The sequence below is a fragment of the Balaenoptera acutorostrata genome, chromosome 2 (genome assembly GCF_949987535.1).
Source record: "Balaenoptera acutorostrata chromosome 2, mBalAcu1.1, whole genome shotgun sequence".
NCBI classification, from domain to species: domain Eukaryota; kingdom Metazoa; phylum Chordata; class Mammalia; order Artiodactyla; family Balaenopteridae; genus Balaenoptera; species Balaenoptera acutorostrata.
Window position 1 is genome coordinate 164,696,781 of NC_080065.1, and position 137,875 is coordinate 164,834,655.

Here is a 137,875-nt window from a genome sequence, read left to right on the forward strand (position 1 = left end):
TATCAATAAAAGAACAATTAACAAAGAAGTATTCAATGTTTATTCATCTCACATTAGAGCTTGTAAAAATATGAAGCAAAATCTAATATAAATATCAGACTTCTCAATTAAGATGATGAATTTTCTCTTTCAATACCTAATGAAACAAGCAATAAATGGTACACACACACACACATGCCATCAACATTGGCCAAACAAGATTGGTGGCCAAGAAAACAACCAGAATTGTCTGGAGCAAATAGAGAAGTCCAGCTTAGCTCCTACCTTCAACCTCACCTCCCAGCAGCCTTCCTGGTGAATTAATAAGATCCTGAAAATTCTTGCTAATGCCATCAAACCTAGAATGATGCAACCTGAATGAGAATCCTTATTTTTCACCCCTTCTGATTAAGAAGTAGTACATATGGGTCCTAGAGTAATCAATGGGACTGACTCTCAAAAAAAAGGGAAAATTTCAGAACTACCCACTGAACCAGGAAAATGTCCCAAAGAAGAGGAAATTCAAATGGACAATAAACTTTGAAAAGATTGTTTTAAAGCCCACTGACCAAAGGCCTCCAGGAACAAATCCATAGTGAAAAAAGTTAGGTTTATTTACCTTGCTGCCACAAGGGAGAAAGTTCTCCAGAGAAACTACAGGCCTCAGCAAGAGGATTGGAAGGGACTTCTCACAGGACTCGGACTTGTGCTGGATTATTCCAGAAAAGTTTAAGAAGTAGAGACCAGTTACGGATTGAAGGTTGTCAAGAAATTGGGGCAATTTAGTGGCTTGATACTTTCATAATTTTTATCTAGTAAGCAGGATTAAAGCAAGGCTAAAGTTTTCGTTGGTAAAAGAGCAGCTTTCACCCAAGCTGTTTTATTGTTTCTATGGTTGCAAAGTGGTCTTGTCTCTGTCTTGTTCCAGAGTGGCCTTGTGTACATCTTACTTATATTCTAGAAGGTATTGTGTAAGTTCATTTGGGAATACCATGGCATGGATGCTAGCTGCCAATGAGGAAGCTTTACACTTTCTCAAGATAATCAACCTCACTAATAGTAAAGTAAATGCAAATTACAGCAACAAATACCTTTCACCTTTCTTCACACATGAGATTTTAAAAAATAAAAAGTGGTAACACCCAGTGCTAAGGGAAATGTATGGAAATAGGTTTTCTCATTCACACTAGATACAGTGTGAATTGTTAAAATTTTTTAAAATTATTATTATGGAAAATTTCAAACATATATAAAAGAAGACCATTGTATAATAGGCTCCCATTATACCGGCTTCAACAACTATCAACTCATGGCCACTCTTATTTCATCCATCCTTTCATCCACTTCTTTCCCTCCAGTACTTTTCGGAAGGAAAGTATTTCATCCATAAATATTTCAGTTTGTATCTCTACCATTATCACATCTTAAAAAATAACAAAAATTCCTTAATTTAATGAAATATCTAGTCAGTGTTGAAATTTCCAACTGTTTTACAAATGTCATATTTATTTTCATAGTTTGTGTGAATCGAGATCCAAATAAGGTCCACACATAGCTTTCTAAAGTAAGTAATATGGCCTTACATATTAAAAACAAAATATGTACATATCCTTTGATCTAATAATCTTAGTCCTAACAATCTAAGGATGAATCTATGAGAATATTTATTGTGGCATTGTTTGTAATGACAAAAACTTGAAAACAACTTGAATTTCCACTAATAAAGTAAGAGTAAATTAATGTATACGTGTGTAGTATGGATAACTGTGTGGCTATTAAAAAATCAAGTTGGATTTATAGCTCCTGCTCTGGTGGGGTGCCCTGATGAATTAAGCAAGAAAGGATATAACTGAGAAATATATATGGTTTATGATCTGACTTTTGTAAAAACAAATGACAAATTCACAATCTTCTATATATTTTTATATATTTATTTATGTGTGTGTGTATGTGTCTATATATATTTGTAGATGTTTACATGGTTATGGAGAAAAATGTGTGGGCTCATATACCTGAGCAAATGACATTGGTTACATGATCGTTGTCAAGAAAGAGTGTATAAGGCAAAGGGAAATAAGAATAAAATCAGATTAAAACATGGAAAAATAGTTATGGTATATGTTAAATGAAATGTAGAAATCAAAACTCTAGTCATAATATCATTGCAAATGAGTATGTAAAACTGAATGTAGTGGTAACAAAGGACAAAGGAAAACTTAATTTAAGTGGTAGTTTCATCTTGGATTTTTCTTTCCTCAAGAAAGTAACATTGAAAAAAAGAAAAATAGATTAATGTTTTATGTGTGTGTCTGTATATATATCTATATAGAGAGAGATATATATCCTTATAACAATCAAATAAATCCATATTTGGTCAATAAATGAGAACAAACCAATTTTTGTCTATTTGATTTTGTCTGTCAAGAATACAAATGCAGAAAACATCTGTTCAGATAATTATGTTGTACAAAATTGTGTTAATAACTTCATTTCTTTACTAACTCAGGGCAGCCCACCCAAGCAATCCTGGAATCCTTTAATGCAGTTAAAATTAAAAATCCTGATAATTCCTATAAAACTGAGGCTGGCACTGTGGTCATTCATACAATTTGGCCTGAATTGGTGACCTAATCCAATTATTACTCAAATCAGAAACGTAAAATTTCTTCACTCTATGTTTTCTACTACACTTACTGCTAATGAACAAATTGTTAGATACAAAGACAGGATTTAAGTAATTCATCCTCCCCCAAATAGTTTCCTATATTCTTCTAATTTAACGGATTGCTTGTGCAGTTTCTTTTAAACTCTGCTTCCCCAGGAGTCCACCAGTGCCATAGGTAACTGACTCAATTCTCCCACTACTTTCCTCCATTCAATTTAAATTCATGAACTACCATAATGCCAAATGTTCCTTCAAATAGTATGTACCAACTCAGACAACTGTAAACAGAAATGTAAAGCCAACGTTAAAATGGCATGGCCATAAAATGATTCAGAATGTGCTTACAATTTTTAAATACTATTGTTCACTTGAAAATTACAAAGTTAGTTTAATTTTTTCCTCTTTTTCTCCATAGAATTTACAGACTCCCAGGCGGTCTGGGCACACAAATAGAGACAGAGATTTAGGATTTTTAAGAAGCTTACTGATGAAAGCAACTAGGATGATAACATCATCAATCAGCCTAATAGTTCAACTCTAATTTACAGCTGATTACCCTTGCAATTAGGAGGAACTATTTAGTTCCTGTTTCTTTTTTTCTCCCACTTGGACCATTCCCCCATCAAACAATGAAAATTGTTTTGAAAATTTTGACAAAGAATTTGGCTTTAAATAAGGAATTCCATTTCTAGATATCTAACTTAAAGAGATATTTGGTCCAGATAAGTATGTAAGAATACTTGAAAATGCAGTATGATGTTGTAAACATCCTAAGTGTTCATTATTAGGTAGTTGAATAAATTATAAAATAATGTAATACTCTGCTCAATAAACATTAGGTATTCATACAAATTCTACTGATAGCTATTGAAAAAGATGAACAGCCCAGGAGAAAAAAAATAGTGAATGTGTATGAACAATTTCAAGAAAAAAACTACAAATGGCCAATGAAAATTTTTGAAGTATCTCAACTTCATAATAAAGTAAATGCAAATCAGAACAAGATACCAATTTTAATGTATTTGATTGGCAACAACTAAAATTTTTGATAACCAATGCTCGTGGAAGTTTCGGAAACAAGCACTCAAACACTCTTGTTGGCACGTTATTTGGTGCAACCTTTCTGGATAATAATTTGGTAATTTCCATCAACATGTAAAACACATATATCCTTTAACCCAGTCCTCAATGCTTAGGATTTTCTCTGTAGATATGCTAATAAGACTTAAGATAAGTACATAGATATTCTTACAACACTGTTATACCAGTAGGAGTAAAATCTAAACCACACAACAAACAAACAAGCAAAACCCTAGGAACAACCAAAATTACCATGATAGGGAACTAATTAAATAAATTGTGGCACATTCTAACAAATGACTTTTTATGCAGCTCAGAAATATATGCATTATGTTATATATTATATAATATAATATAATATATATATTTTATAACTTGCAGTTAGGGAACTATCCCCATAACATATTAAATGAAAAAGCAAAGTAAATAACTGTGTATACTATGATCTTTTGTGTTAAAAACAGACAAAAAGGATATAGAAAGATAGAAATAAGTATACGTAAATAATTTTGTATGTTTTGAAGGATTCACAAGAAACTAAGAAAGGCATTTTAGCCTTGGGAAGATGAACTAGGAAAGGGAGGGTGGCCCTCAACACTCACTTTTTATTTGGTAACTTTTCGTAGCATGAATTTTCTAATCTCATAGATTTGTTTCTTTTAATTTAACAAACTGTTCCCTATAGGCTATAAGGGATGGGAGAATGTTTACTTCTTTGTGCTTTTCTATAAAATAAGAGCAAATCTCATACTATTTTTAAAATATTATCATGAGTCAAAAAATGGATATTGTAGATCTATATTCACTGACAGAGAAAACTGTAAGGACTTTTTTTTTTTTAATTTAAGAAAGCCCAATTGCAGTACAATGTGCATAGTATGAGCCCATTTATATAAAATTGTGTGTTGGCACCTGTGGGTATTGACATTAAGAAATGTCTGGGGCTTCCCTGGTGGCGCAGTGGTTGAGAATCTGCCTGCCAATGTAGGGGACACGGGTTCGAGCCCTGGTCTGGGAAGATCCCACATGCCGCGGAGCAACTAGGCCCGTGAGCCACAATTACTGAACCTGCGCGTCTGGAGCCTGTGCTCCGCAACAAGAGAGGCCGCGATAGTGAGAGGCCCGCGCACCGCGATGAAGGGTGGCCCCCGCTTGCCGCAACTGGAAAAAGCCCTCGCACAGAAACGAAGACCCAACACAGCCATAAATAAATAAATAAAATTAAAAAAAAAAAAGAAATGTCTGGAAAGATATTATCAAAGTGCAATGTTATTACATATTCTGTTTTGTAACCACTCTAAATTGCCTTAATTTTCTCAAAATGAGGATGCATCATCTTTGAACATAGTAACACAAAATTTTAATATAAACTCTGACATCTATTTGATATCTCAGCAAACTAGAAGCTGGAATGGAAACGAGGAAAGGATAAGAAAATGATTTAAATAAAGTTATGCACACTGAGAGGCTGCCTACTAAAGCAGTCCAGTGCAAAATTGAGGAGTGACCCAAAACTGGGAGTTTATACCTGGAATCCAGCAAGGGGAACAGAGTGTTCCCTAGGGCAGGAGAGAAACCTGAGCTGGATAGCTTTAGCATAAACAAAAGTGGGTCTGCAGGCACTGACTTGCCACAATGAAAAAAATAAAAATTAAAATTAAAAAACCTTTTAAAGATGTATATCCACTAAAAAAGTCTCCATTAATAAGTAAGGAAGCCCTGTTGCTTAGAACATTTTTACTGCAAATCATGGTTCAAATCTCCATACTAAAGCAGACATGGTTTTTGGATAAAGCTGAAAATACATGTCATTTTGAATAAGTACATATGAATATAGGTAAATGTTAAAAAAAAAAAAAAAAAAAGCTCTAGAGGGGTAAACACAGCAGCACTGAAGAGGGGGAACTGGAATCAGGATGGAGGAGGTGGTCAAAGAGGCCACCTTGTCTGTAATGTTTGAATTTTTTAATAAAAGGAAAGTATTCACATATTTTTATTGTGGTTAAAATATACATAAAATTTACATTACAGCCATTTTTAATGTTCAATTCAGTGGCACAGTACGGTCACAATATTATGCAACCATCACCACTCTCAACTTCCAGAACTTTTTCATCATCCCAAATAGAAACTCTGTACCCATTAAATAACTCCCCATTTCCCTTCCCCCAACCCCTGATAACCTCTATTCTATTTTTCTGTCTCTATGAATTTACCTATTCTAGGTAACTCACATAAGTAAAATCATAAAATATTTGTCTCTGTGACTGGCTTATTATATTTAGCATAGTTTCCTCAACTTTCATCCATGGTGTAGCATATGTCATAATTTCCATCCTTTTTAAGGCTGAATAGAATTCCATTGTGTGGATATACCATTCATCTGCTGATGAACCCTTGGGTGATTTCTACCTTTGGCTATTATGAATAATGCTCTGAAGATTGGTGGCTAAGTATCTGTTTGAGTCCCCGCTCTCAAGCCTTTTGGGAAAATACCTAGGAGTCGAATTGCTGAATCATATGGTAATTCTAACTTTTTGAGGAACTGCCAAACTGTTCTCCCCAGCAGCTGCACTATTTTACATTCCCACCAGCAATGCATGAGGGTTCCAATTTCTCCACATCCTTGCCAAAACTTGTTTTTCCTTTTTTTTTTCCTAATAATAAGCCACCGTATGGGTGTGAAATGTTATCTCATTGTGGTTTTGATTTGCATTTGCACATTTTTTTTCATGTACTATAAATGTTTAATTAAAAATTATTTTAGAAGAAGAAAGTAAGGGATCAGGATTTGTTTTCTTCATTCACAAGCAAGGGATACCTTCTTCACTGCTAAGCTCTGTGAGGATAGAGGCCAGGGCTGTCCTGCTCACTGTTGCATCCCCAGCCCCCAACAAGGTGCCTGGCACCTAGTAGGCACTCATTAAATAGAGTACCCATTTGAGGCATAAATGACTGCATTATCCTCCCAATTTATGTATGAGTTGAGGGGAATAAGTCTATGAAGAAGTGTCACCTTGAAAAATATACACACAAATATTATTCAACCATAAAAAAAGAAGGAAATCCTACCATTTGCGACCATATGGATAGACCTTGAGGGCATTTTCCTAAGTGAAATAATTCAGACAGAGAAAGACAAATACTATATGATCTCACTTATACGTGTAATCTAGAAACACCAAACTCAGAGAAAATGAGAGTAGAATGGTGGTTGCCAGGGTCTGGGTGTTGGTGGGGGGAATGGGGAGATGTTGGTCAAAGGGTACAAACTTCCAGTTATAAGATGAATAAGTTCCAGGGATCTAATGTACAGCATGATGACTATAGATAATAATACTGTATTATATATTTAAATGTTGCTTTACTGTTCTCACCATAACAACAACAACAAAATGGTAATTATGTGAGATAAAGGATGTATTAACTAACCTTATTGTGGTAAACATTTCCCAATATATACATATATAAAAACATCACACTGTACACCTAAAACTTACACAATGTTATATGTCAATTATATTTCAATAATCTGGAAAAAATAATACAAGTCATCCAGAGGAAAAAGAAAAATACACATACATACTAATTTCTGAAAAAGACATCATCATAAATTTGGAAGTCTTGGGTAAACAGCCTATTTCAAGACAGATACAGGATAGCCAAGAAAAGTGACATAAGTGACACTACTTACGGTTTTAAGAAAGGCAACTTCGGGGCGGTATTCATCCATCTGGGTTGCCAGATAAGGACAAGGAACTTTTCAAGTGTACTCATATTCTACAACCAGGGACCCTATATTTCCTGAGTTTCAGGCAGGATGGCTGATGAGAAAGATATATACAATCAGAACACTGTTGTACCCCTGAAGTCTTATCACTATTTGTGTGCTTGAAAGTCAGTTACTAATATTAATCACTTTATCATAAATTCTGCAACAGAAGTAGATATTTGAATTTTTTTCCAATTTGTTCACATATCCATTAATGAACATTACTTATTGTAGATGGCAACCATCCATTGCTTCTCTCTAGCTAAAGAGGATGGAGGCCATTCATCTTGTTCTCCCATTCCCTTCCCACAAGTTTAAAGTGCAGTAAACTACTCCTCTCTCCACTCCCCAAGCTGAGAACTTGTCTGAAAGTCACGGAACTATTTCCCTGCATAAGCCCCTGATGCCCCTAGGGGTGAAGGAAGGGAGGAGAGAGCTAGTTGGTGCTAAGAGAAGAGCACCAAGATGGGAGCTGCCTGCATTCCCTTCCTCCTTGAGTTATGCATGTAAATTCTCCATGGGTGAGTCAACTGGAGAGCACAGAAGGTGGCTGAGGCTTAAGGCCCTTGCTGGCACTCCCCAAGAAGCCCCTCCAGACAAGGATCCCCCAACAACAAAAGGCTATATGTTAGACTGCCCCTGGCAGGGACTGGTGGGGATGTCTGGGAGAAAGGGTTGAGATTGACCTCTCCTACATTAGAGAGTGCACAGGGGAGGCCCCAGAGAGCAACAATGTGCCCATTCCAAGTAAGAGAGCTGGAATCCGGACTCCTGACACATTGGGAGAACTGTTACTGAAGTAGCAACAACCAGAAGAAAAAGAACAGATAACTCTTCATGGACAGTCCTGCAGAGAACATTCTTTCTCCCTCCTCCTCATCCCTACTTAGGAGCAGAGCCAAGAAGAAAGAAAGGGAGTGACATTACCACTCCCTCCACTAAGAACTGTTGTAGCCACAAGTCCACCTGCACCAGGAGAACGGGAAGAGCTATGAATTAAATAAGAGATTAACGATTTTAAATGGGCAGGCCTAAGTCATAATACTTGGAATGGGACTGTATTAGTTACTGAAAGTGACTGTACAGTTATGGGACCAGAGTAGAATATTCTTAAGGGAATCTGTTCAACAGAGTTAAATGAATTTCTAAAGACAGTGGTAATGGTTATAGGGGAAACAAATTAAATCGCTTCATATTTATATCTCACAAGTGAAGACTTCACAAACTGGCTATATACTTATCATAATCTATAATTATTTACTAGTTTATTGTCTTCCCCATAAACTATAAGCACCATGGATCAGAGACCATGTCTATATTGTTCACTATTGTATCCCTTGAGTACAGCATATGTGCTCAACAATAATTTGCTGAATGTAGATTCCTTATCTTTTAAAGATACAAACTGAAATGTTTGCAGAATAAACAATGTGATGTCTGATAAAAAAAAAAAAAAGAAAGAAGCCAGACCAAGAAAAGTTCATGTCATGATGTATGTGCATGCGTGCATGCATGCATTCCTGCATGCGTGTGTGTGTGTGTGTGACAATCATAAAAAAAAAAAATTCAGGAAGGTAGAGGTGAGAGAGTGCGTGGGAATATAAACAGAACAAGATTGATAATTCTTGAAGCTGGATGATGGGCATACGGGGTTCATTATAATCTCTTTTGTTTAATTTTTTTAAATAGTGGTAAAATTATAATTGTTTCTTAATTTTTTTCTCAACATAATATGAAAACATCTAAATATACATAAAAGGTAAAAGTGAACACCCATATAACTACCATGTATTTGACAATGTTAATCTTTTATTATATTTACTTTACCCACATCTATCCTTCTATACATTTATCCATCTTATTTTTGATGCATTTCAAAGTAATTTGCAGACTTCATTACACTTCACTCCTTAACACTATAGCATGCATATCATAAACCTCAAAAATTTTTACCATTTCTTTTTTTTTAAGGTAAAATTTACTTACAGTGAAATCATATATTTACTATATGTAAACATATATCATATATTTACTATATAAAATAACATTTATTAATATAATCTACAAAAATACATATTATTTATATTTGTCCTTATATTTAGAAGTTCATAGCATGTTATGTTTGTGTTCCTCCAAAATTCATATGGTGAAACTCTAACCCTGCAATGTAATGGTATCTGGAGATGTGGTCTTTGGGAGGTAATTAAGGTCAGATTAAATTAGGGCATGAGAGCATGAGGGTATCCTCATGATAGGATTAGTGCCCTTATAAGAAGGCCACTAATCCTCACCCTCATCCTCTCCCTGCATGCACCCACTGGGGAAAGGCCATTTGAAGATATACTGAGAAATCTGCAACCCAAGGAAAGAGTCTTCACTGGGAACTGAGTTGGTCAGCGCCTTAATCTTGGACTTCCCAGCCTCCAGGACCATGAGAAAATAAATTTCTGTTGTTTAAGCCACCAGTCGATGGTATTTTGTTATGGCAACCTGAGCACACGAAGGCATAGTGTTAGTAGGAAGCCACTGAAGGGGTTCATTACATACTTTCTTAAAGAGTACTCTGGCTAAGTGTGGAGGAAGGAATGAAATAGGACAAGAATAGATTCAGGAAGACTGGATAGGAGGCTATGACTACTGACTAGACTAGAGGTGATCTTAGCTTGCCTAGAATCATAAGAGCAGAGACCAAAAGAAGCAAGGGAGTGCAAGAAATATTTAGGGGGTAAAAGAGACAGGATTTGTTGAGAGCATAAAGCTGTGCAATTGCTGGCTGGTAGTACCACCAGTCACTGAAGTAGGGAACACAGAGAAGAAGCAGGCTTTATTTTTGGAGGGCCAGGTAGGGGGATGGAGGTTGAGTTCAGTTTTGGACATATTCAACTTGAGATGCCTATGAGGTTCAACAGACATTTGGATACATTACATCTGGAGCTTTGAGGACAGGGCTGGGCTGGGGATAAACATATGGGAGTCACCAGCATAAAAATTATCATTAGGGGCTTCCCTGGTGGAGCAGTGGTTGAGAATCTGCCTGCCAATGCAGGTGACACGGGTTCAAGCCCTGGTCTGGGAAGATCCCACATGCCGCGGAGCAACTAGGCCTGTGAGCCACAACTACTGAGCCTGCATGTCTGGAGCCTGTGCTCCGCAACAAGAGAGGCCGCAATAGTGAGAGGCCCGCGCATTGCGATGAAGAGTGGTCCCCGCTTGCTGCAACTAGAGAAAGCCCTCGCACAGAAACAAAGACCCAACACAGGCAAAAAAATAAAAAAATTATAAATAAATTTTAAAAAAATTATCATTAAAGCATGGAAATGGTTGAGATTGTGTAGGGAGAAGTATGCGAAGGTCATGAGGAACACCATGATTTAAGGAGTAAGTTAGAGGAGCAGTAGTTAGCTAAGGAGAATGAAAAGAAGTGGTAACAGAGGTGCTGAGTCACAGAAACCCAAAAAAGAAGTTAAATAAACTAAATGTTAAATGGCATTTGGTGAAGACAAACAACTTAATGAATCCCTTCACAACAAGGATGATTTCAAACATACCACCAGAACATCTGAAATCTGTTGGCCATTGACCTGAGGTTTTCAATGCATGGTCCCCACAAGAGCAGCATCAACATCACCCGGGAACCTGTTAGAAATGAAAACTGGGTGGCCCCACCTCATAAACCTACTAAATCAGAAACCCTGGGGTGTGGCCCAGCAATCTGTGTTTTAACAAGCCTTCTGGGTGATTCTGATGCTCACTAAAGTTTGGGAATCGCTGCTCTAAGCAGTGCTTAGATAGCACCTGATAACCATTCCTTTAGGAACCAATCCCCTTTCCGATAAACACATTTTCCTTTGGCTCTGTTAATACATTTTGCCAAATTGCTAGAGCCTGGGCAGCAAGATTTGGTCAATACCCCATTTATTGTAACACAGATCTTATCCTGATTTTAACGTTCCTGCTCAACAACCAACTACCTACGGCTTCTCCCTCCACTGGGTATATCTTTTTTGCTTATTCATAACATCTAAATATTCATAATGTCTGCTCCTTCATCGCTTCTCTTTGTGCATTTTTTTCAGTCTCTGATCCTGCTACCAACTGAACAAATCTCTAAATCTCAGTTTAAATTCCTGAGTGACATATATTGTTGGTGAAACCGCAAATTGGTACAATTTAGTAATTTGGCATCATTTATCGGAACAGAAACAGCGCCTCCGACCTAGTAATTCCACTTCTAGGAATTGATCCTACAAAGGTACTTGCACGTGTGCAGAAAGAAGTGTGGCCTCTCTCCCCCCACTCAGTCAGAGGCCAGCTCACCCACCCTCAGTCAGTAGGGGCCCCCTCTACCCCGCCAGTCCGAGGCCAGGTTCCACCCTCAAGGGACGCTCTTCGGGTGAGTATGTCGAGGCCGTCTGGGTCAGAGAGGCCTGTTCACACCTCACTTCACACTTGAGTCAGAAGCAGCAGGGGAAGCCCTCACAGCCTCAGCGTCCCGCACGGCCGCCCCCAACACCGGCCCAAGCCGGCTGCGACTTGATTTTCTCTCTCTCTTTCCGGGAAGAGAGTACGAGTACCACCGCCAAAAACCGTGACCGCGGCCCTTACCCAACCGCTAGCCGCCCGCCGCCCGCCGCCCGCCGCACGCCGCCAGGGGGCGGGGCTCCGGAGGGGCGGGAAGGGGCCGACGGGGCGGGGATCGGGGCGGGAAGGGGCGGGGCCGTTGGGGTGATGGCCCCGGTTGTCGCCGCCGCCGCCGCCGCCTCAGCAGCAGGAACCGAAGTCGCCGCCGCCGCTGCCGCCTCCCGGGTCGCCGGCCGCCCGTGCGCTGGCTCGGCCGGGACCCGCAGCCATGGAGGACTTCATCGTGATCTCGGACGACAGCGGCTCCGAGAGCTCCGGGGGGACCCGCTCGGGCCGGGCGCGGAGGCTCCGCCGGGCCCTGTCCAGGACCACCGGCGCACTGCCCCGTCGGACCGTGGTGAGTGAGCGAGCCGCCGCTCCCTGAGCCCCGCCGCGACCGGAGCGCCGCCTCCGCTCGGGCCACCCTCGGCCCGGCCCGCTGGCTCCGGCGGCCCCGCCGCCCGCGCCTGGGCGCCTCACAGCTGCAACGGCTTCCCGCCTTGCCGCCTTCCCGGCGTGTTCTACCCTGAGGAGTGCGGCGGGCCCGGATCGGGAGGCCGGGCCTCCCGGGCTCCGCACTCAAGCCCGAGCGGGCTGAGGCTGGAGAGTGGCCACCGAGCACATGGACGAGGTCCTGGTGCGGGGGGTGCAGGAGCCCACAGCGGGCGGCGGTCTCAGGTCGGGCCGCGCGCTTCCCCGAGCCTTGGCGGGGGTGGCGGCCGGGGGGCCCGGGGGCACACGGGGTCCTAGGGGTAGTCCCGGACCTCCGGGCGGGGACGCGGGAGCGTGTAATTGTTTGGCTTGTGGTGGGTACAGATGTATGCAGGGAGGTAACAGGAGCCCGGGCGGGGAGGGAGGGAAGCTGGGGCCTGGGCCAGATGGTGGCCGCGCTCCAGGGCCTGGCAGCCGAGCGAGGGGCCCGATTTTGGAGTTGTGCAGGAGGGCCGTTTTATTTCGCTTAGGAAACATTTACCGAGCTCTAAAGGAATAGGGAGGGAAACATCTTGCACGATTTCTTTTTCCCTCAGGCTCTTTGTCCTTCTTCCTAAGGTAGTGAATAAAACATCTATGGTCCCTGCCTTTCTAGAATCCTCCACAGATATTTATTGAACCCCTACTATGGGCCTGATGTTCTAAGAGCTGGGGATACGATGGAGAACACAACATTTGCGGCTTCTGTCATAGAAGGTGATATAATCAACAAGTGGCTATTGAGTACTCAAGGGATGGGAGGTGGGCAAGGCTTTCTATCAGGAGACTCCCAGCATCAGACTTCCAACAATCTTCCCAGCCTCCCAAAGCCACACCCCAGAAATAACAGAATTGTCACACTGATGTTATTTGTGAACCCCTTTCTTCCTTTGCAAATACTTCATCAAGACAAATCTAGCTTCTGCTTCTCCAATCCCATTCCCATTGTAGTCCCTAAGCCTCCACTGTGAGCCACTGCAGGTATAGTGCTAAATCTAGGAGGTCACTGTAGAATAAATGGCATGCAAAACCAATTAACTTATAGTGCTATGTTGCCATGGTTCAAGCAAGAGGGATTCTCAATAAATTTCAGTAAAGAATTTAGATGAGATGGACAGACAAAAGATTTTCAAGGTAAAAGTGACCCAACTTGGGAAGTGAATGGATGTCCCTAGTGCTGTGACAGTGTGGGGGACATACTAGATCCACAATAAATATTTGTTGGATGAAAGAATGGTTGACGGAATGGGAGAGCGAACAGTTCAGACGGATGTTTGACCATGAGAGCGAATACAGTAGGAGCAGGCTTGGGGTGGAGGGAATGCTGCATTCAGTTTGAACTCTGGAGAAAAGTCAGGACTGGAAAGATTTGGTAATCATCTAAACAGAAAGGAGCATCGAAGGTCTAATTGTGACTTAGATAATCAAGGGAAAGAATATAGAAAGAAAAGAGGTGGAAGAAAAAAATACTGCAGAATAACTCCCAACTGCATCTCCTCCTAGTTCCTCCTCTTTCCTATTCCTCCTTCTCTCAATCCCCCTTTAATTTGTCCTTCCTACTAACTTTGTCCTTTGCTCCCAAGTGGTGTCCATCTTCCCTCATCCTGGGTCAGCTTCCTTCTCCAGGTGCCCATATGTCATCCTTATCCCAGTCTGTCGCGTGTGTTGTGACCCTTCACACACATACATAGGGGCACTCTCAAACTGCCCCCCTACCCTCCCTTGTGACCACCCAACCATGCATTTTGATTTGGAGCTTTTCGAGTTGAAGAGAAATGAAGGGCAAGTTCCAGAGTAGTACCCAGTGTAAATCTCGCTTCTCCAGATACTTACTCCACCTTTCTAAAAACTCCGGGCTGGTTCTCCTTTTATCTTTCTTGCAAGTTAGATAAGGGTGGTAGGATAACCACACAAAAGATCAAAGGCATTGAGAGACTCGAGCAAGGTTATAAAGCCTAAAGCGCCTTTGTCCAGCTTTTCCTCAAGACCCTGAGGTCAGAGAAACCTCTGTTTAAATCAGGAACTCCCCCGCCTCGCCCCGCCCCCAACAGCTGTGTGAGCTTTGGCAAGTTCTGTCATCTCTCTCAGCTTTTGCATTTGAGAACATTAATACCTACCTGGCAGGACCATTAAAAGGTTTTTAATGAAACAATGCAAGGAAAATGCCAGCATAAATGATAGCTTTTGCTACACTTTGTGCTGTTTCTCAAGCTTGGCAAGCAATGGAATAAAAGAAACAAGTTTTGTAATTTTTTTTTTCTTTTTTACAAATATTGACTGAGGGGAAACAACTTGCTTGAATTCAGGAAATCAGAAACCCATCTCCAATGCTGAAGTTGATGTTTCTGAACTTCTGGCTCTTAACCTGGGCTTTAGTCTTCAGTAAGTTGATGAAATGTGTCTGTGTTTTTTTATAATATTTATTGCCTTTTTTCCCCCTCTACTTATAAAAGCAGAATATATTCAGATAATTTTGGTTGGCCTAATTACAAAAAATTGAGAAATGTATATAGAAGAAAATTTAATTGCCCTTAATCTCGCTATCCAAAAATAACCAGTGTTAACATTTTGAAGTATGCCTGCCTAAACTTTTATTTGTAAATACCAGTGTGCACTCATACATAGCCATGTGTCATCCCCATATGATTTTGCAAAAATGAAGTCTTGCTATACTTCATTGTTTTCAGTTTGCCTTTTCTCTTAATATACTTTTTATCTCTTTCTGCATCAATAAATACACTTCACCAATATTTTTAATGTATTTCATTGTACAGATTTATAATTACATTTCTCTTTTCCTATAAATCGATATTATGCTGCCATTTCTAAATTTTGTCTATTATAAACAACTCAGTGAGAAATTTCCTCATAAATAATCTTTGTACCTTTGTTTGTTTGTTTGTTTAGGATAAGTTCCTCTTAGAAGTGAGATTGCTGAGTCTAAAGGTATGCCCTCTTTGAAGGGCTTTTGATATATATTGTCATATTTCCTACAGAAGTCGTGCACCAATTATATTTTCACCATACCCCTTTCTCCACTACCTAGTCAATATCTACCCCTAGATATTGTCAATTTATTCAGTATGTAAATATTTATTGAACACTTACTATATGCCAGGCACTCTTGTAGTTGCTAAGAATACGGCTGTGTAACAAAACCAAGTCCCTGTTTTTGTGGAGATTTCATTTTAGTCAGAGGGAGACAAAGAATAAACAATCACATAAATGTCATGTCAGAGTGTTAGGAAGACAAGTAAGGCATTTTTGCTCTTTTAATATTTGCTGATTTGATAGCCAGATTCTGTGAGTTGTCATGGTTTTAATTTTTTCTATGGTTGTGGGTTGTGATTCATTCTCTCATTAAATACATATTGAGCACATGCTCTGACCTTGGGTACCAAAGGTGAACAAGATGACAATGGACCTACATTCTAGTGGGGAAATAAGAGCAATAAACTAACAAATAAGTGAACAATATAATAGAGAATAACTTGGGTGGGGTTGGGAACGTTAGATTGTGTCTTCAAAGAAGGCCTTTCTGAAGAGTTAATATTTGATAAGAGAACAAAATGACAGATTTGTTATGAGAAGATCTTGGGGAATAAAGTAGCAGTAAAGGGTGCAGCAAAAACAAAGGCTTGGAAGTTGGAAGGGGTGTGACTAATTGGAGGAATCAAAAGGCCAGTGGGGCTAGAATGTCAGTGAAGGACAGAGTTGGAAGAGATGAGAAGTAGGTGGGTTAGGTTATATAGGACCTTCTAGACCACAGTAAGGAACTTGAATTTTATTCTTATGTAATAAGAAATCTTTGAAGGGTTTTTAGCAGGGGAAAAACATGATCTAATTTACACTTTTAAAAGGTGACTAGCTACTGTGAGAGGAAAAGACTGTAAGGCAAGGTGACCATATAATTTATCATCCAAATGGGGATCCTTTTGCAAATGAAAGGGGTTGCTAACTGGAACTGGTATCAAGCAACAGGTGAAAACTGAAACTGTCCCAAACAAACCAGCTTCACCTTACTATAAGGGGACAAAAGTGGATCAGGGAGATGAGTCTTGGAAGTTGCAGTAGTAGTCCAGACCAGATATAATTATAGCTTTGTAGGTGGTGCAACTGGAAGACTGGAGAGATATGGAAGGCATTTATAAAGTAAATCCTGATCCTTGGATGTGGTTAATGAGGGAAAGGGAGAAATCAAAAATGATGCCCTGGTTTTGTCCTGAACAACTGGATGCAAGTTGGTGTCAGTCATTGAAGTGAGGAAGACTTGGGGAGGAACAGGGTTGGAGGAAAGATTCAAGAGTTCTCTTTTAAAGGTGTTAAATTTAAGATGCCTGTGGGAGAGCCAACTGGAGATGCAAGTTATAAGGTTTGTACTGAGTTTGGAAGCCAGGGGAGAAGTCCTGACTAATTTGGTGTCATTAGCACATAGGTTGTAAAGTCATTGACCTAGAAGAGTTCATCTAGGCTGACAGTCTACAAGAGGAAGAGCATCCAGGATCTAGCCCTAGAGCATGCCACAGTGCCTGGGCCAGGGGAAGGCAAGGGGAGGAGGAGCAGCTAGTGAGGTTGGAGATCAGAGTGTGTGCTCGGCATGTAGCAGAGCTGGGCATCTTGCATATGTTTATTGGAGATCTCTCTCTCTCTCTCCATATGTATGTATGTATATATATATATATATATATATATATATATATATATATATACACACACACATATACACACACATACACACATAGGGTGTGTGTGTGAATTGCCTGTTCTTATCCTATTGGGTTTCTGTTTGTTTGTGTGTTTACTAATTTCTCAGTTTTACTCACATAGTAAAGAATTTTTATAGGTTGGATTGGGTCCTCCAAAAAGATGTGTTGAAGTCCCCATCACCACTACAGAATGTGACCTTATTTGAAAATCGAGTCACTGCAGATGTAATCAGTGAAGATGAGATCATAGAGAGTAGGGTGGACCCTTAGTCCGATATGACTAGTGTCCTTATAAGAAGATGTGAAGACAGAGGAAGAACACCGTGTGACGATGGGAGTTATGCAGCTACAAATCAAGGAACACCAAGGATTGCTCATGACACCAGAAGCTAAGAGAAGGGCACAGAACAGATTCTCCCCTAGAGCCTTGGAGAGAGCATGGTCCTGCAGACACCTTGATTTTGGACTTCTGAGCCTCCAGAACTGTGAGAGGATGTTGTTTTAAGCCAGCCAGTTTGTAGTAATTTGTACTAGGAAACTACCCCTGTGTTATACATGTTACATTTTTTCCCCACTTTTGATTTCTTTGGTTTTCTTTACAGAGGTTTTAAATTTTTACATAGTCAATTCTGTCACCCTTTTCCTTTATGATTTCTGTCTTTGTTGTCATACTTAGAAAGACTTTCCTCACTCCTAAGATTATAAATATATTTTTTTTCATTAATCCACCTGGAATTAGTTTCAAAAAAAGAATAGAATGGTAATCTAATATTTTTCTCTCCAGATGGTTAGCTAGTTGTCCCAACATAATTTATTGAATTATCTGTCCTTTTTCCCCAGTGGTTTGAAATATTACCTTTATCAACTAATAACCTTCATGTCTATTTGTGGACTTTGTATTCTGACTTTGTTACATGCTGTTTTAATAAGAAGCAGAGGAAACTTTTCATTGCTCTTCTTTTTTAGAATTTTTCTGGCTAATTTTGCATATTTATTCTTTCAGATAACTTTAAAATCATTTGGTCAACTTCTAAATAATTTTTACTTTTAAAATTGGGATTGCACTAAATTTAGAAATCTGTAGTTTGTGATGTTTTATTTAATGAAGTTTTACATTTTACATGTGTATTTGTGCATCTTTTTTCTTTATTTTTTTTCTTTGTTTTATGTTTAGAAAGATATTTCCTGTCCTGAGATTATTTTCCTATTATTTACTTATTATTGTTCGTTGACTATCTCATTTTTAACATTTAGTTCTTTAATTCATCTGAAATGCTTTATATAGCATGAAGTATGCTTACCATTTTCCGTATATGTATTGCCTTATTTCTAAGACAACACTGAATCTAAGACTTGCTGTCAGTTTAAGAACGGCTTTTCAAGAAAAAAGAAACTACCGCATGAAGTGTATATACTATTAGATGCATCCTGATTGCAGATGTATGAGGGAAACATTCTGGATATTAGAATTTATAATATATGATTTTAATCATTTGTCTGGGAATCATTTCTTAAATAATTATTTTTCTCCATTTATCTGAAGCACATTATTTATACCAGATTATTTTAAGCACTTGGATCTATTTCTGGGTTTTCTTTTATGTTTCATTGATTTGTGTATTCTCAATGTCAGAATTTGACTGTCTTATTTTTGTGGTTTGATATTTTTTTTGGTATCTACTCGAGCAAATACCTCTTCTTACTTTTTTTTCCCCCAAAATTTCATGTCTGTTGTGACCATTTAGTCCTCCAAGTGAATTTTAGCATCATCTTATCAAGGATTGCATTAGATCAGGGTTTCTTTGGGCCAGATGATTCTTTGTTGTGGGAAGCTGTCCCGTGCACTGTGGAATGTTTAGTAGCATCTTTGGTCTCCACCCACTAGATGCCAGCCAGTAGCAGCAGCCCCTTCACTTGTGACTACCAGAAATGTCTCCACGTATTGCTAAATGTCTCCTGTGGGGGGCAAAAGTACCACTGGTTCAGAACTACTACATTAGATTTATAAGTTAATTAAAGGAGATTAATATCTTAATACTATTGTCTTCCTAATTGGAAACACAGTTTAACTTTAATTTTACAGGGTTTCCTTCCTGGCAGTAATAAAACTTTAAGACTTTCTTTGTTTGGGTCCTGTGCCTTTCTCATCAAGGAGCTGGTGTTTTGATTCAGAGTGACTGTTTGGTACATAGAGCTGACCATGTTAATCATGGTGAGCATCACATAGTAAGAAAAGCTGATATTTATGCCAGGCACCATGTTAAGTGCTTTGCATGGATTAACTCATGTAATCTTCACTGCAACCCTATGAGGTGTAGGTACTATTATTATCCCTATTTGGTAGATGAGGAAATTGAGGTAGGTTCAACCAGGTGCTAACTGATAGAGCAGATTTACCACCACTAGTGTCAGTCTTGAAAATCCTGGGGTGAACTTGCAAACCTCTCACCATGTTTCCAAAGGAACATCCCCTGGGGATGCTGGAAATAGTTAAGTGGAAAAAAGCAAATTGCAAAGTATAATTCTATTTTTCAAATGTGTGTTTTTATCAGAATAGACTCACCAGTGTTTTTTAATCCAAAAATTATTCTTTAAACTCTATCATGTACTTTAAAAATACATTTTAAATCACTTTCTCTTTCTCAACCCCTTCTCCCAAAAATTGCAAGTTCCCTGCTGGACACAGCCACATACTTAATGCCTCAAACATAGTAGGTGCTGATTAATTATTTATTCAGGGAGAAACAGAATTCTTATTATTGGTTTTCTAAGGAATCCTTTCCTCCTGAGATAAGTTATGTCAAAATACCCTCTGTGATGGGAGAGCCAGGGGATAAATAATGGCTTCCATCCCAAGCTAATTTTTTATAAAGATTTTTGGAACTAAAACTATGGATATGTTTTAGAGTAGAGGCAAAATTCACCTACATTTTTAATTTAAAACATCAGATGTCAAACTATTGATAATTTGGTTCTTAAATCAAGGTCGGCTCCCATGTAAGCCTGCAGATCACTTGCCCCGTTCCCCCTTAACAGCTTTATTAAGATATAATTCCATACCATACATAAAATTCGCCCATAAAATTCCGAGTAGTTTAACAATCACCACTGTTTTAGATTTTAGAACATTTTCTTCACTCCAGAAGGAAACCCTATCGTCTCCAGTGGGTTCTCGGGTTTTTTTTTTAAGGTATACAATTTGTGTCATATAAAAAATAAAACTTCCCCATTTTAAATTATAAAAATTATTTTAAAATTTTAAAGAGGCAAAAAACTCAGGCCATCAGAAAGAATGTACCCCTGTCCATTCCTGCTCTCCAAAGATAACTAATAGTTTTCTCTGTGTATGTACACAAACATACCTAAATGTCTGATTTTTTTCCCAGTGGAGTCATACTAATTTTTTAAACCACTTAATATATTTTAGGCATTTAAAAAAAATACTGGTACCTCATTCAGACTATTGTCCACTTTGTTTACCATGGTATTCCCAGTGCATAACGTGGTTCCTGGCACACAGTGAGTATTCATTCAATAAATATTTTATCAGCTGCATGTTATTCTCATATAAAACCTGCCATAATTTATTTAACCAGCCCCTTATTATTTATTTATTTATTTATTTATTTTAACATCTTTATTGGAGTATAATTGCTTTACAATGTTATGTTAGTTTCTGCTGTATAACAAAGTGAATCATCTATACATATACATATACCCCCGTATCTCCTCCCTCTTGCGTCTCCCTCCCACCCTCCCTATCACACCCCTCTAGGTGGTCACAAAGCACCGAGCTGATCTCCCTGTGCTATGCGGCTGCTTCCCACTAGCTAGCTATTTTACATTTGGTAATATATATAAGTCCATGCCACTCTGTGACTTCGTCCCAGCTTATCCTTCCCCCTCCCCACGTCCTCAAGTCCATTCTCTACATCTGTGTCTTTATTCCTATCCTGCCCCTAGGTTCTTTAGAACCTTTTTTTTTTTTTTTTTTAGATTCCATATATATATGTTAGCATACGGTATTTGTTTTTCTCTTTCTGAACCAATACCTTATTGATTTTAATTTTTTTGCTATTACAGACTATGACGTGATGAACTCTCTTGCATGGTCATAAGAATATGTTTTTAGGACAAGTTCCTTACAATGGAATTCTGGAGTAAAGAGTAATAAGTATTTATAATTTTAATGTATACCACTGTTGTGGACATAATGTCATTCTTTGTGCGATCCTAGTGTCTGAAACCCAGAACTATGTTTGTAAAACTCCCACCTTTGGAGATACAGTCTATTTCCTCCTAAAAAAAAAAGCTGAAATGCCAGGTACATGCCCAGGCTCCCTTGCACCTAATGCTTGGACATAGAACCTAGATTATACCAGTCAGAAGTACTTATTCCAAACTTTGAATTGGAAGCTGGTGATGGGAAAAAGCAGGGTAAGGTAGACTCCATTTTGGTGAGACAGCAGCAGCAATGGCAGTTACATGTAGCAGTAGGGTACAGGGTATAGCTGGCCATGGAAGCTGTGGTGTTTGTGCCCACTGACAGTGATAATGGCATATTCAGTTGTGCACTATGGTTTAGAGCATCAGTTTTGGCTGTGTAGACTCCAGACTTGGTTCTCAGGTTCTCCTCTAGATTCTAGAAGCTACCCATTATTCTTTTTATTTTTTTAAATTTAATTTTATTTTTTTTTCTACCCATTATTCTTAACCAATTCCTGTTGTGCTTAAGTTAGTCAGTTGATTTTTTTTTTTGCTTGCAACTAAGATCACTAGTTGATATATAACCACCAAATTATACTTCAAAAAGGATGTAATATATATTCTATGTGGACAGTGTTTAAGAATACCTATTTTCTTATACTTTGGCAAACCTGGATATTATCAGAATTCTTAGATTTGTGCCAAATGTAATGGTCTAACTTTTCAATTGTCTAGAATTTTGCTGAAAGGAAAAACTGTTCTCAAATAATGAGTTAACTCATTTAATACTATTGAATGATCTACCCAATTATGTGTAAAACTACCTGTGTCGTAAACTAAGTTTCCAGATAATTTGGGGCCTATTTTCTACATATTTTAATTACTGTAGCTCTGAAGTTGTCTTTATATTTGGTAGTGCAAAGCCTCCTTATTTGTCTTTTATTTTCCCGTTAAGTTATCCTTGAGCCTTTCCTCTTTCAAAGGAATGTTTGAATCATCTTATTCATTCCTTTAAAAAATACCATTGGAATTTTGTTTGGAATTTATTAAATTTATAGGGTAATTTGGGGATAACCAACACTTATTAAACTTTAAATTTTTGTTATAAAAGATATATGAATAGACTATCTGAATAGACCTATATCTATTAAAGAAATTGAATCAATAATTAATAACCTTCAAAATCAGAAAACACCAGGCCCAGATGGGTTCACTGGTATATTCCACTAAACATTTCTAAACATTTAAGAACATTATACCAGTTCTCTACAGAAGATAGAAGTTTCTGTAGGGGATAGGGGAATACTTCCTAACTCATTCTCTGAGGCCAGCATTACCCTAATACCCTAAAACCAGACAAAGACATTACAAGAAAAGAAAACTACAGACTAGTAGCTCTCATTGAACATAGATGCAAAAACCCTTAACAAAATAATAGCAATTGAATCCAACAATGTATGAAAAGAATTATACACCACGACCAAGAGGAATTTATTCCAGGTATGCAAATCTGGCTCAACATTTGAAAACCAACTAATGTCATCCACCACATCAACAAGGTAAAGAAGAAATTTTTTCTTCATATGATCATATGATCATATGATCATATTAGTAGATGCAGAAAAACCGTCTGACAAAATCCAACACCTATTCATGATAAAAAAAAGAAGAAGAAGAAAAACCTCAGCAAACTAGGATTAAAGGGGAAACTTCCTCACCTTGATAAAGAACAGCTACAAAAAACCTCTCATACTTAATGGTAAGAAACTTAAAATTTTCCCACTAAGATCAGGAACAAGGCAAGGACATCCTCTCTCACCAGTGCTTTTCAGCATTGTACAGGAAGTCCTAACTAACGCTATTAGACAAGAAAAAGTATACAGATTAGGAAAGAAGAAATAAAATTGTCTTTACTCACAGACGTCATAATCACCTCTGTAGGAAAAAATCCGAAAGAATTAACAACAACAACAACAAAAACTAATAAGCAATAATAGTAAGACTGTAGGATGCAAGGTCAGTTTACAAAAGTCAGTCATTTTCCTGTATACCAGCAGTGAACAAGTGGAATTTGAAATTAAAAACATATTACCATTTACATTAAAACCTAAAAAAATGAAATACTTAAGTATAAATCTCATAAAACATGTATAAGATCTACATGAGGAAAACTATAAAACTGATAAAATATTTCAAAGAAGAAATAAATAAATGGAGATATATTCCATGTTCATAGAAAGGAAGACTCAATATTGTCAAGATGTCAGTTCTTATGAACCGGATCTATAGATTCAATGCACTCACAATCAAGATCCTAGCAAGTTATTTTGTGGATATCAGTAAACTGATTAAGGTTTATATGGAGAAGCAATAGCCAACTGAATATTGAAGGAGAAGAACAAAGTGCCACTGCCAGGTAGAACTGCCACTACCTGACTTCAAGACTTACTACAAACTACAGTAATCAAAACAGTGTGGTATTGATGTAAGAATAGACAAATAGATCAGTGGAACAGAATAAAAAGCCCAGAAATAGACCCACATTACTGTAGTCAACTGATCTTTGACAAAAGAGCTAAAGTAATACAGTGGAGCAAAAGATAGTCTTTTCAACAAATGGTGCTGGAACAACTGGACATTCACATGCAAACAAATGAATCTAGACACAGACCTTACAACTTTCATAAAAATTAACTCAAAATGGATCATAGACCTAAACATAAGATGCAAAACTGTAAAATTCTCAGAAGATAGCATAGGAGAAAACCTAGATGACTTTGGGTTTGGCAGTGATGTTTTAGATACAACACCAAGGACATGATCTATGGAAGAAATAATTGCTAAGCTGGACTTCACTACTACTAAAAACTTCTCTGTGAAAGACAAGAGAATGAGACGATAAGCCACAGACTGGAAGAAAATATTGCAAAAGACACATCTGATAAAGGACTGCTTTGAAAATATGCAAAGAATTCTTAAAACTCAACAATAAGAAAACAAACAACCTGATTAAAAAATGGACAAAGGACATGAACAGACACGTCATCAAAGAAGGTATACAGATGGCAAATAAGTGTATGAAAAGATGTTCAACACCGTATGCCATTAGAGAATTGCAAATTAAAATAACAATGAAATATTACTGCATTTGGATTTTAGACTACCCAATACAAAACACTGACAACACCAAATGCTGGTGAGGATGTGGAATAATGGAATTCTCACTCATTACTGGTGGGAATGCAAAATGGTACAGCAAATCTGGAAGACAGTTTGGCAGTTTTTTACAAAACTAAATGTGTTCTTACCATAAAAACCAGCAATTGTGCTCCTTGGCAATTGTGCTCCTTGGTATTTACTCAAATGAATTGTAACTTATGTCCACACAGAAAACTGAATACAGATGTTTATATCAGCTTCATTCATAATTGCCGAAACTTGGAAGCAACTAAGATGTCCTTCAATAAGTGAATGGATAAGTAAACTGTGGTACATCCAGACAGTGGAATATTATTCAGCACTAAAAAGAAAGAAGCTATCAATCAAGCCATGAAAATACTTGGAGGAAACTTCAATGGCTTTTTTCACTTAGTAATACGTAATCTGAAAAGACTACATACTGTATGATTCCAACAATACGACATTCTGGAAAAGTGAAAACTGTGGAGACAGTGAAGATTACTGGTTGCCAGGGGTTAATGGAGAGGGAGAACTGAATAAGCAAAGCACAGGATTTTTCAGGCAGTGAAACTATTCTGTATGATACTACAATGGTAGATACATGTCATTATACATTTGTCAAAACCCATAAAATGTACAGCACCAAGAGTAAACCCTTATGTAAACTATGGACTTTGGGTGTTGATAATGTGTCAGTGTAGGTTCATCAGTTGTAACTAATATACCACCGTGATGCTGATATTGGGGGAGGTTGTGCATATGTGGGGAGAGGGGATATATGGGAACACTCTGTACTTTCTGATCAATTTTTCTGTGAACCTAAAACCACTCTAAAAAGTAAAGTTTATTAATTAAAAAAAAAAAAACTTACATGTACCAGTCCAAAAAATTCAAATACTAGAGAATGGTATACAATGAAAATTAGGGTAGTGTTAGTCCTCAGCTCATTATTTTCCAGAGTTTTTCTGGGTTTTGTCACATTTCTCTTTTTTTTTAAGTTATTTATTTTAAATTTTAGCTTTATTGATGTATAATTGACAAAATTGTAAGATTTTTAAAGTGTATGTCATGGTGATTTGGTATGCGTATGTATTGTGAAAGGATTCCTCCCATCTAGTTAATTAACAAAGTTTTTAATTTTTAATCAAAGTTTCACACATTATCAATGAACTTTAGTGTCATGTCACATTTTCTAAAAATCCTCATCATTTTTTTATTGAGGTATAATTGACATATACCATTATATTAGTTTCAGGTGTACAACATAATGATTCAGTATTTGTATACACTGCAAAATGACCTCCATAATAAATCTAGTTACCATCATTCACCATACAGAGTTACAAAGAAAATTTTTTTCTTGTGATGAGAATTTTTTTAAGATTTACTCTCTTGGCAACTTTCAAATATGCACTGCAATATTATTGATATTATAATACATTATAATTATAATATAATTATTAATATTATATAACATATAATAATATATTATAAAATATTGATACAATTACTATGCTAAACATTACATCCCCATAACTTATTTTATAAGTGGAAGTTTATACCTCTTGACCCTGTTCACCCATTTTGCCCACCCTCACCCTCCTGGCAAACACCATTCTGTTCTCTGTACCTGTGAATTTCATATCATGTGTTTGTTTTTCTTTTTAGATTCCACGTATAAGTGAAATCATATGGTATTTGTCTTTCTCTGTCTGACTTATTTCACTTAACATGATACCCTCTAGGTCCATCCATGTTGTCACAAATGGCAAAATTTCATACTTTTTTATGGCTGAGTAGTATTCTATTGTATATATATATATATGTATTTATATATATACTATACACACGCACACACACACACTACATATTTATCTGGTCATCCATCAATGGACACTTAGGTTGTTTCCATTTCTTGGCTATTGCAACTAATGCTGCAGTGAACATAGTGGTGCATATATCTTTTCAAATTAGTGTTTTCATTTTCTTCAGATAAATACCCAGAAGTAGAATTGCTGGATGGATCACATGTTAGTTCTATTTTTAATTTTGGGGAGAACTTCCATACTGTTTTCCATAGCAGCTGTACCAATTTACATTCCCACTAACAGTGCACAAGGGTGCCCTTTTCTCCACATCCTTGCCAACCCTTGTTATCTCCTGTCTTTTTGATAAGAGCCACTGTAACAGGCATGAGGTAATAGTTCATTGTGGTTTTGATTTGCATTTCCCTGATTATTAGTGATGTTGAGCATCTTTTCATGTGTCTGTTGGCCATCTATATGTCTTCTTTGGGAAAATGTCTATTTAGGTCCTCTGTTGATTTCTTAATCAGATATTTGGTTTTTTGTTATTGAGTTGTATGAGTTCTTTATATATTTTGGATATTACTCTTTTATCAGATGCATGATTTGCAAATATTTTCTCTCACTCAGTAGGTTGCCTTTTCATTTTGCTGGTGGTTTCCTTTGCTGTGCAGAAGCTTTTTAGTTTGATGTAGTCCCACTTGTTTATTTTTGCTTTTGTTGCCTTTGCTTTTGGAATCAGATACAAAAATAATCACCAAGACCAGTGTCAAGGAGCTTACCACCTATGTTTTCTTCTAGGAGTTCTGTGGTTTCGAGTCTTACATTCAGGTCTCTAATCCATTTTGAGTTAATTTCTGTGTTTGGTGTAAGATAGTATCAATAGTCTAGTTTCATTCTTTTGCTTGTGGCTGTCTAGTTTTCCTAGCACCATTTATTAAAGAGACTGTCCCTTCCCCATTGTATACTCTTACCTCCTTTCATAAATTAATTGACCATATGTGTGTGGGTTTGTTTCTGGGATCTCTGTTTTTTTAATTGATCCATGTGTCTGTTTTTATGCCAAAATCATTCTGAGTTTGAAATCAGGGAGTGCAATGCCTTCAGCTTTGTTCTTCTTTCTTAAGACTGCTTTGGCTGTTTGGGGTCTTTTGTGGTTCCATACAAATTTTAGGATTCTTTGTTCTGTTTCTGTGAAATGTGCCATCAGGATTTTGATGGGGATTGCATTGAATCTGTAGATTGCTTTGGGTAATATGGGCATTTTAACAATGTTAATTGTTCCAAACCATGAGCATGAAACATCTTTCCATTCATTTGTGTTTTCTTCAGTTTCTTTCATCAGTGTCTTATAGTTTTCAGTGTATAGGTCTTTTACCTCCTTGGTTAAATTTATTCGTAGGTATTTTATTCTTTTTGATACAATTGTAAATGGGATTGTTTTCTTAATTTCTTTTTTGATAGTTCATTGTTAATGTGTAGAAATACAACAGATTTTTGTATATTTATTTTGTACTCTGCAACTTTACTGAATTTATTAGTTCTTACAGTTTTTTGGTGGAGTTATCACACTTTATATAATATATTGTCCACAAATACTGCCATTTATTTCTGCATCTTGCCTAATTGCTCTGGCTAGGACTTCCAATACTATGTGGAATAAAAGTGACAAGAGTGAACAGCCTTGTCTTATTCCTGATCTTAGAGGAAAAGCTTTCAGCTTTTCACCATTGAGTATGATGTTAGCTGTGGCCTTATCATATATGGCCTTTACTATGTTGAGGTATGTTTCCATCTCTACCCACTTTATTGAGAGTTTTTGTCATAAATGGATGCTGAATTTTGTCAAATGCTTTTTCTGCAACTATCGATATAATCATATGATTTTTATCCTTTGTTAATGTGGTATATCATGTTAATTGAATTGTGGATGGTGAACCATCCTTGCATTCCTAGACTAAATCCCACTTGATCATGGTGTATGATCCTTTTAATGTATCATTGGATTCGGTTTGCTAGGATTTCTGCATCTATGTTCATCAGTGATATTGGCCTGAAATTTTCTTTTTTTGTGGTATTCTTGTCTGGTTTTGGTATCAAGGCCATTCTCACCTTGTAAAATGAGTTTGGAAGAATTCCTTCCTCTTCCGTTTTTTGGAAGAGTTTGAGAAGGATAGGTATTAAATCTTATTTAAATATTTGGTAGAATTCACCAAAGAAGCCATAGCCCTGGACTTTTGTTTGGGGTGAGGGGCAGTTTTTGACTACTGATTCAATCTCATTATTAGTAATCTGTCAATTCAGATTTTTTATTTTTTCGTGATTCAGTCTTGGAAGATTGTATGTTTCTAGGAGTTTATCCATTTCTTCTAGGTTGTCCAATTTTTTAGCATATAATTGCTCTTAGTAGTCTTTTATGATCCTGTGTATTTCTGTGATATCAGTTGTAACTTCTCTTTCATTTCTGATTTTATTTATTTGAGCCCTTTCTATTTTTTTCTTGGTGAGTCTAGCTAAAGGTTTGTCAATTTTGTTTATCTTTTTGAAGAATCAACTCTTAGTTTCATTGATCTTTTCTGTTGTCTTTTTAGTCTTTATTTCATTTCTATCTACTCTGATCTTTATTTCCTTCCTTCTCCTAACTTTAGGATTCATTTCTTCTTTTTCTAGTTCCTTTAGGTGTAAAATTAAATTGTGTCTTTGAGATTTTTCTTGTTTCTTGAGGTAGGCCTGTATCACTATCAACTTCCTTCTTAAAACTTCTTTTGCTGCATCCCGTAGATTTTGGTAAGTTGTATTTCCATTTTCATTTGTCTCAAGGTATTTTTTAATTTATCTTTTGATTTCTTTGTTTACCCATTGGCTGTTCAATAGCATGTTGTTTAATCTCCATGTATTTGTGATTTTTCCAGTTTTCTTCTTGTAATTAATTTTTTATTTCATAACATTGTTGTTGGAAAAGATGCTTGATGTGATTTCAGTCTTCTTAAATTTATTGAGACTTTATTTTGTTAAATATGGTCTGTCCTGGAGAATGTTCCATATGCATATGAGAAGAATGTGTATTCTGTTGCTTTTGGCTGGAATGTTCTGTTTATATCTATTAAGTTAATCTGGTCTAGTGTGTCTATTAAGGCCAATGTTTCCATATTGATTTTCTGTCTGAATGATTTATCCATTGATGTAAGTGGGGTATTAAAGTATATCACAATTTTTTTCATTGCTGTCAGTTTCTCCCATTACATCTGTTAATGTTTGCTTTATATATTTAGGTGCTCCTATGTTGGGTACATAAATATTTACAAATGTTATATTCTCTGGTTGGATTGACCACTTTATCATTATGTAATGCCCTTCTTTGTCTTTTATTACAGTCTTTGTTTTAAAGTTTATTTCGTCTGATATAAGTACAGTTACCCCAGCTTTCTTTTGGTTTCCATTTGCATGGAACATCTTTTTTCCATCCCTTCAATTTTAGTCAGTATGTGCCCTTACATCTGAAGTAAGTCTTATAGGCAACATATAGATGGGTCTTTTTTTTTTTTTTAATCCACTCAGCCACTCTATATCTTTTTTTTTTAAATTTATTTATTTATTTTTGACTGTGTTTGGTCTTCGTTTCTGCGCGAGGGCTCTCCCCAGCTGCGGCAAGTGGGGGCCACTCCTCATCGCGGTGCACGGGCCTCTCACCATCGCGGCCTCTCCTGTTGCAGAGCACGGGCTCCAGACGCACAGGCTCAGCAGTTGCGGCTCATGGGCCCAGTTGCTCCGTGGCATGTGGGATCTTCCCAGACCAGGGCTCGAACCCCTGTCCCCCGCATTGGCAGGCAGACTCCCAACCACTGCTCCACCAGGGAAGCCCCTCTATATCTTTTGATTGGAGAATTTAGCCCATTTACATTTAATTATTGATAGGTATGTACTTATTACCATTTTGTTAATTGTTTTCTGGCAGTTTTGTAGTTCTTCTCTGTTCTTTCTTTTGCTCTCTTCCCCTGTTGTCTGATGACTTTCTTTAGTGTTATGCTTAGATTCCTTTCATATTATCTTTTGTGTATATACTAGGTTTTTGCTTTCTGGTTACCATGAGGGTCATATATAACAGACTATATATATGACAATCTAAGTTTTCTTAATATAGGTCTTGAAATTTCCCAGTAAGTTTATTCCAGGGACTTTTAAATTTTTATTCAAATATGTTTATTGGGGGATAATTCTCCAACTCTCTGGATACCAACTGGGTGTCCCACAATTTCATTCAATTCTGACACTACCTGGAGTCATCACAGAACCCACAGGTTAAGGGCTCAGTTCTACAAGACTGCCCCCCTCTTCAGATGCCAATTGCATGTAGTGCAAGTTACCTTCACTTCTTTCCAACTTGTCTACAAATCAGGGATTCCCACCACCCCCTTCTAAGGTTTGATAATTTGCTATAATGGCTCACAGAACTCAGGGAAACACTTTACTTACTGTTACCAGTTTATTATAAAGGATGTAAATGAACAGCCAGATGAAGAAGTACAGAGGGCAAAGTTCAGAAGCGTCTCAAGTGCAGGAGCTTCTGTCCCCATGCAGTTTAGGGTACACCACCCTCCTCGCACATGGATGTGTTCACCAACTCAGAAGCTCTCCAAACCCTGTTGTTTGGGATTTTTATGGAGGCTCCATGACAGTGGGTGTGACTGATTAAATCACTAGCCATTGGTGATTACCTCAATCTTGAGTTCCTCTCCCCTCCCCAGACACTGAGGAAGTGGGGCTGAAAATTCTAACCCTCTAATCACATGGTTGGTTCCTCTAGCAACTAGCCCCAATCCTGAAATACCTAGGGGCTTTCAGCCATCAGTCATGTCATTAACAAACTCAGATATGGTTGAAAGGGGCTTATTATGAATAACGAAGATGCTCCTCTTCTGTCACTAAGGAAACTACAAGGGTTTTAGGAACTCTGTATCAGGAACCAGAGACAAAAACCAAATATATATTTCTTATTAGATCCCAATATCACAGAATCATATTGCATGTTATTCTCTTTTGCCTTTCTTTTTTCCTCAATCTTATGTTTATACAATTAAGCAGTGTTATTGCATGTGGCTTTAATTAGCCATTTTCATCTTTATATGGTATTTCCAAACCAGTCACTGCCAACAACCTTCTAATTTGTGACTTGTCTTACAACTTTCTGGTGTTTTGATAAACAGAAGTAATGTTCTCAGTGCATCTCATCAGGAGGAACATTAGGTAGTTTGTTTCCTTATTGGTGATGCTAACATTGATCACTTCACTGACGTAGAATCAGCCAGATTTCTCTACTTTAAAGGTGCTATCTTTCTCTCGATTAGTAAGAAATTTGTAGGGTGACACTCTGAGACTATTAAGTGTTCTAATCCTCATGAAATTGCTATACTTTAGTTTTAGCATACATTGATGTTTCTTGCCTAAATCAATTCTTACCATGATGGTTGTAAAATAGTGATTATATTTCCTGATTGAATTATATTTCCTAATTATACTAGTTGGCATTCTACTATAAAGAATATTTCCTTCTCTTTCCCATCACCCTGTCTACCTATCATTAGTATGAATTAATAGATTTCTATTTTATTCAGTTGGTTAAATAATTTCTACTACTCTTTATTTGTTTTTATTGAGATAATTATAGATTCACAGTTGTAAAAAATAATACAGGGAGATCCCTTGTACACTTTGCCTAGTTTTCTTCAATGGTAGCAGTTTGCAAAATTATAGTGTAATATCACATCCTGGATATTGATACAATTTGCTTATATTATTGAGATTTCCCCAGTTTTACTTATATTCATTTGTGTGTTTGTGTGTATTAAGTTCTATAGATTTATAACCTTTGTAGGTTCTTGTATTTACTACCACAATCAAGATATTAAACCAACCCAATACCACAAGGATCCCTCATATTGCCCTTCTATAACCCCATTCACCTTCCCCCCCACCACCACCATCACCCCACTCACATCCCTAAACCCTGGCAACCACTAATCTGACCTTTATTTAAAATTTATCCTTTCAAAATGTTATTCAAATAGGATAATGTAGTATGTAACTATTGGGGATTAGCTTTTTCACTCATCATGATTCTCGGAAGATTCATCCAAGTTATTATGTGTATCAATAGTTCATTCCTTTTTGTAGAATAGTATTCCACTGTATGTATATGCCAGTCTGTGTAACCAGGCATCTGTTGAAGGACACTGGGGATAATTGCAGTTTTTAGCTGTTACAAGTAAAGCTGTTATGAACATGCATGTACATGTTTTTATATGAAGAATTTTTCAGTTTTTTAGTATAAATGTCCAGGAGTGTGATTGCTGGTACTATGGTAGTTGTTTGTTTCATTTTTTTAAAAAACAGTTCCACTGGCAATGTATGAGTGATCCAGTTTCTCTGCATCCTCACCAGGATTTGGTGTTTTCACTATTTTTATTTTAGTCATTCTGTTATATAGTGACATCTCATTGAGATTTTAATTTGAATTTCCCTAATGGCTAATGATGTTGAATATCTTTCCATGTGCTTATTTGCCATCTGTCTATCTTCTTCAGTGAAATGTCTGTTCATATCTAACCCATTTTCTACTTGAATTTTTTTTTTAACTGTTGAGTTGTGAGAGTTCTTTATATATTCTAGTTACGATTTCTTTGTTGGGTCTGTGATTTGCAGATATTTTCTCCCAGTCTATAACATGTCTTTTCATCCTCTTCACACAGGCTTTCACAGAGCAGATGTTTTAAATTTTGATTAGGTCTTATTTACTCATTTTTTTCTTTTATAAGTAGTGTTTTTGGTGCTGTCTAAAAACTCTTTGCCTGGCCCTAGAGCCCAAAGATTTTCTCTTATTTTTTTCTAAAAGTTTTATAGTTTTACATTTTATATTTAACTCTATAATCTGTTTTGAGTTAATTTTGATATAAGGTCTGAGATTTAGGTTGAGGTTCATATTTTTGCCTATGGATGTCCAATTGCTGCAGCATCATTTGTTTAACTACTATTTATTTGATGTTCAAATTGACCCAGTGTTAGCCAGTGGTAACCCCTTTATGCTGGCTTCTCTGCAAGAGTAATTTTGAATAGGCACTATTCTTGTCTTATTGACCTACTTTGGAACCAAATCCCCAAGTAAGATGTGCCTATACTGTACTTACTGTCTTGGGGATGAGTTGATCTTGAGTTGCGTGAGATTTCACGAACTCTGGTGTGTAAAGGGAGGGTCTTCTGCTCTATAATCCTTTGGACTCCGATGGTCTAATGCAACTTTTAAATTTCCCAAGCTTCCAAAGTTTGGTCCTACTTATTTGAAAACTAAAAAGTTTCTTTCTTAGCATGAGAGAGCAGAGCCACTCTTCTCCTTATTCTTAGTTAGTATATCATTAGGCCAAGACCTGGATTAAAACTTTAAAAAGATAGTTGGCATTCCACCCAGTAACGTCTGTTCTATCACACATGGGACATTCACCAAGATAGACGACATCTTGAGTCATTAAACAAACCTTATAGATGTTTTAAAAATTGAAATCATAAAAATTATGCCCTCTGACCATAATGGAATCAAACTAGAAATCAATAACACAAAGATAACAGGAAAATACCCAAACACTTGGAAATTAACACATGTCTAAATAATGTATGGGTCAAAGAAGAAATCTTAAAGGAAAATTTTTAATGTATTATACTGATTTAAAATGAAAATACAACATATCAAAATCTTTGGGACACAGCTAAAGCAGTGCTTAGAGGGAAATATATTGCACTTAGTGCTTATATATAAGAAAGGCCTCAAATCAGTCATGTAAGCTCATACCTCAAGAAACTGAACAAAGAAATACATACAAAATAACTCCAAACAAACAGAAGGAAGGAAATAATAAATATTAGAGTGGAAATCAATGACATCAATAACAGAAAGACAATAGAGAAAATCAAACTAAAAGATTTCTTTTGAAAAGATCAGTAACATTGATAAACCTCTAGCAAGAATGATAAATTAAAAATGAGAGATGAAACAAACTACCAGTACCAGGAATGAAAAAAAGAATATCCCTACAGACCCCACAGATATTAAAAGGATAATAAGATACTACTCCAAACAACTGTAGTCATATAAATTTAAAACTTTGGTTAACATGGACGTATTCCCCTCCAAAATCACAAACTCACCCAAGGCTAAATAGATAATTGAATAGTCCCATAACTGTTGTGGAAATTGAATTAGTAATTTTAAATTTTCCAAAAAGAAATCTCCTGACCCAAAATTGTCACTAGCAAATTCTACCAAACATTTACAGAGGAAATAGCACCAATTCTACACAACTTTCAGAAAACAGAAGAAAAACCAACACTACCCACCTCATTTTATAAGGTGAGCATTACCTTGATATCAAAACCAAAGACAGTACAAAAAAAGAAAAAGACAGAAAACTATAGACCGATATTCCTCGTGAATTTAGATATAAAAATCCTCAGCAAGATATTAGCAAATCAAACCCAGCAATGTATGAAAAGAATAATATACCACAACTAAGTGGGATTTATTCTGGGAATTCCAGGCTGGCTCAGTATTTTAAAACCAATTAATGTAATCTATTAACAGTCTTAAGAAGAAAAGCCACATGATCATATCAGTTGATGCAGAAAACACATTTGACCAAATTCAATGCCTATTCATCATACAAACTCTCAGCACACTAGGAATAGAAGGGAATTTCCCCAAGCCCAATAAAGAGCATCTACAAAACCCAAAACAAAACACTAGAACTAACATCATACTTAATGATGAAAGACTGAATGCTTTCTGGAATAAGGCAAGGATGTCTGCTCTTTACACCCTATTCAATATGGTACTGGAAGTCTTAGCTGGTAAAATAAGGCAAGAAATGGAAATAAAAGGCATACGGATTGTAAAGGAAGAAATAAAAGCATAACTTTTTCCAGATAATATGATTGTCTACATGGAAAATCCTAAGGAATCTACAAGAAAGAACATAAGAGGAGGGGAGGAAGGAAGGAAGAGAAACCCTCCTAGGACAAATAAGTGAGGTTATAAGTTAGCAAGGTCACTGTATACAAGGTCAACACAAATTAATCATATTTCTATATGCTAGCAGTAAACATTTGGAAACCTAAATTGAAAACACAATATCATTTACAATCACATCCACAAAAATGAGATACTTAGATATAAATTTAACAAAATATATATAGGATCCATATGCTGAAAACTACAAACTGCTTCTGAAAGAAAGAAGACCTGAATGGGTGAAAATATATACTGTGTTCATGGACTGGAAGACTCAACATACTAAAGATGTCATTTCTCTCAAATTGATGTACAGATTTAACTTAATTCCTACCAAAATCTCAACATGGTTCTTTATAAACATAGATAAGCTTGTCCTAAAATTTATGTGGAAAGGCAAAGGAAGTAAATTAGCCAGAACAATTTTGAAAAAGAAGACTATAGTTGGAGGAATCAAACTATCAGATTTTAATATTTACAATTTAGCTACAGTTATCACAAGAGTGTGGTATTGACACATCGATCAATGGAATAGAAGAGAGTCCTGAGATAGACCCACACAAGTACAGCAAACTGATTTTTTTATGAAGATGCAGAAGCAATTCAATGGAGGAAGGATAGTATTTTCGACAAATGATGCTGGAACAATTGACATTCAAAAGCAAAAAACAAAAAAAAAGGAAAAGAACCTTGATATAAATATCATACCTTATACCAAAATTAACTCAAAATGGATCATAGATTTAAAATGTAAAGCTGTAAAGCTTATAGAAGAAAATATAAGTGAAAATTGCTGAGAACTGAGGTTAGATAGAGTCCTTAGATATGACACCAAAGGCACAATCCAAAAAAGAAAAAAAGATAAATTGGGCTTCATCAAAATAAAAAATTTGGAGGAACTCTGGTCTCAAGGGCTGGGTGCAAGTCCTCTATATGCATCACCCTATGAGCAAGTGAAACTAGACTAAGGACAAGGAAAAGAAAAAGGGCCAAATATTTGCTTTCTCATGACCCTACCACCAGTAAACTGTAACTTCTTTGTTTTAATGGATTGTATCTCTTTTCAACTGTAAGCATTTAGAATAATGATTAATGCATAATTATCCTCAAAGAGTAATTGAATGAATCAATGACTTTGATTTCCATTTTGTCCATCTAGGCTACTATTTCTACTTTATTTATATTTATCTTGTTTTTAAATTTTTTATTTATTTATTTATTTATGGCTGTGTTGGGTCTTTGTTTCTGTGCGAGGGCTTTCTCCGGTTGCAGCAAGCGGGGCCACTCTTCATCGCGGTGTGCGGGCCTCTCACTATCACGGCCTCTCTTGTTGTGGAGCACGTGCTCTCTTGTTGTGGAGCACGGGCTCCAGACACGCAGGCTCAGTAACTGTGGCTCACGGGCCTAGTTGCTCCACAGCATGTGGCATTCTCCCAGACCAGGGCTCAAACCTGTGTCCCCTGCATTGGCAGGCAGGTTCTCAACCACTGTGCCACCAGGGAAGCCCTATCTTTATTTTTTTACTCTATTTCTAATCCACTTTCTTGGATTAGATCTGAAGATCTCAAAACTTGTTAATATAAAAGCTCCCTGGAATAGAGAAAAGATGGCAGAATAGAAGGACTTGAGCTCACCTCCTCTCACAAAAACACCAAAATCACAACAAACTGCTGAACAACCATCAACAAAAAAGACTGGAACCTGCCAAAAAAGATATTCCACATCCAAAGACAAAGAAGAAGCCACAGTGAGACAGTAGGAGGGGTGCTTTCACAATGCAATCATATCCTACCAGATGGGTGAACCAAAAACTGGAAAATAATTATATCACAGAGGTTCTTCCACAGGAGTGAGAGTTCTGAGCCCCATGTCAGACTCCCCAGCCTGGGGGTCTGGCATTGGGAGGAAAGGCCCCCAGAACATTTGGCTTTGAAGGCCAGCAGGGCTTGAGTGCAGGAGCTTCACAGGACCGGGGAAAACAGAGACTCAACTCTTGGAGGGCACACACAAGGATTCACATGCACTGGGACCCAGGGCAAAGCAGTGACACCATAGGACCCTGGGCCAGAGCTACCTATGGGCCTTGTAGGGTGTCCTGGGAAAGTGAGAGTCAGCTGTGGCTCACTGCAGGGGCAAGGACACTGGTGGCAGAGACGCCAGGGATATTCGTTGGTGTGAGCTCTCCTGGAGGTCACCATTCTGGAACCAAGACCTGGCCTGACCCGTCAGCCTGCAGGCTCCAGTGCCGGGACACCTCAGGCCTAACTACCAACAGGGTGGAAACAGCCCCACCCATCAGCAGACAGGCTGCCTAAAGTCTTCCTGAGCCCACAACCACCTATAAACACACCCCCTGACATGGCCCTTCCCACCAGTAGGACAAGACCCAACTCCACCCACCAGGGGGCTGGCACCAGTCCCTCCCACCAGGAAGCCTGCACAAGCCCCTAGGCCAAACTCACCCACCAGGGGGCAGACACCAGAAGCAAGAAGAACTACAATCCTGCAGCCTGAGAAATGGAGACAACAAACACAGAAAGCTAGAGAAAATGAGACTGCAGAGGAATATGTTCCAGATGAAGGAACAAGATAAAACCCCAGAAGAACAACTAAGTGAAGTGGAGGTAGGCAACCTACCTGAAAAAGAATTCAAAGTAATAATAGTAAAGATGATCCAATATCTCAAAAAAGAATGGAGGCACAGACCGAGAGGATACAAGAAATGTTTAATAAAGAGCTAGAAGCTTTAAAGAGCAAACAGAGATGAACGATACAATAACTGAAATGAAAAATACACTAGGAGGAATCAATAGCGGGATAAATGAGGCAGAAGAACGAATAAGCATGCTGGAAGACAGATTGGTGGAAACACTGCTGCAGAACAGAATAAAGAAAAAAGAATGAAAAGAAATGAGGACAGTCTAAGAGACTGCTGGGACAACATTAAACGCACCAACATTTGCATTATAAGGGTCTCACAAGTAGAAGAGAGACAGAAAGGGCCTGAGAAAATATTTGAAGCAATAATAGCTGAAAAACTTCCCTAACATGGGAAACGAAATGCTCACTCAAGTCTAGGAAGTGCAGAGTCCCATACAGGATAAACCCAAGGAGGAACACATTAAGACACACATTAATCAAATCGACAAAAATTAAAGACAAAGAAAAAGTATTAAAAGCAACAAAGGAAAAGCAACAAATAACATACAAGGGAATCCCCATAAGGTTATCAGCTGATTTTTCAAGAGAAACTCTACAGGCCAGATATATTTACAGTGATGAAAGGGGAAAACCTACAACCAAGAATACTGTATCCAGCAAGGCTTTCATTCAGATTCAACAGACAAATCAAATGCTTTACAGACAAGCAAAAGCTACGAGAGTTCAGCACCACCAAACCAGCCTTACAACAAATGCTAAAGGAAATTCTCTAGGTGGAAAAGTAAACCTCACAACTAGAAACATGAATATTATGAATGGAAAAGCTCACCAGTAATACAGTAAAGGTAGGAAATCATCCACACACAAATGTGATATCAAAACCAGCAATTGTAAGAAGAGGAGAGTACAAACTCAGGATATTAGAAATACATTTGAAATTAAGAGACCAGCAACTTAAAACAATCTTGTATATATATAGACTGCTATATCAAAACTTCTGGTAACCACAAGCCAAAAATCCACGATAGATACACACACAAAAACCACAATACTAAAGATAGTCATCAAATCACAAGAGAAGAGAACAAAGGAGGAAAGGAAGAAAAAAATACCGACAGCAAATCCAAAACAATTAACAAAATGACATTAAGAACATACATATCAATAATTACCTTAAATGTAAATGGATTAAATGCTGCAACCAAAAGACAAAGACTGGCTGAATGGATACAAAAGACCCATATATATGCTGCCTACAAGAGACCCATTTCAGATCTAGGGACACATACAGATTGAAAGTGAGGAGAAGGAAAATGTATTCCATGCAAATGGAAATCAAAAGAAAGCTGGAGAAGCAGTACTCATATCAGACAAAATAGACTTTAAAATAAAGACTCTTACAAGAGACAAAGAAGAACACAACATAATGATCAAGTGACTGATCCAAGAAGATGTTATAACAATTGTAAATAAGAAGATATCACAATTGTGCTCACAATATATGAGCAACGCAATGTATAAGGCAAATACTAACAGCCATAAAGGGAGAAATCAACAGTAACACATTAATAGTGGGGGACTTTAACACCCCATTTTCATCAATGGACAGGTCATCCAGATGGAAAATCAATAAGTAAACACAGGCCTTAAATGACACGTTAGACCAGATGTACTTAATTCATATTTATAGAACATTCCATCTGAAAACAGCAAAATACACATTCTCCTCAAGTGCACATGAAACATTCTCCAAGATCGATCACATGCTGGGCCACAAAGCATGCCTTGGTAAATCTAACAAACTTGAAATCACATCGAGCATCTTCTCTGACCACAACACCGTGAGATTAGAAATCAACTACAAGGGGGGAAAAAGCTGTAAAAAACACAAACACAAAAGTATAAAAAACTAAACAATATGTTACTAAACAACCAATGGATCACTGAAGAAATCAAAACATACCTAGAGACGAAAGCGAAAACACAATGATCCAAAACCTATGGGACGCAGAAAATCAGTACTGAGGGAAGTTTATAGCAATACAATCTTACCTCAGGAAACAAGACAAATCTAAAATAAACAACCTAACCTTACACTTAAAGCAACTAGAGAAAGGAGAACAAACAAAACCCAAAGTTAGCAGAAGGAAAGAAATGACAAAGATCAGAATAGAAATACATGAGAGATGAAGAAAACAATAGAAAAGATTAATGAAACTAAAAGCTGGTTCTTTGAAAAAATGAACAAAATTGATAAACCTTTAGCCAGACACATCAAGAAAAAAAAAGGAGAGGGCTCAAATCAGTGAAATTAGAGATGAAAAAGGAAAAGTTACAGCTGACACCACAGAAATGCAAAGGATCATAAGAGACTGCTACAAACAACTGTATGCCAATAAAATGGACAACCTAGAAGAAATGGACAAATTCTTAGAAAGGTATACTCTTCCAGGACTGAACCAGAAAGAAATGAAAATATGAAGAGACCAATCACAAGTACTGAAATTGAAACTATGATTTTAAAACTTCCAACAAACAAAAGTCCAGGGCCAGATGGCTTCACAGGCAAATTTTGTCAAACATTTAGAGAGGAGTTAACACCTATTCTTCTGAAAGTATTCCAAAAAATTGCAGAGGAAGGAACACTCCCAAACTCATTCTATGAGGCCACCATCACCTTGCTACCAAAACCAGACAAAGATACCACAAAAAAGAAACTTACAGGCCAATATCACTGATGAACATAGATGCAAAAATCCTCACCAAAATACTACCAAACAGAATCCAACAGCACATTAAAAGGATCATACACCACGATCAACTGGGGTTTATCCCAGGAATGCAAGGATTCTTCAATATACGCAACTCAATCAATGTGATAAACCATATTAACAAATTGAAGGAGAAAAACCATATGACCATCTTAATTGATGCAGAAAAATCTTTTGACCAAATTCAACACCAATTTATGATAAAAACTCTCCAGAAAGTAGGCATAGAGGGAACCTACCTCAACGTAATAAAGGCCATATATGACAACCCCACAGCCAATGTCATTCTCAATGGTGAAAAACTGAAACCATTTCCTCTAAGATCAGGAACAAGACAAGGTTGCCCACTCTAACCACTATTATTCAACATAGTTTTGGAAGTTTTAGCCACAGCAATCAGAAAAGAAAAAGAAATAAAAGATATCCAAATCAGAAAAGAAGTAAAAGTGTCACTGTTTGCAGATGACATGATACTATACATAGAGAATCCTAAAGATGCTACCACAAAACTACTAGAGCTAATCAATGAATTTGGTAAAGTAGCAGGATACAAAATTAATGCACAGAAATCTCTTGCATTCCTATACACTCACCACAAAAAATCTGAAAGAAAAATTAAGGAAACACTCCCATTTACCATTGCAACAAAAAGAATAAAATACCTAGGAATAAACCTACCTAAGGAGACAAAAGACCTGTACTCAGAAAACTATAAGACACTGATGAAAGAAATTAAAGATGATACAAACAGATGGAGAGATATACCATGGTCTTGGATTGGAACAATCAATGTTGTGAAAATGACTATACCACCCAAAACAATCTACAGATTCAATGCAATCCCTATCAAATTACCAATGGCATTTTTTACAGAGCTAGAACAAAAAATCTTAAAATTTGTATGGAGACACAAAAGACCCCAAATAGCCAAAGCAGTCCTGAGAGAAAGAAGCAGAGCTGGAGGAATCAGACTCCCTGACTTCAGACTATACTACAAACCTACAGTAATCAAGACAATATGGTACTGGCACAAAAACAGAAATATAGAACAATGGAACAGGATAGAAAGCCCAGAGATAAACCCATGCACCTATGGTCAACTAATCTATGACAAAGGAGGCAAGGATATACAATGGAGAAAAGACAGTCTCTTCAATAAGTGGTGCTGGGAAAACTGGACAGCTACATGTAAAGAAATGAACTTAGAACATTCTCTAACACCATATACAAAAATAAACTCAAAATGCATTAAAGACCTAAATGTAAGACCAGATACTATAAAACTCTTAGAGGAAGACATAGGCAAAACATTCTTTGACATAAATCGCAGCAATATCTTTTTGGATCCACATCCTAGAGTAACAAAAATAAAAACAAAAATAAACAAATGGGTCGTAATTAAACTTAAAAGCTTTTGCACAACAACGGAAACCATAAACAAAACAAAAAGACAACCCACAGAATGGGAGAAATATTTGGGAATGAAGTGACCAGCAAGGGATTAATCTCTAAAATATACAAACCACTCATGCAGCTCAATATGAAAAAAACAATCAACCCAATCAGAAAATTGGCAGAAGCTCTAAATAGACATTTCTCCAAAGAAGCCAACAAATGACCAAAAATCACATGAAACATGCTCAACATCACTAATTATTAGAGAAATGAAAATCAAAACTACAATGAGGTATCACCTCACACCGGTCAGAATGGCCATCATCAAACAGTCTACAAACAATAAATGCTGGAAGGACTTAATGCAGTGGTTAAGAATCCGCCTGCCAATTCAGGGGACACGGGTTCGAGCCCTGGTTCAGGAAGATGCCACATGCCACTGAGCAACCAAGCCCATGCGCCACAACTACTGAGCCTGCACTCTAGAGCCCAAAAGCCACAACTACTGAGCCTGCGTGCCACAGCTACTGAAGCCTGTGCTCCTACAGCCTGTGCTCTGTAACAACAGAAGCCACTGCAATGAGCAGCCCACGCACCGCAATGAACAGTAGCCCCCACTCGCCGCAATTAGAGAAAGCCTGCATGCAGCAACAGAGACCCAACTCAGCCAAAAATTAATTAATTAATTACAAAAAATAGATAATCAAAAACGACCTACTGCATACTATAAGGAACTCTACTCACTATTCTGTAATAATCTGTATGGGGAAAAAATCTGATAAAGAATGGATATATGTATATGTATAACTGAATCAGTGTGCTGTACACCAGAAACTAACACAACATTGTAAATCAATTATATTCTAATATAAAATAAAAATTAAATGTAAAAAATTAATTAATTGATTAAAACTTTGCTCTGTGAAAGACCCTGTTAAAGTGAAAAGGCAAACTATACACGAGGAGAAAAGATTTACAAATAACATATATCACAAAAAGACTTTTATCTAGGTACATAAAGTATACTTTAACATTAATACTAAGAAAACAAACATTCCAATTAGAATATGGACAAATAGACGATATATGGGCAGCAAGTATTTTCATGAAAAGATGTTCAGCATCATTTGCCATAAAGAAAATGCAATTAAAACCATAATGAGCCATCACTACACTCCTATCAGAATGGCCAAAATAAGATGGTGTCAATTCCAAATGCTGGCAAGGATGCAGAGAAACTGAAACACTCATGCACTGCTGGTAGTAATGTAAAATAATATGGCCACTCTAGAAAACATCTGGCAGTTTCTTATAAAGTCAAACATGAACTTACCTGATGACCCAGCATTTGCACTTCCAGGCATATACCCAAGAAAACTGAAAACAAAACACAAAACACACAAAAACTTGTCTACAGATGTTCATAGTATTATTCATAATAGCCAGTAAGTGGAAATACCCCAAATGTCTATCAACTGGTGAATGAATAAAAAATAGTGCTATCGCCATACAACAGATCCACAAAAAAGAATGAAATACTAATAACAACATGGATGAATCTTGGGGGCACTTCCCTGGTGTTCCAGTGGTTAAGAATCCACCTTCTGATCCAACAGAGAGCAGACAGCAGAAGCAAGAAGAACTACAATCCTGCAACCTATGGAACAAGAACCACATTCACAAGACAGACAAGATGAAAAGACAGATGGCTATGTACCAGATGAAGGAACAAGAGAAAACCCCAGAAAAACAACTAAGTGAAGTGGAGATAGGCAACCTTCCAGAAAAAGAATTCAGAATAATGATAGTGAAGATGATCCAGGACCTCGGAAAAAGAATGGAGGCAAAGATCGAGAAGAGGCAAGAAATGTTTAACAAAGACCTAGAAGAATTAAAGAACAAACAAACAGAGATGAACAATACAGTAACTGAAATGAAAAATATACTAGAAGGACTCAATAGCAGGATAACTGAGGCAGAAGAACGGATAAGTGACCTGTAAAACAGAATGGTGGAATTCACTGCTGTGGAACAGACTAAAGAAAAAAGAATGAAAAGAAATGAAGACAGCCTAAAAGACCAGAACAATATTAAATGCGACAACATTCACATTATAGGGGTCCCAGAAGGAGAGATAGAGAGAAAGCACCCGAGAAAATGTTTGAGGAGATTATAGTCAAAAATTTCCCTAATATGGGAAAGGAAATAGCCACCAAAGTCCAGGAAGCCAGAGAGTCCCATACAGGATAAACCCTAGGAGAAACACGCCGAGACACATAGTAATCAAATTGGCAAAAATTAAAGACAAAGAAAGATTATTGAAAGCAGCAAGGGAAAAACAACAAATAACATACAAGGGAACTCCCATAAGGTTAACAGCTGATTTCTCAGCAGAAACTCTACAAGCCAGAAGGGAGTGGCATGATATACTTAAAGTGATGAAAGGGAAGAACCTACAACCAAGATTACTCTATCCAGCAAGGATCTCATTCAGATTTGATGGAGAAATCAAAAGCTTTACAGACAAGCAAAAGCTAAGAGAATTCAGCACCACCAAACCAGCCCTACAACAAATGCTAAAGGAACTTCTCTAAGTGGGAAACACAAGAGAAGAAAAGGACCTACAAAAACAAACCCAACACAATTAAGAAAATGGTCATAGGAACATACATATCGATAATTACCTTAAACATGAATGGATTAAATGCTCCAACCAAAAGACACAGGCTCACCGAATGGATACAAAAACGAGACCCATCTATATGCTGTCTACAAGAGACCCACTTCAGACCTAGGGACACATACAGACTGAAAGTGAGGGGATGGAAAAAGATAGTCCATGCAAATGGAAATCAAAAGAAAGCTGGAGTAGCTATACTCATATCAGATAAATTAGACTTTAAAATAAAGAATGTTACAAGAGACAAGGAAGGACACTACATAATGATCAAGGGATCAGTCCAAGAAGAAGATATAACAATTATAAATATATATGTACCCAACATAGGAGCATCTCAATACATAAGGCAACTGCTACCAGCTATAAAAGGAAATCAACAGTAACACAATAATAGTGGGGGACTTTAACACCTCACTTACACCAAGGGACAGATCATCCAAACAGAAAATAAATAAGGAAACAGAAGCTTTAAATGACACAATAGACCAGATAGATTTAATTGATATTTATACGACATTCCATCTGAAAACAGCAGATTACACTTTCTTCTCAAGTGTGCACGGAACATTCTCCAGGATAGATCACATCTTGGGTCACAAATCAAGTCTCAGTAAATTTAAGAAAATTGAAATCATATCAAGCATCTTTTCTGACCACAACGCTATGAGATTAGAAATCAATTACAGGGAAAAAAACATAAAAAACACAAACACATGGAGGCTAAACAGTACGTTACTAAATAAGCAAGAGATCACTGAAGAAATCAAAGAGGAAATCAAAAAATACCTAGAAACAAATGACAATGAAAACACGGCAATCCAAAACCTATGGGAGGCAGCAAAATCAGTTCTAAGAGGGAAGTTTATAGCAATGCAAGCCTACCTCAAGAAACAAGAAAAATCTCAAATAAACAATCTAACCTTACACCTAAAGGAACTAGAGAAAGAAGAACAAACAAAACCCAAACTTAGCAGAAGGAAAGAAATCATAAAGATCAGAGCAGAAATAAATGAAATAGAAACAAAGAAAAGAATAGCAAAGACCAATACAACTAAAAGCTGATTCTTTGAGAAGATAAACAAAATTGATAAACCATTAGCCAGACTCGTCAAGAAAAAGAGGGAGAGGACTCAAATCAATAAAATTAGAAATGAAAAAGGAGAAGTTACCACAGACACCACACAAATACAAAACATCCTATGACAGTACTACAGGCAACTCTATGCCAATAAAATGGACAACCTGGAAAAAATGGACAAATTCTTAGAAAGGTATAACCTTCCAACACTGAACCAGGAAGAAAGAGAAAATATGAACAGACCAATCACATGTAATAAAATTAAAACTGTGGTTAAAAATCTTCCAACAAACAAAAGTCCAGGACCAGATGGCTTCACAGGTGAATTCTATCAAACATTTAGAGAAGAGCTAACACCCATCCTTCTCAAACTCTTCCAAAAAATTGCAAAGGAAGGAACACTCCCAAACTCATTCTATGAGGCCACCATCACCTTGATACCAAAACCAGACACAGATACTACAAAAAAAGAAAATTACAGACCAATATCACTGATGAATATAGATGCAAAAATCCTCAACAAAATGCTAGCAAACAGCATCCAACAACACATTAAAAGGATCATACACCATGATCAAGTGGGATTTATCCCAGGGATGCAAGGATTCTTCAATATATGCAAATCAATCAATGTGACATACCATATTAACAAACTGAAGAAGAAAAACCATATGATCATCTCAATCGATGCAGAAAAAGCTTTTGACAAAATTCAACACCCATTTATGGTAAAAACTCTTCAGAAGGTGGGCATAGAGGGAACATACCTCAACATAATAAAAGCCATATACGCCAAACCCACAGCAAACATCATTCTCAATGGTGAAAAACTAAGATCAGGAAAAAGACAAGGATGTCCACTCACCATTATTATTCAACATAGTTTTGGAAGTCCTAGCCATGGCAATCAGAGAAGAAAAAGAAATAAAAGGAATACAAATTGGAAAAGAAGAAGTAAAACAACTGTCACTGTTTGCAGATGACATGGTACTATACATAGAGAATCCTAAAGGTGCCACCAGAAAACTACTAGAGCTAATGAATGATTTTGGTAAATTTGCAGGATACGAAATTAATGCACAGAAATCTCTTGCATTCCTATACACTAATGATGAAAAATCTGAAAGAAATTAAGGAAACACTCCCATTTACCATTGCAACAAAAAGAATAAAATACCTAGGAATAAACCTACCTAAGGAGACAAAAGACCTGTATGCAGAAAAGTATAAGACACTGATGAAAGAAATTAAAGATGATACCAACAGATGGAGAGATATACCATGTCCTTGGATAGGAAGAATTAATATTGTGAAAATGACTCTACTACCCAAAGCAATCTACAGATTCAATGCAATCCCTATCAAATTACCAATGGCATTTTTTACGGAACTAGAACCAAAAATCTTAAAATTTGTATGGAGACACAAAAGACCCCAAAGAGCCAAAGCAGTCCTGAGGGAAAAAAACGGAGCTGGAGGAATCAGACTCCCTGACTTCAGACTATACTACAAAGCTACAGTAATCAAGACAATATGGTACTGGCACAAAAACAGAAATATAGAACAATGGAACAGGATAGAAAGCCCAGAGATAAACTCAAGCACCTATGGTCAACTAATCTATGACAAAGGAGGCAAGGATATACAATGGAGAAAAGACAGTCTCTTCAATAAGTGGTGCTGGGAAAACTGGAGAGCTACATTTAAAAGAATGAAATTAGAACACTCCCTAACACCATACACAAAAATAAACTCAAAATGGATTCGAGACCTAAATGTAAGACCGGACACTATAAAACTCTTAGAGGAAAACATAAGAAGAACACTCTTTGAAATAAATCTCAGCAAGATCTTTTTTGATCCACCTCCTAGAGTAATGGAAATAAAAACAAAAATAAACAAATGGGACCTAATGAAACTTAAAAGCTTTTGCACAGCAAAGGAAACCATAAACAAGATGAAAAGACAACCCTCAGAATGGGAGAAAATATTTGCAAACGAATCAACAGACAAAGGATTAATCTCCAAAATATATAAACAGCTCATGCAGCTCAATATTAAAAAAACAAACAACCCAATCCAAAAATGGGCAGAACACCTATATAGACATTTCTCCAAAGAAGACATACAGATGGCCAAGAAGCACATGAAAAGCTGCTCAACATCCCTAATTATTAGAGAAATGCAAATCAAAACTACAATGAGGTATCACCTCACACCAGTTAGAATGGGCATCATCAGAAAATCTACAAACAACAAATGCTGGAGAGGGTGTGGAGAAAAGGGAACCTTCTTACACTGTTGGTGGGAATGTAAATTGATACAGCCACTATGGAGAACAGTATGGAGCATCCTTAAAAAACTAAAAATAGAATTTCCATATGACCCAGCAATCCCACTACTGGGCATATACCCTGAGAAAACCATAATTCAAAAAGACACATGCACACCAATGTTCATTGCAGCACTATTTACAATAGCCAGGTCATGGAAGCAACCTAAATGCTCATCAGCAGATGAATGGATAAAGAAGATGTGGTACATATATACAATGGAATATTACTCAGCCATAAAAAGGAACGAAATTGGGTCATTTGTAGAGATGTGGATGAATCTAGAGACTGTCATACAGAGTGAAGTGAGTCAGAAAGAAAAAAACAAATATCGTATATTAACGCATATATGTGGAATCTTGCAAAATGGTACAGATGAACTGGTTTGCAGGACAGAAATTGAGACACAGATGTAGAGAACAAACGTATGGACACCAAGGAGGGAAAGCGGCGGGGGGTGGGTGTGGTGGTGTGATGAACTGGGAGATTGGGATTGACATGTATACACTAATATGTATAAAGTGGATAACTAATAAGAACCTGCTGTATAAAGAAATAAATTAAATAAAATTTAAAAATTAAAAAAAAAAAAAAGAATCCACCTTCCAATGCAGGGGATGCGGATTCAGTCCCTGGTCGGGGAACTAAGATCCTACATGCCACGGGGCAAGTAAGCCTGCGTGCCACAACTACTGAGCCCACATGCCACAACAAGATAGCTCAAGTGCTGCAACTACAGAGCCCACACGCTCTGGAGCCCACGCACCTTAACTCTGGAGCCCATGCACCGCAACTAGAGAGAAGCCCTCACGCTGCAATGAAAGATCCTGCATGCTGCAATTAAGACCCAACACAGCCAAAAATAAATAAATAATAATTTAAAAAAAAAAAAACATGGAGGAATCTTGAAAACATGATGCTAAGTTAAGGAAACCAGACATTAAAGGCTACATATTTAGTATTCCATTTATATGAAATGTCCAGAATGGGCAAATCCATAGAGACAGAAAAAGGATATACAAGTCAGATAGATGGAGATTGATTTAATAGCTATGTTACTAATAGTGCCTAGTTAGAGTAAGCTTCCTGGATCTATAGCCCCATTTGGGCTTCCTAAAACTATAAATTAAACTTAAAACCTCCTTGACCCCTTCCTACCTAACAAGCTTCAAGGTAACCTTACCCAAGGAAAAAGCAGATAGTATCTTTAGGGTAGAGGGCTTAAAACAAAGAAGGGGGGCTCCTGGTTCAGCCCTTGGTTCTAGTTTCACCTAAATAATGACGCCATTTCTTTTTCCTTGTGGAAGAGTGATAGGTGGAGAGAAACCTGAAGTATCTCTGTTATTTTCAGTCTTATTGAATGGAAGTTCCATATGTGAGGTATGGAAGATCAGCTTTCCCCCTCAAAATTATTTTTTTTATTCACTTTATGTTACTTGAGCACTTTTCCATTTGTCAGATGCTGTGCCAGTCACTACGGCATTATACTCAGTCCTAGTGGGAAAGATAAGCAACTAATACTGGGATCTTGTAAAGAGGCCTGAACCCAGGAACTTCTGCCTTCAGCAGTATGACTGACTTTAAAGGGTTCTCTGCTAAAACAACAACTAGATCCTGAATGAAACTAATTTTTCCTGCTTGCTGGGCTGGCAGGAATTAACAGAAATCTCCAAGGAGAAAAATAAAACCAAAACCATGAGCTGAACCTGCAGTGAAGAGTGAATACCATTTTCAGCACCATAATCAGGAAATAAGCCTTGGACAAGCACCTTGGCATGTGTAGGTGAATCTGAGACTTCTGATTTAAACAAGTCCAGAAATCCAAAAGAAAACTATTCTGCTTTCTGAGTTTTAGTTTTTTTAGCTATAAAATGTGAATAATATTCACCTCACAGGGTTGTTGTGAGGCATCTAGTTTTGAAAATAGGGTCAATGGAGTGGACAAGGGCTTTATGGACTTGTTGCTGTGTTTCATTCTGCAGATACAAACTATTGGAGAGCCTTAGTCATCTGTATTTCTGTCTGGTGACATAATTATTAAAATTAGAAGGATAATTTGTTGTCTGTGAAAACTTAGAGTAATATGTGATGAAAAAGCAAATTACTTAATTAGGAGTTAGGAGGACTATCAGAGGACAATGAGATGAGAGGATAAATAAACAATTGTTATTAGATTAAATTTATTCATTTATCATTTGTTGAGTCTAAAATACTATGCAGGTACCAAGGACACAGGATACAAAAATAAGTTACGTCTAATGGGGGAGAGGATAAGCAGGTGCTCTGTGATATGTACTAAAGTGATACTGGTATGTATAGAGTGCTATGGAGTGATCAAAGACAGAAGCAATAAGCTCTCTCCAAGGTGGAGAAAGGCAGTTGAATTGTACTTCCAATATGTGAAACTACTTTACCTGACAAAATATTCCCTGAGGGCCCAGGGAAAAATCAGGCAGACACTAGACAGAAATCTACTCTTGAAAGATAGCTGCATGGGGCAGTATCTGTGAATTTGCTGCTCTTTTAATGAACTGCATTCCCCAATCATTTGCCACTTAGGTGACAGAAAGCTGAAATTTTATGCTTTTGAAATGTCAGGGGATAGAGGTCAAGGATGGCAGAGCAGCAAATAATTAGGGAAGCAATCCCTAATCCCCAGAAGCAAGAGAATGACAGGAAGGGCAAACCCCAAAATTAGAGTAAAATCTGCCCAAATCTTTGGCTGATAGCCAAATTTAGGCAGGCACAAGAGAGAACCACCCTGCTGCCCACCACCAAAAGGCCAGGTTAAAAGAGCAGCAGCTGGAAACCATAAGAACAAAGATATCGGCACCTACATTGTGCCAGGGAGAAAAAGCTTGCAGTTTGAGTTCAGGCAAATTAACTATCTACTAGAACAACAACAACAATGAAAAGACAGTTTTTGTAAGAAAACCATCAAATCATTATGTGTATTACCTATAATACTCAATTTTCAACCAAAAATTACTAGACATGTAAAGAAGCAGAAGTGTGACCCATACTCAGGAGGAAAAAAGTAGGCAGTCAATAGAAACTGACTCTGAGCCTAAGTGTTGGATTTAACAAAAATCTTCAAAGTATTTATTATAAATATGTTCATCCAATTAAAGAAAATATGACATCAATGAATGAATAGATAGAAAAATCTCAACAGAGAAAATGGAAACAATAAACAGCAGAAATTCAGTTTATAAAAGGGGGAAATTTGGATATAGAGATAGACACGTCCAGAGGAAAGACAATGTGAAGACACACATCTACAAGCCAAGGAGTGCCATGGATTGCTAATAAACCCCAGAAGTTAGAAGAGCCAAGGAAGGAGTCTCTCCTACAGCCATCAGAGAGAGCATGACCCTGCTGACACCTTGATTTTGGACTTCTGGACTTCAGAACTGTGAGACAATAAAGTTATGTTATGTTAAGCAAAAAAAAAAAAAAAGTTCGGGAGTTTAAAAATACAGTAACTAAAATCTTAAAATAACTAGATGGGCTCAACAGTAAATTAGAAAAGAAAGCAGGATGTAGGGGTGGGCGGGAGTGACAGCAATGTTTGAGATAGAACAATAGAAATCACCCAATTTTAAGAATAGAGTGGAGGAAAAGATGGAAGTAATTGAACAGAGCCTCAGAGATCTGTAGGGAAATATCAAATAATTCAAAATATGGGTAATTAGAGTCTTAGAAGGAGGGGTGGGGGTAATTATAAAAAATTTTTTTGAAGAAATAATGGCAGAAATGTTCTCAAATTTGGTGGGGAAAAAAAATAATAAGTTACAGATCCTCGAAGCACAGCAGACTCAAGGCAAGATGAACACAAAGAAAACCACTCCTTGACTGTCCAGAAAAAAATATGTTACATATAGGAAACACAGTGCAATTAACAACAGACTTCTTGGGAAACCCCTGGTGGTCCAGTGGTTAGGACTCCGCAGTTTCACTTCCAAGGACACAGGTTTATTCTCCGGTTGAGGAACTAAGATCCCGCAAGCCGTGCAGTGCAGCCGAAGAAAAAACCAAAACACAACTGACTTCTTATCAGAAACTGGAGGTTAAAAGACATTGGACTGACATTTCCCTTATATCCAAATAAGGGAAAAAAGAAACCTTTAGCCAAGGATTCTATATATGGAAAATTGTCCTCCAAAAATAAGGACAGGGACTTCCCTGGTGGCACAGTGGTTAAGAATTCGCCTGCCAATGCAGGGGACATGGGTTTGATCCCTGGTCCAGGAACATCCCACATGCCGTGGAGCAACTAAGTTCATGTGCCACAGCAACTGAGCCTGTGCTCTAGAGCCCACAAGCCACAACTAGTGAGCCCACGTGCTGCAACTGCTGAGCCCGCGTGCTGCAACTACTGAAGCCCGTGCACCTAGAGCCCATGCTCCGCAACAAGAGAAGCCACCACAATGAGAAGCCCATGCACCACAATGAAGAGTAGCCCCCGCTCACCAAAACTAGAGAAAGCCCACATGCAGCAACAAAGACCCAACACAGCCAAAAATTTTTTTTAAAAAGGACTAAATAAAGACATTTTCAGATAAACAGAAAATGAGAGAATTTGTCATTAGCAGACCTGCACTATGAGAAATTTTAGCTGAATGGGAATGACACCAAATGGAAACTTGGATCTACAAAAATGAATGAAGAGAGCTAGAAATTGTAAATATGTATGTAAAAAGAAAATATTTTCTTCTATTAATTTCCTTAAAAGACAAATAACTGAAAATAAATAGTTATACTCTATTGATGAGTTCATAATATATATAGGTAAAATATATATGACAACAAAAAGAATGGGGCACAAGGCAAGAGGAATATTTTTTAAGGTTCCTACATTTTTACCTTAAGTATTTTAATATTTTTTCTAAGTATACTGGGTTAGTTGAATTTGCATACTGTAATCATCTGAGTAACCGCTAAAAATATAATTTAAAAATATAGCTAGTAAACCAACGAAGGAATTAAAATGGAATTGCAAAAAATATATATGATTAATTCAAAGTGGGGTGGGAAGGGAGGAACAGAAGAACAATGAACAGATAGGAAAAATAGGAAATAAATGGCATGATTATAGATATAAAAGCAAATATATCACCAATTAAGTGTAAATGACCCCAAAACGAATCAAAAGGTAGAGGTTGTCAGACCAGACGAAAAAGCAGTAACAACTATGAGCTATTTATATGAGATGCACTTTAAATACAAAGACACAAGTACATGGAGAACAGAAGGATAGAAGAAATATACCATGCAAACAGTATGCATAAGAAATTTAAAGTGGCTCTATTAATAAAATAAAAATAGACATCAGCACAAGGAGGATTGCTGTAGACTAAGAGGATAAATGATAATCCTAATAATGATAAATGGGTTAATACATTAAGAAGGTATAATAATTATAAGTGTATATACACCTAATAAACAGAATTTCAAAAGACACAAAGCAAAAACTAACTGAACGAAAAGGAGGAATGGTCAAAGCCACAATCTTAGTTGGACACTTTATTTTTTTTAACATCTTTATTGCAGTATAATTGCTTTACAATGGTGTGTTAATTTCTGCTTTATAACAAAGTGAATGAGCTATACATATACATATATCCCCATATCGCCTCCCTCTTGCGTCTCCCTCCCACCCTCCCTATCCCACCCCTCTAGGTGGTCACGAAGTACTGAGCTGATCTCCCTGTACTATGCGGCTGCTTCCCACTATCTATTTTACATTTCGTAGTATATATAAGTCCATGCTACTCTGTCACTTCATCCCAGCTTACCCTTCCCCCTCCCTGTGTCCTCAAGTCCATTCTCTACGTCTGCGTCTTTATTCCTGTCCTGCCCCTAGGTTCTTCAGAAACATTTTGGTTTTTTTTTTAGATTCCATATATGTATGTTAGCATACGGTATTTGATTTTCTCTTTCTGACTTACTTCACTCTGTATGACAGACTCTAGGTCCATCCACCTCACTAGAAATAACTCAATTTCGTTTCTTTTTATGGCTGAGTAATATTCCATTGTATATATGTGCCACATCTTCTTTATCCATTCATCTGTTGATGGACACTTAGGTTGCTTCCATGTCCTGGCTATTGTAAATAGAGCTGCAATGAACATCGTGGTACATGACTCTTTTTGAATTATGGTCTTCTCGGGGTATATGCCCAGTAGTGGGATTACTGGGTCGTATGGTAGTTCTATTTTTAGGGTTTTTTTTTTTTTTAGTTTTAGTTTTTTAAGGAACCTCCATACTTCTCTCCATAGGGGCTATATCAATTTACATTCCCACCAACAGTGAAAGAGGGTTCCCTTTTCTCCACACACTCTCCAGCATTTACTCTTTGTAGAGTTTTTGATGATAGCCATTCTGACTGGTGTGAGGTGATACCTCATTGTAGTTTTGATTTGCATTTCTCTAATGTTTAGTGACGTTGAGCATCCTTTCATGTGTTTGTTGGCAATCTGTATACCTTCTTTGGAGAAATGTCTATGTCTTCTGCCCATTTTTGGATTGGGTTGTTTGTTTTTTGGATATTGAGCTGCTTGTAAATTTTGGAGATTAATTCTTTGTCAGTTGCTTCATTTGCAAATATTTTCTCCCATTCTGAGGGTGGTCTTTTTGTCTTGTTTATGGTTTCCTTTGCTGTGCAAAAGCTTTAAACTTTCATTAGGTCCCATTTGTTTATTTTTGTTTTTATTTCCGTTTCTCTAGGAGCTGGGTCAAAAAGGATCTTGCTGTGATTTATGTCATAGAGTGTTCTGCCTCTGTTTTTCTCTAAGAGTTTTATAGTGTCTGGCCTTACATTTAGGTCTTTAATCCATTTTGAGTTTGTTTTTGTGTATGGTGTTAGGGAGTGTTCTAATTTCATTCTTTTACACGTGGCTGTCCAGTTTTCCCAGCACCACTTATTGAAGAGGCTGTCTTTTCTCCATTGTATATTCTTGCCTCCTTTATTAAAAATAAGGTGACCATATGTGCGTGGGTTTATCTCTGGGCTTTCTATCTTGTTCCATTGATCTGTATTTCTGTTTTTGTGCCAGTACCATACTGTCTTGCTTACTGTAGCTTTGTACTATATTCTGAAGTCCGGGAACCTGATTCCTCCAGCTCCATTTTTCTTTCTCATGATTGCTTTGGCTATTCGGGGTATTTTGTGTTTCCATACAAATTGTGAAATTTTTTATTCTAGTTCTGTGAAAAATGCCATTGGTAGTTTGATAGGGATTGCACTGAATCAGTAAATTGCTTTGGGTACTATAGTCATTTTCACAATGTTGATTCTTCCAATCCAAGAACATGGTATATCTCTCCATCTGTTTGTATCATCTTTAATTTCTTTCATCAGTGTCTTATAGTTTTCTGCATACAGGTCTTTTGTCTCCTTAGGTAGGTTTATTCCTAGGTATTTTATTCTTTTTGTTGCAGTGGTAAATGGGAGTGTTTCCTTAATTTCTCTTTCAGATTTTTTGTGGTTAACATATAGGAATGCAAGAGATTTCTGTGCATTAATTTTGTATCCTGCTACTTTACCAAATTCATTGATTAGCTCTAGTAGTTTTGTGGTAGCATCTTTAGGATTCTCTATGTATAGTATCATGTCATCTGCAAACAGTGACAGTTTTACTTCTTCTTTTCCAATTTGTATTCCTTTTATTTCTTTTTCTTCTCTGATTGCTGTGGCTAAAACTTCCAAAACTATGCGGAATAATAGTGGTTAGAGTGGGCAACCTTGTCTTGCTCCTGATCTTAGAGGAAATGGTTTCAGTTTTTCACCATTGAGAATGATATTGGCTGTGAGTTTGTCATATATGGCCTTTATTATGCTGAGGTAGTTTCCCTCTATGCCTACTTTCTGGAGAGTTTTTATCATAAATGGGTGTTGAATTTTGTCAAAAGCTTTTTCTGCATCAATTGAGATGATCATATGGTTTTTCTCCTTCAATTTGTTAATATGGTTTATCACATTGATTGAGTTGCGTATATTGAAGAATCCTTGCATTCCTGGGATGAACCCCAGTTGATCATGGTGTATGATCCTTTTAATGTGCTGTTGGATTCTGTTTGTTAGTATTTTGTTGAGGATTTTTGCATCTATGTTCATCAGTGATATTGGCCGGTAGTTTTCTTTCTTTGTGACATCTTTGTCTGGTTTTGGTATCAGGGTGATGGTGGCCTCATAGAATGAGTTTGGGAATGCTCCTCCCTCTGCTATATTTTGGATGAGTTTGAGAAGGATGGGTGCTAGCTCTTCTCTAAATGTTTGATAGAATTCGCCTTTGAATCCATCTGGTCCTGGGCTTTTGTTTGTGGGTAGATTTTTAATCACAGTCTCAATTTCAGTGCTTGGGATTGGTGTGTTTATATTTTCTATTTCTTCCTGGTTCAGTGTCAGAAGGTTGTGCTTTTCTAAGAATTTGTCCATTTCTTCCAGGTTGTCCATTTCATTGGCATATAGTTGCTTGTAGTAATCTCTCATGATCTTTTGTATTTCTGCAGTGTCAGTTGGTACTTCTCCTTTTTCATTTCTAATCCTATTGATTTGAGTCTTCTCCCTTTTTTTCTTGATGAGTCTTGCTAATAGTTTATCAATTTTGTTTATCTTTTCAAAGAACCAGCTTTTAGTTTTATTGATCTCTGCTATTGTTTCCTTCATTTCTTTTTCATTTATTTATGATCTGATCTTTATGATTTCTTTCCTTCTGCTAACTTTGGGGGTTTTTTTTGTTCTGCTTTCTCTACTTGCTTTAGGTGTAAGGTTAGGTTGTTTATTTGAGATGTTTCTTGTTTCCTGAGGTAGGATAGTATTGCTATAAACTTCCCTCTTAAAACTGCTTTTGCTGCATCCCATAGGTTTTGGGTCATCGTGTTTTCATTGTCATTTGTTTCTAGGTACTTTTTGATTTCCTCTTTGATTTCTTCAGTGATCTCTTGATTATTTAGTAGTGTATTGTTTAGCCTCCATGTGTTTGTATTTTTTACAAATTTTTTCCTGTAATTGATATCTAGTCTCATAGTGTTGTGATCGGAAAAGATACTTGATACGATTTCAATTTTCTTAAATTTACCAAGGCTTGATTTGTGACCCAGTATATGATCTATCCTGGAGAATGTTCCATGAGCACTTGAGAAGAAAGTGTATTCTCTTGTTTTGGGATGGAATGTCCTATAAATATCAATTATGTCCATCTTGTTTAATGTATCATTTAAAGCTTGTGTTTCCTTATTTATTTTCATTTTGGATGATCTGTCCATTGGTGAAAGTGGGGTGTTAAAGTCCCCTACTATGATTGTGTTACTGTCGATTTCCTCTTTTATGGCTGTTAGCATTTGCCTTATGTATTAAGGTGCTCCTATGTTGGGTGCATAAATATTGACAATTGTTATATCTTCTTCTTGGATTGATCCCTTGATCATTATGTAGTGCCCTTCCTTGTCTCTTGTAATAGTCTTTATTATAAAGTCTATTTTGTCTGATATGAGAATTGCTACTCCAGCTTTTTTGATTTCCGTTTGCATGGAATATCTTTTTCCATCCCCTCACTTTCAGCCTGTATGTGTCCCTAGGTCTGAAGTGGGCCTCTTGTAGACAGCATATATATGGATCTTGTTTTTGTATCCATTCAGCCAGTCTGTGTCTTTTGGTTGGAGCATTTAATCCATTTACATTTAAGGTAATTATCGATATGTATGTTCCTATTACCATTTTCTTAATTGTTTTGGGTTGTTGTAAATCTTTTCCTTCTCTTGTGTTTCCTGCCTAGAGAAGTTCCTTTAGCATTTGTTGTAAAGCTGGTTTGGTGGTGCTGAACTCTCTTAGCTTTTGCTTGTCTCTAAAGGTTTTAATTTCTCCATCAAATCTGAATGAGATCCTTGCTGGGTAGAGTAATCTTGGCTGTAGGTTTTTCCCTTTCATCACTTTAAATATGTCCTGCCACTCCCTTCTGGCTTGCAGAGTTTCTGCTGATAGATCAGCTGTTAACCTTATGGGGATTCCCTTGTATGTTATTTGTTGTTTTTCCCTTGCTGCTTTTAATATTTTTTCTTTGTATTTAATTTTTGATAGTTTGATTAATATGTGTCTTAGCATGTTTCTCCTTAGATTTATCCTGTATTGGACTCTCTTTGCTTCCTGGATTTGATTGACTCTTTCCTTTCCCATATTAGGGAAGTTTTCCACTATAATCTCTTGAAATATTTTCTCAGTCCCTTTCTTTTTCTCTTCTTCTTCTGGGACTCCTATAATTTGAATATTGGTGCATTTAATGTTGTCCCAGAGGTCTCTGAGACTGTCCTCAATTCTTTTCATTCTTTTTTCTTTATTCTGCTCTGAGGTAGTTATTTCCACTATTTTATCTTCCAGGTCACTTATCCGTTCTTCTGCCTCAGTTATTCTGCTATCGATTCCTTCTAGAGAATTTTAAATTTCATTTATTGTGTTGTTCATCATTATTTGTTTGCTCTTTAGTTCTTCTAGGTCCTTGTTAAATGTTTCTTGTATTTTCTCTATTGTATTTCCAAGATTTTGGATCGTCTTTACTATCATTACTCTGAGTTCTTTTTCAGGTAGACTGCCTATTTCCTCTTCATTTGTTTGGTCTGGTGGGTTTTTACCTTGCTCCTTCATCTGCTGTGTTTCTCTGTCTTCTCATTTGGCTTAACTTACTGTGTTTGGGGTCTCCTTTTCGCAGGCTACACGTTCGTAGTTCCCGTTGTTTTTGGTGTTTACCCCCAGTGGCTAAGGTTGGTTCAGTGGGTTGTGTAAGCTTCTTGGTGGAGGGGACTAGTGCCTGTGTTCTGGTGCATGAGGCTGGATCTTGTCTTTCTGGTGGGCAGGACTATGTCCGGTGGTGTGTTTTGGGGTGTCTGTGACCTTGTTATGATTTTAGGCAGCCTCTCTGCTAATGGGTGGGTTCTATTCCTGTCTTGCTAGTTGTTTGGCATAGGGTGTCCAGCACTGTAGCTCGCTGGTCATTGAGTGGAGCTGGGTCTTAGCGTTGAGATGGAGATCTCTGGGAGAGCTTTTGCAGTTTGATATTACGTGAAGCTGGGAGGTCTCTGGTGGACCAATTGTCCTGAACTCGGCTCTCCCACCTCAGAGGCACAGGCTTGACACCCAGCTGGAGCACCAAGACTCTGTCAGCCACATGGCTCAGAAGAAAAGGGAGAAAGAGAGAGAAATAAAATAGAACAAAATAAAGTTATTGAAATAAAAAATAATTATTAAAAATAAAAGTGTTGAAAAGTAATTAAAAAAAGAAAGTAAGGAAGAAGAGAGCAACCAAACCAAAAAACAAGTCCACCAATGATAACAAGCACTAAAAACTATACTTAAAAAAAAAAAAAAAGACAGACAGAACCCTAGGACAAATGGTAAAAGCAAAGCTATACAGACAAAATCACACAACGAAGCATACACATACACACTCATGAAAAGAGAAAAAGGAAAAAATATATATATCTATATATTTTTAAAAAAGGAAGAGAGCAACCAAATCAATAAACAAATCTACCAATGATAATAAACTCTAAATACTAAACTAAGATAAACGTAAAACCAGAAACAAATTAGATGCAGAAAGCAAACCCCAAGTCTACAGTTGCTTCCAAAGTCCACCACCTCAATATTGGGTGATCCGTTGTCTATTCAGGTAGTCCAGAGATGCAGGGTACATCATGTTGGTTGTGGAGATTTAATACTCTGCTCCTGAGGCTGCTGGGAGAAATTTCCCTTTCTCTTCTTTGTTCGCATAGCTCCTGGGGTTCAGCTTTGGATTTGGCCCCACCACTGCGTATAGGTCACCTGAGGGCATCTGTTCCCTCCCAGACAGGATAGGATTAAAGGAGCAGCTGATTAGGGGCCTCTGGCTCACTCAGGCCCAGGGGAGGGAGGGGTACTGAATGCAGGGCGAGCCTGTGGTGGCAGAGGCTGGCGTGACGTTGCAACAGCCTGAGGCGTGCCTTGTGTTCTCCTGGGGAAGTTGTCCCTGGATCACAGGACCCTGGCAGTGGCGGGTTGCACAGGCTCCCTAGAGGGGAGGTGTGGATAATGATCTGTGATTGCACACAGGCTTCTTGGTGGCTGCAGCAGCCTCCTTAGCATTTCATAACCATCTCTGACGTTCACCCTGATAGCCGCGGCTTGCGCCTATCTCTGGAACTCATTTAGGTGGTGCTCTGAATCCCCTCTCCTCGTGCACCCTGAAACAATGGTCTCTTGCCTCTTAGGCAGTTCCAGACTTTTTCCCAGACTCCCTCCCTGCTAGCTGTGGCACACTAGCCCCCTTCAGGCTGTGTTCATGCAGCCAACCCCAGTCCTCTCCCTGGGATCTGACATCCTATGCCGGAGCCTCTGCTCCCAGTCCCCACCTGTCCTGGCGGGTGAGCAGACAAGCCTCTCAGGCTGGCGAGTGCTGGTCGGCACCAATACTCTGTGTGGGAATCTCTCCACTTTGCCCTCTGCACCCCTGTTGCTGCACTCTCCTCTGTGGCTCTGAAGCTTACCCCTCACCCACCCCCTGTCTCTGCCAGTTAGGGGTCTTCCTAGTATGTGGAAACTTTTCCTCTTTCACAGCTCCCTCCCAGAGGTGCAGGTCCCATCCCTATTCTTTTGTCTCTGTTTTTTTCTTTTTTCTTTTGCCCTACCCAGGTACGTGGGGAGTTTCTTGCCTTTTGGGAAGTCTGAAGCCTTCTGCCAGCGTTCAGTAGGTGTTCTGTATGAGTTGTTCCACATGTAGATGTATATTTCTGATGTATTTATGGGGAGGAAGATGAGCTCCACATCTTACTCCTCTGCCATCTTGAAGATCTCTCCCCTGGACACTTTAATACACTTCTCTCAGTACTTGATAGCACAACTTCATCCCCTCAAAGGTGAAGAAAATGAAAGATCTAAAAGCTACTATCAGCAACCATGACCTAATTGGCATTTATATCCAACAACTGCAGAATGCACATTTTTTTCAAGTGTACAAGGAACGTTCAGCCAGTAGGCCATGTGTTAGGACATAAAATAAGTCTCAGTGTATTTCAAAGGATTGAAATCTTACAGGGTTTGTTTTCTGACCATGGTGAAGGTAAGCTTGAACTACATGATAATAAAGTGACTGTGTATTAAAAATTGTGGGATGGGGCTTCCCTGGTGGCGCAGTGGTTGAGAATCTGCCTGCCAATGCAGGGGACACGGGTTCGAGCCCTGGTCTGGGAAGATCCCACATGCCACGGAGCAACTGGGCCCGTGAGCCACAGTTACTGAGCCTGCGCGTCTGGAGCCTGTGCTCCGCAACAAGAGAGGCCGCGATGGTGAGAGGCCCGCGCACCGCGATGAAGAGTGGTCCCCACTTGCCACAACTAGAGAAAGCCCTCGCACAGAAACGAAGACCCAACACAGTGATAAATAAATAAATAAATAAATTAAAAAAAAAAAATTGTGGGATGAAGCTAAAGCAGTACTTACAGGGAAATTTTTAGCTTTAAATGCTAATGTTAGAAAAGAAATGTTTCTAACATTTCTAATGTTTGAAAATCAAGGTATCAGCTTCCACATTAAGAAGCTAGAAAAAGAAGGGCAAATTAAATCCACAGTAAATAGAAGGAAGGAAATAATAATGATAACAATAGAAATAAAGGGAATGGATGAAAAAGCCAGTCCTTTGGAAAGATCAGTAAAACTGATAAACTTCTAGCTAGGCTGATCAGGGGAGAAAATGCAAAGGATACAAATTACCAATACTGGGAATAAAAAAAGAAAATTGGGGATAAATCTATACAGGGTATAGAATTAAAAAGATAATAAAGGACTGTTGTGAACAGCTTTATGCTAATAATTTTAATAACAAATTCCATAAGTCACAGAACTAACACAAGAAGAAGTAGAAAATGTAAATAGCCTTATGTCTACTAAATTTTACCTACAAAGCAAATTTCAGGCCCAGATAACTTCACTGGTGATTTCTATAAACATTGAAGAAAGATATGGTACCAATCCAACACAACCTAAATAGAGGGGGTGGGAATAGCTCCCAATCATTTTATGAGGCCAATTTTATTCTGATAGCAAAATCAGTAGAAGAAATTACAAGAATAGAAAACTACAAACTAATATCCCTCATAAATATGCAAAAATTCTTAACAAAATATTGATATATTAAAACAAACAATATAGAAAAAAAAATACATCATAACCAGTGGAGTTTTCCATAGGATTAATTTAACATTAGAAAATCAATGAATATAATTTTTGATATTAATATACAAAGGAAAATCATAGAATATCTCAACAGGGGCAGAAAAATCATTTGACTAAATTTAACAACCATTTCCAATTAAAACTCTCAGAAAACGCGACTTCCCTGGTGGTCCAGTGGGTAAGGCTCCATGCTCCCAATGCAGGGGGCCCAGGTTCGATCCCTGGTCAGGGAACTAGATCCCACATGCATGCTGCAACTAAGAAGCCCGCATGCCACAACTTAACATGCCACAACAAAGATCCTGCGTGTTGCAACTAATACCCGGTGCGGCCAAAATAAATAAATAAATAAATATTTTCTTTAAAACTCTGAGAAAACAAGGAGAAGAAGGGAACTTTCTCAACGTGATATGGGGCATCTATGAAAAAAACACAGCTAACGTTATACTTAATGATGAAAGTCTCAGATGTCTGCTTTCATCACTTCTGTTGAGAATTATACTGGATGCCTTAGCCATTGCAATAGTTAAGAAAAAGAAATAAAAGGCATGCAGATTGAAAAGGAAGAAGTAAAACTCCTTTATTTGCAGACATGATTTCTTATATGGAAAACCCTAAGGAATCTACATAAAAAGTTACTTGAACTAGTAAGTGAATTTAGCAAGGTCAGAGGATACAGGGATAATATACATACATAAATCAACAGCATTTCTATATACTAGCAATGAATAATTGGAAAATGACAAAAAATTATTTCCATTTTCAATATCATTTAAAAACATCAAATTCTTTGGGATAAACCTTTTTGGTTTGTACAGATGAATTGGGGATATAAGGGAGAAAATTAATAATTTAACTTGGGACAAGAAGTGATCTGGAAGAATTTTCGCATACAGTGATATCTGTGCTGAGTCTTGAAAGACAAGAAACTTCCAAACAATCAAAGGGATAATAATCACTCCAGACCAAAGAAAGAACATAAACAAACATAAAGATAGAAATACTTGAGAAAACATGGCACATTTGGGGATCTGAAGTAGTTCTGTGTGATTTGCGCACACGAGGAGGAAGAGTAATCAAGAAGAAGCTGAATTATGAAGGGCTTTATGAGTCTTACTAAAGCATTTGCCCTTTATTCTGTAGCTCATATGGTGGGTTTTAATTGAGAGACATGGTAATGTTGCATTTTAGGAGCTGGTGGTGGAATAGGAGTTGAATTCAGACCTTTGCAGCTATTTATGTTGAGTTCAGCTAGCAGTAGACAGGCAGTGATACTATATGGCTGCTTCTTAGGAATGAGGCATTAGGTTTCACCAAGCAATCCCTATTCCAAGATGAGATGCATGCCAGCTTCTCACTTGACCCACGCAGAATCCTGTGTCCTGCTTTGGTGCCAGTGGTGACCATCACATCTATTAAAAGAAATAGCACGGTAGCTGTAGTAGCAGCAAGAGCATTGCTAGCCCAGCAATTAGCACCCGACATATCAGTGGCACTGGTACCCAACCAAGTGAGGAGACACCTGGAAGGCAGAGCAATATTGTTCCTGGCTCATGACACAGAGGTTGTTTACAGTACCTCTGGCTGGCATCATCAGGCTTTGTGAACTACCCAATCATTTTGCCAAGGAATGGTGGTGAATATAGGAGGTTTTTTGTAATTAATTTAGGCTCAGACTTACAATGGTTAGTTTTATAACCCTTAGTGTATTATCCTCCATATCTGACTATAGGCTGATTATACATTGAATGAAGTTGTACATTCCTAGGCCCTAACAGGGAAAGAAGGATACAGGCCTGGGTTTGAATGTCTGTCTCTGCTACATAGCTATATAATCCATAGGTAAATAACCTAACCCCTCTGAACTTTAGTTTCCCCATCTGTATAATAGAGATGATAATGCCTTCCTGACAGGGTCATTGTGAAAATTAAAGATGTGTGAAAGCACTCAATACATTCTTAGCACAAAGTAGATTCTCTTATATTAGTTTCCCTTCTTTAGCTTCTGTTGTAGGTTATCCTGTGTATTTGCTTTTCCAAACAAAGGTTGCTTTTTACTTTGACTTAAGGTTGAAATCTTCTCTACTACTCCCCTGTCCACCTTGGATCATAAAACATTTCCCCCTGTGTCCTCTGTTATGTGCTTGTAGCATTTGGATAGTTTAAGAAGGTGTAGAAATTGGCAGCTTTGACAGAGGAAAATTTTGGCCAAAGGAAATAAACTAACGCTTATGTTATATAAGATATATAAATTGTCAGTGAAGTGAAAAGGTACAATGGTTTATCCTTAAAAGCTAAGCTTTAAGTCCTCTTAGATAAAGCTAAGACCCCTACTTGACCTCTTATCTTCTCACAATCTTTCAACAGGACTTCATTGACTTAACTAGAGAAACCAGACCAAGGGCAAAGGATCGCAATGGACTCTGTGTGATTGACCTAACAGGATCTGAGGAAGAAAATAGACCTATTGCCACTCTTGACTTGACTCTAGAACCTGTTGCTCCTTCCCAGAAAGAGCCAGCCAGTCTTCAAGCATGTGCCAGCCTCTCCAGCAAAGAGGTGATGGAAGGGCAGGTAGACAGAAGCTCTCGGCCTGCAGCACGGAGAATCATTAACAGTGATCCTGTGGATTTGGACCTTTTGGAAGAAACTGCATTTGAAGGTCCCCAACTCCCTACGTCCATCAGTGGGGACTCTGTTTATCCAGGAGAGCCGAATTGTAGCTCAACCATATTCAAAGGTGACCTCGGCTTCTTGGCAAGCCTACAGCTATCTTCAGATATTCACTCCCTCCCCGCAACAAGCAATAATGGTAGCCGTAGCAATCAAAGGGCACCCTTGCCATGCCCACAGCAAGATGTGCCTTGCCCTCCACAAGCCTTGCCATGCCCACTGAGAGCCTTGCCATGCCCACTGCGAGCCTCATCATGTCCACCACGAGCCTCCTCATGCCCACCGCGAGCCTTGTCATGCCCATCACAAACCATGCAGTGCCAACTACAAACTTTGCCTCACCTGCCTCAAGAAGGGCCATGCCCTCCTCAAGATGTGCCACGCCCTCAGAATGTGCCATGCGCTCAGCAGAATATTCCAAGTCCACCTCAAGACTCATCATGGCAACTTCAACATTCACAAAGCCCACCTCAAGACTCACTGTGTCCACCTCAAGACTCACTGGGCCTACCTCAAGATGTACCAGGCCCACCTCAAAACATAACGTATCCACAAGATGTGGCACACCTGCAAAACATGCCACAGTCCCTGGGAGACATGCCACAGTCACCAGGAGATATGCTACAATCATCAGGAGACAGGCCACAGTCATCAGGAGACGTGCCCCAGTCACCAAGAGATGTGCCCCAGTCACCAGCAGATGTCCTACAGTCACCAGCAGATGTGTCACAGTCACCAGCCAATGTACCACAGTCACCAAGAGACACTCCACCGTCACCAGGAAGTGTACCACATTCACCTGGAGAAGTCCCACACTTATCAGGAGATGTGCTACATTCACCTGGGGACATGTCATGCTTGCCAGAAGACATGCCACACACACTTGGAGACTTGCCTCATTTACCAAAACTTAGGCCTGACTCTCCGCAAAATGATGTACAGAACCATGACACCCCTATGGATGTCTCAGCTCCATCCTCTCCAAGCTGCTCTCCCAGCCCACAGTCTCCACAGTTTGAAACTTCCTTAGAGAAAGTTCCTTGGCTCTCTGTCACAGAAACTCCAGCCAGAAAAAAGATATCATTGTCAGAGCCTGTCAACCCCGGATCTACCCAGGTGCAAGCACGAACACCACAAGGTGGGTTGTACAACAGACCATGCCTGCATAGACTGAAGTACTTCTTACGACCTCCGGTGCATCACCTCTTCTTCCAGACACTAATACCAGATAAAGACACAAGAGAGGTGAGCTAACATGTCTTCCCCTGGGGATCAGGTGTCCTTTGTATAGGCCTAGCATGACGTTAGTATGCTACCAGGAGTCCATGCATGAGAGGACAGGCCCAGCTGAGCTAAGACATTTTTATCTTTCTCCCACTGTGGAACCATTCAGTGTAGAATCAGATCTGGGTTCAAATTCAGCCCCACACTTAAAATCTGGCACTGAAGAAGTCACTTTACTTATCTATAAAATGGAGATAAGAACATACCTCACAGTATCATTAAAGGAGATAATATGTAAAGTGCCTGTTGGGGTGTCTGGCTCATCATAGGCCTTCATCAAATACTTCTCAATTTCTCTGCCTTTCCTTCCTCAGTTCCTGATGCCCTCATTACAGCTTCCATATCACAGAGATAATAATACTCATGACACTTTGGTACCTTCAAAATTGTTACTCTCTAACTTTGGGGGAGGAAATTCAATTTTAAGATTTTTTTTAATTTATTGATTGATTGATTGATTTTTGGCTGCGTTGGGTCTTCATTGCTGTGCGCAGGCTTCCTCTAGCTGCAGCAAAGGGGGGCTACTCTTGGCTGCGGTGCGCGGGCTTCTCATTGCGGTGGCTTCTCTTGTTGCAGAGCATGGGCTCTAGGCCTGCGGGCTTCAGTAGTTGTGGTACGTGGACTCAGTAGTTGTGGCTCCCAGGCTCTAGAGCACAGGCTCAGTGGTTGTGGCACACGGGCTTAGTTGCTCCGTGGCATGTGGGATCCTCCCGGACCAGGGCTCGAACCCATGTCCCCTGCATTGGCAGGCGGATTACCAACCACTGTGCCACCAGGGAAGTCCAAGATTTTTTTTTAATTGAAGTTGATTTACAATATTGTTTTAGTTTCAGGTATACAGCAAAGTGATTCAATTATATATTTGTTCAGATTATTTTCCATTACACATCATTACAAGATATTGAATATTGTTCCCTGTGCTAGACAGTAGATCCTTGTTGCTGATCTATTGTATGTATAGCAGTTTGTGTCTGTTAATCCCATACTTCTAACTTGTCCTTCCCCACCTCCCTTTCCCCTTTGGTACCCATAAGTTTGTTTTCTATGTCTGCGAGTCTGTTTCTGTTTTGTAGATAGATTCATTGGTATTATTTTTTTGGATTCCACATATAAGTGATATTATATAATATCTGTCTTTCTCTGTCTGACTTACTTCACTTAGTATGATATTCTCTAGGTCCATCCATGTTGCTGCAAATGGCATTATTTCATTCTTTTTCTATAGCTGAGTAATATTCCACTGTGTGTGTGTGTGTGTGTGTGTGTGTGTGTGTGTGTGTGTGTGTATACCACATCTTCTTAAACCAATCATCTGTTGATGGGCACTTGGGTTGTTTCCATGTCTTGGCTATTGTAAATAGTGCTACTATGAACATTGGAGTGCCTGTATCTTTTTAAATTAGAGTTTTCATCTTTTTCCAGATATATGCCCAGGAGTGGGATTGCTGGACATATGGTAGCTCTATTTTTCGTTTTTTGAGGAACCTCCATACTGCTTTCCATAGTGGCAGCACCAGTTTGCATTCCTACCAACAGTGTAGGAGGGTTCCCTTTTCTCCACACCCTCTCCAGCTCAATTTTAAGATTTTAACGGGAATGCTACTTCCCATTAGTCTTCATTGATCTCTAAGAACTAAACTAGATGTGTAAGAAAAAAAAATTGTGGCTAAGTCCCATAACATGAAGCTTTTTTTCATTATACCTAACCACATTCCCAACATTAAGACTGGCTTGAAGTTGTTCAAGAATTCAAAAGGTGCGTTCTCCTGTTGGAGCAATCCATAATCCAGCTTAGTGGGTGTCAGGCATTCACATTGATTTGCCCCTGGAGAGTGAATTTTTTTCTCTCGTTTTAATTGTTCTATCTTCTAGTAGGTTTTATGTCTCCTCCTTCTGAATGACTCTCCCCAACACTAGCTCGTTCTCTTTTTTCCTGTGGGTTTGCCTCCTATTGGCAATACATCATTCCATTATTGAGCACCTGGGGGACTTGAGAAAGTTTGTTTACCTAGTCAAGGCTGTGTGCTTTGTAGGTGCTACACAACCAAAGAAGCCATCAGTGGATACAGGTCCACCTTATGTGTACACATAGCTCAGATTACAAGGTGGCAATTAGGCTACACAGAGTGGCTTTTTCTTCTTCATCTTTATTTCTTACCTTCTCAAAGAATCTCAGCCATCTAGAATACATCTGTAAATCTTTTCTGTCTCTTTTGATTACTTTTGGGCTTTTTATAAGTACTTCTTCACTAAGTCATTCTCCCCCCAGAACTTTTTTTTAGTGTGATGCACTTTATTTTCTATTCTATTCTAATTCATTGGGGTTTTTGGTCAGTACATTATTTTTTTATTGAAGTATAGTTGATTTACAGTAGTATATTAGTAATGGGCAAAGGATTTGAATAGACATTTCTCCAAAGATTTTCTGTATCGTTAGTCATTAGGGAACTGCAAATCAGAATCACAATGGGATACCACTTTGTATCCACTAGGATGGCTATAATAATACTTATTATAACCATTTATAGCCAATAAATATATTTATTATATTAAATATATATTTAATAATATATAACTATATTATTAAAATATAGTTGATTTACAATATTATGTTAGTTTCAGGTATACAACAAAGTGATTCCGTTATTTTTTTCAGGTTATATTCCATTATAGGTTTTTACAGCATATTGAATATAATTCCCTGTGCTATACAGTAAATTCTCCCAAGAACTTCTTAGCCAGTGTCCATGCTGCCACTAACCAGCCATTAGCCTTAACTCCTCTGAGTTATCAGCAAGATCAGGGGTTACCCTCAGGTGTCCTGAGACATAAGAAAGCTAACTGGACTTCTCTCTTCCAGAAAGCTAACTGCCCTCTCCCCAGACGGCAATTCCAGCCATCACTGTTTTTCTGTTATACATAAACTATCAAACTTTGTTTGGCTTGTGTTTTAAAATTAATACTTATTCTCAGATTTTAAAAATAATGCTTGTTTAAGAAATAATTACCCATGATGCCATCAGTCAGCATTTATTAATGTTAATAATTGGGTGTATTTCCTTCCTAGTTGCCTTTTTATGTGTAGACACTTTAAATTTTTTAATAATTGGGGGTTTTAACAATAATATATTTATTATTGTTGGTTTTGTTGTTTATAGAGAGTTTGAGTTTAGATGGTAGCTATGGAGTTATACCGCTGTATGAAACCAGCTTCTGCCATCTATTGCATGAAAAATTCTCACTCTAAATCTCAGTTTCCTTATCTATAAAATAGGAATAATAATAACATGTATTTCTTAGAGTTGTTGAGAGAATTAAGTGAGGATAAGTTAAATGTTAAAACTTATTATTATAATTATTGTTGTTATTATATCAGACTTTTTAATGTTTGTTTTTCTTCTGATGATGTGTCTAATACAGAAAAATTGAAAAATACAAAAGAACATATAGAGGAAAAATCATCCATCATTTCACCACCCAGATAATAGAAAACCACTTTTCATACATTCTCTCTCATTCTTTATATACATACTGTTTGGTGGTTGGGGTAGGGGGTGAAGCAACTTAATATTTACTGTTGACTCAAAAAAAAAATCAACAAAATGGAGTTCTTCTTCTAACAATAAAACATATTTAAATCATCTTAATTCATCTCTTTGTTTCAGTATCTGATATAGTATCATAGCTACCCCTAAATATCTTATCACCCTTATTCCAAACTCAACTTAGGCTAGCTCTTAAATCTTTTGTACTTTCCTTTCTAATGCTATATTTTAACACAGATGAAATCATGTTACATGTAGAACTTTGTATTCTTTTTTTTAAATTATTTATTTATTTATTTATTTTTTCGCTGTGTTGGGTCTTCGTTTCTGTGTGAGGGCTTTCTCTAGTTGCGGCGAGTGGGGGCCACTCTTCATCGCGGTGCGCGGGCCTGTCACTATCGCGGCCTCTCTTGTTGCGGAGCACGGGCTCCAGACGCGCAGGCTCAGTAGTTGTGGCTCATGGGCCCAGTTGCTCCGCGGCGTGTGGGATCTTCCCAGACCAGGGCTCAAACCCGTGTCCCCTGCATTGGCAGGCAGATTCTCAACCACTGCACCACCAGGGAAGCCCAGAACTTTGTATTCTTATTTGTTAACTTAATATAAGCATTTTCCCATGTCATTAGAAATTTTTTAGATAAGGCTTTCCAGTCTCAATTTTTTAAATTATGAATATTTCAAATGCATGGAAAACTTCCCTGTCTTCAACCTCTTGCTTTTATGTCTATAGAAACCCACCCTAATTTATTTCTTTTTATCTCTGCAGAACAAAGGTCAAAAATTAGAACCTATCCCTCATCGAAGACTAAGGATGGTAACAAACACCATTGAAGAAAACTTTCCCCTGGGGACTGTGCAGTTTTTGATGGACTTTGTGTCACCCCAGCATTACCCACCCAGAGAAATTGTGGCTCACATCATCCAGAAAATCCTGCTCAGTGGCTCTGAGACTGTGGATGTTCTAAAGGAGGCCTACATGCTTCTCATGAAAATTCAACAGTATGAACCTTAGCTTTTGGCAAATCTTCTGGGGAACCCGGACTCAGGGCACAACTTTCTCTTGCCTAAGATTTATTCATCTAACCATAGAGAGGGTGACTTAGTATATTAGTATTATTTGGATTGCAAGTGACAGGAAACTCAATCCAAACTGGCTTTAACAGCTGGTAAAAGAGAATTTAATGACTCATGTTACTAGAAACCTAGGAATAAGATGTGACTTAATTCATTCAAAAATGGTTACCAGGATCCATTTTTCAGCTCTACTTTGCTGTTTTTAGGCTTCACATGGTAGCCTTCTCAACCTCTAGCTTTTACAACACTCTTAGTACAAGAGAAAGTCCACTTCCTTTACAATCACACAGAGTTCTGAAATTGAGTCTTATAGGTTTTAATTGGCATAACATAAGACATGAGTCCATCTTTGAGCCAATCATTGTGAACTGAGGAATAGAATAACAAGATTAACGTGCTTTGCAGACTTCATCCCAGGGTCCTATTGGGTAAAGCCAGTGGGCTAAGAATAATAAAGAGTTGATTTCTTCAAGGCAAAATTGGGGTACTAATGCTTCCCAAAAGACAAGTGGATATTGGGTAGCCAAAAAAAATGAAGTTCCACTACCCTCAGATGACATGGTATTGTATCAAAGGGTGGGCAAGAGCACTGAGGATAAGAGGAGGCTTCTTGCTTCTATCATCTTCAAGATACCATCCCTTCTTCCACTAAACTCTCCAGAATTCTAATTGATGTCACTTTACTTTCAGGCTACATCCAGCTAATGCCAAGATGGTGGAGTGGGACTGGAAGCTGCTCACTTATGTCATGGAGGAAGAGGTAACATAGCAATTGCAAGCATAAATCTTTTGCAGAGGAAGTTTTAACTAGAAATAAAAGTGACTGTAAATCTGGTAGTAAAGTCTTTGCCATTATTCCTTTCTTTTACTCCCCCCAATCCCGACCAAAACATTCCTATTGAAATGGTATGTGCTGTCTTCCAATTCAAGATTGAATACATTCACTTATCCCTCTCCTTTTTCAGATTCCATTTAAAATAACAGTAAATAAATAGAGAAAAGTATAAACCTAAGGCACTGAAAATAAGGGGAAAGACAATAGATTTGAATGAAGATTGGAAGAGCTAAAGGAAATGTAAGAGTGATAACTGATGAAGCTAGGCTGAGAAAGCTACAGGCTAGAATACATGAGGAAGGGCTGTAGCCAAAGAGGGAGGAAATCTGCCCTTTAGGGCAGAGAATTTTTAGACTCAGAAACACAATATATAAGAAGGTTGGAGTAGGATATGAGCTGTAAGTCTGTTGAAAGCTTGTAGATGGAACTGGCAATCTCTCTATTTTTGAGTACAGAAAGCTCAGTTGCCAGGTTACCTACCTTTCAGGCAAAAAATCAGAAGATTCATTGTCTAAAAGAAATTGAATGAACCATCTGTCATAAATGAAGGCAGCTAGTGTAGAGTTGGTGCTCCAAAAAAAAGTCTGCATTCTGACCTTTAGGGATCCCTAAACTTAATTGCCAGCTTTCTGTCTGCTAACCCAAAAGCACTTGGATGGAACAAATTATTGTCAACTTAGAACTCTATACTCAGCCAAACTATTAGTCAACTGTGAGGGTAGAATAAAGACATTTCCAGACATGTACAAACTTGAAAAACTATCCACACACCCCATTTCATAGGTTACTTGAAGATATGCATACAAAGAATAGGGGAATAATCAAAGAAGGGGGAGACACAGGATCCAGGGAACACTAGATCTAATCCAGAAGAGTAAGAAAGAGAAGTCCTGAGATTACTGGAAATAGTAGACCTAGAGAGCAATCACTCCAGACTAGAGCAAAAAAACACAGGGCTTTAAGAAAGCATGATCTGGGAAACACCACCAAGATGGTAGACAAGGAAGCTCCAGGCCCTTGTTCCCTAATGGAGACACCAAGTTAACAACAATATATGGACCAGAATACCTTTGTGAAAACTCTAGAGACCAGTTGAGAAGTTGTACTCAGGCCAATGCATAACCAAGAAGGGACTCCATTGAAAGGAGTAGGAAAGTTTGTGGTATTTTGTGTGTCCGTGCCCCTCCCTCTACCCAGCATAGCACAGTGCAACTAGGAGGAAATCTCCCATACCCTGGCTCCTCCCTTGGGATGGAAACAGAAGAGTGGACGTTGAGTCCAGTGTTCTGGCTTGTTAGGAAGATAGTTTCTGTCTTACCTGACTCAGAGCACTGTTGAGAACAGTGGTTTAGTTTTATGGCTGAAAAGAAATGTGAGCACTGCAGCGTTTTAGAGCTGCAGAGAGTATGCAGTTCCACAAACAGGTACTGGGGGAGCAAGAGACTGTGGGCTTTCAAGAAGAAGTAGTGGCAAGCCACTTGGGAAATTAAGGCAGATAAAAGCACACACACAAGCTCAGAGAAAATACATCTCCAGTAAAGGTCTGAGAGGTCTCAGAACCTTTAGCCAAGCTGATTGGTGAAGGTCTTACCATGCATGGACTCAATGGATAAAGACTGGGAAAGGTGTTTTTTTTTCAAACGTTTAAATCTCAAAAGAAGATTACAAGGCATACAAAGAGACAGGGAAATGCGGCCCAATCAAAAGAATGAAATAAAGCTCCAGAAACTGACCCTAAAGAAACACAAATCTCTCAACTTACTGACAAAAAATTTTTTAAGCTATCTTAAAGATGCTCAAGGAGCTAAAAGAGAACACAGATAGACAACAAAATGAAACAAGAAAATAATGCATGAACAAAATGGGAATATTAAATTTTAAAAAACTGTAGAAAATAAACATATTCTGGAGCTGAAAAATACAGTAACTGAATTGAAAACTTCACTAGAGGAGTTCAACAACAGTCTTGGTCAGGCAGGAGAAAAAAAATCAATGAACATGAAGAAAGGTCATTTGAAATCACTGAGAAAGAGGAGCAAAAAGAAAACAGAATGAAGAAAATTGATGAGCACCTAAGGGACTATGGGACACCATTAAATGGACCATATACACATTAGGGAAGTCCCAGAAAGGGAAGAGAGAAAGGCACAAAGAGCTTATTTGAAGAAATAATAACCAAAAACTTTCCAAGTCTGAGGAAAGAAATGGACATACAAATTCAAGAAAGCTCCAGTGAGAATAAACCAAAGAGACCCCACACCAAGGCACATTATAATCAAACTGTCAAAAGTTAAAGACTTTTTCTTTGAAAGACATTTTCTTGAAGGCAGCAAGAAAAAAGTGAATTATCACATACAAGTGAGTTTTTATAAGACTCTCGGCAGATTCTCAGAGAAACCTTGCAGGTCAGAAGGCAATGGGATGATGTATTCAAAGTTCTAAAAGAAAAGAACTGTCAACCAAGAATACTATATCTGGCAAAACTTTCCTTCAAAAATGAGGGTGAGCAGCAGGAGAGAAGTGACACATCAATACAAGATCCTCAATAAGATTATCAGAGATTTCTCATTAGAAACTGGAGGCCAGAAGTTAGTGGGACGATATATTCAAAGTGCTAAAGAATAAAAGTCAACCGAGATTCCTGTATCCAGCAAAACTGTCCTTCAGAAATGAGGGAGAAACTACTGGGCGTATACCCTGAGAAAACCATAATTCAAAAAGAGTCATGTACCACAATGTTCATTGCAGCTCTATTTACAATAGCCAGGACATGGAAGCAACCTAAGTGTCCATCAATAGATGAATGGTTAAAGAAGATGTGGCACATATATACAATGGAACATTACTCACCCATAGAAAAATGAAATTGAGTTATTTGTAGTGAGGTGGATGGACCTAGAGACTGTCATATAGAGTGAAGTAAGTCAGAAAGAGAAAAACAAATACCGTATGCTAACACATATATATGGAATCTAAAAAAAAAAATGTTTCTGAAGAACCTAGGGGCAGGACAGGAATAAAGATGCAGACGTAGAGAATGGACTTGAGGACATGGGAAGGGGGAAGGGTAAGCTGGGACGAAGTGACAGAGTGGCATGGACATATATACACTACCAAATGTAAAATAGATAGCTAGTGGGAAGCAGCCGCATAGCACAGGGAGATCAGCTCGGTGCTTTATGTCCACCTAGAGGGGTGGGATAGGGAGGGTGGGAGGGAGATGCAAGAGGGAGGGGATATGAGGATATAAGTATACGTATAGCTGATTCACTTTGTTATAAAGCAGAAACTAACACACCATTGTAAAACAATTATACTCCAATAAAGTTGTTTAAAAAAAAAAATGAGGGAGCAATAAACACATTCCCAGATAAACAAAGCTGAGGGAGTTCATTTACTACTAACCCTGCTCATCAAGAAATGCTAAAGGGAGTCCTGCAGGGTAAAATGAAACACTAAACAGTAACTTGAAGCCATATGAAGAAGTAAAGATATCAATAAAGATAAATACATGGGCAGTTATAAAAGCTATTATTGTAACAATGGTTTGTAACTCCACATTGGTTTTCTATAATGTATTAAGTAACTAATACATTTTTAAAGTATTAATCTAAAAGCTAGTATTATTGTAACTTTGTAACTCCACGTTTTGTTTTCTACATAATTTAAAAGATTAATGCATTTAAAAGAATTATTAGTTTATTTTGGGGCACACAATATATGAAGATATAGTTTTGTGACTTCAACAACTAAAAGGTGTGGGAACAGAGCTGTAAAGGAGCAGAATTTTTGTGTGTTATTGAAGTTAAGCTGGTATAAATTCAAAGTATTATAATTTTAGAATGTTAAATGTAATCCCCATGGTAACCACAAAGACAATAGCTATAGAATGTACACAAAAGGAAATGAGAAAGGAATGTAAACATTTCACTATTGAAAAATCAACTAAAGACAATAATGCAGGAAATGAGGGACAAAAAAACTATAAGGCATTTACAAAACAAATAGCACAAGGCCAGAAGTAAGTCTTTCCTTGTCAGTAAAGGGAAACCAACGAATTGTGCATGCCTGCCTGCTGTGTGACAGGCACTTACGCTGGCTTTGGTAAGGTTAGAGTTATCACCACATAAATCACAAGGACACTGAGACTCAGAGGGGTAAGTTAAATAAGGGATGGAGCTGAGTTTCAAACAAACAAATAAATAAGGTCTGTGTACCACCAAAGCCCATGCTCTTTACCTGCATCAGTTAGGCTTCAACAGTTAGGATCATTTCACCTGTAACAGAAAACCCAGCTCAGACTTGCTTTCACAATAAGGATATACATCAGCTCATCTTACTAGAAGTATAGCAGTGAGATAGACATCATGGTTGCTTGATCTAGTAGCTTGGCAGAGTCATTTTTCTGTCTCTCTCTTCGGATATCCACAGTTTAGGGTTTATCCTGAGACTGATAGTTAGGTTCAGTGAAAGAACTCTAGGATTGCCCTATTTGCCCTCTTTTATAATGACCTAGACTGCTTGCTCTTTCCCAGAAACCTCTCTTTTAGATACACACTCGTTGACTCATGGGCCTTCCCTTAACTTAGTATTTATGAGAGCCCAGTGCTCAGTGTCATCCAGGAGATTGAGAGGGAATACTTACTCCTCATTTTTTCTCCCCCAGGGACAAAATCTGCCCGGGCGAGTCCTTTTTCTACGTTATGTAGTACAGACCCTGGAAGATGATTTCCAACAGATCCTGAGGAAGCAGCGACAGCACCTGCAGCAATCTATTGCAAGCACTGTGCTATCCTGTGACAAGCAACCCCACAATGTCAGGTAACCAGCCATCTGAGCCCTGGGATGACAAGAGGGAGGGGCTGTAAGTGAGCAGCTACTCAAGTCCGGAGAACATCAGGTGGATGAGATTTTCTAGTAGCTAGATAGTATAACAGGGGTAGTTATTACAACTATAAACAGTCCTAGAAGAAAACCTCTCTGTACCAACCGTGTGTCAGATGCCATAACTTGTGTGGTTTTTTTCCAAAGACCATCAGACTTCCTTTAGCCTATTTCAGTATTGTTCAGACGGCCTTGTGAGATCTAGGGGGAAAACTTGACTTGTGTAAAACTTTTCACAGCTTTTATAAACCTAAATTTATTTCCATCCCCCTGTGTAACTCAAGATAAATCTCATTTGTCACTACTACTTTCTGAAAAGTCTATTATGATAATAGGTCACGTGGCTGACAATAAGGTACAATAAGGTAGCAAGCACGTGTTCTTTTTTTGTAGGATCAGGGCCAAAGCTTCTGGAAGCTTCAGAGTGGGGAACTACCATATGCTTATACCAACAGGGGGAAATGTGGTTTGTAGGGTAGGGATCTCAGGCTAGAATTTTCATCCTGGAACTACAGCTTTGCTTCTTTTGGAAACGGTTCTCACCAGCATTCCTTTTTTCAGAGCATCATTCGATTTTTTTCACTCACATTTACATTCTCATATGTTCTTGCATATTTGTTAAGAATAGTTTTCACAGGCCAGTGTGGGATATTGACTATTATAGCTCCTTTAATTAAAAAAGGGGGATGTTTCATTATGTTCTAAGTAACAGTCAGCTTTTTCTCCCTTAGTTTGCATGCTTATATCCATTTCCCTAGATGTGGCATTTTACATAAAGTTTAAATGTTAATGATTATAAGGGGTAGAAAATCAGTAAGTAGAGAGACTACAGAGAGCACAGGATAGCATAGTTGGGTTTAAAATTGAAAAATAACAATTTAAATAGTGAGAGCAACTCTCCTGACCATTCTGCTTTGTGAGCTTAGGCATTGGATTGGGAAATGGGAGACATGAACCCAACTCAATCCAGTGACAAGTCACTCACTTTCATTGTGTGAGCCTCTCACTATACCCAACACTATACTCTTGGGTTTAAAGATAGGCATTGGTAACCTCTAAATGCAAGCCACATACTCTATTTTGTGCTTTATCAATGAAAAAAATCAGTTCCAGCTGATCAGTTACAGCTGGGGAAACCAGCTGTATGTGATTCAATAAGAGATGGCTATTAGATTGAGGTTGTGGTTACATGGATGTGTGCATGTATTTATCAAAACTCATCAAACAGTATATAACTGTGCTTTGACCTGTAACGGGTGGGACAGTTGTCAGAGCTTTCTGAGAGGCTGTTCCTGGATTATAATCCTCACCTTAGCTCAAATAAAATTTTCCATTTCCTTCTTAAAATAAAAAAAATTCATCAAAAAAAAACCAGTGTGCAATTTATTTTATATAAGTTATACCTCAAAGATAAGTTTTTAAAACAAAAGTGATGGTAAGTCAGTCTCCATATGACCCCTTAAGGGATTTTCTTTTCTTTTTTTAACTGTGCATACAAAGAGTAATCTAGTTCTACACGATTTAAGAAATACACTAGTCCCCAGATCCCCTCACTCACATTTTCCTTTCCCAAGGGGTAACTACTTTCCTTTCCCAAGGGGTAACTACTTTCAACTCTTTTATTTAAGTGATTCTTTGGATTTTTACATCTTTATGGCTAAATAAACTGCTTGTGTTGCTAATTGTTGATTTTTCATTGTTAGCTATTATCTATTAACTCTCCACATGAAAGATGAGTTAGCTCTTTTTCCTCTCTACCTCCCCTCTCTCTCTCTCTCTCTCACACACACACACACACACACACACTTCCCAGCCGCCATGCCACTAATAGAATTATATCATAATTTTGTTTAGATCAGTATCCAATGTTTCCATCACTATAACTATGTGTGCTAGTCAGAGCTGAGCCAAGTACTAAACTGTGATTACTTTTTCTTTCACTCATACCTTTTTTGTTTTCCTTAGAGTTAATAACTGCCTCATTTTTAGTTTCCTTGTATTGTTTGTGCATGTCAGAAGTCAACCCCAGATTCTCTGCCATTTGATTTAAATATCCCATCAAGATGTTTATTCACACTGGGTTAGTCTTATGAAGTTCTTCTTCTTGAAGGTCTGTGGTGGAACGTTTTGACCTCCTTCAATCTGGATTGGTTGTCCTCTTTTCCAGTCTTTATCATAAATGTGAAAATTCCCTTCACCTGTTTCCAGTGTTGGATCTCTGTTTCATATCTTCTCTTTCTTGGTTTACTCCCATGTTTTGATAGATCAGTCTCCAGTAGCTTCTTAGAAAAGTATGTGGGAAGTAAAATTTTTGAGATCTTGTTTGTCTGAAAATATCTTTATCTTCCCACACGTTGATTGATAAGTGAGTATAGATATTTAGGTTAGAAATATCTTTTCTACAGAACATTAAAGGAAATCTTCCATAGTCTTCTAGCTTCCAGAATTGCTGTGAAGAAGCCATAAGCTACTTTGGTTACTGATTCTTTGTGTGTGCCTTGATTTTTTTCTCTAGCTGTTTACAGAATCCTCTTTTTGCCCAATATACTTGTTTTAGATCTATATTCATCCAGTATGCTGGGCATTCATTGGGCCATTTCATATCCTTCATTCTTGGAAAATAGAATTTTCATTCCTGTTATCATGTTTTTAATTTCCAAGAGCTCTTTTTCTTTAAATGTTCCTTTTTGAAAATAATAAATAGTATTCTGTTCTTGTCTTTTTCTTTCATGGATCCATATCTTTTCATATCTTTGATTATACTAATGATAACTTTTGTTTTCGTTAATTCCCTGTATAATGTCTGTTTTCTCCAAGTTGCTTTTTTGAGGAGAAAGGAGGGTTGGTTTGGCTTTTTGGTGTTTATGTCTCATGTTAGAATATGTCCATAGATGTCTGGTAAACTTTTGTAATCTATCCACGTTTCAGGGTGACTCAAAAGCTCTTGGAAGCTCTGAGTACAGGTGAGCACTTGTCATTTCTGAGTTTCCCTGTCAGTGGAACTGGCTGCCCGTTTCTTAGGAAATACCTCATCAATGTCTTTAGGTCTTTCCTCTTGGGCTGGATGAGTTTTCCAGAAAATACTTCAGATTTCCTACATGAAGGATAAAGACCAGGATGCCAGGTTTTTGGAAGACAGTTTTGGGAAGGTGGCAAGGATCTCTGCACTGAGCATGCATAGGTTCACTTAGAGCCCCTGTTTTTGCTTTATCAGCCTTTGCCTCCCAGCTGTGCCTGGTATCCCAGTCCAGAGACCCTCTGTTTTACCTCTCCACAAAGTTAACCTGTAGTCTTCAGCATTGGGGGAGAAGATCTAAAAGTTTCTTAAACAGATTACAAGCCATCATATTTATTTTAATTTACCTGCTTTTACCCTAACTTCATCGAAACCTCATACTGCCATTTGCAGCACTTATTGAAGATTTTTTTTTCCATTTTTTGGTAAATAGGATTAAATAGGATTGCTCTTCTCTACTGCTGGCTTAGGATTCAGCTTTCTCAATTCTGCCAAGTCAGTTAAAATTTATCCCTTTGCCAAAGTCATAGACTTAGATTAAACATCATCTAAACATGACATTTGCCTTATTTACTTAGTTAATTGGTTACTTTGAATTTTGTAATCAGCATCTCTTACCCCACCCCTTAAATCAAAGGCTAAGACCTTGACAATTACCTACATCCATCCCCCATCACCCACTTTTTGCACCTTCTTGCACCCAAAGTAATTGGCATCCTGAATGTTCATCATGTTCCTTTCCTTTTTATACAGTTTTATTGCATCTATATGTGTTCCTGTAAAGTATATATTTTTATTTTAGTTCCTTTTAGCTGTATATAAAAGAGTATCATGCTGTATGTAATCAATTGGTACTTTTATATTTCACTTACTATTATAAAGTACTAAGATTTGTCCATACCTATCCACTGTAGCATATTCATTTCCACTACTATAGAATATTGTTTTGTGAATATACTTCATTTTCCTTCCAGCTTCCAGATTTTTACTGTTATTATCTGCCCTCCTTTTCTTCCCTTCTTTGTGGATTTTTTAAAAAATGATTTACTGTAGTATTAGTGGCATTTTAGGAGGGAACAAAACTAGATGTGTATATTCAATCCATCATTTTTACCTGGGTTACCTAAGCGATCATCAAAAGTAAGTTTGACTATATGAGATGTTTTTACCTTACTAACTTTGTGAACCTACACCCTGTGTAAGGTTTGACTCCACTGCACATACCCTAAACCTTGGTTATTAGCATTAATAACTGACATCTAATAACAGAAAGCCAACAAAGTCATCCAGTCCAACTTTCCACTTTGTCAAGGAATGTTCCTGGTCAGGAAGCCACAGATAGTGCTCTTTGACCTTGGAGATACCTTTCAATAATTCTAACTTAAAGAAAAATGTTGATGTTTTACTTATCTTTTGTAACCTTACTGCAATTAAATGCAGGGTTTCCATTAGACTTTTTAAATATTGAAAGTAGCCTAAGGGCCCTCTCTGTTGCCTATAGGGAAATCTAGAGGTCTAGGAGCCCATGTTAAAGTTGCAGTTCTGAGCATCATATAGTAAGACAGAAGTTTAAACTTTTTCTTTCTTATCTTTCTTCCATTGCAGGGATGTCATCAAGTGGTTGGTCAAAGCAGTAACTGAAGACAGATTAACTCAGTCCCCAAAGGAGAATCAAACCTCTCCAGGAACAGGAATCTTGAAGGCCAGCAGTAGCCACCCTTCTCCCCAACCTAACCTGACAAAGAACAGCAATCAGCTGTAAGGAGCAGGCAGAAGTTATCTTTCCTGGGGCTATTGGGATTTACTGTTTTAGAGAACAGCACCACCCCCTAAGAGGAGTTTCCCCAAAATTAACAAGCTCTTATAACATAGGCTGATTTTTACTAAAAACTATCTTAGTTTGACTAAAGGCTAAATTCCTAATTCCAAAGGTAAAACAAAAGCAGATGCTTTCCCCCTAGATGAATAGGACTTCACTAAGTGAATATAAATTCACAAAGCCGAAGTAGAACAAAAGCCGGAGGACAGTGCCCTCCCTTTCCTAGATTCCAAGAGACAATACAGGGTTACAGCTACTCACCACTTCATCTGTCCACTGACAGAATAGGAGTCATGCGTAGTGGGTGTTCCAGCAGCCTCTTGTCCTCAAGGACCTGGGTCTCTCCTCCAGTCCTGGAAGAAGAAGAGCAGTTCAACCTGCAGGTTCCAACAGGTTATAACAGCAATGGTTCAAACCAGGGCAGGTCCTATTACCTCAGACCACACTGGAAAGAGATTCCTGGCATTTTTTTTTATGGGATTGAAAGTGGTCTTGGCATTTTTTGAGAAATGCCAGGATTTGGGGGCTGGAGCTGCCCTTGCACAAGTAACCTGCTATTCCATGTCAATTATGTTAAAAATGACAGTCACACTTGATATTTCAGATACAGCATTTGTGCCTAAATTCACAACGCTATATAATAATCTAGTTGCACTGACCTGATTTTCATATAAGTACTATGGGTTTTAACTAATTTAGGAGACAATCTTGTATCTAAAGGGAGAATGTTTTGGAACAATGAAGTATTTCCTTGAGCAGATTGGGGAAGGTCCTAAAGTAGGGAAGTAGGGTTATCCCAGAACTCAGTACATAGACCCAAGAGAGAAGCAGACACTGTTCCTTAAATGAAAGCTAATATAATAATAATAATAGTAATAAATTTATTGTAAGTAGATATTAGTAGAATAAAATAGGGTCCCCCTAAAATTGATCATGATCTTAACAACAACAGTAGGCACTGCTGTTTACCATTAATGAGTGCCTATCTGCCAGATATCTTAAACAGCACAACTTTATGAAATAGGTGGTATTATTTCTCCTTTTTTGAGATGAGAGAACTTAGACTGAAAGCAGTTTAGTAATTTGTCAAAAATTGATCAGCTTGTCATTGCTGAGCCAGAATCTGATGCCAGAGTCCCTGTTCCACCTATTGTGTCACTGGCTGCAGATTTTCTGAAAACAGAGCCTTTCCTTCCCTCACAAATAATAGTGCATGTTAGAAAAGGCTAGCTTCAAGGCCAGGCTCACCTTCTGAGGGGTTGCCCAGATTCCTTCTGCCACATCAGCCTGGCTGTCTCCCACAGTTAGGTCTGATGAGAGAGAGGGTCACGTTTCACCAGTTGAAATTCTGAGACTGAACTTAGTAAAAGATTATTGTAAAGGAACCAGTAACAGGAGAAGACTATATGGTAAATATGTATTTTCTCCCATCAAAGAAATTCAAATAATTGTTAGTCATTCTGGACCTGTTTCTTCATCTGTAAAATAGAGAAGTTATAGGTTAGGTGATCCTTAAAGTTCTCTAGATCCTTAAGATTGCATGTTTCTCTTTTTGAATTTAAAAGCAGCTTGCTTTTACAGCTCAACCCCAGGTTCTGAGAGGTTCAGATAGTATGATCTGGCAAAAGGGATTCAGGTAGGTGAAATTGCTAATAAAAGCATGCTGGTGCTTGAGTAGTTCTCCCTGACCCTAGTGTGTGCTTTACAAGATCCTTTAGTACACTGGTGGGGACCTCATCCCAGCCAGTAGGGTAGCTCTTTGCCAGACCCTCCCGCTCATTTGTTTTCTGTGTTCTGGACTCAGGATTGTATGCCAGCTGCAGAGGATGCTGTCCATAGCCGTAGAGGTGGATAGGACCCCCACATGCAGCTCCAATAAAATTGCTGAAATGATGTTTGGGTTTGTGCTGGACATTCCTGAGAGGAGTCAGAGGTGAGTCTTAGTTTTTTTTTTTGTTCATTTGTTTTTTGTTTTGTTCTGGGAACATAATTTCAAAAGAAAATTCCAAATGGTAGTTAAATTAGGAAAAAAGAGGTAGAGGGATAGTTCCTGTCTCTTTAACCTTTTGAAAGAAAGAGGTTCTCAACCAGTTGTTATTATTTGCAACTAAGGCATAATTTCTTGGGAAGAGGCAGGGTTCCTTAAATGGAGCCTAAATTTTCCCACTTTATCCATCTGTGTAATAACTTTACTCATCTCTCAAGGTTCAGCTGTGAGGCACGACCATCTTCTCTGACCCTCAGCCATAGAGCCTGGTATAACTGTTCGCTAAAGTCTTGATGGATGAATGAAATAGGCATATCCAATATTAGGGGGAAAAGAGGTGACCCAAGAATGAATAGGGTTGCACCTGTAGAATGAGCCCAGATACTAAGAATAAGGAATTCAGTTTCTCTAAGCATTAATTAGTAAAGCATTTCATTAGGAAGAGATAAGGAAATAGAACTCTTGGCTAGGGCCAGTGATTCCTCCTTTGAACCAGTAATTTTAGAAATCCGAAGGAAGAAAAATAAACTGGAATGAATATGAATTCATGAACAGTTGCTGGTACAGAAAATAACTATGAGAAAATCATTGTATGGTGGTGGCCCTTGGGGGAAATTATCTCCATCAGGTCCATGTCTGCTTCCCATCCCCATCCCCTAAGCTCCCAGTTGGCAGCCAAGACTATTCTTGTACCGTTCTGGTTCCTCTATTGGAAGAAAATGTCATACCAAATAGAATTGTAATAAAGATTTAATTAAAATATCCTGCTAAGATTAAGACAAACATTTATTGGGTCCCTACAATGTGCCAGTCATTGTCATGTTAATTATCTCATGTTTTCATAAAACTTTATAATGTTATTCCTGTTTAACAAATGAGAAAAATACTCTAAGTAGTTAAATAACTAACCCAAGTTTACACAGTTAATCACATTCAGAATCCAGATTTAAACCCAGGACTTCTTAAATCCAAGATCAGTTCAAAGAAGGCAATACATTACAGTGGTCAGCCAAAAGGAAGCTTTCATAAATGCCATGCTTGCTCTATCACTTTGTTAGGGATATTTCATTTGGGTCCAACTCCCATACCATTCATTCATTTATGCCCAGATTCTGGTGAGAGATGGGAAATCTAAGGAATGGGTAACTATAAACAAATTTGGGCTTAACATAGACAAAAAAATTTTAAATAAAACCTGGCCCTACTTTAAAACTTTCTCAGAAAGGGCATATTGGCAACCACCCCAAATTATACTAGAAGATACTTTATATACTTTTATCTTGGTTGTTTTAACTTTTAAAAGTTTAGGTGTAATTTACATGCAATTAAATGCTACAAACTAATTTACATAAATATCCTTCCATGAGTTTTGACAAAGGCATAACCCATGTGACCTATCATTTTCCAGTGCCTCATCGATAGCATATAGAAATCCTGCAACCTTGATGAATTCATTTATTCTAGTAGGAATATTTCTGTAGTTTCCTTAGAATTTTCTACATACACAATATTTTGTCTGCAAATAAAAACAGTTTAACCTCTTCCTTTCCAATCTGTATGCCTTTTGCTTGTTTATCTTACCCTATTGCATGGGCTAATACCTCCAATAGAATGTTGGAGAAGTGATAGGAACAGACATCCTTGCCTTATGCCTGATCTTAGGGGGCAAACATTCAGTCTTTGACCATTTAATAGTAGTATTAGCTGTAGGTGTTTCATAGGTGCCCCTTGTCAGATTGAGGAGGCTTCCTTCTATTTCTAATATATTGAGTGTTTTTGTGAAGAATAAGTATTAAAATTTGTGAAATTTTTTTCCTCTAGTGAAATAGTCAAAATTTTTCTCCTTTCTTCCATTGATGTGATGAATTACATTGATTAATTTCCTAATATTAAAACAACTTTACATTCCTAGAATAAAAAACCCTACTTGACTGTGATATGTTATCCTTTTTTTATTGACAGACTGAATTTGCTAATATTTTGTTAAGGGCTTTTGCATCTATGTTTACTAGAGATGGTGATCTGTGATTTTATTTTCTTATAATGTTCAACTTCATTCATATTTAAAGAAATTTAAATTAAAACTACACTGAGGTACCATTTCTAACCTATCTAAATAGTAAAAATTTTAAAGTACTATAAAACACTCTGTGAGGCTTTGAGAAAGCAGGTAGGTACTCATACATTGCTGGTGGGACTGCAGAATGGTACAAGCCTTATGGAGGGGAATTTTCCAATATCTAACAAAATTAAAGGTACATGTACCTCTTGACCCAGCAATCTTATGTCTAGGAATTTACCCTGAAGGTACACTTTTAACAGTATAAAAATACATATGCACAAGGATATTCACAACAGCATGTTTGTAATTGCAAAATACTAGAAACAACCCAAATGCCCATACACAGGGCAGTGGTTGAATATCTGTGGTACATCTACACAGTGAAGATGTAGCTGTGAAAAAGTAAAATTTAAAAATAGGAGCAAAATATATATGATCTGTTTTCCAAAATATATTGTTAAGTAAACAAAGTAAAATACAAAAGAGTATGCATAATAAATATACATATATTTTTCTAAGAAGGAGAAATTTTAAAATATACATGATTATAATAATTTACAAAAAAAGAAACCAATTTAAGATAAACTGCAGACTAATCAAATTGCTTACATACAGGAGTAGATAGATGGCAATGGGCTGGAAAGGAGATAAAGTGCTGAGCTGGAGTTGGAATGACCTTAATGGTAGTATTGGTAGTGTAATACTTCCCTGAGTATACTTCTTTGTATAGTTATAACTTTTAGACTTTTAGAACCATATTAATGTTTTATATACTCAAAACAATAAAAATAAATCAGCAAGGAAGTTGGATGGGAGCCTAACATGCAATACAAACAGACACAAATTAACCTGTGTTTTAAATGAATAATAATTGGGGCCATGGGGTGGGAGATGGGAGGGAGGACAAGCCCAAGCAACTTTATTTTTACTTCTTATTTTTAAATAATTATAGATTCACAGGAAGTTGCAAAAACTAGTACAGAGGAGTCCTGTATACCCTTCACCCTCTTTCCCCTAGCGATTACATCTTGCATAACTATAACAGTATCACAAAAAGGAAATTGATGTTGGTATAATCCACAGAACATATTCAGATTTCATCCATTTCACCTAGATTGCACTCATTTGAGGGTAGTTCTATGTAATTTTATCACATTTGTAGCCTCATATAACCACCAGCACAATCAAGGTATATGGAACTGTTCCATCACCACAAAGATCCCTTGTACTACCCTTTTACGGGTAACTATTCATCTTCTCCAACCCCTGGAAACCACTAGTCTGTCCAAGTAAGATAAAACACAGTATCTGGACTAAACGCCCTCAGGCTAAAGACAAAATGAAGTGTAAATAAATATTAAACTCTAGTTAGTAAATTTCTTTTTCACAGAAAGTATGAGTTAACAATTCAAAAACTATCTTATGTGTATTCTAGGATTAAACAAATAAATGTATTGTGGATAATGAGAGCCAAGTTTCTCACTGTCAGAGAAGAGAGTAACACATATGAAAAGGGGAAAGGATAGAAGGAACCCTGTGGTGCTGGATTGGAATTGGAGGTATCAACATGAACTTGTGGTTTCTAATAAATATAGATAGATATAGGAATAAATGTAGATGTGTGAGTGTGTTTTATATATATATATATAGTGTGTGTGAATTCATACGTCTGTTTCCTACCTTTACCCACTGAGAGAGCATAGAAACAATTACACCCTAGTAGCAATGAGCACACCTAGTACTCAGATCTTTGTTTCTAAATACTAGTTTATACTAAAAGGAACCAGAGTTCTTTAAGGAAATGACTAATTCCAGAGCTGAGGTAAAGAAAAGTATAAAATGAGCCTAGAACATCTTGTTCCAGAAAGTGAGGAAATGTTCAAGGAATGTTCAGAACATGTCAAAAGAAGCTTAAAGGGCTTCCACTGACTAAATCTGGGATAATTTGAGTATCAAATAAATATTGACAGTAAAACATTATAAACTGTTGTATGAAATAAGAATCCATGATTCTAATACTGATAGGAAGGAAGAAAACGGACTCTCTTCCTTACATTAGAAAGCCAGCTAATAAATATAAGAAGAAATGATGAATTAGGGAAAAAAATGCCATTTGGCAACCATCATAATAAGAGTTAATTCAGGTATGAGTGTGTACTAAAATTGTGAAAGTTTGTGGAGTACCAAGATATTTGCATAATCTCAAAGTATGTTCTCATGAGATATTAATTATGAAGTGAAAAATAATAACTTTACTGTGGAGATAACTACCATAGTCAAGTGATCAAAATTAACACCAGCAATGGGACAAATTGACATCATATGCCCCTTGATATGATACACACAACATTTTTGCAGTCCTCTTGCCAAAAAATGCATAACCTCAATCAAATCATGGGAAAATATCAGAGAAATCCCAAATGAGAAACATTCTATGAAAAAAACTGACCTGCACTTTTCCAAAATGTCAATGTCATGAAAGACAAAGCAAGATTGAGGAACTGTTCCAGATCAAAGGACATTAAAAAACAGGCAACTGAAAGCAATGCATAATCTGGGATTTTCTTCTGCTATTAATAGCATCATTAAGACAATGAAAAAATCTGATTAAAGTCTATGGTTAATATAATAGTATTGCGTTAAGATTAATTTTCTGATTTTTTTTTATCATTGTACGTGGTTATCTCAGAGAATGTCCTTGTTTTTAGGAATTATACACTGCAAGTATTTAGGGATAAATGGGCATCATGTCTGCAACTTACTATCAAATAGTTTAGAGGAAAAAAATAGAAAGACAGAGTTAGTGAGAAGGATAAAGAAGATATGGTAAATGTTTAACACTTGGGGAACCTGAATGAAAAGTACTAAGGGTATTTGTGAATTATCTGTACTATTCTTGCAACTCTTCTCTGAGTATAACAAAAAGTTAAAAAAAAAAAGTATATTTATTGTAAACAGCATATAGTCAGATTTGCTTTTTTAGGCAGCTGACAATCCCTGCCTTTTAACTAGAGTTATTTATTCCATTTACATTTAATTTAATTATTGGTTTTACATCTTTCATCTTACTGTTTGTTTCCTATTTGTCCCTTTTGTTCTTTGTTCATTTTTACCTCCTTTTCTGCCTTCTTTTGGATTAATTATTTTCTATTATTCCATTTTATCTTTCCTAAGGCTTTTTAACTTTTTTAAATTAAAAATTTATTTTGACATAGTTGTAGATTCTTATGCAGTTGTAAGGAATAATACAGAGAGATCACATGTACTCTTTACACAATTTTGCCCAATGGTAACATATTGCAAAACTTTAGTGCATGTATCACAACCAGGATATCAAGAATGGACTTCCCTGGTGGCGCAGTGGTTAAGAATCCACCTGCCAATGCAGGAGACACAGGTTCGAGCCCCGGTCCAGGAAGATCCTACATGCCACAGAGAAACTAAGCCCGTGAGCTTCAACTACTGAGCCTGCACTCTAGAGTCCGTAAGCCACAACTACTGAGCCCGCGTGCCGCAACTGCTGAGGCCTGCGTGCCTAGAGCCTGTGCTCCACAATGAGAGAGGCCACCACAATAAGAAGCCCATGCACCGCAACAAAGAGTAGCCCCCACTCACAGCAAATAGAGAAAGCCCGCGTGCAGCAACGAAGACCCAATGCAGCCAAAAATAAAAATAAATAAAATAAAAATTTTTTTAATTTTTAAAAATAAAAACAAAGAATGATAGAAGCCAAGATAGAGAACATTTCCATAACCATAAGGATTATTCATTTTGCCCTTTTATAACTATACCCTCCCACCGCCACCCCTTCTTAACCCTTGGCAACTACTAGTCTATTTTTCATTTTTATAGTTTTGTCATTTCGAGATATTGTATAAGTGGAATCATATAGTATGTAACCTTTGGGGATTGGCTTTTTCACTTAGCATAAGTCTCTGGAGATCCATTCAGGTTGTATCTATCAATAGTTGATTATTTTTTATTGGTGAATAGTATTCCATAGTGTGGGTGTACCTTTGATTTTTTTTTTTTTTTTAACCATTTACCCCCTGAAGGATATCTGTCTTGTTTCCAGTTTGGGGCTATTATGAATAAAACTTCTATAAACATTCATGTACAAATTTTTTAATAAATGTAAGTCTTCATTTCTATGGAATAAATGCCAAGGAGTGCAATTTTTGCATTATATAGTAGTTACTTATTTAATTTTTTTAAGAAACTGCCAAACTGTTTCCTTGAGTGGCTGTACGGTTTTACATTCCCCCCAGCAGTATATGAGTGATCCAGTTTCTCTGCATCCTGGCCAGCATTTGGTGTTGTTACTGTTTTTTATTTTAGCCATTCTGATAGGTGTGTGGAGGATTCTCATTGTGATTTTCATCTTCATTTCTCTGATGGCTAATGAAGTTGAACATGTTTTCGTGTGCTTAATACCATCTGTATAACATCTTCACTAAAATATTTTTTTCTTATGTTCTAAATAGATTGTTTGCTTTTTTACTGAGTTTGTTTTATTTTTTAATAGATTGTTATTGGAATATAATTACTTCACAATACTGTGTTAGTTTCTGTTGCATAATGAAGTGAATAGCCATATGCATACACATGTCCCCATATCCCCTCCCTCTTGAGCCTCCCTCCCATCTCCCCTCTAGGTCATCGTAAAGCACCGAGACAATCTCCCTGTGCTATGCTGCTGCTTCCCACCAGCCAACTATTTTACATTCGGTAGTGTATGTATGTCAATGCTACTCTCACTTCGCCCCAGCTTCGCCCTCCCACCCCATGTCCTCAAGTCCATTTTCTATGTCTATCTCTTTATTCCTGCCCTGCAACTAGGTTCATCAGTACCTTTTTTCTTTTAGATTCCATATATATGTGTTAGCATATGGTATTTGTTTTTCTCTTTCTGACTTACTTCACTCTGTATGAGAGACTCTAGGTCCATCCACCTCACTACAAATAACTCAGTTTCATTTCTTTTTATGGCTGAGTAATATTCCATTGTGTATGTGTGCCACATCTTCCTTACCCATTCATCTGTTGATGGACATTTAGGTTGGTTCTATGTCCTGGCTATTGTAAATAGTGCTGCAATGAACATTGTGGTGCATGTCTCTTTTTGAATTATGGTTTTCTCAGGGTATATGCCCAGTAGTGGGATTGCTGGGTCATATGGTAGTTCTATTCTTAGTTTTTTAAGGAACCTCCATACTGTTTTCCATAGTGGTTGTATCAATTTACATTCTCACCAACAGTGCAGGAGGATTCCCTTTTCACCACACCCTTTCCATCATTCATTGTTTCTAGATTTTTTGTTAATGGCCATTCTGACCAGCGTGCGGTGATACCTCATTGTAGTTTTGATTTGTATTTCTCTAATAATTAGTGATGTTGAGCATCTTTTCATGTGCCTCTGGCCATCTGTATGAAATGTCTATTTAGGTCTTCCACCCATTTTTTAACTGGATTGTTTGTTTTTTTTGATATTGATCTCCATGAGCTGTTTGTATATTTTGGAGATTAATCCCTTGTCTGTTGCTTCATTTGCAAATATTATTTTCTCCCATTCTGAGGGTTGTCTTTTTGTCTTGTTTATGGTTTCCTTTGCTGTGCAAAAGCTCTTAAGTTTAAGACCAATTTGTTTATTTTTGTTTTTATTTCCGTTACTCTAAGATATGGGTCAAAAAAGGTCTTGCTGTGGTTTATGTCAAAGAGTGTTTTTCCTATGTTTTCCTCTAAGAGTTTTATAGTGTCTGGTCTTATGTTTAAGTGTTTAATCCATATGGAGTTTATTTTTGTGTATGGTGTTAGGTAGTGTTCTAATTTCATTCTTTTACACATAGCTGTCCAGTTTTCCCAGCATCACTTATTGAACAGGATGTCTTTTCTCCATTGTATGTTCTTGCCTCCTTTGTCATACTTAGGTGCCCATATGTGTGTGGGTTTATCTCTGGGCATTCTATCCTGTACCATTGATCTATATTTCTGTTTTTGTGCCAGTACCATACTGTCTTGATTACTGTAGCTTTGTAGTATAGTTTGAAGTGGGGGAGCCTGATTCCTCCAACTCCATTTTTCTTTCTCAAGATTTCTTGGCTATTCAGGGTCTTTTGTGTTTCTATACGAATTGTAAAATTTTTTGTTCTAATTCTGTGAAGAATGCCATTGGTAGTTTGATAGGGATTGCATTGAATCTGTAGATTGCTTTAGGTAGTATAGTCATTTTCACAATATTGATTCTTCCAATCCAAGAACATGGTATATTTCTCCATCTGTTTATGTCATCTTTGATTTCTTTCATCAGTGTTTTATAGTTTTCTGAGTGCAAGTCTTTCACCTCCTTAGGCAGGTTTATTCCTAGGTATTTTATTCTTTTTGTTGCAATGGTAAATGGGAGTGTTTCCTTAGTTTCTGTTTCTGATTTTTCATTGTTGGTGTATAGGAATGCCAGAGATTTCTGTGCATTAATTTTGTATCCTGCAACCTTACCCAATTCATTGATTAGTTCTAATAGTTTTCTGGTGGCATCTTTAGGATTTTCTATGTATAGTATCATGTCATCGGCATACAGTGACAGTTTTACTTCTTTTCCAATTTGTATTCCTTTTATTTCTTTTTCTTCTCTGATTGCTGTGGCTAGGACTTCCAAAACTATGTTGAATAAGAGTGGTGAGAGTGGATATCCTTGTCTTGTTCCTGATCTTAGTGGAAATGCTTTCAGTTTTTCACCATTGAGTATGATGCTTGCTGTGGGTTTGTCATATATGGCCTTTATTATGTTGAGGTAGCTTCCCTCTATGCCCATTTTCTGGAGAGTTTTTATCATAAATGGTGTTGAATTTTGTCAAAAGCTTTTTCTGCATCTATTGAGATGATCATATGGTTTTTATTCCTTAATTTGTTAATGTGGTGTATCATATTGATTGATTTGCATATATTGAAGAATCCTTGCATCCCTGGGATAAATCCCATTTGATCATGGTGTATGATCCTTAATGTGCTGTTGGATTCTGTTTACTAGTATTTTGTTCAGGATTTTTTTTGGAAGAGTTTGAGAAGGATCGGTGTTAGCTCTTCTCTAAATGTTTGATAGAATTCGCCTGTGAAGCCATCTGGTCCTGGACTTTTGTTTGTTGGAAGATTTTTAATTACAGTTTCAATTTCAGTACTTGTGATAGGTTTGTTTATATTTTCTAATTCTTCCTGGTTCAGTCTTGGAAAATTGTACCTTTCCAAGAATTTGTCCATTTCTTCGTGGTTGTCCATTTTATTGGCATATAGTTGTTTGTAGTAGTCTCTTATAATTCTTTGTATTTCTACAATGTCAGTTGTGATTTCTCCTTTTTCATTTCTAATTTTATTGATTTGCGTCCTCTCCCTTTTTTTCTTGATGAGCCTGACTAAGGGTTTATCAATTTTTTTTATCTTCTCAAAGAACCAGCTTTTAGTTTTATTGAGCTTTGCTATTGTTTTCTTCATTTCTATTTCATTTATTTCTGCTCTCATCTTTATGATTTCTTTCCTTCTACTGACTTCGGGTTTTCTTTGTTCTTCTTTCTCTAGCTGTTTTAAGTGTAGAGTTAGATTGTTTATTTGAGATTTTTCTTGTTTCTTGAAGTGAGATTGTATTGCTATAAACTTCCCTCTTAGGACTGCTTTTGCTGCGTTCCATAGGTTTTGGGTTGTCGTATTTTCATTGTCATTTGTTCCTATATATTTTTTTATTTCTTCTTTGATTTCTTCAGTGATCTCTTGGTTATTTAGTAGTGCACTGTTTAGCCTCCATGTATTTGTGTTTTTTACAGTTTTTTTCCTGTGATTGATTTCCAATCTCATAGCATGTGGTCAGAAAAGATGCTTGATATGATTTCAATTTTCTTAAATTTACTGAGGCTTGATTTGTGACCCAAGATGTGATCTATCCTGGAGAATGTTCCATGTGCACTTGAGAAGAAAGTGTATTCTGCCACGTTTGGGTGGAATGTTCTATAAATATCAGTTAGATCTATCCGGTCTATTGTGTCATTTAAAGTTTGTGTTTCCTTATTTATTTTCTGTTTGGATGATCTGTCCATTGGTGTAAGTGGGGTGTTAAAGTCCCCTACTATTATTGTGTTACTGTCGATTTCTCCTTTCATGGTTGTTAGCATTTGCCTTATGTATTGAGGTGCTCCTATGCTGGGTACATAAACATTTATAATTGTTAAATCTTCTTCTTGGATTGGTCCTTTGATCATTATGTAGTGTCCCTCCTTATCTCTTGTAACAGTCTTTATTTTTAGTCTATTTTATCTGATACGAGTATTGCTACTCCAGCTTTCTTTTGATTTCCATATGCATGGAATATCTTTTTCCATCCCTTCACTTTCAGTCTGTATATGTCCCTAGATGTGAAGTGGGTCTCTTGTAGACAGCATATATATGGGTCTTGTTTTTGTATCCATTCAGCCGGTCTGTGTCTTTTGGTTGGGGCACTTAATCCATTTAATAATCAAGGTCATTATCGATATATATGTTCCTATTACTATTTTCTTAATTGTTTTGGGTTTGTTTCTGTGGGTCTTTTTCTTTTCTTGTGTTTCCCGCTTAGAGAAGTTTCTTTAGTGTTTGTTGTAAAGCTGGTTTGGTGGTGCTGAACTCTCTTAGCTTTTGCTTGTCTGAAAAGCTTTTGACTACTCCATCAAATCTGAATGAGATCCTTGCTGGGTAGAGTAATCTTGGTTGTAGGTTTTTCTCTTTCATCACTTTAAGTATATTCTGCCACTCCCTTCTGGCCTGCAGAGTTTCCGCTGAAAAATAAGCTGATAACCTTATGGGGATTCCTTTGTATGTTATTTTTCGTTTTTCCCTTGCTGCTTTTAATATTTTTCTTTGAACTTAATTTTTGTTAGTTTGAATAATATGTGTCTTGGTGTGTTTTTCCTAGGGTTTATCCTGTATGGGACTCTCTTTGCTTCCTGGACTTAGGTGACTCTTTCCTTTCCCATGTTAGGGAAGTTTTCAACTATAATCTCTTCAAATATTTTCTCAGACCCTTTCTTTTTCTCTTCTTCTTCTGGGACCCCTGTAATTCGAATGTTGGTGTTTTTAGTGCTGTCCCAGAGATCTCTGAGAATGTCTTCAATTCTTTTCCTTCTTTTCTCTTTATTCTGCTCCTCGACAGTTATTTCCACCATTTTGTCTTCCAGCTCACTTACTCGTTCTTCTGCCTCAGTTATTCTGTTACTGATTCCTTCTACTGTATTTTTTATTTCAGTTATTCTGTTGTTCATCTCTGCTTGTTCTTTATTTCTTCTAGATCTTTGTTAAACATTTCTTGTATTTTCTCAGTCTGTGCCTCCATTCTATTTCCGAGATTCAGAATCATCATTACTATCATTACTCTGAATTCTTTTTCAGGTAGATTGCCTATTTCCTCTTCATATTTTTGGTCTTGTAGGTTTTTACCTTGCTCCTTCATCTGTGACATATTATTTTGTCGTCTCTTTTTTTTTTTTTTTTTTTTTATGAGTGGGACTGTGTTTTGTCTTACTGGTTGTTTGGCCTGAGGCTTCCAACACTGGGGTTTGTAGGCTGCTGGGTAGAGCTGGGTCTTGGTGCTGAGATGAGGAAATCCATGAGACCTCACTCCAATGAATATTCCCTGGGGTCTGAGGTTCTCTGTTAGTCCAGTGGTTCGGACTCGGAACTCCCACCACAGGAGCTTTGGCCTTACCCTGGTGGGCTCATGAACCAAGATCCAACAAGCTGCCTGGGGTGGCAAAAAAAAAAAAATACAATAACAAAGTAAAAAATAAAATTAGACTAGGAAACTAACAGATATGTTAGGAAGAATATAAAAATTAGAATATAGATGAATCAACAACCGGAAGGTACAACAGTACCACAGTAGTAAAAAAGAGGAGGGAAAAAAAAGGGGGGTGGGGGAGGAGGCCTTGGCTGCGGAGGGCAGGGCCTAAGCAAGGGGGAGCTTTGGGTGGTGGGTGGGGCCAATGCTCAGGACCCACAGGGCTGGAACAGGCCCTGGGCACTGTGGGGGATGGGGCTTAGGCTCAAGGAACAGAAGGGGCCCAGGCGTGCCCACCACCCCTGGTCTGAGAGGGCAGGGGACCTCACCTGGGAGCCCAGCAGGCTTCCTGGGCTCGAGTGGGTGGGACAAATGCCCTCCTCTCCTCTCCTGCTCCTCCAATCTGGGAGGGCCCCTCCCCCCTGCCTCTCCTGATCTCCCCACCTCCCTCCTATGCCCCCAAGACCCACGCAGCCTGGATGGGGCTTTGGAGGGGGGGTACTGGCCTGGGAGCTCAGCAGGCTCCCTGGCCCAAGTGGGCCAGGCAATCGCCCTCCCTCCTCTCCCACTCTTCCTGGAGAGTCCCTCCCGCCTGCCTCTCCTGATCTCCCAGTCCTCAGGGGTGTGGATCCTGTCTGGCCTCCACTTCTCCTCCCCCGTCAGTCCCCCTACATCCTACGGGTTCACTTTGGGGTTCCTCCCATCTCCTTGGGCATCAGAGTCTCCCACCAGTGGCCGGCAGGCGCCCTAGTTGCAGGGAGATGCTAACTCCACGTCTTCCCACATCTCCATCTTGACTCTGCTCTCCTACTGTTGACTTTTAAGAGTCTGTATATATTCTAGATACAATCTTTTTTCAGATCTGTAGTTTGCAAATATTTTCTCCCATTCTGTAGTTTATCTTTTCATCCTCTTTAACAAGGTATTTCAAAAAGCAAGTTTTACATTTTAATGAAGTCCAGCTTATCAGCTTTTTCTTTTATGGAAAATGCTTTTGTGACAAAGATTCCTTAGGATTGTCTGTGTAGACCATCATGTCATCTGCAAATAGGGAAAGTTTTACTTCTTTTTTTTCCAATCAGTATGCCTTTTATTGCCTTACTGCACTGGCTAGAACTTCCAGTACTATGTTGAATAGTAATGATGAAAGCAGACACCTTTGTTCATGATCTAGGGGAAAGCATTCAGTTCATTAATTATTGATTAATTAAAATATGAGTTCACCATTAATTATGATGCCAGCTATAGGTTTTTTTGTAGATGTTCATTAATAAGTTGAAGAAGTTCCCTTCTATTCCTAGTTTTCTGTTTTTATCGTGAGTGGGTATTGAATTTTATCACATGCTTTTTCAGCAAATGTTTTACTTTTTTTTAATGGTTGCTCTTGGAATTACAATATGCATTCTTAACTTACTGGAGTCTGCCTTGAATTAATATTATATCATAACATGTAATGTAAGAACCTTATATCTGTGTATTTCCATTTATCCCACTCCCATCCTCTGTGCTATTGTTGTCATACATTTTACTCCAGGATGGGATCATATTTTTGCTTTAAACATTTAGTTGTTTTTAAAAGAAATTCAGAGATGAGGGGGGGAAAGTCTTTATACTACCTAACTGTGATATTATGACCTATAATAAGAAATATATATATTTGATCTTCATCCTATTCCTGGCACAGAGCTCTTTTGGAGTTTTTTAAGTGATAAGAGTGATCAAGTTATCTTTGTTATGTTAGTGAGGTGTCTTTCAGAAAGCATTTGGTGACCTAAGGATAGGAGCTGGTTGCCAGGGGAACCATGTAATTAGAGGGTTGGGACTTCAACCCTCCACTCCCAGCCCTCCCCTCACCCCACCCCCACCTCCTGGGAAGGGGCAGGGGCTGGAGGTTGAGTTCAATTACCAATGGCCAATGATTTAATCAGTCATGCCTATCTAATGCAGCTTCCTTGAAAACCCAAAAGGACTGGGTTCAGAGAGCTTCCAGGTTGGTAAACAGGTGGAGATGCCTGTAGAGTGATGTACCCAGAGAGCATGGAAGGGCCTCACCCTTTCCCCATACCTTATGCATCTCTCCCATTTGGCTGTTCTTGAGTTATATCCTTTTATAATAAACTGGTAATCTAGTAAGTAAAGTGTTTCTCTGAGTTCTGTGAGCCACTGTAGCAAATTAATCAAACCTAAGGTGGGGTTCTGGGAACCTTCGATCTATAGCTAGGTGGTTCAGAAGCACACAGGTCAACAACCTGGACTTTCCAATTGGCATCTGAAGAGAGAGTGGGAGGGCAGTCTTGTAGGATTGAGCCCTTAACCTGTGGGATCTGACACTATGGTAAATAGTGTCAGAATTGAGTTAATTGCTTAGTGTTGCTGAAATAAAACACACATCAGATCCACATAGCTACCATTTTGGGTGTTCTTCTTTCTTTCTTTAAGATCCAAGTTCCATTTGGTATCATTTCTCTTCCACCTAAAGAACTTAACTTCTTTTAACATTTTTTGTAGTGCAGGTCTACCGTAATGAATTCTCTCAGCTTTTGTTTATCTGGAAATGTTTTTTTATTTTACCTTCATATATGAATGGTGTTTTTACTTGATATGAGTTCTAGATTGATAGGTATTTTTAATTTATTTTAAAGATGTTCCATTTTCTTCTGGCTTGCTGATGAGAAGTCATTAGAATTTCTTACTTTTGTTCCCTTATATGCCATGTGTCTTTTTTCTCTGGCTGCTTTTTTTTGTTTGTTTTCAGCAATTTGATTATTATAACTAGGTGTAGTTTCCTTTATGTTTATCCTGCTTGGGGTTTATTGAGATTATTGAATCTGTGAGTTGATATTTTTGATCAATTTTTGAAATATCTTGGCCATTATTTTTTATATTTTTTGCCCCAAACTTTAATCTCTGGGAATTCAAGTACATATACATTAAGCTGTGTGACACTGTTCCACAGAACACTGAGGATCTGGTGTTTTCTACTGTTGTTTTGTTTTATTTTGTTTTGACTTGTCTTTTTTTTTCTCTTTTTCACTTTGGATAGTCTTCATGCTCCCTGATCTTTTCTTTTGTGGTGCCCAATTGTTGTTAAGCCTATCCAGTGATTTTTTTTTTTCAGATATTGTGTTTTTCAGCTCTAGAGTCTCCATTTTTTTTTTTTTTTAAAGGATTTTCTTATTTATTTATTTATTTATTTATTTTTGGCTGTGTTGGGTCTTCGGTTCATGCGAGGGCTTTCTCCAGTTGCGGCAAGCGGGGGCCACTCTTCATCGCGGTGCGGGGACCGCTCTTCATCGCGGTGCGCGGGCCTCTCTCTATCGCGGCCCCTCCCGTCGCGGGGCACAGGCTCCAGACGCGCAGGCTCAGCAATTGTGGCTCACGGGCCCAGCCGCTCCGTGGCATGTGGGATCCTCCCAGACCAGGGCTCGAACCCGTGTCCCCTGCATTAGCAGGCAGATTCTCAACCACTGCGCCACCAGGGAAGCCCTAGAGTCTCCATTTGATTCATTGTTATAGTGTCCATTTCTCTTTGCTAAGTGTCCCCATCTAATCACTGATTATATATATCTTGGTTAGTTGGTCAGCTGGTTGGTCGGCTGGTTGGTTGGTTGGTTGGTTGGTTAATTTTGAACATATTTATAATAGCTGTTCTAAAGTCCTTGTCTACTAATTCCAACATCTGTATCAACTCTTAGCCTGTTTCTATGGACATTTTGCTCCTGGTTATGGATCACATTTCCCTGCTTTTTCCCCTGTCTAATAATTTTTTTATTGTGTGCTGAACATTATGAACGCCATGTTGTTGAGAGTCTGAAATTTGCTGACTTCCTTTAAAGAGTATTGAGTTTCATTCTTGCAGACAGTGATTTACTGGCAGATTAGCTTTCTCCTTTTAAGGCTTGCTTCTAGGATTTGTAAATCAACCTTTCTTAAGATACTAGTCTTGTAGCTTAGTCTTTCTGGGGTTGCACCTGAATGCCCAACATGTTCAATGAGATCTCTTCTCTAGCTCATTGAAACCCCATGTCTTTCAGCACTGGCCACTCTCCTGAATCCCCAGTCAGCTCATAGCTCCTCACTGGCTGTTCTCTCCCAGGCTTTTGGATCTTCCCTCTGTCCGTGTGCCAAGGGGGGCCCCTTACACATATTTCTTGAGCTCCCTCTTCTCTGACACAGATTCCAGCCACCTCAGCTCTACTGAACTCCAGTCTCTGTTTGCTCTGCCCAATAAGCCCACTGCTTTCTGTTTGGGACCCACGCTTTCCTCTGCCTTAGTTAGAGAGTGCCCCCAGCAAGAAATCTGGGGTAAATGTGGGGTTCACCACCTTTGTTTCCCTTCTCTCAAGAATAATAGTCATTTGTAGTAGCTTGTCCAATGCCTGAAAATAGTTATTTCATATATTTTGTACAGCTTTATAATTATTGATAACAGGAGAGTAAATCCAATACCAGCTATACTTGTTAAGGCTGGATCTGGATGTTAGCCTTCCTCTGTATCTTGTTTTAAAATTTTGAATTTGAATTGCTATAGATAATTGTACCTCCATTTCCTACTATGTCCAATACATTAAAATTACTTTCTTGTCCCTTGGATATTTCTGGGTTTGCCATCTTGGATTATAAAACCAGGACAAATGCAGGCCCTGGAATAAAAATTGGAAGAGAAAATACAGTTTGAAATAAAAAGTTATTAAATAGGAAAACTGTCTTGTGAAAGTAATAGGCCAAATACAGAGTAGAAATTAAACTTTAAAAGAATTAGAGGAATATCTTATAAATGTAATAATTTGGAGTCCTTTGTATTAAAAAAGAAAATTTGTCAGAGGAGGTATAGAATGGTACTTTAAAAAAACACACGCACATTAAAGAGATAAAATGGGGCTTCCCTGGTGGTGCAGTGGTTAAGAATCCGCCTGCCAATGCAGGGGACACGGGTTCGAGCCCCGGTCCGGGAAGATCCCACATGCCGCAGAGCAACTAAGCCCGTGTGCCACAACTGCTGAGCCTGCATGCCACAACTACTGAAGCCCACGTGCTACAACTACTGAAACCCGCGTGCCTAGAGCCCATGCTCCGCAGCAAGAGAAGCCACCATGATGAAAAGCCCGTGCACCACAAAGAAGAGTAGCCTATGCTCGCCACAACTAGAGAAAGCTCGCGCACAGCAACAAAAACCCAATACAACCATAAATAAATAAATAAATAAATAAATAAATTTATTTATTTATTTATTTATTTTTTAAAAAAGAGAGAGATAAAATGGATTTTCACAAATATTACAGACTTTTTTAAACTTTTGAATGGTAAGAAGCAAAGTATTTTAAAGTATTTATTCTGCTTTTTTACCCTTGCTTTTACACAAATAATACATGTGCCTGGTGGAACAGCAAAGGGAAAGGGGAAAAAATAAAATAAAAATGAATAGATACTTTGTTATTTATCATTTTTACAAGTGACAGTGGCACAGAGAGCACCCTATTTTTCCAGATGTTGCAAAACTGCAAAGGGGCAATTGTAGAAGAAAGAACTCTGAGACCTGGAGCTAGCTCTGTTGCTGCCATCTCCTTATCTGCTCATGAGCCATCTATTCCTCAGAACTGCTATGACAAGCAGACCTGGCAAGAACCACCAAACAAACCTTCAGGCAGAAACCTTCAGGCAGTCCAGAGATTCACCCTGTGCATCTGAGATTCATAACTTTTTTTTTTGGAAGCTGACATTGCTTTTAGAACAATGACTTTGATTCACCTTCTTGAAGCACAGCCCCCGTTTTACAGCTCTCCTGCTCAGAAGCCTCTGAATGTGCTCCAACCCACCCTTGCTGGCCAAGCCCTGCCCTGCATAGAGTGACAAAGTCAAGGGCCAGAGTCCCTCTGGGACTCTTAAGTCCTAGACTTGAAATTTAAGAAGGCTGCAGTGCCCCAGCTATGACTTTTACTCCTTTGTTTTTACCCATGTTTATCCCTGCACTGAAATGCCTCCTGCCTTGGGCCTTCTTTACTCCTAGACCACCGTCAGCAGTGCCACCTCCTCCATACGAAGGCTGCTTCCAGGCCCCTGACCAAATGTGCTCTCTTTGTGTCTCTAGAGTGCCACAGGCACCTCGCATACGTGTACACTTGCCCTGCGCTTTATGTAGGTTCCTGTTGCATACTTCTTGCCCCTGTTCAACTATTGGCTTTTTGAGAGCAATATCCTCTTTTATTTCTCTTAATATTCCTTGTTTCTGCCAAACAGTACCTGGCACATTATGGCCATTCAGAAATATGTAATCTCATGATTAATTCTCTTGGTTACAGTATGATATAATTCTTCTTAATGTGTCCTAAACTAGTCTTTTTCAAATATCAAAGACTTTCCCTCCTTCTGACAGTTGCTAATTCATGAACAAATCCATTTCTGCCCTGTCCACGAGGTTTGTGATTTTGTAGGCCTTCACTGTATTCCTTCTTAGCCTTCTCTGGATTAGGGCAAAGGTTAGAGCATTCAGGGAGAATTGTGGTATATGTTCCGTGAAACAATAATTGTGATGGTGAACTCTCTCTATCTCTTCTCCACACAGAGAGATGTTCTTTACTACCATGGAGAGCCACCTTCTGCGCTGCAAAGTGCTGGAAATCATATTCCTCCACAGCTGTGAGACACCCACCCGCCTACCCTTGTCTCTGGCCCAGGCCCTCTATTTTCTGAACAATTCCACATCACTGCTCAAGTGTCAGGTACATTTTTTCCTATTTCAGTTCCAGGCCTAGAACACCTTTTCCTTAATCCTTGAGCATTATGTAAAAGTAACTTGAAAACTGTACAAAACCTCTAACTGAGGAAGGCATTTATTACCAATTGCTTTTACTATCTCTGCAGTCGGATAAAACCCAGTGGCAGACATGGGATGAACTGGTTGAGCATCTACAGTTTCTGTTATCCAGTTACCAACATGTTTTAAGAGGTAAGGAGCATTTGGTCACAAACCAGATGGTGTGGGAGTCTCACAGTGGACATTATTATGAATTAAAGTTACATAAGGGACTCTAATTTGTTAGCTTCAGTAAATCATTGTTCCTTGGTATAACTGTAAGGAACAAGGAAGGACATAGCCGGAATCACTGCTGTGAAACAGAAGAATTCACATTGTATTTTTGTTATGGCAGATACTACAGTGGTCCTCACAATTATTAGGCTGTGCAGGTAAACAAAAGTCATCCTAACATGAGAAGGATTTAGTAATGACCTGGTTTGGCCCTGGCATCTTTCCCTGGCCTATCACTGCAGCGTCTTTGTTGGGTTGATTGCTCACTGACTCGGACACTGTAAATATCCGACAATATGATGCAAATACAGAGCAAATCAGTGGCAAAGTAAAAATGTACATCTTGCAAAAGATGTAAGACACTCTTAAGTCTGTGAAAGTGGCTCTGCTCTAGTCACAGGCAAAGCCAGTGATCCGTGAGGATCTGGAAAAGTTAGACTAATTAACACTCAGGGAGCAAATATTGACAAGGATAATGATGGATTAGCTGCTTCAAATAAGAATGATTTGATTAGTCAAGGATTAATGTGGTCCCTGGGGAAACTAATGTAATTATTAATTACATAAGGAAAGATAGTAAGTTTTCAGGGGAGAAAACTGACATCCCTCTTGATGTGATACCCTGAGAAGGACACCTCATCACTTATGTAGTGTTCTTGCCAAAATTTCGTGACCTAAATCTAATCAGAAGGAAGCATCAGACAAACCCAGATTGAAGGGCCTTTTACAAAGTAGCTGGCCTGTACTTTCAAAAGCCACAATGTCTTAAAAACAAAGAAAGACTGAAGAACTGTTCCAGATTAAAAACAAACTAAAGCACATGAATATTAAACGCAAAACATGATCCTGGATGGGATCCTGAACCAGGAAAAAAGAAGTTATAATGTGCATTATTGGGACAATTGGTAAATTTTAAGTAGATTATATAATAGTATTGTGTTAATATTAAGTTTCATATTTTTTTATAATTATCCTGGCTTATGAAAGTAAATATCCTTGGTCTTAGGAAATCCATTCTGAAGTATTGAGGGGCACAATGTCCAACTTATTCTCCATCAGTAAGGGGGGAAAATGCATATATATATATACACACACATATACATACATACATAATTTACCTGCCATGATCATATTGAGGTTGATTTTAGCTCAGTAATGGCACTTGGGAAGATAAGATGGTCCTTACACCCTCTTGGGCCTGGAATTGAGGAAGCTGTTACAGAAACATTTTTAAAAGCACTGGATTTAAGACAGAAGGTCTGGGTTTAAATCCCAACTCCATCACCTACTCTGCATTGGGCAGCTAACTTTATGTCTCTAGACCTCAGTTTCTTCCTTCTGTAGAACGGGGATGGTAATACATAACTTGCCAAGACTGATTGCTAATGGGCGTGAGTTAAAAGTAGAAAGTGCTCAGTCAGTGTTAGCTGCCTGTCATCTGGCCAGGAGTAGGCTACAAGGGTCTTCTCTGTTTCAGGCGCCTGTAACTAAAACATAAGTGAGAGCATTGTCAAGGCCACGACATGTAATTGTGTGGTTTGTGCATTTTTTAACACGCTCAAAGAAAGGTACGTGCCCTTCTCAGAACAAAGCCCCAAAGGCAAATTCCATGCGTCCTCAGCCTCATGGAGGTTTATGTAATTGTTTCTTTTGGAGATCTAGCTGAAAGTTTAATATTAAAGCAGCTCGGTTTTGCTTAAAGTTCACCTTTAACACTTCTTTGTTCATTTCTGTTTTGCATCCCAGGGAATACACCTGGGTCATGGGCAATAGTGATTTAAGATGGACATGGGATCTACTTTTATTACAGAATATTCTTCTGCCTTGAATAAAGGAGAGGAAGGCCTCAGACCAGTGTATATTGACCAAGAATAAACAGGGTGTGTTCCAATGCTATTTTATCCTTAACGTCCTTTCCAGCTTCTTTGGAGACCAGGAGTTAAGAAGCAGAAAAAAATATTTAGAACCAGTAGTTTGAAAACAGAGTCCTACAAAGAACTACAAAGAACACAGCTGAATGGTTCCCTGAAATGGTCAGTGTCCTTGTCAGTAGGCATTTTACTGTGAGGGCTCCTTAGTCATCTCTGTCTTCTTCAAGTGGGCTGAGGACATTGTTGAGTGCATTTTGAGGTCGGCTGGAGTTGTCCAGCTCCAAGGGCGGGGGAAGAAGGGAAGAGGATGGGGAACCTAAGCTTGCCCTATGTTTATGGGAACCTCTTAGCGTGGAGGGAGAGAGGAAGGGAGCATAGGTAAATGCGCCTGCACTGGCTTATCTAACCCAGTAACCTTGTGAAGGTGAGTACCAACCCCCTTTCAAAGATGGGAAAACAAAGGCTGAGAGGAAAGTAAATGCAGAGCCAGGTCTGTTGCCAAAGTCTGTATACGGTGAAAGCACACTGGAAGGAATTAATTTCCTATGAAATCACTGGGTGAGATTAGAAGGTGAGATTCTAAGGAATTTCCGACCCCCCACTTTCTAAACTCTCTATACATGGTTAAATTACTTTTGTATCTACCCTTGACCTTGGGGAGAAGTATATCTTGAAGCCCCACATCTTGTAAATGTTTCTGTAGAGGGCAGAGTAGCCCCACTGAGAGGTGGATGCTGGGCTGTCGGCTGAGCTCACATTCTCTGGCTGAGAGAATCAATCCCCCACACCCCAGTTTCACAACCGTGCAACTCAAGTCTGAGCCTCAGCAAAATTATGAATTGCCATATGCCGTGAGTTTTCCTGATGCTTATGAATAATTAGAACCTCATATTTTGAAACTATGAATTCTAGGAATTTAAACATATAGTATTTAAATGAATGAAATGCATGCTTTTCCTGAATTCCGCTCTGCTGGACCACTTAGGGCAACGCAGAAGTCAGACACCTGTTCATTCCAAAGAGAGTCTCACACACGGCCTTCCTGAAAGGAGCCCTGTCCACAGAGGGGAGAAAAGCAGACTCAGGCAAGATCAGTTAAGTTCATACATTCATCCAGGCAACAAATATTTACCGAATGCCTCCTCTGTGCCTGGCTCATTGGGAAAACTTCAATGAATGAGACCAACATGGCCCCTGTCCTCCTAGAGCTTAACTGTCTAGTAAAGAGATTGACCCTAAACAAACCACCACACAAGTAACATACAATTGCAATGAAAATAAATGCTGTGAAGGAAAGTACAAGTGCACAAAACAGGACTTAAACTGTTTATGGAGGAACCCAGGAAGGCCTCCCTGAAGAAGTGATACTTGGGCTGAGATATGAAGTACCAGTGTTAGCCAGGCGAATAGGGAGGGTAAAGTTTCCCAGAAAGAAGAAACAGCATGTCCAAGGGCCTTGAAACCAAGAAGTTGCTTAATGAGTCCAAGGAACATAGAGCAAACTGGTAGGACTAGGATACAGTGAGCAAGGGGGGAATAGCACGAAACGAGACCACGGTACTAGACAGGAGCAGGCGTGAAGGGCCCTCCTGTTAGGGAGTTCGTGTTAAGGAATTTCACCTTGATTCCAGAGTGAAGGGAACCCATCAAAGTGGTTTTAAGTAAGGTCACTCTGCCTGATGTGTGACAAATAGTTTGGCCGAGGACCAGAGAGGTCAGGAGAGGGATAATGGTGACAAGGGTGTGGGTGGTGCAATGGGGAAGGCAGTGACAGATCAGAAGCACTTTGAAGATCAGTGTGACAGGGCATAGGTGACCGAGGCTGAAGGTTGACACCCAGGGTTCTGCCAGTACTGACGCGGAGATAAATGGAAAACCTGCAGAGAAGATACTGTTAGATTGGAGATTCCTGTAGTGACGATGATGATGATAAAATAATAGTAGCTGATCCTAGTGTTGATCCAGGAACTAATAATACTACCAGCCAAAATATCTTGAGCCAGGCCTTGTGCCAAATAAACCCTTTACATAAATCACCTCACACAATAATCACAAGAACCTCCGATGTAAGAACTCTCCTCTACTGAAGCATAAAATCCAAGGCCTTGCCAACTGGACCAGAATGGTTCAAGTCCACTGGCCAAGACTTCCTCCCCTTGGATGGTGGTTAGGTGGGCACTGCCAACCTTTGCTTCTTTGAATTTCCTGTATTAATAAGTTCCAAATTCTTCTTGCTCCTAACCCACATGTTCCCTATCCCACTCTATTCAGCCAATTCTATCTTTTCAAAGTCATTTTTATTTTTTTCAGAGTAGTACATGCTTTGTTTAAGAAAATCAAATTCTACTCAAAGGCTTTTGTCCCCTGTGACCGTTCTCCCCCAGTAGCAGAGTGAAATAGAGCACATTTCCCTGCTTAAAACCCTCCAGATACTTGCCTTTGCTTTCAGAGGCCAAACTCCACATTGTTCTGTGGCCCAGCCTGCCTGCCAGTCTCCTCTAGTCCTGCTCTCCTTCTTACTACCCGGATCTTACCTCCAGTTCTTGAAACAAGCTCTTCCTGCATCATGGCATTTGCACTTGTTCTCTCTACCCGGACTGCTTTTCCCCTAGACCTTTGCATGCTTACCACCTTCTCATCCTTTGGGACTCAGCTAAGAGGTCCTCCCTGACTAGAGTGAGCTGCTTCCCTCATTTCCCCAGTGTTCCTCTATCACAGCACCTGATTTATTTATTGGGTTGCACTCACCAAAACTATAATTGTTTTTGTTGGCTTGTTCACTGTCAGGCACTGTCACTGCAGCTAGAACGTCAGTTCATGAGGGCTGGGCCCAAGGCTCTGCCTCTGACGTCACGGTGTACATCCTCGTCTCTTCCATGTTCTTGCTGATCACCAGAGAATAACTAGACAACCCCAATTGTGGGGCATTCTACAAAATAACTGCCCTGGACTCTTCAAAAATGTACATATTACGAGAGACAAGTAAAGGCTGGGAGCTGTGTTAGATGACAGGAGACTGAAGAGCATAACAACCAAGTACAGTGTGTGATGTCTGACTGAATCCTGGCCCAAAGCAAAACTGAACACCTATAAAGGATATTGTTGGCACAGATTAGATAATATTCAATCAAGGATAAAATTAGTGGGATGATGAATAGTGGTTATGTAGGGGAATATTCGTATTCTTAAGCTGAAGTATTTAAGCATGAAGGATTATGACAGCGCAACTTACTCTTAACTGGTTCAGCAAAAAAAAGAAAAAGAAAAAAACATATAGATGGATCAATAGATAAACCAAATGTGGCAAAATGTTAACAGCTTATGAATCAAGGTAAAGGTTATATGGGTGCGCATCATACTACTCTTTAAACTTTTCTGTAAGTCCAAAAATAAAATACTGGGGTAAAGTACAAAGGTCTAAAGGTATCTCATCCCAAATCCATAACTCAGTCCCAACAGGTTTTGGAAGTGTGTGGAATTGAGGGAAAGGAGCTCAAGGTCACATATAAGGCAAATGAAGTGAGAAGAGCCCTGCAGCCCTTCTGACTCCCAGGTGCTCCAGAGGCCACAACAGTATCATTTTCTCCGTCTCATTTATAAAATGGGGGTAATGGCACCTTCATTAACAGAGTTATTAGAAGGACTGAACTAGTATCCAGAAATTCGGAAAACATAGAATAACCTGAAAAGAAAGTACAATAAATACACTGTAGAGTACCCAAAAAGTCTGGAAACATAGGAGGCGAAGCTGCCTTGAGATGTCATTACAGGGCCCTTTCAACATTCAATCAACAAACATTTACAGTAAGCACCTACTCTGTCTCCGGAACTGGGCTAGACTCCGGGGATGCAGTGGGATCAGAGCCTTGGGCCCAGCCCTCATGGACTGACGTTCTAGCTGCAGTGACAGTGCCTGACAGTGAACAAGCCAACAAAAACAATTATAGTTTTGGTGAGTGCAACCCAATAAATAAATCAGGTGCTGTGATAGAGGAACACTGGGGAAATGAGGGAAGCAGCTCACTCTAGTCAGGGAGGACCTCTTAGCTGAGTCCCAAAGGATGAGAAGGTGGTAAGCATGCAAAGGTCTAGGGGAAAAGCAGTCCGGGTAGAGAGAACAAGTGCAAATGCCATGATGCAGGAAGAGCTTGTTTCAAGAACTGGAGGTAAGATCTGGGTAGTAAGAAGGAGAGCAGGACTAGAGGAGACTGGCAGGCAGGCTGGGCCACAGAACAATGTGGAGTTTGGCCTCTGAAAGCAAAGGCAAGTATCTGGAGGGTTTTAAGCAGGGAAATGTGCTCTATTTCACTCTGCTACTGGGGGAGAACGGTCACAGGGGACAAAAGCCTTTGAGTAGAATTTGATTTTCTTAAACAAAGCATGTACTACTCTGAAAAAAATAAAAATGACTTTGAAATACATTTTTTTTTAATACGTAAAACTCGAGGTCCAGAGAGAACCAAGAACAAAGGACTGGAAATGGAGTTACCACAGGTACTCACATGCCCTTTGACTTGTATCCTAGTAACTCATCAACAAGTCTTTGCCTAGACCCTACCTACCAAAATTGGACTTCATCTTCCCAAGTCATAAAGGAATAAAAAGCAGTTCAGAACAGTTCTGCTGACTTTTTCCCTCTTGCAGAGCACTTACGGAGTTCAGTGATCGATCGAAAAGACTTAATAATCAAAAGGATTAAGCCCAAGCCCCAGCAAGGAGATGACATCACAGTGGTGGACGTGGAGAAACAGATCAAGGCCTTCCGCAGCCGCCTGGTCCAGATGCTGGGGGAGCCGCTCGTCCCGCAGCTCCAAGACAAGGTGCACCTGTTGAAGCTCCTGCTTTTCTATGCCGCAGACCTGAACCCCGATGCAGACGCCTCTTCACAGGCCTGGAGCAGACCCTGAGACCCTTCTAAGCACTGAACGCCAAGAATACCTCCTGAACTCTATCTCAAACTACTTGGAAGTTCTAAAAGTATAAAAAGTAGTTTAAAATCTTATAGGACCAAACCTATCTTATTTATCTGTAGGCTATAATAACTTTCTGTTTAGTAAATATCTTTTTTTTTATAATCCTATCCTAGCCTGTTCTCAGATATGGCTTAAATATATAAGGTGTATATATTTTTTAATAAATTATTTATCTATACTTTTTTTGAAACAGGTGATTATATGCACTATATGTTTAACATTTCAAGATGTGAAAAAAGAATCCGTGTGCTGAACAAATTCTAGACATCAATGTTATGTCATTCAAGGTACTGACAACCTGTTTCGAAAGAGAAAGACGTATTTGTTTCTCCCTGATGGAAAACAAACACCCTATATTGGACCTGTGACATTGCCTATGAATTTGACTTTGTGGCCAGTCTGTTAAGATCTAATGTAATGAAGGGGGTAGAAACAAAAGGGTTGAGTGTGTTACAAAAAATATGATGTTAAAAGCATACAATAAAAAGGCAATGGTTTTTCAAAATACCAAGTTTATCATGCTTAGGTTTCATGACTGCGAGCAGGAAGAATGGAATAACTACTCTTAACAGAACCAAAAAAAAGTTCCATCGACATTTGAGAAAGTAGTAAGGATTTTTATTGTCAAAACAAGTTAAGAGATACAAGCATAACAGAAGACACAAATAAATTAACTGTTCTGATCATTTTAGACTCCAGGGCATCTCTGTGGGAAGGTCAGCTCAGCTCCTTGTGTAGACACCATACTGTCCAAAGCAAAAGACAGCAGGAATTTGAGACAGTGTTCAAGACAATGATTGAACATGTACACAGCGAGGAGAAATGAAAAGGTGGTTCCCCTCATCCCTTTCCTCAGTGAGGTACGTGTTTATAAAAGTATGAGGCTCATTTGGGGGGAAAATGATTGCATACAGAAAATTTTTTAATTCTTCCACCTCCCAGGAAAAAATTTTTCAGGCCCTGGCCTGAACAAGAAACTCAAAATAGGGTGACACTAGTTTCATATGAACCGCAAGACTATACTCGAACTGCAGTTGCCACCTCCTTTAAGAAAGTTTAACATCCATTTATCTATACCAAACCAGTAGACTGGATTTTCTCCCTTAGGAAGTTTTCAACCAAATGGGAGTTAAATTAATCTCACTTTAAAGTGCAACAAAGGATATGTAAGGCTAGTGTTTGTTCTGTGGCACACAAAAGAGAAGCATCCCTCCAACAGCACTGGCCCAAGAGGTACTACAGTAAGAACTGGCTGCAGGACAAAGTGATCCATGAGGTCTACCAACAAGCAAGGAGATTCTGGTTTCAGCAGAAAACAGAGGGGATCCCTGCCAAGGCTGGCTCCTAACTATACCCAGATCTCAAACAGATCCTGGGTCCCCATAACTGACAAGGCTGGAGCACACAGTGCCAGCACAGCCAAGAAGGCCAAGGTCGTCTAAACTAGTCAGTGAACGCCTCTACGCCATGATTTGTCCATGCGCACATGGACAGTGGTAAAGGAATCAAGAAGTCTTGGTTTTGGAACAACACAAACATTATTTACCTAGTAATGATCAAAGTTCTTGTGTAGGGTAAATGATACAAAAATAGGTAATGAGGTCCCCATACATCACTGCAGAGGTTTAGTCTAACTTTAAATTAAAGCAGTACAAAATGGCTTCTTCCACACAAGGACAAGCTTTGCACTAATGTTTCTCAAAAACCAGCTCTAGCCTCAGTTTGAGAGATTTTTAAAAAGAGAAAACGAAACTTTTCCTATGTCAGAGCCAAGGTAAAGGGGAGCTGGGCTCAAGACATCTCTATCCAGAGTCCCTGGAACAGAAAGAGCTCTAGAAGCCAGTGGGTGTGAGAACATTCAAGTCCCGCGGTTTTAGATTGTGGGCCCGCGGCAGCTGTTTCTTCCCTTCTATCACTGGGATGTCCATTTGGGGTGGCTTGAACACTGCTGGATCCTCGGCCATTCGGGTGGCCTGCGTGCGAATCAGTTCCATTGGAGAAGGCTTCTGGGCTCCTTTGTAGGCCTGGATGGCAAAACCTCCTACAGAAGTAAACCACAGAGCAAACGATTTCAAAATTAGTAAGCAGCTACCAACATACATGGTAAAATGCCCGCCACACTGCTCTCTTTTGTGAAGGGCCTGCCTTACCTGAATCAGACCTCTGGAGGGATCTTGGTCCAAAGAGGCTCCATTTATCTGCCGAGCTTCTGTCTTTCTCCCCGCTTCCAGAATCCATGGTGCTAAGATTGGGGCCAGGTAAGGCTGTGGAAGAACCAGAAGTGAACCAGCCTCTGGAAGAGAAAGAATGAAACACATGGTAACACATCCTCTTCCTACACCTGTAGAAGTGTCCCACGCCAAGACTAGGGACCGTCAGCTCCCGCTCCTGGCTCGGAAGCCACAGGCTGACCTCCCAGTGTTGGACGTGGCACTAGCTTTGCTTTAGCCCACGGCTGCTTGGGGGTGGGGGTCGCAGGAAGGGCTCACCTGGGCTTCTGCTTAGGGGACGAGTGGGGGCTGCTGCTTGGGGTGGACTGGGTGGAGGCCGGCTGCTTCTCCTCTCTTGTTATCTCTCCGCTCTGGAGCTTTAGTTTCTGCTCAGATGGGTAAGAAGAGAGGCTTTTTAAAAATCACAGCAAATACAAAACAGCTAAGTTTGGGTATAAACAACCTGGTTCACACTAACTTCAGGCAAAAGGAAACATTAATAGGTGGAATAATTTTGGATTATAGGAAGATATTCCTTTGATTCTGCCATACTAGATAGAGTTCCATCTTTTAAAAAAATGTATTCATTCTACAGCATATCTCGAACATCTCTGCGCTAATTCCACACCAGAGCTTTCGACTGTCCCACATTGACCAGCCAGTAAGTGGAGGAGCCAGAACCCCAGTGGCGGGCCTTCCTCAAGGGCCCTCTTCGCCGCTCCTACCGCGCACACCCCGCCATCCCCAGCCTCTCAGCGCCAAGACTCGGCCGCTAACCCCTCCGGCTAAACGCTCCCTCTGTGCAGCCCTTCCCTCCCATAACCAGTCACTCCGGCTGCCCTCAGCGTTGTAAACAGACATCTAACAGACAGACCAGCAGTCTAGCAGGGGAGACAAGCCTACTTCTCACTGCTCCTAGGTCAAGGCTTCCATACGGTATCCGTGCTCCGTGTCCAGTACACCAATGCTCAGCCCAGGCTATACTTCAAACAAATGACCGTGATGAATTTTCTCAACACTCAACATATCAGGTTACGTGAGCTGGCATTTCAGCCATCCTCATGTTCTACTCCTATGGCCAAGATGCAGAAGGTGGGCCAGATTCAGTTCCACCATTATATGGGGTGAACTGTGCAAATGGAATTCAGACTGACACCTACCCTGGAAAGTTCTCAGTGTCAAAGGCTGACAGTGCCCCTCTCTGGAAGGATCTGTCTTGTCTGAGAGCTTAAGCTGGACACCAAGCCAACCCTGACCCGCCACAGCAGTGGTTTTAAGGTCAGTGTGCAAACATCATCCGGGATACTCATTACAAAATGCAGCCATCCACAACCTCTCACATCCCTGCCCACAGGCCGCTAACCCCCAACTATTCCTCCTCCATGTATTGTATATCATGATCCTCCTTGTGAGCCCCTTCGGGAGCCAGATTCTCAGGCAACTCTGGAGTATGGGGAAAAACCAACAGGAAACAGGGCATCAGGAGACTTGATTTCAGGTACTGTGACTGGTTAAATACATAACCCTGGACCTCAGTTTCTTCATTTATAAAACATGGATAATAGTATCTATGTCAGAATATTAAGAAGAAGATGAAGTGAGCATGAGTGCATGATAAATCTTAAAAGCACTATTAAGTATAAAGTGATATTCCCTGAAAGAAAATCATTTGAAACTATTTTATTTTATTCATACAATTATTTGGTCATTATTAACCTTACTGAAAATTCTCCATTCGTTCCAATTTTAAAAATGAAAGAGCAAAAACATCCCAATTCTATATTTATTTTACTTTTTTAAAAATTAAACATAGAGCATAACATTCCTTTCTAGCCAGCGTTACCTCTGTTGAGGTTGCCTGACTCCCATTTCTCGCCCTCAGAGTCGATCACCCTGGTACACAGTGACCCACGTTGGCTTTGTTGTTCATAATGTGCTCACACATATCACCTGTGTAAGCTCAGAATCTCATCTGACCCTCCGAACCAGAAGTAAGGGAAACAGTAAGCTTTACAGATGGATAAGCAGAAACAACGAGGCTAAGAGCCCGGGAGCTTTCAGCTAGAAAGTGCGACCACAAGGGGGACTAAACCTGCTCTAAATTCCTCGCTCAAGCCTCTTTCCACCACTCTCCACACCCCCAACTCACTGAGCTGGTAACTTCAAAACCACAGCCACACCTCAAGCTGTGAATGATGAGGGTTTTGTTTTTTTAAAAGTTCCTAAGAAACAAGCTTACGTGGAGTGCTTCTGCCACTCGAAGGTACTTGGTCTCCTCGGTGGTGAGGCCCTTGTGGGGTGTGTAGCCAGCATCTCTCAGCCCTGCCTGTTGCTCAAAACGCTGAATGCTTTCCTGGGTCTGTTCTGGGAACAGAGGAGATGACAGTCATGCCCATCCCCCTCTCCCATCACAAACTGGGGGAGATGAACACAGATATCCACTGTTCTCCCCGGGAGCGAGAGCATACACACTGGCCATCCGGGAAGGAGAGTTCTCCCAGACAGGCATCGTAGCAGGAATTCTGAACCTCACGTGAGGCCTAAGCAGAAAGAAGCCTTCCCTTACACCAAGCTAAAGAGCAGGTTACTCCTAAAGGGACAGCCTGATAACCTCCAGGGAAACACTCCTTACCTTCCTCTCATTTATACCCTAGGACATTTTCTTTGTATTCAGAAATGCAACATGGAGAAGGCAGCTGACATTCATTCAGAAACAGTGCAAGTTCTCCAAATATAAAGTTTCCTCAGAGATACTCACCACCCTCTTTAAGATCTTCACCAAAGAGAAATGGGCCACATTTAGGCCAGACGGCACCAAGGTAGCAATTGGATCCAAACCAGAGAGAATGTGCCTTGAACTAACCAAGGTCCTACTGATCCAATGTTTCCTGTGTGTGAAACTGCCCACCACAGTGCCTGGCACAGCAGGCAGACTCAACTCACTATCAGAGCAGTCTGACCCGATTATCTTGTCATCAATGTCAGTTGCACCTGGGAATGACTGACAGTGGAATTTTTGCTTAATCTGTACACATACTATGTAATACACCCCCATGTACAAGAATGTGGCAGCTGAGGACCAAAAGTCCAGATGCCAGATGTCCTTTATGACTTAGTCATTCCCCTTCTAAGGGACTAGTTTATTTCCAACAGAAATGGAAGCAAAGGAAACACACACACACACACACACACACACACTAAATGTATAAAGGTGTTTTTCAGTCTTGCCAGGTAGTCACTTGAAAATTTTAAAAGCAGGAAAGGATTTAATGAATATGGTACCTGGTATTTAAAATACCAGGATTTTAAATGCAGCTTTTTTTAAAAAATTTATGACTACAGCAACATGAAAAGTTCATCGTAATATTAATTGAAAAAATATTGATAGAATGGTTTGTCTATTAAATCTGCAATTATATAAAAATATGCATATATGTGGAAATGACTCAGCCAAATAAGTGAGTGATAGTAATATATACTGGGGCGCTATAATGTTCTATACTGTTAGTAAACTCTATTTTCAATAAAGAAGTTACACTGTTCTAAAAGAACAATGACTAAGCTTCCTAACACTGCCAGGACACATTCTCAAGCTTGCAAAATACAAGCAGTAGTTGCTGATTCAAACAGTGCATTTATGTGTGAATAAGAAAAAGTCCAAGTAAGAGTTTGGACTTTTGGTTCCTGGGTGAGTTCTTCAGGAATTACCCAAGACTAACTGATGCCCTCCAGAGCAGATAAACAAGGGCTTCCGACATCAAAACTGAGCCAACTAAAGAGAACCTCTACATGCCCTGCCCCTGGCAGAGGCTGCTGCTGACAAGCAGAGCTGTGTATCTAATAATTGTTAACTTCCCACTAGAAGCAACTAGAAGGGCCCTCCGGAACCAACAAGTTTAGTTAACTTGTAAGATTTTTTTTTTTAAATTCAAGCTCTCTTGTTTCCAGTCTTATCAGGACCACAAATCACACATTCTTAAGACCAAAGACACTTGAGGCACCAATCTTGCCTCCAGATCCAGAAAGAGGAACAACTTTGAGCCATTTAATTTAAAAAAATAAGCGCAGGGGTGGTGGGAGATGTCTCAGTGTGTCTCCTTCTCCAGCAGAGCTTGAGACAGTATCAGCAGCCGCTCCCGGCCACTGAGCACTGGTGCCATCTAATCCTCCCCTCCACCTGCCGGCCAGATTCCCCACCTCACGGAGGAGGAAACAGCCTCAATAGTTAAGTAACTTGCCCAAGGTCACGCTGATGGATATGGGAAAATAAGGCTGTAGCAACGAAGCATCGGGAGTGCACCTAAATCAACTGAGATGCTTAACGTTGGGCAAGTCTTCTACCTAAATGGAGCTTCAACATTGGTGATGACTCAGCAGCCAGACTGACCTCTGCCGGGCTGGGTTAGGACAGGTTAAGGCAGGTGTGTCTGCAGAACCCCCCCAGCTAGTTGTAGGAAGCCTAAATTCTTCCCCGCCCCCAGTTCACTCTATTCTGAGAGCGCAGAGTGCTTACTTGTGATCAGAGAACTCATGATGACATGGGTAGCTTTAGCCTTCACCACGGGGACCTTGTCCGCACCATCAGTGGCCGATGGCAGGGCACGGGATGAGACGCTGGCCTCTCCTTCCTCCACCTGTTCAAGAGGGGCAAGGAGGCACCTGAGCCAGACAAGGGAGTCACACGCCTCAACTTACTCCTCTGGGAGTAATCAGATACAGGAGAAAATACGTGAAGGGGGGCTTGGTTGTCCACACCCAATTAGATATGTATTATCCAGTGTGACAAAAGATATGACATTATACAAATAGCCTGTATTTATAAAAGTGGGAGAGCCAGAATTTGAAGCTCTGAGCTCTATTATCTTTCCAGACTATGTCTGTCCAAAACACACTATGCCCCTAAGGATACAGAAGAAACAACTATTACTAAGCATTGACCGTGTACCAAGCACCACGCCTGCTTTTGCTTAATTAATCACTGCATTCGCTAAATGGTTCCCAAATTTTGCCAAGCACCAGAATCCCCCGGAGGGCTTGTTAAACAGACTGCTGGGCCCCAACCCAGAGCTGATTCAGTAGGGCTCAAGAATTTTGTTTCTAACAAATTACCAAGTGATGCTGATGCTGTTGGTCCCTGAGACCGCACTTCGAGAACCACTGCTCTAAGGGTTCAATAACGGTCTTTTAAAACAAACCAGAAAGTCTACGTAGCTCCTCAGCTTTAACATGAGAGAGCTGGAGCACGCTGCCTTCCTTAATCTAAACACCTGACACCGTGCTCAGGACTAACTGGAAGCAGAGGACTGGGTTTACTCTTTGTTCTCTACTTCTCCAAAGGAATTGAGAAGAAAGATGGTCAGAAAGGAGGGGAGTAGAAGGAAGTATTGAAATGTTGTATCCCTGTTACAAAACAGGATTTAAACTCTTCAGCTGTGACCTTACTCGAGCAAAACTTGAACCTCTGCTTTCTCACTTGGAAGACGGCTGATGGTTGAGACATGGATGCCTAGGGCATGGATGGTTAGAACAAACAAAAGAATGCATGTAATGAGTCAAGTTGAGCTCTCCTTAGAAAGGCCAGTTGTTCCAAACTGTCAGCTGTTCCAGCTGGGACACAGCAGAAAACTGGAAGCCCATTCTTTGCCTAGAGAAGCAAGCGGCAGCCTTCATAAATGAAGAGGGTGGTGGGCTGCCCTCCCAAGCACTATCAGGAGCCTTGCTTCTTTTCTGCTCCGGTCCCTTGAGTCTGCTGCTTTGGCATCACAGGCAGGCTGCTGCGGTCCTCTCCCCCTAGTACTGCCAGTACTTTTTACACAAAATGTTTCCACCTCAACAACTGACTGGGTCAGATTTCAGTAGATAACTGATATAGGGGACTGCCCCAGAGCTGTAGGGGACACTTTCATAGCAAGGAGTGCCCTGTTCTGAGAGCTTAATGGTGGGCGGGGGGGTGCGGGGGGGACACTACACTCATTAGAAAGGAAGGATCACATACAGCTCTGCCAAGGCAAGGTAAGCCGGGAGCCGGGAGTCACAACATCAGCTCCACACCTAATATGTGCCAGGCCTTTCAGTCCTCTTTTTTTTTTTTTAATAAATTTATTTACTTTATTTATTTATTTTTGGCTGCGTTGGGTCTTCATTGCTGCGCGCGGGCTCAATAGTTGTGGTGCACGGGCTTAGTTGCTCCACGGCATGTGGGATCTTCCCGGACCAGGGCTTGAACCCGTGTCCGCTGCAATGGCAGGCGGATTCGTAACCACTGCGCCACCAGGGATGTCCCTGCAGTCCTCTTTTATTTAATCCCCACGGCACCTCCATGACAAAGTATTTTCATCTCTCACACAGAGACACTGTGGCTCAGGGGTGAAGCCCGAGCTCACAGCTGGTGCACAGACTGTTAGGTGGCTCACACCCAGGTCTGCTTAGACAGCTGCTTACTGGTACTCGCTGTCAGGACCTAGCTGTCACACAGCTCAAAGTGCAGCGAAACTATAGCTGCAGCTTAAAAGGATTCATCTGAACTGGGTGGGCCTAGCTTATTCAGGCAACAGGACCACCTTTCTGGCATTCTTAGTGGTTGGAAAGTCAGAGGCAAGAGAGACACAGTCCCTGCAGTCAGGAGGCACAGGCTTCAGAAACAAGCCTGCAACAAGCGTGTCAGAACCCATGAAGCCCAACTGCACAAAATGGCTGTAGAGCAGATCAGTGTGTAACGAGGTACGTGTGTGCATGTCAGGAGGGCCTTACAAAGGAGGCAGCTCTCACATTGGATGGCAGTGGGGAAGGGCATCTGAGGCAGGAGGAACAGTATGAGGAAAAGCACAGCATATGTTCAGGAAAGAGCCAATTTCTAATCACTCAATGAGCATCTTTTTGCAATCTACTTTATGCCAAGTCCTCTGCTAGATACTGTAGATGGAGTACGAATCAGACATGGCCCCTGCCCCCAGGAAGCTAATGGAGGGCGATGAAGTAACACAGGGATTGTAACAGGGGTCCACAGTACACTGGAGACCTCAAAAGGAGGGGTGATAGTCTTATTGGGAGGATGGAGGAAAATCACAGAAGAGATGGTTGAACTAAGACTTAAAGGATGCCATTTGTCAGGCAGATGAAGTACGAGGATAGGATGGGGACTGTGAACATTCCAGGCAATCGGAGCAGCGAGAAGCAAAGACTTAGAGGCCTCAAATACCCTATTAAGTACAAGAAATCTTAAGTAACTTGCATGGTTGGATCACGGGGGGTGGGGGGTGGATTCGGAGGGGAGGGAGCGCAGACAGGACCTGGACCATGCAGAGCCAGACTAAGACTAAGGAGCTTGGATTTAATACTGTGGAAACGAGGGTGGGGAGGACGGGGAGGAGAGGGGATGCGGAGGTTGTGTTTCAGGTAGAAGACACAGCCGTTCTAGTTTTGAATTAAAAAGGAAAAAAGGCCTACCAACTCTACAGAAAACATAACATATACAGGGATTGGTGGCTGCCCAATGCTATGGGTGTCAGGAGCCGCTGACCGCTTCTGGAGCAGAGGAAGGAGAACGAAGGGGTTGGGCCTGCCAACGGCAGTCAGCGGGGTCAGATACCTTGGCGAGGTGCTGATACTTGCGCTCTGGAATCACTGGCTTCCAGGGGATGCTGCCCATGTCCGATGGAGGAGGAGTCATGGGCGTAGGGTCCTCGAGGGCATCATCATAGCTGAATGCCCGGCGGTACATCCCGATGGGCAGGGACATCTTGCCTAGAGGCCCACTAGGCTCAAGAGCTAAGAACAGACACACCTGTCAGGATGGGTTCATCAGCTGAACATACCAGTAGCTTTAAATTAATCTGTAGGCAGGGAAGCTCTGAAACACTCTTATTCTGGAACAGAGCAAGAATAGCTCGTTCTGGAAGAGCTAATCCAGTCAAGGTAAGGTAACTACAAATTCCTTCCTCTCTGCCTGACACTGGATTCTCCACTTAACCCACACAGCAGCCCTAATCCATTTTTATGGATTAGGAAACCAAAGTTCAATTTCAATTTACCTGAGCAAGGTCACATAACTTCAAAGTGCAGTAAGGAATCAAAACCCAAACCAATCTGATTTCAAAGCTTGTATTCTTTAGGCCACAGAAGCCCGTGGCAATCCCAAGACTCTCAACTCAGGCAAAACTGAGGATATGCAGTCTTGGGAATTCCCTGGCAGTCTACTGGTTAGGACTCCACACTTTCACTGCTGAGGGCCAGGGTTCAATCCCTGGTTGGGGGAACTAAAATCCCACAAGCCTCATGGCCAAAAAAAAAAAAAAAAAACATGAAATCTTGTTCCCAGTTTATACATGAGGAAATGAAGGCCCAGAGGTGGCAAATCCTCTGTCTTTACTACCTCACCTAAGAAAACAAGAGCACCATGACAAGAAATATGTCAAATAATATGCTGTCCAGCAGCATCTAGAACAGTTTCGAATGTTCTATATGACTTAAACGGCAGAGCCAATTTCCATCACAGAAGCTACTGACAAGGGTTCTCACAAAGCACTGCCAGCTGATCCTGCCATTCCCGTCCACCGGAACGGACTGGCGGAATGCCCCAGTGACGCAGGCTCCCCACCTCAAGGGCACACTCAGCTCTGCCAGACCACGGAGCAAAGTTCATTTTGTTTGTTTGCTGATCCTTTCAGAGCAGAACTAACGTCCAGATCCTGCCTTCAGTGTGACATTATCCTGTTGCTATAATTACACAATCACACTCTCCAAGACATCAACCTGTTTGGCAAGAAGTCCAAAACCAGCAAACACATTCCATGTAAACAACAAGAGGGCCAAGCAGTTACCATTATTATTATGATTAATAACAATTACTAACAAATCCATAGAAACAGAAAGAGGATTAGTAGTTGCCAGGACCTGGGGGGAGGGAGGAGCCACAGGAGTGACTACTAAAGGGACAAGGTTTTCTTTTGGGGGTGAGGAAGATGTTCTGGAATTAGACAGTGGTGATGGTTGCACAACCTTGTGAATATACTAAAAATCACTATAGTGTTCATTTTAAATGGCTGAATTGTATGGTATGTGAATTATCTCAATTAAAACAAACACACAAGCAAATAATAATTACCAAGTACCCTTCCTTGCCAGGAACTTACATCCCTCATCTTTCCTAATCCTCATTAAGCAGATATTCTTCCCCTTTTCCAGCTCAGGAAACTGAGGCATGGATCTTAAGCAACACCCCGCTAGCAAGTGTGAGGTCGGGGCTGGAACACAGATCTCAGCCAGCTCTCACACCCTCCACGCAACACTCCATGCTCCCCACACTACAAGCGTTAACCTAACGCATGCAACCCTGCGGCCAGGATGCTTACAGGGAGCTTACGGGCATCACGACGACAATGAAAGACAAACTAAAACACAAGTTGATGAAGTTAGAGACTAGAGATGGATCCTTATCGGGAGACAGAAGGAAGACTCCTATGACTCTACTTAATTTGGGAGCAATTTCAAAAACATCTTAAAGACTCATCCGAAGAGCCATCCCAATAGCCTTCCTAAGAATAATAATAAAGTCAGCTAATATTTACTAGGAGATAAAGTCCCACAAATAGAGACCAAAAAATTTTCTGGGCAGTAAATGTATATTCATCGTTAACTTTTAACTCACATTTTCATGTATTTTATGTTTGATCTTCACAGCAAACCTGAGAGACAGGCACTATCATCTATCCTTTACTGAGGATCAAAAATTGAGCGATTCAGATTTTAAAAATCACTAGCCCTTCCCACTAAAACAGTCCAAGGAGGAATCAATGACTTCACTAACCCAGAAATTATCGCCCTGTACAGACCCAGGACTCACTAAATGTTGCAGTGAGCATTTTCATGACTAAGTTCAATGTGCCTTGAAATCAGGCTGGTGCCTTTTTGCCCAAACTTTCATTCCTTCCACCCTCCTATCTCCTCCTCACAGAAAAAGGGGGTGAGTTTAATCATTTTGGTTTAAGAACTACGCAGCTTATTCTAAATTTTTATTTGATACGTAGGAAAGTGACAAATCTGTCATACCCTTAAGTGAAATAACTGTTCTCTTTCAAGTTAGATTTTTGGGTTCACACCCTGGCTGGGTGGTTAATAAGATAATATTTAAATGATGCCAATCTATTAAGTCTAAATACTCTCCTGATGGCAGAGAGTTACTATTAATATGTGGTTCAGAAAAAGTAGCTTCTGTCTAGCTTAAAATGTTACGGGCAAAACATAACTTTACCAAAAAGAATTAAGTTTACCAGGCACTTCTGGTTGTCTCGAAGCCATTGAAAGACTGGGATCCAGGTGCTTTTCCTATACAGAATTCAGAGCTGAGTCCCTGCCACCTAATAAAAACAACAAAGGGCATTTTCTTACAGTGAACACCAAAGAATAGCTCCAATGCTGTTCTTTTGACAGGCACACAGAGTTTTATGGCTTGGTTACAAGGTTGAAACACGCACAAAACAGGGACAAACATGCCGAGGGAGAAAAAACAGGATAAAGTCAAAGGTCTCACTGTACCTGTCACTGATCTTAACACCTGTGATATGACAAAGACACCATACACAGTGAAAAGGTTACCTTACCAGAGTGAAATGATGTGACGATTATGCTGACAGACAGATATTAATGAGGAACATTGTTCAGCTGCTGCAAGTTAGCAAAGCTGCTCGGGAAGAGTCCATCCATTCCAGAGGTTCTGAGAACAACAAACAACCAGCATTGGCACAGCCCTTCAGAGTCTGCCAAACACCTTCCTGTACTTTCATGTATTTCCTGTAACAACCTTGCAAGAGATACTATACTCATTTCGTTTCTAAATAAGTTAGGGCTCAGCGTCCACATAACCTGACCCACAGCAAGGGACTAGGGAACCACAGTGGGTAAATTCATTCCTTGCTGCTAGTACTGACTGATATTCATAAGGGTTTTGTACAACACTTATCTTGTGTTTTAATCCTTGCAGCAACCCTTGCAAAGCAGGCATTGTTTATCCCCAATTTAAAGAAAAGGAAACTAAAAAGCAGAAGTGATTTGTCCAAGGTTACAGACAAGTGGCCCATCTATAAGGCAGGTAGTTTCATCTCCATTTTACAGGGGAGTTCAAACAAAGCTCCGAGAAAGCCAAGTTACTTGCTTTTCAGCTTGCTACACTCCCCCCTCTATCCTGATGAAGCTCAGAAGGCAAAATCGTTAGTTCCTCATTAAGAGTATCGCAGAAACCAAAGTCGGCCATCCTCGGGGTCCAGGCAGCATTCCGACCCGACACCTCCCCTTCCACTTCCCAGGGCCCGTCCCCTCCCCCCTCCCCCGCAGAGCTCTGACTTCTCCTTCACAAGATACAGGACAATGCCACCAGGATGTGAAACGCCTGGGCTGACTCAACCGCCTCTTCCACCCGGCGAGGTTAAGAAAGATTAAGGCGATTAGGGCCAGGGCCTGGCACAAGCCGAAAGTTCCCCGGGGCAAGGCAAGTAGGAGGCTTGGGAGGTAAGGGCGAGAAATGGAGGGTCCAGGACAAGGCCGGCCTGGTAAAGTAGAGGCGAAGCCCGGTGCCGGGGCTGCGGGGGCATCATCACAGAGAAACCCCACGGGGGGACCCCAGAAGGCGGGGCGAGAGATGCACGGAGCGGTCCGGCAAAGATCTCAGCCTGAGTAAGGGGAGAGGAGAGAGGCACCACGAGGGCCCGGGCCAGGGCCTCGGTGGAGGGGACGGGGGCACGCCCCTCCTTACCGGCGGAGGACCGAGCCCATAGGAGTGTCCGGTCTGGCTCATCTGGTTACCTGTTTTTCCGCCGCCGCGGAGCCGCCTGCGGCCCGAGCTCCGGCACTAAAGAGGCTCCGAGGACCCACGTCTCTCGAGAGACTGTGGCGCACTCGGGACCCAAGCCATGGTGTGAGCGGCGCTGTGCCCGTGGCGACACAGAAGGCCCCAGACACCAAATAGGGAGGGACCACAGGCCGCCGGCCCACAGCCTTCCCGATAAAGTCTCCAGAGGCCGAGTCATTTCACGCGAGATTTGGCAGGGCGGTGGGCTCGGTGCATGCTGGGAGTTGTAGTCCATGGTCGGGAAAGCCCCAGGATCTTAGCTGCATTGCAGGATCTTAGCTGCATTGCAAGATCTTAGCTGCACTGGGGCCAGAGCTCCGTGTGTGGAAACTGCCATCTCCCAGACGAAAAGCTACCCTTGACTAGCATTCTATGCCTGGGTCTGTGACAGGCTGAGAGCAGATGGAGGTGGCATAGTAAAGTGACACCCTCAAACCCGTTTCACGGAGGGGAAGTGGAGGCTCGGAGAGATGCGAAGGAACTTTGACTAAGAAGAGATGAAGTGACCAGGGACCCTCTTCCAGGAACAGCTGGGTTAGGCAGGGTTCATACTAGTAACAGAACCAAAAGGGGAACCAAATAGCACCTGCCTCTGCTAGGTAAGGTGGTCGTAACATTATTTCCCTTTTACACTAAGGAAAGTGACACTTGGAGAGGTGCCAGCTCAACTGTCATACCCTGAAGACTTCTTTTTTCCTTAAAGGGTTTACAAATATGACAAAGCAATAAAGTTGAGGAAGTAAACGAAGTTGAAAAACAATCTACCCACATGTCCAAAGCTTGCCATCAAGGCTCATTTCAAGAGGGCTATAGGGGCTTGGGGCTGGGTTTGACTTTTAGATTTCAGCTTTTAACCATTGGCCAGGCCTACTGGCAGGACTGAGAGGCGTTCTTTATGCACCTTTAAACTTGAATATGCCAGTAATTAGAGTCTTTTCTAAATTCTGTGATTAGCTTATAAATAGCACAATTACATTGCAGTGTGATTTTTTTTTCCTGTTAAAAGCGTTACTTTGAGGCTTCCCTGGTGGCACAGTGGTTAAGAATCCGCCTGCCAATGCAAGGGACATGGGTTCAAGCCCTGGTCCGGGAATATCCCACATGCTGCGGAGCAAATAAGTCCGTGTGCCACAACTACTGAGCCTGCACTCTAGAGCCCGTGTGCCACAACTACTGAAGCCTGCGCACATAGAGCCCGTGCTCCGCAACAAGAGAAGCCACCGCAATGAGAAGCCGGCGCACCACAACAAAGAGTAGCCCCTGCTTGCCGTCACTAGAGAAAGCCCGCACGCAGCAACGAAGACCCAACACAACCAAAAATTAATTAATTAATTAATTAAAATAGATTCTCAAAAAAAAAAAGCGTTACTTTATAAATTTGGAACTTTTAAAATATGCCATAATTTTTGCCTTCTGTGGGAACAAAGCTGACACCTTGCCCTCCTCCATCACAAGGAAGGCATACACATCACATCTTAGTCAGAAGGGGAGGAAAGAGCACTTTGCACCTTTATATAAATTGCAAGACAGGATCACCTTGTTTCAGTCTTATCCCCAAATTAATGAAAACTGAAGCCTTTCCTGGAAGTTACTGACTCTAACTAAGACAACTTTATCCCTGACTCTTGTGATACTGATGTCTGAAGCTGTGACATGATGTTGGCAGATAGTAGCCCTTTGAGAAAATTGCTGTTTTCCCCAAAGAGCAGACTAGCTATAAACTTTTAGCCTTTGCAAGCTTACAGGGTTTTCCCCTTTAAATGGGTGTTGTATTTTTTATTTGGGGAGCTTATTCTTCTAAAGCCTGGACTTCCTTCGAAGCCTTCTTTGTAAGTAAACTACTTTTCTAAATGGTCTGGTTGCATAGCTAAAAAGGATTCAGTCGCAGCTGAATCCATGAGGCCCAAGAAGGGCACCTTCAGAGCTGTTTGATCTCAGGCCGTTTTTCTCAGCTCCGGGGGTGGATCTCTTGTGGCGATAGAGGTTCCCCTCCACTGCCTTTTCTGTGCTTTTTTTCTGACTCTGGTTTTGGTTCTTTTTCTTTCTTTCTTTGTTTTAAAGTCTTTATTGCATTTGTTACAATATTGCTTCTGTTTTATGTTTTGGTTTTTTGGCCACAAGGCATGTGGGATCTTAGCTCCCTGACCAGGGATCAAACCCACACCCCCTGCATTGGAAGGTGAAGTCTTAACCACTGGACCGCCAGGGAAGTCCCTCTGGTTTTGGTTCTTAGCCAAGCCTACTTTTAATTGTCACAGCCACTTTATTTCCCCAAGAGTGGCAGCATCCTTGGGTGGTTGGTCTTTGAGTTCTGATTGTTGGTTCTTATCTGGGGTCAGACAACAGTCAAGGGTCTCTGTGTGGCTGACCAGGGAATCTGGTTGCCTTTTTATGTACGTTTACAACATACACTTACCACAAAACTAATTTTCTTTTTATTTAATTAATTAATTGATTAATTATTTATTTAATTATTTTTTGGGGGGGCTGCATTGGGTCTTCGTTGCTGTGCACGGGCTTTCTCTAGTTGCTGCGAGTGGGGGCTACTCTTCCTTGCGGTGCGCAGGCTTCTCATTGAGGTGGCTTCTCTTATTGTGGAGCATGGGCTCTAGGCGCGTGGACTCAGTAGTTGTGGCGCACGGGCTTAGTTGCTCCGCAGCATGTGGGATCTTCCCGGACCAGGGCTCGAACCCGTGTCCCCCGCATGGGCAGGAGGATTCTTAACCACTGTACCATCAAGGAAGTCCCGAAACTAATTTTCTAAATACTTTTGACTCGGAATTTTCTTTTTGCACCTCCCTGGGCACTTCATACTTTAATCAACTTGGAGCCTCCGAAATTGACCAGAATCTCTCTTACATCCACCCAGGATGCCCCAAATCATCCTGCATTTCTACTTCATGGGGGACGGGCAGAGAGTGGGACCAGACTCTGCCCACCTGCCTTCCTCTAGACATCTGCGCTCTCTGGCCAGTACAAGCCCTCAGAAAGGTCCACTCCCTAGATAGACCTGCCAACATTCTCACGACCCATCAGTGGACTGAAACTTGGTCACTGGGATGGTAGCAAGTGGGGCATTTGCATTTCTGGGATCTCTAGACTTGGAACTCTGGAAACCTGCCCCCTATAATATCACAGATAAGGCATTCCACCTAGCAGTGCTTAGGCATTGTCCATTTCCATTGCCCATTTCGCAGCAGAGGAAACTAACACTCTCAAAGGAACTTTGGATAAGATACCTCAGCCAGGAAGCGGCAGAGTTGAAATTCAAGACCAGGGCTGAGTGCCCAGCTGACAGTTTCTCTACTGGCTGTCCTTGGCCTCAGCTCCTCCACTTTAAAGTACCTGGGGCAAGAGGGTTGAAGGCACATTCCCAAGGAAGAAACAACGAGCAGTAACACCGCCCTCTAGTGGTGAGGGGTAAAGATTTCACTGAAAAAAATAAGGATGCTTGGTCAGCTGTCAGACTGTCCTTAGAGACCAACTTCTCTCGCCTAATATCACACATGAAGCAACTAAGGTGCAGAGAACAGAAGGAACCCGGACACTGTCACAAAGTTAGTCCGGGGCAGTTGGTTAGCTAGAAAATGTGTTCTTGTGTCTTACTTTGTGTCAGGTGCTATGCGTGGTACTCAGGATACAATGGGGAGGGTCCCTGACTGTTATAGGCTGACCTGTGTCCTCCCAAAATTCATGTGATGAAATCCCAAACCCCAGTGCCTCAGAACTTAACAGTATTTGTAGATAAGGGCTGTAAAGGGGTGATTAGGTTAAAATAAGGCTGGTGTCCTTATAAGAAGAGGAAGAGGCCCCAGGGTTACACAAGCACAGGGAAAGGCCATGTGAGGATACAGTGAGAGGTGGCAATTTGCAAGCCAAGAAGAGAGGCTGCAAAAGAAACCAAACCTGCTGGTACCTTGATCTTGGACCTCTAGCCTCCAGAACTGTGAGAAAATTAATTTCTGTTGTTTAAGCCACCCACTCTGTGATACTTTGTTATGGCAGCCCTACCAAACTAATACGAGGAGACAGACAACAAATGAAAGATTATGAATAATTAAAAGTCATATATCAGGAAGCAATAGCACCAGGTGCTATGTAATAGGGGGACTGACTCTGGAACATCATGGGAGAGTGCCCAGAGAAATATGAGTTACAGAGGCAAGGAAGTAGGTGGAAGAGGGTGCTCCACGTGGGGCACCAAAGCAAGGGCGAAGGCCCAGAGGCAGGAGAAAGCTTGTGTCTGAGGACAATTGGAGGGTGGGGAGCAATTAGCAGAGTCCTTGAGGTGGCAGAGCCCCCACCAGCTCAAGGTTTATAGGCTAAGGTATGGATTTTTGTCTTTCCCCTGAGAGCCATGGGGGTGAGGGGCCACCTGGAAGTGGACATAGTGTAAACAAGTCCACAGTCGGCCTTGGGCGGGGAGGGGAGGAGAGGGGAGAGTTAGAAAGGTTAGTTGCAACGGGGCCTGGGGTGATTTTGTTAAGCTAGGTTTTATTAGGCTCTGTTGGGGTTTATCTGGACGGCAGTTTGAGCACATTTAAATGCATTTGGGAAGAATCAGCAGAGAGGGAAGTGTGCAAGATGCAGGTGAGTAAGGGGTTAAGAGCCCTGAGATGCAGGAAGGGGCACCTGGCATTTGATCAATTACCTAGGACATACAGGCTTTTCAGGGACCCACAAAAACATCTTTGAACGCTAAAAGTTAAATGATTGGCTCCAAGATTTTTTTAAAACTGCAGAATCAAAACTAATATGTTTAATTAAATGTCCGCACAACAGAGTATTACATCAACTTCCTTTATGATAATATTTAACTCTCATAAAGATGGCGTTGCATTTGAAAACAAATTGAGAGCTAGATTTTTCTCACCTTGAAAAATACTCCCAATGAGCACCTTAGTGCTCCCCAAAAAAACAAAAAAACAAAAAAAAACAAAAACATAGTCAATCACAAATTAGACAAGTTGCAACCTCCCTGGTGGCACAGTGGTTAAGAATCCGCCTGCCAATGCAGGAGACACGGGTTCGAGCCCCAGTCCAGGAGATCCCACATGCCTCGGAGCAACTAAGCCCGTGTGCCACAACTACTGAGCCCGCACACCACAACTACTGAAGCCCGCACACCTAGAGCCCGTGCTCCTCAACAAGAGAAGCCACCACAATGAGAAGCCCGCGCGCCACAACAAGGAGTAGCCCCCACTCGCCGCAACTAGAGAAAGCCTGCACGCAGCAACGAAGACCCAACGCAGCCAAAAATAAATAAATAAATAAAATAAATTTATTTTAAAAAATTAGACAAGTTATCTGTAGCTAATTAATTTTTTTTTTAATTTTTTTATTTTTTAAATTTATTTATTTATTTATTTATATTTTGGGCTGTGTTGGGTCTTCGTTTCTGTGAGAGGGCTTTCTCTAGTTGTGGCAAGCAGGGGCCACTCTTCATCGCGGTGCGCAGGCCTCTCACTATCGCGGCCTCTCTTGTTGCGGAACACAGGCTCCAGACGCGCAGGCTCAGTAGTTGTGGCTCACGGGCCTAGTTGCTCCGCGGCATGTGGGATCTTCCCAGACCAGGGCTCGAACCCGTGTCCCCTGCATTGGCAGGCAGATTCTCAACCACTGCGCCACCAGGGAAGCCCCTGTAGCTAAGTAATTTTTAAAGAAAAACTTTTTAATTATTTAAATGTTTTACAGCAATATGTTTAACATGGGACGTGAGTACATTTGAATATGTTTGTTTGGTACAGTATGTGGTGGAATGTTCTAAGGAAGGACAGACTAGGGCAGAGGAGACCTAAAAACCACCCTGGGGTGGGTCCAAAGAATGTGACATGTGAGGGGCTGGCCTGGGAAAGGAGGAAGTTTTCAGGGGGTTTGGTGGAGAAGGTTGGCACGCCCCCCCTACTGGCTTTTTTTGTTGTCGGTGAGGTAGGAGATGAGCTGTCTCTTCTGTCTGTGAGCAGAGAGGGGGAGGGGAGGGGAGGGGCAAAGAGAGAAGAATGTAAAGATTGGAAATTGCCATTTCAGAGAGTGGAGGAGGAGAAACTGACTGGAAAGTGTGGATGACCCAGTTGAGGCTGGTCACCATGAGTAACTGATTGTGCCAATCTGTCTAGTTGTGTGTCTTCAGGAGCATAGTTTAACAGTCTGGAAGCAGGAACACCCTGGATTCACCCAGGGTTGGGGTTCAATAGGGTGAGCAGGATGAAGGGTCAAAGGAGGTGAGGAAGTTAACATCACTTGAGTGCCTACATCGTGTGCACAAGAATAGACACTCTTACATACACTGCCTCATCCATAAGGATCATTATATTGGTTACGATGCATTTGGCTGCAATCAAGAGAAAAACTCAACTAACAATGGCCTAAAGGTATTTGTTGTTTATTTAGGAGTCTGTAGGAAATTAGACCTAGGATTGGTTTGGAAGATCCATAATATCCTCAGAGACCTGGGTTTTTCCTTCCCCTTTGTGCCTTCCCTCAGCAAGTTGGGTTTCATTTGCAGGCTTGGACCTCATGTTTGAACTGTGGTCGCCCCAGCTCACGAAGCAGAACTACCTCACATGACAGCACTCTCTGTGGGAAGGGAGAAAATTACTTCCTAGAACGCTAGCAGTCTTCTACTTACATCCCCTGGGCCAGAACTGAGCCAGATGCTCACCCCTGCACTAAAATTGATCAACAGGAACTGGAAGGCTCCAATTCATCTTAGTTTTAAATCATGACTCCTCCTGAGGCTGAGCACATACCAAATAAATAAAGTTGGGGTTCTGTTAGCAAGAAAAACAGAGGGATGGCTCTGTTGGATAGGCCACCAACAGTGTCTGCACAATCATTATCCTCATTTTACAGTTGAAGAAACAGGTTCAAAGAGGTTATATGGCATGATGAAGGTTATAGTGGGTCCGGAAATTGAGCCCAGATCCTTCTGATACCACTATGCTGTGCCCTGTTCAGGTCTTGCTGACTCCAAGACCAGTTTTCTTTGCATGTAACAATGGTTCCCAACTAGGATTTGAGGACACTAGGGGTCCCTATAGCCCCTATAGAGAGTTGGGGAGAGGAGGGAACTTCCTGGGTATTTATTTCCAGTGTAAAAAAATTAATAAACAGAAACCTTAATTAAATAGTCAGGAGACCAGAAGCAGGGGGCTCTCACACTCTGTGATGATGATAGCAGAGCCCAAAAGGAATAAGAAAGATTCCTCTTCCTTCCTGACAAGGACTCATCCAATGAAAAGCCATGGACTCTTTGTTTACTGTAGCCCTCCCAGCTTCCTTTTCCCCTCTATGAAAGAGTTCTCCTTCCCTTGCCATGCAAGGACTTGCACATGGCTTCCCACAATTGCAGGCCCCAAATTGCAATTCTCTGCTCATCTTGAATAAACCCACCTTGGCTGGAGAAATATCTGGCAGTCTATTTATTTTAGGTCAACATTTTGGTGGCCCATATGGGGGCCAGAGATGATCCCTGCTGGTTCCAGGACTGGTGAGCAAACAGATGCAGTACCCACAATTGAGCCCACTGTCACTCACTGCTTTTCTCACCAACCCTGGTCTTTCTCCTGGATCAAGCTCACACTCTCTTTGCCTTTGAAGCTCTTCACGCTTTTGGGGGGATCTACTTAAAGCTTTCATCTTTCTGGTTAAGGTCTTGTTCTGTATGCGAGTACTTTTTTGGCACTTTGGTCTGATTTTTGAGATCAGAATGTTTCAATTGAAGCTGGCTGAGAAGCTGTGGGCCCATTCCTATGGGAACAAGAGCTGCTTCACTGAAACTGTGCCAGTTCAGCTGTCAGCCCATTCCTTAGGAATAGGGGCTATTCTCTAGAAACTGACTGAGAAAGTCTTTGGCCTGGCTTCTCTGAGACCAACCTGTTTCCTTAGAATTGGATGGTATCAGCTTGGAAGTTGTTTGAATTGAGTTGTTTGAGCTGTTTAAAAATTGTTCTTTTACTCTAGAGAAAAACCTGTAAGAAATAGGATATCAGTTACCTAAATAGTTTGAGGGTGTCCTCCCTATAGGGACTCCGAATGATTTTATGTTTAAAAACTGCATTATTCTTCATGCACATTTCAACAAATGGATCAATCCGACCAAAGGCAATTTAGAATATCAATGGCCATTTGGAGGAACTTTTGAAATCCGCAAACTTAATTTCCTTAAAACCAAATTGGACTAAAATGGCTCAAAAATTTTCCAGAACTGAGTAGTATGCCTATTTCAATTGGTACATTGAGGATTCCCAATGTTATCAGGAGTCTAAAATTGCCTCTCTGCAAAATGAGATTTTAAGATTAAGTAAGGCAAATGAAGAAAAACAAAATGGCTCCCAAAGCCTTGGACTCTTCTTCCTTGGCTTCTTTGTCTCCCATTCTGCCTCTGACACCATCTTATCTCTCTCTCCCTTGGTTCCTCATGTTCAGGCCCTGCTTCCAGCACCATCTTCCTCCTTCCCTTCTATACCACCTACACCTCCTCTATACGCTCAAGTCCCCCATGCTAAATCTCTCACCAAACTTGTCGTTTTCTCTGAAACTCTTTTCCTCTGAACCTTTAAAATTAAAGGTTCAGAGGAAAATCTGTCCGTTTAAAATTAAGCCTCCTGAGGACCCAGAGAAAAACCCTTAATTTCTTATATTCCCTGGACTAAAATTAAACTGCAAGCCATAGTTAAAGATTTTCCCAAAGTAACTGAAGGTCCTCATGGATTTGCTGAGGAACTTAAAAGTATAGTCATTCAAACTTATGAACCTGGTTTCTCCAACTTATATCAGCTAATTAATATGCATGTCAGTGGCCCAGCCTTAGATAAAAACCCCTAATTGGGAAAATCATGAAAGGGCTCTAGAATTACAACTGGGAGAGCAGCCCACTAATTGATTATTTGATCAGGTTTGTTCAATTGCTAGGTGACTTCACTGAGCAATTTCTAGGGCTTTTCCAAAGCCTATTGATTGAGACAAAATTCAAGCTTGCCCACAAAAATCTGATGAACCTATTTATGACTATTACAGTCAACTTCAGATTATTTTTTAAGAAAATTCTCATCTTCCTTCAGATGTTGATTCCCCATGGGTAACTTTTAACTCTGTTTATTAGTGGGCTGAACCAGGACCTTTCCCTTCTAATAAAAAGGACCAGGATGAAGTGGGAAATTATGTCCACTCTAGATTTAGGTAATCTGGCAAACCAGCTCTCACACTGTGGGTGGAGTCACCACCAAAATTCTTAATCTTCAACTCCACAAATGAAGTCCCCTAAATAAAATCAACACCCTCCCAGTTTCTGCTATTACTGCAAAGAGTCAGGACATTGGAAAAGAGATTGTTACAGACTCAAGCCCTTCAGGCACCATTATCCCTCTAACCAGCCTTTCCAACTTCCTCCCAGTTCTCACTGACAGGGCTCCAAGGAAATACAGGGCCTCTTCCCAATCCTCCCTCTTAATCAGCTTGGAGAAACAGTCCTCCAGATTTGGGACGGATCTCTTCTCATCCTAATTGACACTGCAGCCACACTCTCGGTGCTCAACCCCACTACTATAAAGCAGCCCTTGCCTCGGAGTACTAATACAGTTCAAACACTGGGGATCTCTAATGAACCTCAAGCGCTTCCTGTCCCTGAACCTATTCTTTTTTGTCTAGATCCTTTGAAAGATATACATGCCTTTCTCCTCAGTTCCTCCACCTCATGCATTTATTAGGCCAAGACTTCTTACAGAAGTATCACACCAGGGAATTCCCTGGTGGTCCAGTGGTTAGGACTCCGCGCTTCCACGGCAGGGGGAATGGGTTCTATCCCTGGTCTGGGTCCCGTATGCTGTGTGGTGTGGCCAAAAAAAAGAAGTATCATGCCAGAATTTCTTTCTCCCAAAAAAAGGAAATAATTCTAGAATTTGACAGTAGTCATCAAAGTCACCCACCAGGTGAATTAAATTACCCTTTGACATCTTTTATTTGTTCCGTCTCTGAGAGTATTAGAGCTTATTCTAGAAACACAGATCATTTGTCCCTATTGAATCAGCTACCATCCCTCTTCTGGGCAAAATCTCCAACTGATGTTGGCAAAATTCATAGCGCACCTCCCATCAAGATTCATACAGACCCCTCAAAACCTCTCCCCAGAATTAGTTAACACCCTATAAGAAGTTCTTCAGGGCATAAGGCTCATAACAGTTACAAGGCTCAAGGCCTCATTATCCCTTGTAGTAGCCCTGTAACACTCCTATTTTACCAGTGAGAAAACCTAAGGGTCAAGGGTGGAGGTTTGTGCAGCACCTCAGAGCAACAAACAACACTGTTATCCCTCCACACCCTGTCGTTCCTAATCCTTGTATGTTGCTAACATCCATTCCCACCAGATGTAAATTTTTTACTGTAATTGATTTATGCAGTGCATTCTTTAGTATTCTAGTTGTTGAAGCTACCTACCTACCTTTTATGCCTTCACTTGGGAAGAAAAACAATTCACCTGGACAGTAATGTCTCAAGGTTCTACTTGAGACATTACTTCTTATTTCTTGCAAATCCTAGAAGCTGATCTGGATGATATAAAGTTCCCTAGAGGTTCTATTTTGTTGCAATATGTAGATGATTTGCTTCTTTTCTCTCTTTCTCAAGGTTTCTCACAGAAAGACAGCATCCACTTGCTAAAGCTTTTAGCATCAAAGGGACCAAAGTTCACCAAAGAAAAATTGCAGTTTGCCCAAACCCAGGTTTGATATTTAGGACATCTGATATCAGAACAAGGGCTACACTCAGATCCAGATAGATTTCATGGTGTCCTAAGTTTCCTAAAACCCAAAACTAAGTGCCCACTGGGAGGTTTTCTTGGGCTAGTTGGTTATTGCCAAAATTGGATTTCAAATTTCTTATGGCCAAACCTCTGTAATATTTTACTAAACAATAACAACCTGGACCCAATTTTATGAGAAGAACCAGACAACATAGTTTCCAAGGCCTTAAAGGAGAGTTTGATGAACCCACTTGCTCTTGGGCATTGCAATTATCAGATTCCTTTTCTCCTTTTTGTTTATGAAAAGGAAAAGAATGCCCTGGGGATATTCACCCAAAAACATGGGACCACCATTGACGCTTAGGGTATTATAACCAGCAACTGGACCCTGTGGCAATGGGGACACCTTCCTTGCCTTAGAGCCATTACGGCCACTGTCCTTTTGGTTAAGAGCACCAAGAAAATTATTGTGGGATCCCCTTTAACCATCTTTGTACCTCATGCAGTAGAAGCCTTCCTGAGTTCTCATCACACTCAACATTTCTCAGTCAGCTGCCTCACCTCCTATGAAGGCCTTTTGTTAACTGCTCCTCACATAACTCTATTATGCTCTAATAACTTTTAACCCTGCTACTCTTCTCCCCTCCAATACATATGAGAGACTTCAGAGCCAAACTCTGAGTTTTGCTTCTTTTTCAGATGAAAAGTATGATAAAATGAGTGGACCTAGGTTCCAGCAACTGTAAAGGGGGATCTAGGATATTTAAAGCATGGTTTTGCAATCGCACAGACCTGGTACAAACCCCAGTTGCATCATTTATTGACTCTGTGGTCTTGGGGAAGTCACTTCCTCTCTCCAGGCTTCAGTTTTCTCTTTTAGGAGGTGGAGATAAGCTGACAAGTTGGCAGATAGCACAAGCCAGCCCCAGGTCAGGGGGATACCCGAGAGTCACAGGGAAGTTGGCAGATCAGAGAAACTAGCCCTGTGGCTACCAGAAGAGGGCCAGGCTGGGGTGTGGACAATGGCAGCCCAGAGCAGAATAGGACACAGCCCCATCAGAGTTTTCAGATAGATACACACTTTCTTCTTCCCCACCTTGCCCGGGGCAGACCTTGGCCAGCCCTATAGCTGTCACCATACTATTACTGCAGGCTGAGAAGGCACTGGCTGGGAGGGGGTGGCTTACAGCCTCTGGGTGGGGAGGGGGGTCAGAAACAAGTACAAGGCAGTGAACTAGCCTGTACCTTAGCTTCTCTTCCACCACTCCTCTTCGCCCTCCTGATACCTTAGGCACTAGGTTATGGCAACCATGGGTGGCAGCTTCTAGTAAGAGTCCTACCTGGATAGAGAGAGGTACAGGGAGGTTCTTCAGGGATGCAGATGTCTGCTCAGGACAGTATAAACCAGGAGGTATAGACTGTACACGAGAGTCTCCTTCTCAACTCACCAGGAAAAGTTCAAGCTACATTTGGGCTTTGCCCCCTCCCCCAGGCACTCAGTCCTGGCCCCAAAGAAACAGGAGCTCACAGGGGCAGATAAGAGACAGCTGAGGGACACACACCCAACAAGAGAAAGACAACATACAGGGCAACCTTATCCAGACACAGCAGAGTTCATGGACTAGGCAGGACAGGAAATGAAATACACATTTTAAGTATTATTCTAAAAAGGAAAAGAGAGGATTGGGGAAATATGAAGGAGGAACAAGAAGTCATACAGAAGAACCAACTATAGAGTCAGACATGAAAAACGTCATAGATGAAATAAAGACCTCAAAGGTTGGGATGAATAGCAGAGTGGATATAGCCAAAGAAAGACGAAACAAGCAAGTATTGATACTAAGATCAGGTTGAGAAAATCTCCTAAAAAGCATGAAGAAGGTATAGTTATTTTACATAGTACCCCAGTACACACACACACACACACACACACACACACACACACGCCCCTAAAACAAAAGTTTCATGAGAGGGTGTTATTGTCCACTGTATTCCATATATATATATATATATATATATATATATATATATATATATATATATATATAAAACATATATATATATGACATATATATATATGATATAAATTGATTTCACAATTCACTAATGGTCTTAAACTACAGTTTGAAACACAGGACTGGAGTCATACTCTTAGGCTCTCTTGCTAAGCATTACTTCTCTCCAGAGGAATGATTTCTTTGAATGGGGAGTTTGGGAGAAGACAGTAGGTATGCTCAACCCAGCTGCTCTGGGCTCTTCTGCCCTGCCCATCTGTAGAGATGGTGGGTCAGGATGCTCTCTGACTGCTCGGGAGGGGCCCGGCCCTGTAAGGTTTCTAGACAGTTTCTGTTCTCACTTCAGTGCCTACCCTCTTCTGACTATTTGGTGCCTCTGCCATACTGGCTGTTAATATTCTTAGTATAAAACTCCTGCCCTTGCTTGATGAGTTGAGTCACTGATCTTGTGGGTAGTCCATCTGTTTCAGGAGAAAGGATTAGCAAGTCTATTTCGGCCCCATGTCTAAGCCACTTTCTCCAATTCAGCATTTATTGACCACAAAGATGACATTTTTCTCTCCATTTGAACATCTTCTTTGTCTTCTCCATTAGTTCTAAACTTGGGGAGCAGAAGCATTCTTTATAAACCTGCTGTTATGGACCAAATGGTGGTATTCCCCCCAAAATACATTATGTTGATGCCTTAATCCCCAGTGTAATCGTAATGATAGTATTTGGAGGTGGTGCTCTTGGGAGGTAATTAAATTTACATGAGGTCAAGAGGGTGGGGCCCCACCATGGGATTAGCGTCCACATAAGAGGAAGAGAGGGCAGAGCTCACTCTCTCTGCCACGTGAGGACACAGTGAGAAGGTGGCTGCCTGCAAGCCAAGAGGGCCCTAGCTAGGAACTGAATCTGCTGACACCTTGATCTTGGACTTCCTAGCCTCCAGAACTGAGAATTAAATTCTTATTGTTTTTCACCCAGTCTGTGGTATTTTGTTATGACCACCCAAGAAGATTAAAACATCTGCTAAGATTTAACAATGTTGGGGCTTCCCTGGTGGTGCAGTGGTTAAGAATCCGCCTGCCAATGCAGGGGATATGGGTTCGAGCCCTGGTCCGGGAAGATCCCACATGCCGCGGAGCAACTAAGCCCGTGCGCCACAACTACTGAGCCTGCGCTCTAGAGCCCACAAGCCACAACTACTGAAGCCTGCGTGCCACAACTACTGAAGCCTGTGCGCCTAGAGCCTGTGCTCTGCAATTAGAGAAGCCACCGTAATTGAAGGCCGCACACTGCAAAGAAGAGTAGCTCCCACTCGCCACAACTAGAGAAAGCCCGTGAGCAACAACAGACCCAACACAGCCAAAAATAAATTTATTAAAAAAAAAAAAGATTTAACAGTGTTAAATGGTGCCAGGAGGTCAAGCAAGATAAGAACTAAGATGCCACCAAGGGATTTACCAACAAGGGGTTTGTTAGAGACTCTGGTGAGAACAGCTTCTCTGGGTGGGTGGGTCAAAGAATCGGAAATGCACATTATCCCAAAGCAGGGCTAAAATGGAAAGGAGAGGTAGCAACCAGAGGC

At 39.7% G+C, this 137,875-nt stretch overlaps 2 protein-coding genes across 5 annotated transcripts; one reads left to right on the plus strand and one right to left on the minus strand.

Annotated features, from left to right (window-relative positions):
- Window positions 1-12,215: 12,215 nt before the first annotated feature.
- SIMC1 (SUMO interacting motifs containing 1) lies at window positions 12,216-110,006 on the plus strand. Its single transcript, XM_057540005.1, has 10 exons — window positions 12,216-12,474; window positions 65,028-66,578; window positions 70,926-71,158; window positions 71,924-71,993; window positions 76,735-76,889; window positions 81,574-81,726; window positions 83,592-83,720; window positions 102,189-102,345; window positions 102,488-102,572; window positions 109,169-110,006. The coding sequence occupies exons 1-10, from the start codon at window positions 12,346-12,348 to the stop codon at window positions 109,429-109,431; spliced, it is 2,925 nt and encodes a 974-aa protein (XP_057395988.1). The 5' UTR covers window positions 12,216-12,345; the 3' UTR covers window positions 109,432-110,006.
- A 1,201-nt stretch (window positions 110,007-111,207) lies between these two features.
- KIAA1191 (KIAA1191 ortholog) lies at window positions 111,208-123,643 on the minus strand. 4 transcript variants are annotated; one of them, XM_007169723.2, is made up of 9 exons: window positions 123,504-123,643; window positions 122,306-122,418; window positions 121,976-122,062; window positions 119,296-119,474; window positions 116,221-116,341; window positions 113,947-114,071; window positions 111,987-112,093; window positions 111,648-111,790; window positions 111,208-111,538 (listed from the first exon to the last, which is right to left on the minus strand). In XM_007169723.2, exons 3-9 carry the CDS (start codon window positions 122,001-122,003, stop codon window positions 111,330-111,332), a joined length of 912 nt encoding a protein of 303 aa, XP_007169785.1. In that variant the 5' UTR covers window positions 122,004-122,062; window positions 122,306-122,418; window positions 123,504-123,643; the 3' UTR covers window positions 111,208-111,329. The 4 variants fall into 4 exon arrangements, with proteins under 4 accessions (XP_007169785.1, XP_007169786.1, XP_007169787.1 ...); XM_007169724.3 differs by having other exon boundaries at window positions 123,454-123,590; XM_007169725.2 differs by lacking the exon at window positions 121,976-122,062.
- Window positions 123,644-137,875: the final 14,232 nt, after the last annotated feature.

What these genes read in the sequence shown, in the direction of transcription:
- SIMC1 (XM_057540005.1), top strand. Translation starts at nt 12,346, where the DNA reads ATGGAGGACTTCATCGTGATCTCGGACGACAGCGGCTCCGAGAGCTCC. An exon ending in CTTATGTCATGGAGGAAGAG is followed by an intron (nt 71,994 to 76,734) that starts GTAACATAGCAA and finishes TTTCTCCCCCAG; the next exon opens with GGACAAAATCTGCCCGGGCG. An exon ending in TTACCAACATGTTTTAAGAG is followed by an intron (nt 102,573 to 109,168) that starts GTAAGGAGCATT and finishes TCCCTCTTGCAG; the next exon opens with AGCACTTACGGAGTTCAGTG.
- KIAA1191 (XM_007169723.2), bottom strand. Translation starts at nt 122,003, where the DNA reads ATGGCTTCGAGACAACCAGAAGTGCCTG. An exon ending in CATGAGTTCTCTGATCACAA is followed by an intron (nt 114,072 to 116,220) that starts GTAAGCACTCTG and finishes CTCTGTTCCCAG; the next exon opens with AACAGACCCAGGAAAGCATT. An exon ending in GAGTGGCAGAAGCACTCCAC is followed by an intron (nt 112,094 to 113,946) that starts GTAAGCTTGTTT and finishes CCATCTGAGCAG; the next exon opens with AAACTAAAGCTCCAGAGCGG.